The following is a 119,087-nucleotide window of genomic DNA, read 5'->3' on the forward strand; positions in this document are numbered from 1 at the left end:
TCAGTGTGAGTGCCAATCTCTGTCGTGGTCGTGCTGACATGACTAGTGGGAGAGACAGCGCTGGACATTGACGTAGTAGAAGGGAGTGAGGTGATCAAGGTGGACACGGGGGTTGTGGTTGTTGTCCTAGTGTCAACTGGCTGTGTGGTAGAGAAATGTGGAGAGGTCAGAGGCACACTGGTGGTTGATGTCAAGGTAAGGGTGGTCACTGGAATAGAAGTGATAGAAGTGGGGGAACTGACAGCATTTGTGGGAGTTATCGAAAATGTCAATGGGGGAGTAGACGTTATCTCTGTTGTGAGGGACTCTGCAGAGGAATCACTGGTGAGACTAGGGGTGGTTTTCCAGGTGGATGTGGCATGAGAAGGTGTGTCTGTCGTCTTGCCTGTCTGTGTAGTGGCTGCAGTGAAGGACGGTGTTTCTGAGCTTGTGGCTGCCGTGGAGGGTGGTTTTTTTGTTGTGGCTGTTGGGTGTGTGGTTTTGGTAGTTCGTGTTTGTGTGGATTCATAGCTGATCATTTCCGTTGAAGTCATTGTAGTTGTTGGAGTGATTGATGATTTTATTGAAGATGTTAATGTTATTCCTGTGTTGAAAGTTTTTATTGTAGTGTCACTCTTTGGATTAAATGTTGTTTTGGTGGAGGTTATTGTGTTTAAAGGAGTTTTTGTTGGTTTACTGAAGTCAGTGGTTGCTTTTGTAGAAGCTGATACAACTGATGTTGTTGGTCTTGTTAATTCTTTGATTGTTGTCAGATCATGAGTCGTGGTTTTTGATGATTCAAATGTACTGGTGGTTTTAGGAATTGAAGGTGTGATAGTAATGAATGTACTGCTAAGGGTGGATGAGGAACTCTTATCAGTTCCTGTTGTTAACTGTGTTTTCATAGTAGTTAAAGAAGGGGTAGCAGCTGAGCCAGAAGTGATTACTGGCATAGGAGACTTGGTTGTATGGACACTTACAGTGGTAGGAATAGTCTTTTTTGTGTAACTGGTCATAGAGTTCAGTGTATCAAGTGTTGTGAGTGTGGTTGGGACAGAGGAAGAATGTGGGAGCATGGTTGTGGTAGTTTTCTTAGGAGCAGTGTTAATTGGAGAAGTGGTTATGGTTGAAGTGACTCTCTCAGTAGTAGTTGTGGGATAAGTACTGGTGATGATTGTTCCTGGCTTCCCTGTCACAGCTGCAGTTGTGTAAGAACTGGTGAAGGACACTTGGGTCATTGCCATGCAAGTGGTGGTGGGGTAAGTTGTGGTGATTACAAGTCTTGTTGGATGGATGCATTCTGTAGAGCCCATATAGACAATTATGGTAGGTGGAGTGGTTTCCGCCTTGATGACAAACTTGGATGTCGGGATTGTTGAGGTTTTGGAATTGATTGGAGATTTGAGCAATGTTTCAAAAATAGGTTTAAAGTGGGTGGAGGTGGTGAGAGTCATAGGTATGTTTTCCCTACTGCTGGGAGTGGAAGAAGCATTTTCAGGATTGCTAAGTGGCCACCCTGCTGTGCCTTTGGATTGTTGGGAGTTGCTAAGAGCAGTGTGGGCTGCTGCTTCACTGGGGAATAGCTCATTATAGGTGGATGTGGCCATAGATGAAATTCCTGCATTGGCAATAGAACAGACAAATTCATTTGTAAGTCCTTTGGCCACCATAATACCACATAGGTTAGTCACAACCCCATTTTCCAGATACATATCACAGAAGGCAGGAATTATTCCCCAGTCAGAGGCAATTTGGGGCTGGGGCTTATCAGGTACTGAAGGCCAACATCTATCTGCCCCTCAGGGCAGCCTCTTCAAGGGAGGCAGTATGGAGGTGGGGGGGGCATCCTAGTACCTTGCCTGCATTATCTGAGTGTCTGAACTTCCAGCCCTAGGATGGCAGTATTGAGCATTCAGGTTCAGCTAGAGGCTCTTGCCTCCTTCCCTCACCACCCCCACCACTTTTCCCTCACATACCCCACCTTCCCTTACTCTGCTTCCTCCTCCTTTCTCTACCTGCTTCCCAAAGTCCTTGTCCCTGCTGGCTCTCTGCCCTGTCCCCCACTCTGTTCTACTTCTGCCCCTTTCCCTGTGACTCAGTGCTGTCTGGGATAACTCTCCTTTTCAAAAAGAGAGAGAACCCAGCCAAAGTGGGGCTGGGAGTGAGGACATATCATGGACCCCAGGAGAAGAGGAGTCAGACAAGAGAAGAAAGCTTCATAATGAACAGCAAAGGGCAAACCAGAGACTGAAGCTGACTCTATTGAGACTGAGGGACAACACAGGCTGAAGGACAGGACAGAGAAAGAAATTTCCAGAAGCAGATACCTCAGCAGGCTGGCATGAATCCCAGAGACCTTAAGGTTTATTTGTGAGTGTTTATAAAAAAAAAAATAGACATACCTTCTATTACCTACTCTATTTTGGACACTGGATAAATTAGTTTACAAACATGAACCCCTCACTCTATAAGTATCATCAACCTCATTTTACGTGTGGTAAGAGTGAGGGTCAGAGGTCTTCTAATGCGGGGGAGGAATGGTGGGAAGACTCATTCAACCACGTCATTTGCAAGCAGAAAAGGCCCAGGCTACCTGTTCTCTCAGGGTTAGTTGTTTCCTTACCTTGGACCCAGAGCATCTTTACTCTGAGAGCTAGGGTTTCTGCCACCACCCTTTGGCCCACCTCTCAGCCTAGCTTGGGGGTGTCAAGAAAGTGGAGAGAGTATGAAGATTCTTGGGCTAGAGCCCTTACAGTCAGTAGGTAGCCCTGGAGGTAAGTGAGAGAAAGTCTAGGGGCCTCTGGGTCGGGAAAGTCTAGAATTTGGGGTTAGGAGCAGATGCTTGGAGGCAGAGGAATTGTGGGATTCCCAAAGGGTGAGAGAGAGAAGACCCAGGATCTCATACCTCTGGTCTCAGACCCACCCTTTGAGAACAAAGGATACTTCAAGATCCCCTACACTAGCCTTGCCAATGACAACTGTGCCCAGAAACATGGGCCCAATGGGTGTTGGGAAAGTTAGGGGGAGAACTGAAGAGGGGGTACCAGAGACCAAAGTCAGAGATACCCCAGGGAAAGGAAGGCGCCCAGGGGAAGAGGAAGAACTCAAAGGAGGGTGGTGGGGATGGAAGTGAAGGGAAGGACAGAGTCCAGGGGGGAGGGAACACTGCCCCCAGGACTGGGTGGGGGCGAATGGGCGACAGAAAAGGAATGGGCTCAGAAAACTGAATCAGAGTGGAAGAGCACTCTCCAGAAAGAGGTTATTTCCATCCTCCTGATTTGAGCACAGACCCCTACAACTTGCTCAGTCCTAGGTAAAGAGCAGTACTAGCTGAACCCAACTCCCCTCTTCTCCCCCTGCCTCAGTTTTCCCTGAAGGCAGAGCTCTGAGGGACTCTTTCTCATCCTCCCCTTAGGCCTCAGAGCCACCACTCACCCCCTGCAACATTCCTGCCCTGGAACATCAAAAGGGTCTCTCCATCCCTCCCTCCCACCTCATCCCCTCACCTGTGGTTCCCAAAGAAACACTGAGCATCCATAGGAGACCGAGGAGTCCAAGCAACTGCATGAGCCTGGTGTGGTAGGAGCTGGGGGCAGAGCAGTCACCAGTTCAGGGGACAGCAGCAAGTAGGCGACTACAGTGTGCACAGCAGCACCCAGCTCTAACTGGAAGTCCTTATCTCCCTGGCTGAATGGGGAGGCTGAGCATAGCTTCCTTGACCTTTGCACTGCCCCACCTCATCTCATTTCTCCCTTCTTCCTCATATCTGACTTCACCATATGAGAAGGGACACAGAGAAGATAAGACAAGCCCAGGAGGTATCAGACAGAAAGAACTGCTGATGGCCAACACACACCCTCCCTGACCCTCCCCAACCCCTGGTGCACTCAGAGCAGTTCGTAGGACAATGTCTTCCCCACCCCCCATGCCTCCACCAACAACTAGCAAAACTGGATAGAGAATACACCTTGCCAAGACTTTGGACTCTGGAGTCTGGGCCCGCCTGGTAGCCTCCTAGTTTCAGTTCCAGCTGCAGAGGAGGGAGGTGGAACCTCACTCTCTCTGCCACTTGCTCTTAGCTCTCTCCATCCTGCTATTAGCAGGACTCTAGAGCTGTGACCCCACAGCCAAAGCCATGGAAAGAATGCAGAATCCAATCAGAAGTCATTTTAGTATCCGCAGATTTGGTCTGGGTCTCAGAAAAGGAAATACAGATGGCCAGTGGAAAAGATCAAATGAAGTGACTAGTTTTGATGGAGCAAATTTGCAAGTAGGAAGTTCGATTCCAATCAGTGCTAGGAAAGGTGTGAAAAATAAACACTCTTACCCAGCTGGTGGGAGTGTGAGTGGATTGGGCTGCTTTAAAAAGGCAATTTGGTGGCATCTATTAAAACATTAAATGCATGCTCAAGGACTCAGTAATCCCACCATTCCATGTCTTTATTCAAGATATACTTCAAGGAGGCATTCATGAGCATGTTTATTGGTATTTGGTTTATTACAGTTCCAATAGAAATTGGAAACAAGCTAAATAGCCCTCAGTAGGAAACCATAATGACTATAGAATAGTCACACTATAGATTACCATGCTTAAATAAAAAAAAGCTACTATCATGGAAAGATTCTTGGAATGTCTTGTTCAGTAAAACCAGTAGACATGGTTTTGTTAACATGTATATTTCCTATGAATACATACCTAAACACACACATATAGAACGTGTGTGTGTGTGCATTCAAAATTCGGAAAGAGATTCACCTACCCCAATAACAGAATTCTGATTAACTCAGAGAAGCATGAAGTAAATAAGATTGGGAACTTCAGCTCAATCTGCAGTTTTATTTGGACAAAGATTCTCTCTTTGAACAAACTCTAGCCAGGATCCTCTGAGCCCTCTTCTCAATCAAGCCTCAACTTGGTCTATAAAGACTTAAACAAATGCTGACATAGTTTCTAACAGCTCAAGGCCACATCCTCATGATGACCCCAGCCTTCCTTAGAGTGCCAGTCTAAGAAAACTCAAGGCTGCCACAATAACTTACTGTTCCAGCTAACACCTAAAGGTAGGGTCCCTGTCTCCCAGCCTCTGGGAAATGTAGAAGCCTGACTTTAATAAGCGTCACTTACCAAACCCAGATGAGTTTCACATGGACCAATTTCTTCTTCTCCTTCTTGTAATTTTTCACTTTCCTAACTCTACTGAGCCCCCACTTGCCCCCATCTCTAGTCCCTAACTCTTTTTAAAAATGCCCAGTCACCTCTGTGCAAATCAAAGTAGAGTTCAGTTCATGCTGGACGCTTTTCCCTATTGCAATAATACATTACTAATTGAAATTTGTTTTACCACTTTAACTAGTGCCTGGCTGTGTTTATCTTTAACAACTTATTAAAGAGAGACTATATTATGTGTTTGATGGTAATTTTTAAATAATTTAGAGGAGAATTCTAGGGAGATGGTGAGGTAGGACACACCAGGAATCCATCTCTCCACCTAAACAACAACTGCAGTAGCAGAATCTGTCTGCTATAACTATTTAGGGATTCTAGAATCTGTTGAAGGCTTGTAACTTCCAGGGGAAGCCTTGGCCAGTAAATTACAGTTAATTTTGGTCAATTTCAACTTTTAGCACAGTAGCAGCTACCTATCCCACACTTCTAGGCACATAGCAAGCATCTGTGCACATGTTCCTGGAGCACCTTGCCCATATCTTGTGGAAGTTAGGGTAGGCAAAAAGGACCATATATTCCAAATTTCTTGGATCTGCACTCTAATCACCAATTGCTGCTTCTGACCACAAAGGTACAGAAAAAGAGGCAGATAGCCATTGTTGTTGCACTTCCCCTGATTCTTCTAAACCCCTTCCCTTCCCCAGAAGTTGCTTCCAGGGAATTTAAAAGGCTAATGCCCTTTCTTTTCCCCTTTATTTTTTGTTTATTTTCCCCCTTTGGGGAGTCAAAAATTAAAGACTAGGACATTTTAAAATAACTGAATACATGGGAAAAATTAGAAAGACCATGCATGCCAACAGAAAGGATTATAAAAGCCTTAAGAATAACTTAGTTAGACCAGAGGGAGAGGGGAAAAAAGCGGTGTAGATGATAGAGGCTCTGTTCATCCCTCTGGCAACCAAATCAAAGTTGTGATGGAAACAAGGAGCAGCAGCAAGGAAAAATCGCCTGGACTCTAGATGAACATACAACTACAGAGAAATCCAAGAAATCACCCTGCAATGGCAGAAGGTAGGATGCGAGACTGCCAGGTCTCGAGTGGCTGAAGGAGATGGAGCCTATGGCAGCAGCAGCAGCAGCAGAAGCCTCTTTAAGGGGCCACGTCCACAAGCTGATTTTCACAGTGACAGACATGCTCACTTTGAGTACCAGTGCTCATTCGCTGCGTGCAGGGAGCACCAGGGACTTACAGGGAGACATTGTCCAAGTGAGGGCCTAGGTGAGATTCGCTCTGTACAGAACTGCCAGCGGTATACATTGCTCCCTGTTGAGCCCTCCCACCTCCCAGTGCACAGACACAGCACCACCATAGCGAAGACGTCATCAAACTGGATAACAGAGGTCACTCTGCCCAGAGGATTTCTTGAAACCCCACCTCTGCCAACTCATGGCCCCACCCAAGCCACATCCAGGTATATCCTCAGTGAGTCAGGTGCTCTGAGTCACGTGCTGAGCAATGTCCAGACTCACAATGAAGGCAGCTGGCCTCAGTTTCTGGTGTGGCCTTTTGAGGCAACTATAAGCATAGCATCTGTGGATTGCTTGCTGAATCTTAACAGGTGGCCCAAGAGGGGCAGAAGCTTGGGCTAAATTTGGCCTGCAGCTGAACTCCTTTCAGGACTGTGACACTAGACACCTACTTCACAAATCCACACTAATAAGACCAGGAGACTTAGGAGCTTTGCTTAGTACATAGAAACAGACATGGAAAGGCAGCCAAAATGGGAAGACAAAGAAGCAAAAACCATATGAGAGAACAGAATAGGGATCCAGATATAATAGAGTCAAGCAATCTAACAGATGCAGAGTTCAAAACACTGATTATAAAGATGCTCAATGATCTTTTGGGAAGTGTAGATAAATTCAGTGAGAACTTCAACAAAGATTAAAAAAAACATAAAAATGGAAATGGAAATTATAAAAGGGAATCAGTCTGAAGTGGAGAATACATTATCTGAGATGAGAAGCATATTAAATGGAAAAACAAAGGAATAAACAAAGTGAATAAAGAAAAGGATCAAATGCCGTATCTAGAGGACAGGAAAGCCAAGGACACACAATCAGAATGGCAAGAGATAAGATGCCAAGACTAGAAAAATAATTTAAGGAGTATGAGACACTATTAAGGATCCAAATATCCATCTGATCAGCATAACTGAAGAAAATCAAGATGTTGAACAGCTGTTTGAAGCAATAATGACAAAAACCTTCCCAAACCTAGTGAAGGAAATGGACATAAAACCCCAGAAAGCTCAGAGAATTCCAAAAATCAGGGATCCAAGAGGCCTACACCAAGACACATCATAATTAAAATGCCAAAGGTTAAATACAAAGAAAGAATATTAAAAGCAGCAAGATGAAAACAGATAGTTACTTATAAGGGAACACCCATAAGACTGGCAGCTGATTTCTCAAAAGAAACTATGTAGGACAGAAGAGCTTGGCAAAAAATATTTGACAGGATGAAGACCCAGGATCGACAACCAAGAATAATTTATCCAGCAAAGCTATCATTTAGAGTTGAAGGACAGATAAAGAGCTTCCCACACAAAAATAAGCTAAAGAACAATGGAAATCATTGAGTCTCAGAAGTATAAAAAAGAGTGAAGAAAACAAGTGAAGCCTAAGGGACCTGTGGGACATCATCAACCAGACCAACATCACATTGTGGGAGTCTCATGAGAAGAGAAAAAGGGACAAAGAGAATATTTGAAGAGATACTAACTAAAAGTTCCCAAATCTGATGAGATATGAATATAAACATCTACATAGCTCAACAAACTCCAATTAAGATGAACTCAAAGAGACCCATACCAATACACGTTATAATCAAACTTTCAAAAGACAAAGAATCTTAAAAGCAGCAAAATAGAAGCAAACTGTCACTATGAGATCCTCAATAAGATTATCAGCAGATTTCTCAACAGAAATTTTGAAAGCTAGAAGACTGACATATTCATAGTGTTTAAAATAAAAGAACTTTGGTATTATATCTAAGAATTTGCTAAAATTCATATGGAATCTCAAAGGATTCTGAATAGCCAAATTAATCTTGAAGATGAAGAACAAAACTGCAGGACTCGCACTTCCTGATTTCAAGACTTACTACAAAGCTACAATAATCTTTGTGGTCAAGTTGGGGAAGTAGACAAAGGAATAAAAAGATAAAACATACAAATGAGGTAAAGCGCAGAGCCAGACAGTGACACCACAGATGCAGCTCAAGCAGGGAGCTGACAGGGGGCCAGGCCATTCTTAGGGTCCTCCATTTTGATTTCTTAAAACATTTGTCCAGTTTGCGAAGCATTAAAATATTTGTTTTCAAAAAATTGTATTGTTTTTCAAAGGAGTCTCAATGGGACTGGGGTTATGTGTTCAAGCACCAGGGCTGACCAAGATGCTGGAAACAAAGCACAAAATTCCAATTATTGTTCTGGGGACACAAACATGAATGAACTCCTGTTGTAAGGGACACTAGACTCCTGGGGAGATGAATCCTATGAATCCAACTTAAGACGCCCTAATTCTTTCCCATTCACCATTTCAATTTCATCTCCCTGCTGCCCCAACTTTCTACTACTCCAGCCAACAAGCCTCTTTGCTTCAGGCTTTCCAGGCCTTTGTCTAAGCTGTTTCCTGCATCAGGAATGCCCTTTCTATATCCCTTTCTCTTTCTCTCAGGCTTATGAAAATCCTACCCATCATTTACTGCTTTGCTCCTTTCTCTCTCCTACAAGGAAGCCATGTATGATTAGAAAGTGACCCTTCCTATTCCTAAAATTTTATGGTGCTTACTACTGATAGCTCTCCCATGGCACTTAATTATCATTTAGTGGCAGGTATTACAGTCATTTGAATGCCTATCCATAATGGAAAGAGGAAGGTTATATCTTTGCACTCTGAGCTAGATCAGTGGCCACTTTGCCTCCAAAACCAGAGAAGACCCAACTCAACTCAGGGAGGAGATGGTCAAGATAAGACTGCCAGAGTTTTCTTGCTGTCCAAAAATGCCACACCCCCATGTTAGGGTCCAGCCTTGCCTCTCTGTAGGCTGTCCACATACAACCAGGACCCAGAGGTGGCTCCAGAGATAAATATGGACCCAGACAAAGTTTGAGATGGACAGGAGGGCTGCTGGTGAGGAGGCAGGGGCAGAGGTGGGATGACTGGAGGCTGAAGATGGTGAGTTTGGCCCAATCATCAGTGACATCCACCACTGAGCCCCTTTCACAGTCAAGGTGACATTACAGTGGGGTTCAGTGAGAACAATGAGGGACATTGGACTCTCTCCAAGGTCCCACCATTGTGACAGGGGGAGGATATGAATCTGGGAAAGTACAGGCTGGGACTATGCACCAAATGTCAAGGACTAGGGACAAGATGTTGAAAATAAGGCCAGGAATAGGTCATTCCTTCTCCCCACAGGAGTGGGTCAAGGGTAGCTGGGAATGTTAGGCCAGTGTGCTCGCCATCCTCTCCACTATGTCATGATGCAAGTTGTGGTTGCAGTTGTTATTGATGGTGTGAGGTGGTGGGAGTTGTGGTACTGACCAGAATGGTCTATGAAGTCATGGTGGGTGGGGTAGGGGGGGCATCAATTTGCATAATGGTAGATGAAAAGCTGGTACTTGGCTTTGAGGTAAGTGGAAGCCAGTGATGGTTGGTATATCGGTCAGGTTATACTGAGAAAACAAACATTCCTAAGTCTCAGTGGCTTACAACAGTAGAGGTTTATTTCTCACTCATACTACTTGCCCATCTCAAAGTCTTTGCTGTCCTCTATGTCATCTTCACTTGGATACCCAGGCTGATGGAGCAGCTCCTATCTGGAACATTAAAAGTCTTGTGGCAGTGAGAAATGACAGATAGCAAAACCATAAGCTATCTCTTACAGCTTCTTTCCAGAGATGACATGCAGCCCTTCCACCCATGTTTTACTGTCCAAAGCAAGTCACGTGGTTGTCCCAGAATTTGACAATATGAGGATATAAAATCCTTTATCAGGGAGAGGCACTGGTCTGATTCCAAGCCTGATATCAGTGGGGTAGGAAAGTACAATTCACCACAGGGAGGGAAAACAAATATGTCGAACAATAACACAACCTACCACAGCTGGGATCTTGGCAGTAGTAATGGTTTACGCTAATCAAGATCCATCAATGACATTGGTGGACAAGATCAAACCAGTGGTAGGTTTTTGTGTGCTTGTCAGACAAAGCTAATGGAGCTGGTCCCTCTAATGGTAGAATTAGGAGGGTCAGAAGGGGTGCTGGTGAGCTCAACCCCAACCCCAACCCTAGTAGTCAAGGATGTTGGAGAACGACCCACAGTGAAGGAGAGGAATCTCTTATGCTGGAGAAAAGGAACACTGCGATTATGGTAGAAGGGGGAGGGGGTCTAGAACTGAGATTTGAAAACATGCTCACAAAAGTATTGGAAGTGATTATTGAAAAGGGAAAGAGGTACCTTCAACACTGGGACCTGCATCAATATATACGGTGATATGAGAACCCAAGATGGTAAAAACTGGTATATTTCTGGACACTTTGTAGAAGAAATAAGACAGTAATGAAGAGAATTTTGGTACTAATGGAAGATGGTAGAACATGATCTCTCACATCTTAAAATCAAGAAATAGGGTAATGTTAAGGATAAAAATCATTCACGAAGAAATATTTATAGTACAACTCCATTTACATGAATTTTAAAGGCTAATATAAACAATATTTTAAGATTTTATATGTGTGTAGTAATGCTATGAAAATCAAAGTACATATTAATACAAAATTTAGGGGGAGCAGCTCCATAGTGTAATAACTAGCATGTCCGCTTTATATGCAGAAGGTCCTGGGTTCGCACCCAGGTGGAGCCACAAACCAGGCCCCAGGTGCACCAGGCCCCGGGTGCACGCTGTGAACTTATGGGAGGAGCTGCCCTGCCTTCAGAGATCCAGTTCTTAAAGGGAAATGGCAACATCCATAGGTCAGGGGTGGAAGGTGCAGGGGGAGGATTAAAGAGGGGGAAAAACGTAAAAAAAAAATTTAGGATAGCAGTTATCATAAAAGAAGGAAGTGTATGTAAGTAGTGAGAAGCATCAGGGGGTTTCTAAGTATGTGATGTTCAATTTTCTAAGCTGGGTAGTGAGTAGATGGATGTTCTTTTATTATTATTTTTTAATTGTGTGTATATATTTTCCATAATTTTATGCATAATATATTTCTCAAAAAAATTTAAAGGAATAGACAGTAACATAGCACATTCTAAATAATCAAATACTCAAGCTATTTTTTTTTTAAATAAAAAACAAGACAGCAATGCTCACTATTGCCATTATTATTTTGACATTATTTTGGGAGTTTTAGCTAAAGTAATAAGGCAAAAAATAAAAATAAATACTTGGCATAAACAATAGAAAAAGTTAAATGCCCTAATTTTTGCTGATGAAATTGTTATATCATTAGAAAACCCAAAGATGCTAGTGGGAGAAAATTACTAATATTAAGAGGTTTTGATAAGGTGGCTGGCTATAATATAAAATAATTTTCTCCATTCTAAAAAGAACCAGCTAGAAATGGAAACTGAAAAAATATATTCCATTTACAATAGAAACTCAAATGGAAAAATATTTAGGAACAAATTTAACTAAAAAGAACATATTTCACATGAGGAAATATATAAAATGTTATTATTTGAGGGCATACAGCAAGATCTAAACAAATGGAAAAGTTGTACCAAGTTCTTGAGTATAAAGATTTTACAACAAAAATATGTCAAGTTCCCTAAAACTAAGGTACACATTTAATGCAATTTTAATTTAGAACCCAACAGGATCGAATATTTTTAAATGGCTATAATTACCTTAAAGTTTATGTAGATGAATACTCTGTAAGAATATATTAGAATACTGAAAAATAATTGTGAGGCTTTCATTTTCATGTATTTAAAACATACTACAAAACTACTATAATCCAAACAGTATGGTGTTGCCATATGAATAAACAATTGACCTATGAAACAGAATGGAAAAGCCAGAAATAAATCCAATTATTTTAATATACAACAAAGATGGAATTTAATTCAGATGAAGGAATGGTTTATTTATAATACAAACTGGCTATCCACATAGCAGAAAATAAAGTTTGATCTTTATATTCCAACATTAAATTTTAAAGCAAATTAAATCGAAGACATAAAAATACCTAAACATTCCAGGGGAAATGTTAAGAAACTATTTTAATCAAAATGAGAAACCCAAAAGCTATAAAAACAAAATTCTACATATTGTACTACATAAAAAAGTAACCTTTTGTGTGTGAGAGAAAGGTACCAAAACAATACAAAGTAGAAAAATAAATAAATTGGGAAAAATTATTTGCAATGTGAATGACAGATAAGGGGTTACTATCTGTAATATACAAAGAACATTTACAAATGTATATGTAAAAAAACACAAAGTGTTCAACCCTATCCTCATAGGCACTATATGTTTAATGTCTCCAAATATACTTTCAAGATTGACAGTATGTTTTTGTTGGTTATTTAAATGTCTTGTAGTATGTTTATTTTGTTTTGTTTTGTTTTTATTGAAATATAATTGACGTATAACATTATATTCATTTCACCTGAAAGTTTGTACCCTTTGACCACCTTCACCCATTTTGCCCATCTTTCACCCTCCACCTTTGGCAACCACCAATCTGTTCTCTGTATCAATGAAATTTTGTTTTGATTCTTCACATAACCAAGATCACACAGTACTTGTCTTTCTCTTTATTTCACATAGAATAATACCCTCAAGTTCCATCCACGATTTTGCAAATGACGGGATTTCCTTCTTCTTTATGGCTGAATAACATTCTATTTTATATATACCACATTTTCTTTATCCATTCATCCACTGATGAACACTTAGATTGTTTCCATGTCTTAGCTATTAAAAATAATTTTTCAATTAACATGAGGGGGCAGGTATCTTTTTGAGTTAGTGTTTTTGTTTCTTTTGATAAATACCCAGAAGTAAAATTGCTAGATCATATGGTAGTTCAATTTTTAATTTTTTGAAGAAACTCCATACTGTTTTCCATAGTGGCTGAATGAATTTACATTCTGCCAATGGTGCACAAGCATCCCTTTTCTCCACATCTTCCCCAACACTTGTTATTTCTTGTCTTTTTTTGATAATAGCAATTCTAACAGATGTGAGGTGATATCACATTGTGGTTTTGATTTGCATTTCCCTAATGATTAGTGATGTTGAGCACCTTTTCAGGTACTTGTCGGACATCTGTATGTCTATAGTATGTTTATGATATATGAATGCCATGGGTAAAATGTTAATCAATTTTTAAAACTTCTTTTTCCATGTGAAGTTTGTTCCATGTGAAAATTTTTCTATTTATCTTCCTCTCTCCCTCTCTATTTTTCCCCCCCTCCCTCCTTCTCTCCCAATCCCCTTCTCTTCCCACTTTTTTCACTCTGTTTTTCTCCTTCCTTGTTTGCTTTATGTAAGCATAATGATTCCCAAAAACAATCAAGTGCTTAGTTCACCTAAGATTACTAAGTGGCATTTCAAGTGGCAGCCAGTCTTGTTTTTAACTTTTTTACTGACAGTTTCATTTATCACCACTGCTTTAGTATAGTTTCTATAAATTCATCATAGGCTTTGTGATTCAATATAAAAACTCTAGCTCGAGAAAAGAAATTGCGGGGGAGGGAGTGAGAACTTGCCAATTTCTGTTTGTAGTATGACTTAATATGTTATTGTTTCTGATTCTAATGAAGACTAACACCCTAATAAATTTAAGTATAGGATTTATCCTCTTAGGAGAAGTGCTTACATTAAGTTAGAAAAATGAATGCCACCATATATGGATTTATGGGGTTTAAAAAAACTCACAGAAAGCTTGTGCAAACATTTCTCACATAGTAATTGATTTCTGAGGATTGCATATAAGGTCAGCTTCAGGATTTTTCTAAAGGTTCAACAAAGTGATATCAAAGAGGGAAACTGAGTCATACTTTTGCCCTGGCATTTATTTCTTCTCTCTTACTCAGTCTTCTTCCTAGAGTCTGGTGAATTAGGAAGTTCTGTTAATACTAGCCTACTCCATACATTCAGTCCAGGACAACTATTATTTTCTTATAAATACTGAGGGTGCAATTGGCCTGCTACTTATATTGTCAACAGAATATTGAACAGTAAACACTCACCTAAATCATGATTAAAGCTTTGGATCAAAACTAATTAAATTGAAAAAACCATTCGCTGAGTGGCAGAGGCCATAAGTAGCCATTCCGTTTTTACTTCCTGTTAGTTTTATAGTCTTGCTGCTTCCAAACTCTTGTTTTGGGTATTTTGTTTTCTGGTTGGAAAAATTACTTCTGTAAAAGTATGTATTTATAAGTACAAGTTTTCTCTTAGGGTTTGTTTGTTTGTTTGTTTGTTTGTTTGTTTGTTTAAGAAGTTAATGCATAATTCTCCATTTGGCTTAGGAGAATCTCAATTCTTGCTGGGCTTGGGTTGTTTTTTGTTTTTTTGTACTGATGTCTAGATCAACCTCCAATTCAAATGATCCTACTAAACGCTTTTGCCCCCTCAGGAATGTTTTGGGAAGTAAAACTGGCTTTTCTCCGTCGGTGATCTTAAAGATTGTGCTTAGGAGTTTTATTTTAGTAGTACTATTCTTTCTTTAACTGCAAATGTAAGTATCTATAGAATGATTGCTCTTAGTGAATGTGTCAGTATACATTTTATTCAATAGTAAAATTTAAGATAAAAGATATGCTATAACATAGATATCTAGAAAATTTGATTTGTGGTACACAATGTTGGATCACTGAACAACTGCTATAGGTAGCATTTGTGTAACATTTTTTATGCTGGATATTGCTTTTACAATTTAGTTTTACATTTGTGATGTGATTAATGCCATATTTTCAAACATATTACCAAGTCCAGTACTACTTTTATACTTTATACTACAGGGAATTTAGTTTAATGGGTTTTAATAAAACATTGTTGACCAACCTATTGAAAGCATATTACTAATTCTCAAGCTCACATAGAACATTCACCAAGATAGAACACATTCTGGGCTACAAAACACATTTTAACAGATTTAAAATAGAAATTATACAATATCTGCTCTCAGACCACAGTGGAATTACACTAGAAATCAATAACAAAAAGATAACTGGAAAAATACCAAAATATATAGAAATTAAATAACATATTTCTTTTTTTTCTTCCCCTCCCAATCTGCCTCTCCACATGCCAACTTCCAATTCTAAACACAATTCTTAATAACATATCGATCAAAAAAGAAATCTCAAGAGAAATTTAAAAATACTTTGAACTAAATGAAAATAAAAATACAACTTATCAAAATTTGTGGGATGCAATGAAAGCAGTGCTTAGAAGGAAATTTATAGCTTTGAATGCATATATTAGAAAAGAAGAAAGATCTAAAATCAATCATCTAAGTTTCTTTCTTAGGAAACTAGAGAAAGAAGTACAAATTAAACCCAAAGGAAGAAGGAAAGAAATAATAAGAATTAGAGCAGAAGCCAATAAAATTGAAAACAAAAAATCCATAGAGAAAATCAATAAAACTAAAAGCTGATTCTTTGAAAAGATCAAGAAAAGTGATAAGCCTCTAGCCAGCCTAAAAAAAGAGAGGAAGAACACAAATTACTAATATCAGAAATGAAAGAGGGGATATCACTATAGATTTCATGGACATTAAAAGCAAAATTGAAAAATACTATGAACAATTATTTGCCCACAAATTTAATAACATAGATGAAAATGGACCAGTTCCTTGAAATATACAATTTATCTAAACTTACACAAGAAGAAATAGACTATCTGAATATATATATATACCTATTATATATATGGAAGGTTATTAATTATTGATTAAGGTTATTAATTATTAATTATTCATATATATATGAATAATTAATAATTATTAAATTCATATATATATGAATTTAATCAATAATTAATAACCTTCCAAAAACAGAAAGCCACTAGGTCCAGATGGGTTCTCTGGTGAATTCTACCAAACATTTAAGGAAGAAATTACATCAATGCTCTACCAAAGAAAAAATTACATCAATTATTTTTCAGAAGAAAAGTAGAGGAAATAATACCCAACTCATTTTGAGGCCAGCATTACCCTAATACCAAAATCAGATAAAGACTTTACAGGAAAAGAAAATGACAGACCAATGTTTCTCATGAACATAGAAGTAAAAATCCTCAACAAATATTAGCAAATTGAATCCAACAATGTATACAAATAATTATACACAGTGGGATTTACTCCAGGTATGCAAAGCTGATTGAACATTAAAAAATCAATTAAAGTAATTTATCAGATATTATTTCAACCAAGTGGGATTTATCCCAGGTATGCAAGGCTGATTGAACATTAAAAAATCAATTAAGAAAAGGGAAAATGGCAGACTAGGTAAAAGCAGCGTTCGTCTCCTCCCAGGACTACATTGAAATTACAATAATCAATGTGGAGAATCACCTGAAGTCCAGCCAATCATAACATCTACATCTGATGATATAAAGGAACCACATCGAAGATAGTAGGAGGGGCAAAGTCCTGAATTTGGCTGGACCCACACCCATGGGTGGTGGAGGATCACCGGGAGGGAGAGCAAGGCTGCAGAGGCTCTCCTGAAGGAGAAGGGGGTCCTGGTCTTATCTGGGGGCTCTCTAGCACAGGGTACCAGCCAGGAGAAGAGGAGATTCCAATAACTCTGACTGTAGAAACTAGAGAGGCTTCCAGCCATCCAGGTGAGATGGAAGGTGACTGAGCCCCTAGATGTCCCTTTGAAGTACCCACGCAAATGCTTTCTGACCTGTGGACACTCACCCAGGACACCAGTGGTGGGTCTGAGGCTTGCGTAGGATTCATTCTGAAAAAGTCTCCACTACCTGGAGTCAGAATGAGGGCTGGAAAGGCAGCCACGATTGTGCTTTAGTCCGGCCCCACTACAGGGTAACCTACAGACCACACCAGCTTGATTGTGCAGACCCCTCCCACAGAGCCATTAGGAAGTTCTGGTCTGAGGGGATCAGCCCACCTCTCCTAACCTGCAGATTGCCGGGGAAGTTGTTCCTGGATTGCTGCCAAGCCCTGACCTGAGTGATTCAGAGTGAAGTATTCACAGCTTGGGCGGCCATTGTTGTGAGCAGCGTTTCTGATCCCAGCAACAGCGACCAGTGCTGTGAGCCACATTTCATTGGGAGAGTTAAGCAGATCGCTGCTGCCAACACAAACTTGGGCGGATATCAGGGACCTGTGGGCCAGTCCTAGACAGCAACTGGTCTTGCGGTGATCTGGGTCTTCTGCGGGAACTCACAACAGTTACCAAATTTGCAGCAAGACTGAGGCTGTATTGATCTGACTGCCATTTCTTTCTTAGACCCTGGGCCACCCAACCTGCAGACTGCCTGGGACAGGTGTTGTTGGAGGGCTGCCAAGCTCAGTTCCTTGTGATTCAGGGCCAAGTATTCACAGCGGGGTGGCCATTGTGAGTGGCCTTTCCAATCCCACCAAAAGCAGCCAGCCCAGTAAGCTACATTTCCATTCCCAGCGAGCAACCAGTGCTGTGAGCCGCATTTCATCAGTAGGGTTAGGCAGATCACTGCTGCCAACATGAACTTGGGTGGATATTGGGGACCTGTGGGCCAGTCTCAGACAACAACTGGTCTTGCTGTGTTCTGGGTCTTCTGAGGGAACTCGCAACAGTTACCAAATTTGCAGCAAGACTGAGGCTGTATTGATTTGACTGCCATTGTCTCTCTGAGACCCTGCCCCACCCTACCCACAAATTGTTTCCAGGAGCCCATTGACGGTGAACTGATACAGCCCTGCCCTTCCCCTCCTCTGATCGCCTAACCTACACAGGCAACAAACTTTGGCTGGCACAGGGTGGTCATTGCACAGAAATCAATGGCAGGCAGAACTTTGCTGCCTGCAATAGTTGCAATATTGTGTCTGGGGAGCACAAGAGTCTAGGGGAACACTCCTGACAGCAGCTGGTCTCACTGTGATCTGGGTTAACAGCGGAAACACCCAGTTGCTGCTGCAAAACTGAGGCTGTATTGGCCGAATGGACCTTGTCTCCTTGAGATCCCACTTCTCCCAAGCCACAAAGTGCCTGCAGCCCACTGACAACAAGCAGCCTCTTGTGCCCTACTTGGCTCTGGGGTTGAGCAGTTAGTGCAGGCAACAGACTTTGGCTAGCACAGTGAGCACATTTTGAAGAAAACAGTTGTGGACAGATCACTGCTGCCTATACGAGCTACAAATCTCTTAAGGGGATTGCAGGGGTCTGTATTGGCCTGACAGCCCTTAACTCTCTGAGTTCCTGCCCCATCACGTACACAAAGTATCCACTGCACATTGATAGGCAGCTGCCCCTACTCTGGGGTAGCGCATTTAGGCCCAGGGTAGGCAGCAGTTGACCTTACTATGAGTGGAAACTTGTACAGCAAGCCACAGAGACAGTGTAGGCACATAAACTGACACTGCAGAGGCAAAGTGAAATTTACTCACTAGACCCAGGAGACTCCCAGGGTCCCTGCGCCACTCAACACGCATATCACCCAGAGGCTCATCCAGTTTCAGAGACTTACAGGCAGCTGATAGGAAGTATCAGGACTTGAGGAGCACTGGTCCCTATGCTAAACTGCCGTAGGTCAAGGATAGGGGATAACCGAGAGCTGCAGACAACGCTGTCTCTTCCACTTACCTATAGATCCAGCATAGGCAACGACCATCAGCAGATCGCTTTGCTGCTTTGGGGTAAAATGCTCTGAAAATATCTGTTAAGTCCATCTGTTCTAGTGTATCTTGAGAACGAAGAACAAAGTTGGAGGTATCAACACTACCTGATATCAAACTATACTACAAGGCTACAGTAATCAAAACAACATGGTACTCTCTGATATTACTAATAAGAATTTCTTTTCAGATATATCTCCTTGGGCAAGGGAAACAAAAGAAAAAATAAACAAATGGGACTATATCAAACTAAAAAGTTTTTGTACAGCAAAGGAAACCATCAACAAAACAAAAAGACAACTGACTGTTTTGGAGAAGATATTTGCTAATGATACATCTGATAAGGGGTTGATATCCAAAATTTATAAAGAACTTATACAACTCAACAAAAAAAAAAAAACAAACAGTCCGATTAAAAAGTGGTCAGAAGAGCTGAACAGATATTTCTCCAAAGAGGAAATACAGATGGCTAACAGATGTCTGAAAAGATGCTCAAGGATGATAATCATCAGAGAAATGCAGATTAAAACCACAATGAGATATTACCTCACACCTGTCAGAATGGCTATCATCAATAATTGAAAAACAGCAAGTGTTGGCGAGGATGCAGAGAAAATGGAACCCTCATACATTGTTGGTGGGATTGCAAATTGGTACAGCCACTATGGAAAACAGTATGGAGGTTCCTCAAAAAATTAAAAATGAATACACCTTTCGACCCAGCAACTGCACTTCTGGGTATTTATCCAAAGAAAAACAAAACAATAATTCGGAAAGATCTATGCACTGCAATATTCATGGCAGCACAATTTACAATAGCCAAAATATGGAAGCAACCTAACTGCTCATCAAAAGAGGATTGGATAAAGAAATTATGGTTCATTTATACAATGGAATATTACTCAGCCATTAAAAAAAATGAAATCCTACCATTTGCAATGACATGGATGGACCTAGAGGTTATTATGCTGAGTGAAATAAGTCAGACAAAGATAGATATCATATGATTTCACTTATATGCAATATCTAAGGAACAAAAAGAACAAACTAATCAAAAACAGACTCACAAATATAGTGGACAATTTGGTGACAGACAGAGGGGAGGGAGGGAGAATGGGGTGAAGAGTTAAAGAAGTACAAATTAGTAGTTGATAGTTGGGCATGGGGAGCTTGGAAGAGGGAATGTGGTTAGCATTAATATGATGTCAAGTAAAGTGCCAGAGGAGGGAGAGAGCAATTAGGAGGATCATTTTATGAACATTATAGATGTCTAACCAATGTACTGCATATTTGAAACTAATTTAAATAAATAAATTTAATTTTAAAAAATCAATTAAAGTAATTCATCATATCAACAAGCTAAAAAAGAAAAACCATATTAATAGATGCAGAAAAAACATCTGACAAAATTCAACACCCATTCATGATTTGAAAAAAAAAAAACTCTCAGTAAACTAGGAGTAGAGAGGAACTTTCTCAACTTAATAAAGAATGTCCAAAAAAACCTACAGTTAACATTAAATTTAGTAGTGGGGAACCCAAAGCTTTTCCACTAATATTAGGTACAAGGCAAAGATGTCCTCTCCCACCATCGTACTAGAAACTCTAATACAATACTACAAGAAAAAAAATAAAAGGTACACAGATTGGGAAGGAAGAAAGAAATCTGTCTTTATTCATGGATAACATGATCATCTATGTAGAAAATCAACAATAACTTTCCAGGAACTAATAAGCAATTACAACAAGGTTGCAGGAAACAAAGTTAATAAACAAAATTCGAACACTTTCCTATATACTAACAATGAACAAGTGGAATATGAAATTAATACCATTTACATTAGCATCTCTCAAAAATGAAATATTTAAGTCTAAATACAGCAGAATATGTATAAAATCTATACGAGGAAAACTACAAAACTTTTTAAAAAACAAAATAAAAAATGAACTAAATAAATGGGAAGATAGTCCATGTTCATGGATAGGAAGGCTCGTTTCATCAAGATGTCAGATCTTCCCAACTTGATCCACAGATTCAATGAAATCTCAATCGAAATCCCGGCAAGTTAATTTGTCAGTATCAACCAACTGACTTTAAAGTTTATAGAGGAAAACAGAAGACCACAATTACCAATCCAATATTGAAGGAGAAGAATAAAGTTAAAGAACTGACCCTCACCAACTTCAAGGCTTACTATACAACTATGGTAATCAAGACAGCGTAGTACTGGCAAAAGAATAGACAAATAGATCAATGGGACAGAAGAGAGAGCCTAAGAAGATACTAACCCAAAGGAGTGGAAAACTTAAGTTCACACAAAAACCTATACATGGATGTTTATAGCAGCTTTTTCATATTACCAAAACTTGAAAGCAACCAAGATGTCCTTCAGTAGGTCAATAATAAACTGTGGTACACCCAGACAAGGAAATATAATTCAGTGATAAAAAGAAATGATTTATCAAGCCATGAAAAAAACACAAAGAAAACTTAAATGCATATTTCTACATGAAAGAAGCCAATGTGAAAAGGCTACATACTGTATGATTCCACCTATATGACATTCTGAAAAAGGTGAAATTGTGGAGGTAGCTATTGACCCCTGCCCTCCTTCCCTCACAGATAAAAAGATCAGTGGTTTTCAGGAGTTAGGGGTAGGAGTAGGGACAAATAGGTGGAGCACAGAGAATTTTTATGGCAGTTAAAATGCTCTATATGGTGCCATATGATGGATGCATGTCATTGTACATTTGTCAAAACCCATAAAATGTACACCAAAAGTGAACTGTAATGTAAGCTATGGACTTTGGGCAATTTTGATGTATCAATGTAGTTTCCTCAAATGTAATAAATGTTCCACACTCATGAGGGATGTTGATAATGAGGCAGGCTGTGCATGTGTAGAGACAGAGGGTACATAGGAATTCTCTGTACCTCCCCTTCAGTTTTGCTATAAAGCCAAAAATGCTCTAAACAATAAAATTTCCCTTTTAAAAAAACAAATCACTAAAAAATTCTAACATAAGGATACTAATAGTGCCAATAATAGTGTCACAGTCACTTCTCTATAAATAGCTCAGGGCACTGATATGACTAAATAGCTTCATCAGTGAAATTTACCAAACATTTGAGGAAGAAATAATACCAATTCTACACAAATTCTTCCAGAAAGTAGAAAGGAGAGAAAACCTCCCAACTCAGTTTGTAAAGCCAGCATTACACTGATACCAAAGCCAGATGAAGATATTACAAGAAAACTACAGAATAGTATCCCTCAAAAATACAGAAACAAAAATTTTCAATAAATATTAGCAAATAAAATTTAGCAATATAGACAGAGGCACCTAAAAATGGTGTAGATTAGAGAGGCTTTGTTCACCCCTCTTGTGACCACATCAAGGTTGGGACAGAAACACAGAGCATAAAGCAAGCAAAGTCACCTGGGATCTAGATGAACAGAAGCACTACAACCAGGGAGAGAAATAAGAAATCACCCTGCAATGGTAGGATGGGGCAAAGACGTGAGGCTGCCTGGTCCCCAGTGGCTGAATGAGACAAAGGCTACAGCAGTGGCAGCTGGCAGTTGCAGATGCCTCTTAAAGGGGCCGTGTACACAACCGGACCTTCGCAATGACGGAGCTGCTCACTCTGAGAACCAGTGCTGGACTTGCTGCTCAGGGGACACCAGAGACTTACAGGGGGACACTGAGTTGTCAGAGTGAGGGCCAGAGGTGAGGCTTTCTCTCAGGTAGAAGTGCTGGAGGTATCCATTGTTCCTCTGTTGAGCCCTCCCCACTCCCAGTGTGTGGACGCAGTGCTGAGACTCATCAAACTAGATAACAGAGGTCACTCTGCCCAGAAGATTCCCTGAAACTCTGCCTCCCCCAAGACATATCCAGTTGTGTCCTCAGCAAGTCCTGTGCCACTTGCTGAACAAACCTGAAGGCCCACACTGGTGGCAGCTGGCCTTGGTTTCTGGCATAGCTTCTTGAGGCAACTGTAAGCACAGCATCTGTGGATTGTTTGCTGAATCTTAACGGGTGGCCTTGGTGGGGCACTGGCTGGGGCTAAACTTGACCTGTAGCTGAGCGCCTCTCAGGACTGTGCTGCTGGACATCTATTACACAAAATAAAACTGGGAGACTTAGGAGCTTTGATTAGTACATAGAAACAGACACTAATAAAACTAATAAAACTGGGAGACTTAGGAGCTTTGATTAGTACACAGAAACAGACACAGTAATGCAGCCAAAATGGAAAGACAAAGAAGCAGAAACCACATGAAAGAACAGAACAGAGACACAAGAAAAATGGAGTCAAGTAATCTAACAGATGCAGAGTTTAAAACACTGGTTACAAAGATGCTCAATGAAATTAAGGGAAGTGTACATGAACTCAATGAGAACTTTAACAAAGAGATAAATAACATAAAAATAAAAATGGAAATTATAAAAGAGAACCAGCCAGAAATGAAGGACACATTATTGATATGAAGAGTATATTAGAGAGAACCAACAGAGTAGAGGAAGAAGTGGATTGAAACACCAATATAGAGGATGGCGAAGTCAAGGACACTCAACCAGAATGGCAAGAAAAAAGTAACCAAGAATATAATATTAATTTAAGGAGCCTATAAGACAAAATTAAGAGTAACAACATCCACATCATATGAGTACCTGAAGAGGGAGAACAAGAAGTTGAATATGTATTTGAAGAAATAATGATGGAAAATTTCCCTAACCTAGCGAAGGAAATAGACATACAACGTCAGGAAGCTCAGAGAGTCCCCCAAAAAATGAACCCAAAGAGGCCCACACCAAGACACATCATAATTAAAATGCCAAAGGTTAAATACAAAGAGAGACTCAAAAGTGGCAAGAGAAAAGCAATTAGTTACCTACAAGGGAGCTCCCATAAGACTAGGAGCCAATTTCTCAAAAGAAACTTTGCAGGACAGAAGGTCTTGGCACAAAATATTTAAAGTGTTGAAAACTCAGGATCTACAACCAAGAATACTTTATTCAACAAAGCTATCATTTAGAGTTCGAGGACAGATAAAAAAGCTTCCCAGCCAAAAATAAGCTAAAGGAATTCATCACCACCAAGCCAGTATTACAGAAATTGTTGGAGGGACTTCTTTAAGAAGAAAAAATATATATCTAAAACATAGGTAAAGAATGTTAACCACTATATATTTATCAACAAATACCTCAAATGGAAAAGAATTAAGTGCTCCAACCAAAAGACAGAGAAGCTGAATGAGTTAGAAAATAAGACCCCTACATATGTTGCCTACAAGAGACTCACTTCAGATTAAAAGACACACACAGACTAAAAGAAAGGGATGGAAAAAGATATTGCCTTGATGGACCTAAAGGATATTGTGCTGAATGAAGTAAGTCAGATAAAGACAAATACCATGTGATTTCACATACGTGTGGAATCCAAAGAACAAAATAAACAACAACAACAAAAGCAGAAGCAAACTCATAGGTACAGAGAATATTTTGAGGGCTACTAAATAGAAGGGGAGTTGGAGGAACGGTGAGGGTGGGGCAGAGGGATTAGGAAGTACAAATAGATAGCTGTGGGATGGACATGGGGATGTGAAGTGTAGCATAGGGAAAGTAGTTAATAATGTAATGAAAATGTGGGGGGAAGAGAGGTAGTGTATTTAGTAGGGTGATTACTTTGTGAGTTATATAGATCTCTAATCACTGTGCTGTACAGCTGAAACTAATATATTGTATGCCAACTATAATTGAAAAAAAACTCATTGAATTGAACAATGCAAATACAAGCAACAGTCTATCATATTTCAATAAAGCCAGAAAAAAATATCAATATGTAAAAACAATATATTATGAAGATATGACATAACGCATGAAGATATGAGTTATGAACCAAAACATCAACATTTACAAAACACCAAAACATCAACATTTACAAAACATCAACATTCCTCCCCCCCACCCAGCTTTATTCCTCTAGACCCTCAAGTGGCTTTGCTTGTTGTTTGTTCTGTATTTCTGTCTCAACTTTGATGTGGTCATAAGAGGGGATAAGCAAAGCTTCTATCATTTACACCATTTTGCCCAGTCTCCTACCAAGGAGATAAACATTTTTATAGATAAACAGGTACGAAATATAAGAACAGACAGAAACACATGAGTAATAGAAAACTTTAATTCATCTCCTAGCCCATGATAAATCTAAAGGGCCAAAAAAAGAGAAATGAATGTAGAAATGATTTAATAGAATATAAAAAGCCTAAATAGTAAGGTGAATCTAATAGATCTATATAACTAATTCTGTATCCTAAAAACAGAGTATACATTTCTTTTGCAGGTGCCAATGGAACATTACAAACTTTACCATGCATTAGGCCAAAAAAAAAAAAAAAAACCACATCTCCAAAAGAAGAATTATACAGTATTTCATTAGTTCTGAGGTATATATTTTTTTACATGTTGATGTCTCTAAAACGAGCGTCCATCTTACGATTGACTGTATCTTACATATGTAATTGGTGAGACTTTTCTTTCTTCCTTAGTGGTATTTAAAATAATGTTATAATACAAAGGGAAAAATTGTAACTTTATAGTTGAGAAATATGGCAGACACCCCCTTAAACAAGTGAATAAGTCATATCAACATCCTTGCCTCCTGATATGAGGCACTGTGAAGGTCATAACATCATTTCTGTAGTATTCTGGCCAAGAATGAATAATTTTAATTTAATCACGTAAAAACATCAGACAAACCCAAATTGAGAGACATTCTACAAAATAACTGGCCAGTGCTCTTCAAAGCTGTCAAAGTCCTGGAAGACCAAGAAAGACTGAGAAACTATCTAGATTGGAGAAGATTAAAGAGCCATAACAACTAAGTGGAATGTATGATCCTGGATTGGCTCCTGGCCCAGAAATAGGACATTAATGAAACAATAGGCAAAAGTTGAATTAGATCTATAGATTTTCTCATAGTATTGTATCAATGTTCATTTCCTAGTTTTGATCATTATATCATGATGATGTAAAATGTTAACACTTAGAGAAGCTGGGTGAATAGTGTACAGGAACTCTTTATGCTGTTTTTGCAACATTTCTGTAAACCTATTTCAAAATAAAGTTTAGAAATAAATAATGACACATCTTACAACTATAACATCTTACAGTCAATGAAATAAGGTAGAGCAAACAACATTCTTTGATCATAATGCAATAACCTAAAAATCAATTTAAAAAAAAATTTAAAAATTCTATCACCTAGAACTTTAAAACCCTTTCTTAAAAACTTTTAAGACAAAGAGGTGGCATAAGCCAAAATTACAGAACATCTAGAAAATTAAATAATAATAATAATAATACACATAAGGCCTATGGGATACAGCTAAAGTGATGTTCAGAAGAAAATGCATAGCATTTAAGTAATTATATCAATAAATAAGAATAAAAACTAATGAATTAAATATCTGGCTTCACAAATTACAAAACAATAAGATGTACTTAGAAAAGCAGAAGAAAAAATAAAGAGCAGACTTAGTAAACTAAAAAACAAAAATGGGAACCCTTAAACAAATGAAAAGATGCTCAAATTCACTCATAATAAGAGAAATATAAATTAAGCTATGCTGAAACACCATTCAACTCTTGAATAAGCCATGATTTTAAAAATATATATTATAACAAGTTGTGTTGGCAAGACTATAGGCCACCAGTAACTTTCATATTTTAGTGAAGTGAGATAGTGGGGGCAAATTCAGTTGTGTTAATGCCCAGGCAATGTAAAGTATGCAGCTTTTCATTTAAAAGGAAAAAAATAAAGATGAATGAGGAAGTCTATGTACCAATCCGGAACTATCCCTAAAATAATCTGTTAGATTTTTTTAAAAAGTCAAAGATCTTCTCTTTGAAGAAGACGCGATAGCAGCTTCAGCAGAGCTTTGTTTGTTCTGCTCGCTGTTGCTCCTGACTCACTGCTGTTCTCTCTCGCGGAGGAGCAAGTCCGTCAGGAAGCTGCGCCACAGTCACGGCTTTTAAAGATATCGGAAGACACCTGTGGAACCAGAGGTGGCGATTCACCGAATTAGAATTACTATGACCAGCCGCAATGTAAAATCTTTGAAGAAGGTGTGTGCTGACTTGATCAAAAGTGCAAAGGACAAGAATCTCAAAGTGAAAGGATCAGTTTGGATGCCTACCAAGACTCTGAGAATCACTACAAGAAAAACTCCCTGTGCTGAAGGTTCTAAGACTTGGGATCGTTTTCAGATGAGGATCCACAAGCGACTCATTGACTTGCATAGTCCTTCTGAGATTGTTAAGCAATAACTTCCATCAATATTGAGCCAGGAGTCAAGGTTGAAGTCACCATTGCAGATGCTTAAATTAGCCTTTTTAGTAAATTGACTATCAGTTGTTTAAAAAAAAAAAAAAGGTCAAGGTGCAGAAGAAGAGTATATATAAATGCTACGATTTATGTAAAAACCTGGGTTAGAGGCAGAAGGATATCTATTGCTAACAAATGCAATATATGACCAACAGTTATTGTTTCTAGGAACAGGGAATGGGTGTCTCAGACAGTGGTAAGATGGGAACCTTTTGAATTCTATGAGTTCATTAACTGTTCAAATAAATAAAATGTAACTTAAAAAGAAATCCCCTAGCCAGGAAATAATTTCTCTCCACTCTTCTGAAATCCTTCAGCTCTCATTTCTGAATCACATTCACCTTTACTACAGACATTTGTATAGGTGCCCAAGAGGGGAGTAGGAAGTAACAACTGAACTAAAGGAAGAGGGTCTTGCCCTAGATCCAGAGAGCTCCAGATGCTCCAAACTAATCCATCTTCCTGCATGGCTCCCACCTGTCAATGGCCCAAATCCTGCTGGCATGGCACCCAGCCCCTCACCTGGCCCTGTGTTAAATACCTGCAGGGGCCCAATGCTGCCCCTCCTCCACTATTGTGGCAGAACCCCAGCCTCTAAGAGAGCTGGGAGATGCCTCTTGGCCACTGCCTTCCCTATATCACAAAGAGAATTAGATGCTCCCTAGTTCCCTTACACTTTCTCCTCCAGACACATCCCTACTCCCCCCAAGTACAAGCTGCCAATGAGAAAAAGAGGTACATACCTGCCCAGCCCCTTTGACAATAAAAAGAAGTGATGTGTACCTAGAAGAATCAGAGTCTTCAGCCTCAGGTGAGGGAGGGAGAGGATGGGGCATTGGGGGCTGTAACTATTGCCACCTCACTACTTAAATTCTTTGTACTGTCATCAAACCCTAGGGTCCTGGTGGATCTCAGGTCCTCCCTCCCAGACCCTGCCACAAGAGCCCTCTGGCTTACAGAGAAAGAACTAGGGGAGGGGTACCCTTCCTTTCTCAGCCCTAATCCCTGAAAATCATGGAACCCCAGGAAATGGGGTGGTCTGGGCAGGGAGAAGCAGCTCCAGAAGTTGCCCCTGAAATGTGAGGTGGTGAGGGGAGGGTCAAAGAGATGGGGTCAGGGGCTGAAAGACTGCTGTGCTAGCCTGTGGCTCCAGGATGGGATGAAAGACTCAGCCTAACTGCCTCTGACCACGGTGGAGGCTGGGCATCCCATACCCTCAGGCCCTGGCCTGGCTGAACAGGGCCATGTTCTGCTTTCAGGAAAGATGGCTGGGTATGGGAGTGAGGTGGAGGTCTCAGGTCCCAGGTGGAGAGGAGAAAGGGTCCCTGGAAACTGCAGAAACCATTACCTGTCCTCCCTAACAGTTGTGCATCTTGCACCTACCTACTTTCTCCCCTTAAAATGCTGGAGTAATACTGGGCATCTGTCACTCAGACCTGAATGTCTTCATGGTCCTAGAGGGCTGGAAGGCATGACAAGCAGGATCCCAAACTGAGGCCTGAGACAGAGAGAAATGGAGAACAAGAGAGGGAGGAGGGGAGAGTGGGAGACAGGTAGGAAGTTGTCTCAGGAAACACAGGAAGTTCATGTAGGGACTCGCCCCACCCCTTTTCTTTTCTTGGACTCTAAGAGTTCTTTTTCTGGAAGTTACAGAAGAGATGAGTGGCTCTGAAGCATGTCAACCCTATCGCGAGGTCAGAGTTCTCATCCAAAGTCCAGGGCCTCCACTTACCAAGGGATGAAAGTAAGCAGAAACTTAACCTCTCTGGGTGTCAGTTTCAGTTTCCTGATTGTCCAATTGTAAGGATAATAGGGCATGCCCCCCTGATTGTTGTAAGCAGGCATTAAATGGGATGATGTGTTTTAGCAAAGCGTTCAGGCTAGTGCCTGGCAAACAAGTCCCCAGTAAACATTAACATAGAAATAACACTGGGTCTGAGCTACTCACCAACCTGCTCTGGCATTCCCGATATTGTAGACATTCACCTAGGGCTCCAAGTTCCACAAGAATGTTGGCCGTGTGGCCAACCTTGCAGCTAGCCTGCACTGTCCCCAGGCACAGTGGGGGATCCCAGACAAATTCTTCCCACCTCTGCAGCCCTCTGTGTCTAATGCTTTGCATCCCTGGAACCACAACCAGGTTCATCCATGGAACCTCTGCTTTGGGAAGCTCTCATTGGCTGGCCGATACCTGCAGAAGCAGCTGGGGACTTTTTTTTTTTTTTCCCCAGGAATTCCCTGGGTGTCCAACATAGGTAGTACCTAGTGTAACCTAGCTGTTCCCAAGAAGTCATCCAGATATGTGCTGCTAATATTTAAACTAAAACCAGCAACAGGGTTGGCTGAAGCCAGGGTCTGAGCAAGCAGTGGGTCTATACACCAGGAACCCTGTCAGGTGGGATCCCAAAGTCCTTCAGGGTTCTGACATCAGGGCAGATAATTGGTAACACAGGGCAAAATGCACTCCTGGTGAATTTATACATTTCACTCCTTTCAGAAACAGTACAGCTCATGGATGGAAATCAACTCGAGAAAGGTACCGATGTCTGTAACTAATCCATCTGGAGCACAGGATATGAAACACCACTCTACCCTAACCCCAGCTAGAAAGAGGGTGAGAAGAAGCAGAAGGATGTCTGATGAACTGCATGACAAATACTGTAAACTGTTAAATATTTAACAATTGTGAAATTAGACTATCCAGAGACAAGCTAAAAATTGCGTGATATGCTCAAAACTAGCAAATGAGGGAAAAGGTACAAACAGGATGGATAGATAGGTATAAGGAGGAATCATGTGAAATTATGTAACTTGGATCAGTATTAATTTTAAGCCAACCTTCAGAAGGGATCAGAGGAAGGAGTGGAGAAAGGGAGAAAAGTCTCTTGCAGGGCTCAGGCTCCCAACTCTGCAGTTCAACAACCCAGCTTAATGGACAGTGGCCTCAGACAATGGCTGTCCCCCAATATCTGCTCCCAGTCATCTGGAACAAAATCTACATCTCTGAACTTCCTGTATAAACAATTATGACTTCAGGATTAAGTTCTGGCCAGTGGGATATAATCAAAGGGCTGTGTGTGTGATTAAAAAAAAAAAAAATGTCCTTAAAGGGAGGAGCAATGCCCTTCTTCAATTCTTCCTCCTTCCTGCTGGCTGGAATGCAGATGTGATAGCTGATGCTCTAGCAGCTATATTACACCATGAAGTTGAAACTACATGTCGAAGATGGTTAAGTAACAAAATTCTGTGTAAAGGAACCTGGTCCCTGGCATCCAGGGCAGCCTGCTAACCTTTCATGTCCTACTTCCAGGTCTCTTTAATGTAAGAGGAAAATATATTTCCATTATATTTCATTCAAACAATTACTGTTTGTTTTCTGTCTCACACAGCTGAACTGAATCCTAACCAATAAACAGAGGAAATGAGAATCCTTTTTGTTGGCAGTGGTAGGGCAAGGACTGTAATAGAAGTAGGGGTTCTCTGTGTTGGCAAAAGTGGGAGACAGACATGCAAGGAAGCAGGAGAGTTCTCTGAATTGGCAGAACTGGTAGTAGAAGAAAGATTGATTCCTGGATAAACAGACATGGTGAAGGAAGAAATGGAAGAATCAAAGACATCCCTGTAGTGACGGCTGTGGAGAGTGGGGTCACAGAGAATGTTTTGGGTCTTACTATATTGGACTATGTAGAGAAAGATATCATGGCTAGACAGGTGAGGTCACTCGGTCAACTAAGGATGGAGAGAGTCTCAAGGTAAAAAGAGGAATTGTTCCTGGAAGTTCTATCCATTTTCAAGAACTAAAATCCTTGCCTATCTCCCTTCATGGCAAGAGGTGTCCCTGTTAATTCTTGTACCTGCTGACTGCCCACAGCACCTCCTGCTAACCCACATAGCCTGTTGGTCCTCAGGAGATCAGTTTAGACTGACTGTGGGGGCACCTAGCAAAGCTTTTCTCCTCATGTGGTCCTCAGACCACCCTCATGCAACTGTCCTGCTAAAAATGTAGACTAAGGACTCCACCCAATACCAAATGGATCATCCACTCTAAGTGGCCCCAGTGATCCTGACATAAACTCAAGTCCATCATTTTACACATGGGAAAACTGAGGCCCAGACAAAAAGTATGACTCTCCAGAGGTCTCACTGCCAATCAGCAGAGCATTGGATGAGAACCCAGGAGTCAGGACCTCCAGTAGACCACAATATACTCCAATAGCCTGTGAATCTCCCAACACCTAAAAACTCTCTGAGATGAAAACATAATCTTCATGGTCTCCATCCTTCACAATCCCAGGACGAACTGCAGGATGAGGAAAAGATGTCAGCACGTCTCTCCGAGGTGCTTGTGGCTGCAGAGCCCCAGCCTCCTTCTGCAGCACCTAACTTGGAGGCACAAGGCCTACACGCACTAGGACTCCATGCAGACTTGCAGAGTCATCAGACTGGACATTCAACTGAACCCTCCCTGATCCAGGGTCTGGGGAAGCACATCAGGAGCTCCAGGAGCAGTACACTCTCCTTGGATTCCTACCTACTCCACTTCTGGGCCTGTCTGCCCTTCTTCTCATTGTCCCAGGCCTAGGGAGTGGGGAGGAGAGTACTGACATAAATGGCTCCATCCTCTTCCTGGCCCAGATTTTTTAGCATCTTTGGAAACTCCACTTCCCCTTCCCTATCCTGTTGGCTGACCTTCCATAGTGTCCCCTCAACCCTACCCCACCCCCAAAAAGAATAAAGTTCTGACTGGCTTCAGAAGTCTCCACAACCTGTCTTGCCCACAGATCCCTCACAGGAACTGCACTGCTGATGCCACACCCAAGCAGGCAGGAACTGCCCTTGTCCTTGCTCTCCACTCCAGCCCCTGCACACACATCTTAGCACCTTTTCTGGCTACATCCACTTACCAAGATCCAGATGAAAATAGGGTCTGCCTCCCTGGGAGATTCCAGCTCACCCTAGGTATCCTATCCTTGACTCCAGCAGCAGGTCCAGCCTAAGGTCAGCACTGACCTTTCTGAGGCAGTCTTTGCTGGGCCAGCTCCTAGAACATGTCCTGTCCTTTCTCCTCCTAAGATATCTAAGATACCACTAGTTCATAACGCTGGTCTGTACTCTGTCCCTGCCCTATCTCCATGGTATACGTCTAGGGACTCTTGATTGGAGAAGTCAGGTGAGGCTGTATGTGGCAAAGCCAGTTTGGGAAAATGACATGGAGGCAAGCCCCCATCACTACAGGCCCAAAATCCCTGCAGCCTTAGGCCCTGGACAGGCCTCTGCTCATTCATTCAGTTGGTTCTCATCATTCTAATAATTAATAATTACCAGGCTGGGAAACCTGCCTCAGATCCCTTTCTCCTGCAGCTACATCGACTGTCCATTTTTCGGTCCCCTATCCCCACCCACAGCCCTTATACCTGCTCTTCAGGGAGCTGGACTGAGGGAGTGATCTGACCACTGGGAGAACCCTCAACCAATGGGGTCAGGTCGCTGAAGACGGGATGCTAGGAACTTTGGTGTTCATGCAGGGGATTTGAGGTGCCTGAAGAATGGAACATGGAAAGGCGGAAACAACCGGAAGAGATGACAAGGGAATAACCTCCGCATCGCCCCTACCCCCATCCCACTCTCCGAGACCGGAGCAGCTGCCTTCTGCGCCACCTGGCGGCTGCAGCCCGCGAACGGAGTACAGGCTTCGCGGGGCTCCAGGGCTTGGGGAGGCCGGTTCCCGCTCGGCACCGGCTGGCTGGGGGATGCCCAGATTGGAGAACCAGGACTGCGCGGCCCACGGAGAGCCACGTCTCTGGATTCGGGCGGACCCCACAATCCACGCAACACCCAGCACTCGGTGCCCTCGACCCCTCGCGGCGGTAGACGCAGAACGCAAGAACAGCGGTGCGCCGGCGGCCGAGGGAGCGTGAGCGCGCGAGCCCGCCCCACGCAGAGCCCGCACCTCCGCGCCCCGCACCGCCACGCGCACGCACGCCCCGGCGCTCGCCAGTGCTGGTAAGTCTTCCACACAGCGGGACGCCAGCTTGCGAGCCCGACGCCCGGAGAGAGGAGGGCCCCTTGGTGCGGCGCACTTGTGCGGACACCGCCTCACACTTTTCCACCTTCACCTCAGGCGTGAGATGCCGCAGCAGGCACACGTTTCCTTGGGCAAGCCCGTGGAGGGCGGGATGTAGGGGTCTATGCAGCCCGGCCCCTCCGAATTGGCTGGGGGCGCCGGGGCTAGGCCGCACCCAACCTGCAGGCCGCGGCGGCCAATGAGAGCCCGGCCTGGTGATGTCATGCCCCGACCGGACCCTGGTGACGAAGTCCGAGGTCACCCGTCAGCGCAAACCCACCCGCGAGGGTTCCAGAAGTTTCCACTGAGGCGGCGGAGTGAGGCCTTCCACCGCAGCCTTGCGCGTACCATCACCTTGGCTTTCCTTCTGGGGTGCCCCGGAGTCATTCCCCCGCCCCACCCCCGTCTCCTTCCTCCTTGGCGGCCCCCTTCATTTTCACTCGTGATCTCATGTTCACATCTTCATTCCCACAGGTGTGCCCTCGTCCCCAAGATTTTACACCAGCGCCACCCGGACCTCTGATGGGGTCCTCGGCCACACTTTCGGGTGCTAGTCCCCCAATGCCAACCCTGCGGTTTCGTGGCCAAGGATGCTCATTTATTCGGCCACCGGCCCCGACCGAGGCTGTCGCCGTATCCAAGTGTGTCCGTCCGTCTGTGAATGTCGGTCACTGTGTTTGTGGCAGTCATTGCATGAGACCGTCCATCGGCGTGTGTCTTTCTTCGCGGGATTCTCTGTGTCGCTGTGGGTGTCTGCTCCGCCGCTGCGAGTCTTTCGGTCGTGTCTGTCCGTCTGTCGGCGTCTATCACTGGCGTCCGTCTGGGCCCCGGGTTCTCTGGGTCTCGGTTCCGAGGGAAGGAGGAGAGGAGGTGGCAGCCCGGGGCGGTGGGGAGGGGCGGGGGCGGAGACAGTGGGCGGAGGCGGGGGCTCCGTGCGGCCCGGAGGGGGTGTGTGCGGGGGGCCGGAGGCGGTGGCTGTCAGAGTCAGCTAAGCCTGCGCGGGGGAACGTCCGCTGCCTCCAGCTCCCGGCGCGGCCCGGCCCGGCCCGGCTCGGCTCGGCCGCCTCAGGTGAGTCTCCTGCCCTGCCCAGGACCCTCCCTCAGTCCGCAACCCATTCCGCGCCCGGGGAAAGATGCGCTCCGGGAGGGATCCAGAGCCCAAAACCGGACGCTCACTGTGCCCCCGGACCTGTCCAACGACGCCCCCCGCCGTCCCACGCTCATCTTTAACTCTTCCTTCGCCGCCACAGACTTACGGTCGCCCTCACGGGAGCCGGCACCCCGCAGGGCTGGCCTTCACCACTGCTCTCCATTTCCTGTGGGGACTCCGGAGCGCCCCTTCCCATGCTCGTTTCCAAGTCTGGGGCCACTAGAAGACGCCCCCTGCTTGGGGCAGAACCCTGGCTGCGCAGGTTCCTGGTCCCTGGCTGGGCCTCCTCTGATCCCGCAACCCCAGCGCCCCTGCGCAGCGTCCAGCCAAAGCCCCCTCCCAGGCCCAGGCGTCCCCCTCTCGCGGGGACTCCGTCTCTATTTTGAGGGTAGGGGAGGCTCAACGGAAGCTCCGAGTTATAATTAGCCGCACTAGGATTTCCTAATTAATCTCAGCACTACCACCACCCCAGCTCAGGGAGCCGGAGGCTGGGTGAGGGGTGACCGCCGCGAGAGGGGGGAGTTCCGACCCGGGGAATTTTGATCCCTTGGCTGGAGATGCCGGAACCGCAGCAGCTGCTGCCTCAAAATAGCGCCCCCGCCCCTGCAGCTGGGGATCTCCGGAGCTCCGAGAACACGGGCGTCCTGGCTCACCCTTCAGACCCCTCTTCAATGCCTGCGAGCCCCCAGACCCACGCCCCAGGTTCCCAGCTCCTGGACTCCGGGCGGGGAACGCCGTCCTTTTCTCGGTCTCTACTGCCCCCCACTGGCGGCAGCGTGCGCAGCAGCATCGGATGGACTGGGGTCGAGTCCCGGGGTCCAGGGCTTTCGAGCCTGTTCGCTAAAGCTAGGCGATGGGGTGCACAGCTAACGGGCACACCCAGATGCCAGCGCGCTGTACCAGAGAGTGGATGAGCCAGGCTAGGCAAGGCAGTGTGTGGAGGAGGATTTGGGGTGCCCTGGGACCTGTGGCTCCCACACCCTGAATGCCCAACCCACCCTCACCCTCCCCCCAGAACCCCGGCCCTGGCCAACGCGGGAGAGGCTGCGTGCGCCTTTACGCCACCACACAGGCGGGTTGGCGTCTCCTGTCAGCGAGGGCCCCACCCCTGTCGGGTGGCCTATAAGTGGACTGCGGCCTCTGGTGCCTGTGCTCGCACTGCTCACACTGGGCCTAGCCCAGTCTACTCAGCTAAGGGAAAGAGGTGAGGGCGGTGGGCCCTCTGCGGGGCAGGAGAGGGTATTGCTTGGCAGATCTCATCTCTGTTTCCTACATTTGTCTGTCGGTGTATATGTGTCCGTTCTCTGTCCTCTTCTTGTTTGCCTGCGTCCTTGTCTCTGCTTGTCTGTTTCCCTCCCTCCATTTCTCTCCTTCTCTCTGCCAACCTGCCCCGCCTCCTCTGCAGCTCAGCGATAACCCCTGGGCAAGAATGCTACCTAATCTCCTCCCTCCTGGCAGCCTCAGGCCTTCACCCTCTGCCTTTTTTTCTCCCAGCAGCTGCCTGCTTGCCCTGGCAGCCATGAGGCCCCCGTGGTGTCCTCTGCACACTCTCTTCCCGACGTCCCCACTCCTTCTCCTCCTCTTCTTCCTCCTGGGAGGAAGGGCAGAGCGCCTAGAGGACCCAGAGCTACTAGTGACGGTGCGTGGGGGCCGGCTGCGGGGCATCCGCCTAACAGCCCCTGGGGGCCCTGTCTCTGCTTTTCTGGGCATCCCCTTCGCAGAGCCACCCGTGGGGCCCCGTCGCTTTCTGCCGCCAGAGCCCAAGCAGCCCTGGTCAGGGGTGCTGGATGCCACCACCTTCCAAAGTGTCTGCTACCAATATGTGGACACCTTGTACCCTGGCTTTGAGGGCACCGAGATGTGGAATCCCAACCGTGAGCTGAGTGAGGACTGTCTCTACCTCAACGTGTGGACACCCTACCCTCGGCCTACATCTCCTACCCCTGTCCTTGTCTGGATCTATGGGGGTGGCTTCTACAGTGGGGCCTCTTCCTTGGACGTTTATGATGGCCGCTTCCTGGCCCAAACAGAGGGGACTGTGCTGGTATCCATGAACTACCGGGTGGGAGCCTTTGGCTTCCTGGCCCTACCAGGGAGCCGGGAGGCCCCAGGCAATGTAGGTCTCCTGGATCAGAGGCTGGCCCTGCAATGGGTGCAGGAGAATGTGGCAGCCTTCGGGGGGGACCCAATGTCAGTGACTCTGTTTGGGGAAAGTGCAGGTGCTGCCTCCGTGGGCATGCACCTGCTGTCCCCACCTAGCCGGGGCCTGTTCCACAGGGCTGTGCTTCAGAGTGGTGCACCCAATGGCCCCTGGGCCACGGTGGGCATGGGAGAGGCCCGCCGCAGGGCCACACTACTAGCCCGCCTCGTAGGCTGTCCCCCAGGTGGGGCTGGTAGCAATGATACAGAGTTAGTTGCCTGCCTGCGGACACGGCCAGCTCAGGACCTGGTGGACCACGAGTGGCACGTGCTGCCTCAGGAAAGCGTCTTCCGCTTCTCTTTCGTGCCTGTGGTGGATGGAGACTTCCTCAGTGACACTCCCGAGGCCCTCATCAACACTGGAGACTTCCACAGCCTGCAGGTGACTAGTGGCTGGAGGGGGTGGAGCTGGTTCTTTTAGGCCTGTTCTCCCATCTGCCCTCTCCCTGGGGACCCGGGCATGAGGGCTCCTCAAGACCCACTCCAAAAGGCCCAGGCTTCTTTTCTCTGAGGGCTTGATCCCAGGGTGGCCAGTGGGACAGAGAGGAAAAGAAATGTGGGTATATTTTCTCCTTCTCTCTATCCCTTCCCAAATCTCGTACTCTCTTCCTCTGTGGTTCTGGGTCTGTAACTGTTCATCTCTCTGGCTCTTTGTCCATCTGTTTCTGTCTACCTGTCTGTCTGTGTCTGCCCCATCCCCACTTCCTCCATCCTGTCCCCCCAGGTGCTGGTGGGTGTGGTGAAGGATGAGGGCTCCTATTTTCTGGTTTACGGGGCCCCAGGCTTCAGCAAAGACAACGAGTCTCTCATCAGCCGGGCCCAGTTCCTGGCCGGGGTGCAGGTCGGGGTCCCCCAGGTGAGTGACCTGGCTGCCGAGGCTGTGGTCCTGCATTACACAGACTGGCTGCACCCTGAGGACCCAGCACGCCTGAGGGAAGCCATGAGTGATGTGGTGGGCGACCACAACGTCGTGTGCCCTGTGGCCCAGCTGGCTGGGCGACTGGCTGCCCAGGGTGCTCGGGTCTATGCCTACATCTTTGAACACCGTGCGTCCACACTCTCCTGGCCCCTCTGGATGGGAGTGCCCCACGGCTACGAGATCGAGTTCATCTTTGGGCTCCCCTTGGAACCCTCGCTAAACTACACCGTCGAAGAGAGAGCCTTTGCCCAGCGACTGATGAGATACTGGGCCAACTTCGCCCGCACAGGGTCAGCAGTGCCAAGGGGAGGATGACCTCTGGGAGCCAGGGAGGCAGGGTGCATACAAACAGAGAGAGACAGAGAAAGAAGGAGACAGAGACAGACAGGAAGGGCAAGAGAGAGGAGGGAAAGTTCACAAAGGAAAGGAGAAAAGGGGGAGAGAGTGAATGACAAAGATGGAGAAAGGAAGACAGGAGGAAGGAAAGCAGGGTGGCAGATGATCCTGAAGAGACAAAGAATAGCAGGAGAGGGAAGCAAAGAGATGGACAAGGAGAAACAGAAAAGTTAACATAGTAGTTAGGAGCATGAGCTGTAGAGTTGGATCAGTTGGACCAGAGATAGGACTGGTCCTGGTTACATAGTAACCAGGCGACAAACTGATATCACTTGTCTGTTGTCAGAAGTAAACATAATGTTCATAGAGATAGGACTGGCCTGGTTACATAATAAGAGCTCAGTAAATCAATTTTTTAAATGAGAGAAAGACAACGATGGAGCAGAAAAACAGGGAAAGGGCGAGGACAGATAGAGGGAGGGCAGAAGGAAGGGGAAGACTCCTGACCATGAGGGTAGTGGAGAAGAGGAAGAAGAATTAAGCGGTGGCAGTGGAAGGGAGGGGATGGGGCTCTCCTTGGAGCAAAAAGGGCATGGGGTCTAGATGCAGCCTGCCTGCTTCCTCCTCCTCTCAGCTCCATCCCCAGCTCCCAGAGCGGGGCAGGCTTGCTTGAAGCTGAATCATGCCCTTCCTCCCGCAGGGACCCCAATGACCCCGGGGACCCCAAAGCCCCGAAGTGGCCACCATACACGGGGGGAGCGCAGCAGTATGTGAGCCTGAACCTGCGGCCCCTGGAGGTGAGGCGGGGGCTGCGCGCCCAGACCTGCGCTTTCTGGAACGGCTTCCTACCCAAATTGCTCAGTGCCACCGGTATGCAGGGGCCAGCGGGCAAGGGGTTGGGCAGAGTGGGGGAGAAATGGAGCAGGGAGAGAAAGAGAAGGGAGTGGAAGCAGTCCAGGTATAACTCCTCTCTTCTCCCCACCAGCCTCGGAGGCTCCCAGCACCTGCCCAGGCCCCGCCCATGGGGAGGCTGCCCCGAGGCCCAGGCCTGGCCTCCCCTTACCCCTCCTCCTCCTCCTCCTCTTCTCTGGGCTTCAGCGGCTGTGACCACGGCCTCTTCCCTCTCCGGCCTCAGGGGGCCCCTCCTCTAAAGAGTGGTCGGACCGTGGGGAAGGGCCCCACTCAGGGATCTCCGACTCAGCGCCCTGTCCCTTCTCAAACCGATAGACTCGAACTGGACAGGGCGTAGGGAAGGCTGACCTACGAGCCGTCTCAGGGACCCACGCGCCTTTGTTGTTTAAATGGAAATGAAAAAGCCAATTTTCTTTTTTTATAAAATTATTCCTTGGAGCCGGAGCCTGGTGTTGGGAGTAAAGGGAAGAGCCGGGGCTAGATAGCATCTCCTAGTGGGGCTATAACTGTCAACCATTTCTGTCTCTTCTCTTTTCCTCATCAACCAATGGATGCTCCCCCTTCTGATCCCTTCTATCCCCATGTCTTCCGGTCATTTTCTCCCCCACCCTCCTCCTTCCTGCCATCCTTGTTCGGCCCGCCTCTACCCTCATCCTCCCTCTGGCCTTTCGTCTTTCGTATCTTCTCCTGATCCCTTCCACCCTCCCATGCGGCCCCCTTTCTCCTTGCGTCCTTCTGCACTCACGCCCCTCCCCATGTCCGTTCCTCAACCTTCCCCATGTCTACCCCACCCTCTTGCTGGGCGCCCTGGCCGCAGACACGCTGGACGAGGCGGAGCGCCAGTGGAAGGCCGAGTTCCACCGCTGGAGCTCCTACATGGTGCACTGGAAGAACCAGTTTGACCATTACAGCAAGCAGGATCGCTGCTCGGACCTGTAACCCAGGAGGAACCCCCACGTCCCGCCGCCCTGCCCGCCCCTCCAGGCCCGCTAGCTGTATATACTATTTATCTAAGGGCTGGGATATAACTGGAGCCCTAGACCCTGCCCACCCCGACTTTGCCCGGGGGCTCCCGGTCCTCTGCATGTCTCGGCCGAGCCCCCTCCCCCCATCACTCCCCCGCGGTGCCTTTGCCCCTCTGGGCTGCCAATAAACTGTTATGGCCACAGGCGTGTGCACGACTGGGAAGCGGGGGTTGGGCACAATGCCTAACCACTGGAGCTGAGCGATCGGTTGGGTGAACGCCTGAGACCGCCGACTAGCAGTCTGAAAAACAGGCTGCCGGGTGCGGGCCCCAGCAAGGAGGAACTCGCGCCTGCGCAGTAAGAAGGGCGGTGCTGGCTCGGCGGGGCAGCGGTGCATTGTGGGAATCCCGCGGACTGGCTCGGTCCCCACAGCCATCCCGCGCGTTCAGCTGCTGCGGGGTTCCCAGCAAGAGTGTAGCCAGAACCTGCGCGCCGGTCTTGCCCGCAGCTAACCCAAGATCCGATCCGAAAGTAAGCGTTGGAATTCGCCCCGTGGCCCCAGGACGCAGCACCTGTCAGGCTTCGGCAACCTCTGCTCTCGCCAACCGCCCTGGAGCCACTGAAGGACGTCCACCTGGGCCTTGCCCCACCCAGACGCGGCCCCGCTCGCCTGGCGGCCCTCTCGGGTCACTATCTCTACTATCACTACGGCTGCGACGGTTTGGACGATCGGGGCTGGGGCTGCGGATACCGCACTCTGCAGACGCTGTGCTCGTGGCCAGAGGGCCGGCCCGCCGGCGTGCCCAGCCTGGCCGCCATACAGGCGGCACTGGAGGACATGGGCGACAAACCCCCCGGATTCCGGGGTTCCCGGAACTGGATCGGCTGTGTAGAAGCCAGCCTCTGCCTGGACCACTTTGGAGGACCCCAGGGTCGCCTATGCCACGTGCCCCGTGGAGTGGGGCTTCAGGGAGAACTGGAGATGCTTTACTCTCACTTCGCAGGGGGTGGGGGTCCTGTAATGGTTGGAGGGGATGTGGATGCCCAGTCTAAGGCCTTGCTGGGAATCTGCTTGGGGCCAGGCACCGAAGCCTACGCCCTGGTATTGGACCCTCACTGCTGGGGTGCTCCGAAAAACCCCAGTGAACTACAGGCCACTGGGTGGGTGGGCTGGCAAGAGGTAAGCACAGCCTTTGACTCTAACTCCTTCTACAACCTGTGTTTGACCAGCCATAACTCTGAAAAGCAGCTGTGCACCCTGGACTGAGGCAGAAGTCCCAGAACGGAAACTGTTTCCAGCACCCCTGACCCCCAACCCCCACCTACCCACTCTCAAAGGCAGAGGCTTAGAAGCTGTATGTCAGGCCCTCCAGAAAGTCCCTGCAGAACCTGGGGCCTTTCGCATCAAAGTGGCAAGCCCAGCTAACCACTGCCCCAGCCAATGTTTGGGAGGCTCTAGGGAAATACATATACTATATATTCAGTCAGGAATCGCTGTGGAAGTGCTTTTATTGGCAGTAGGGCTGGATGTACAAAAAAATTCTCAGCTGGATAAGACAAGGCAGTCACAAGTATATAGATAACAAGAGTGAAGGAAAAGTAGATGGCTCAAAAGAAATCCACATCATCTGGAGCATCCAGGTCACGGTATTCCACAATGGCCCGTGGGTCTCCACGGACCATCCTGTGAGATAAGAAAGTGGTAAGATGAAATGAGAGTTACTCCTAGTTTGAAAAGGGCAAGAAAGTTTGGACAACTTAGCTTATTCTCACCTGTTGCGAGGTTTCCCAGGATAACCTCCCTGGCCTCGGAAGGCATCATAGTTCCCTCGGCCAGCACCATAGGGGGCATGAGGATATGGAGGCCCTCCTGTGGGGACTGCAGGGCGGACAGCACCAGCTACAAAAAAGATCAGTGTTGAGCTGAAACTCTCTAACCTCAACTATATCTTAGCTGTTTTCTCCCAGCCCCTCACAATCACCAAGCCCTTTCAAGTCCCTCCTATACTTACCTCCATAGCCCAAGATCGGGGGCCGGGGCTGACCATAGGGCATCAGGCCCTGGGGAGTCTGGTGTGGGTAGGGGAGTCCTGGGGTCAGGCCTGGGGGGAGTACAACACAGACAGGGACATGAATTACTGCGGGGGGGGGGGCGGGGCGGTGGCGCGAGCAGGGGGCTGTCTTTTAGGAATATGGCCTGAGGTGGGGCAGAAACTTCAGGGGACAGACAATAGGATACAGAACCAGAAACCCTTGAAAAATTGAGAGAGGTATTGTGACAGACTGTCGTGGATCGTATCTTACTCTGAGCAGGGCCAGGTGGCTGAGCTGGCTTGATTTCAGGCAGAGCTGGACGTTTGGCATCAGTGAGGAAGTTGTTAAAAAATGCCACTTCCTTCTTCACTTCTTCAATTTTCTCTGCATGCTTATTGAAAATATGTTTGCGTACAAACTCAGGGCCCTGGGTGAAAAAAAGAGAATCAGAACAGAGCGAGCAGTTCCTTAACACTCCAATCACTTCCCCTCCCACTTAATCTGAGTGAGCAGTTTCTTCCCAGGCCTTGAGGCAGATTCCTGGCTCCATCCCCTCATCCCCTCTTCCCACCTTTCTCAGACACAACTCTTAATATCCCAGACCTTGAATTTCTTGCCACTGAGAGGGCAAAGCCACTTATCCTTGCCCAGTTCCTGGGTGTTAGAGGTGACAAACTTTTCCACTTCCTGCTCAGGGTCTTTGCGACCCATCTTCTGGGCCTCTTCCTCCGAAAGAGATTCCCGCACACTCAACAGCGGAGTAAGCTTTTCCTCAAACGTCTTCTGCCACTCTAGTACTGTGGTTTGGGAAGAGATGGCAGGTTGGAGAAGGGAGCGAGAATCAAGGAATAAAAAAGGAGAATGTTAGAGAAGGTGACAAAGCACTGCTCCAGAGCAGAAATAACACCAGAGGCAGCTAGGGAGAAAGAATCAAATGGGACTCGGGCAGGGGAACTCACCTTCTCCGTGACTGATGCGGTTGGGTGGCATGGGCCCCCGAACATGAATGATGCCACAACGGTTGGGCATTTCATCCTCATTGGGGTACTCGCATGTGTTATAATAATCCATGGAATGCACAATGCGCAAATAGAGAAGGAGTTTGTCCAAAACCTAAGAGAAATGAGAAGCCATGAGTTCACCACACTCTTGCCCCTTTACCACCCCAAGCCAGGTTCTTGTTCATCCCACACTCTGCTCTCACTGGCACCTTGATCAGCTTCTCATCCCGTTCCACGTTGATCTCCGCTGGGTTCCCTTCCTTAGGAGGTTCCTCAGGTGGGGCCCCCCCACTACTCCCCAGCAGCTCCTCCTCCTCAGCACTCACTTCCTCTATCAGGTAGTCAGTTATATTCTTCAAGATTGGGTTCTGAGAGGGCAGACTCTGGTTGGGAGGGAGAAGAGAGACAAGTGAGGCAGAGAAAGCCTCTTGGAGTAGGTAGCCCAGGAACAGCTTTTGAAAAGGCAAGGTGAGGGGCAAAGAATTCAAAGCTCACTTAGCCTGTTATTGCTGCCTCAGGATCTGTCTTTATGTTTGCATCTGTTCTACCCTAACCCACAAGTAATAACACCAATCTGTTCTGCTGGAAGCTGGAAGTGCTGCAAGGAGTCAGTGCTACAGATCATGTAAGGCCAGAGATGCTCACAGCATATGAGGAGGTATCAGCTGCTTTTGAAAAAGTTTTATGAAGAGTCACTAACTGTTGGCAGAGGAGGTGTCCCTGGCTCAGAGGCCCAGAGCTGGGTCCTATCATCCAGCGTATGGATCAGCTTGGCTGCCAGCTTGATGTCATTGCGCACTATCTGCTTGTGCTGGGTAATGCCGTTGATGTTGCGGACACGACGGGTCAGGTCTCTGTTCACACCAGGACTCAGCTCACACTCCCGGAGCTGGAAGGAACAGAAAGCTCACCAACACTTGCCCAAGAAGCAGCAACTCAAAGAATGGCCCTACTGAGAGCACCAGTGATTAGGCTGTGAGCTCCCTGAGGACATGGACCAGGTATGTTCACCGTAACAGTCCCAGGGCCTAGCCCAGAGACAACAGTACACAATTAAAGTGCGCAGACTGCATGGATGAAATGGGGCAGAATGAATGAAGCAATCAATGAACAAAGGGATCAGAGGTTGTTTTGAGGAAGGAGAGCCACACTTTCTCTCCCTTAAAACAGTCCCGCTCCCAGCACTCACTCTGATATTCTGCAGGTTCCAACAGATCTCTTTGATGTTAACACTGCGGTCAAATGTCACCCAGCCACGACGGAAAAACCTAAACAAGAAAAAATGTCACCATAATTCTGGGGTAGAAGTGATGTTAGCCATTAACCTTCCCCAGCACATTTTCTCCAATGTATTCATTCAGGGTCACACTTCTCTCCATTCCTCACCTCCTCTCAGGCTGGGGCTCTGACAGTGCCACACGCATAAAACCTGGATATCTTTTACAAAGCTGGAAAAACAGAGAAAGAGAAACCTCATTTAGTGATTCAAGGATTCACTTCCTCCTTCAGTCCCCATGTCCTTGAGTCTTTACTTGGACAAGGACAAACTAACAAAGAGCTCATGAGTAATAGCACTTGAAAACAAATGGTGCAACCAAAACCAGCCCTTGAAAACCATGGGCCCAAGGAGAGGAGGCCTCTCTAATCAAAGAAATAGAATTGTATATCAGAAGCAATGCCAGATTATCTTCTCCCCACCTCACACCTCCACCCCTTTAAGGATGGGGCCTGGGTGCCATCCCTGCCCACAATGCCATTTTTCCTCACTCACAGAAATTATCTCAGCCCGGGAGATGTTGGGTGCGATGTTGCGCATGAAGAGAGAACAAGTCTTATGCAGGGGCCGGGGTTTACATTCCAGCCCAGGAGTGTCCTTGGGCTTCTCCCTTTCTTCTTCCTTGGGCTTCTCCTTTTCCTTGAGCGCTGCTTCTACACAGGAGGTAGTGGGAGTTGATGATTATTATAGATTTTGGAAGGGAGGATAGAGAAACTATCAGCCTCCCATCCCACCCGCGTTTCCCAAAAGGCCATTCTCCCATCCATCTCATCAACCTCTCACCTCCCCTCCCCATTCAGCAGGAACAGAATGGTCTGGGAGCAAAAAATAAAACCTACCAGCCTCCTCCTTCTCTTCCTCAGCTTGGCCACTCTCAGATTCTGACTCTGACTCGGACACACTGCCTTCATCAAAGCTGTCATCACCACTATGCTTCCTATTCCGCTTCTTGCTACTCTGTGGGAGCCATGGCAAGAGGAAGTAAGCCAGATAACCAGGACCCCAGCCATGACAATGAGCCCATGTAAGAGATTCCCTACCTTTTTGGCTTCTTTCTCAGAATCTTCTTTCTTCTCTTCCTTGTCCACATCACCCTCAGATTTCTTAGTTTTGTCATCACTAGAACTGTCATTTTCGACCTACAGATAGAGACAGTCACTGGGATGTCTATCTCCTCATCAACCTTTATCAGAGGGCCCCTCCCACCCTCTACAGCTGAGCCCATAAGTTCACCCCTCCCCCTCCCAATACATAACTCTCTGGTTCCAGCTGTGAACCCCACCACCACCGAAACAGCTCCATTCTCTTCCCCCGGCACTCAAAGGCAGCACCCAGAAGCCCCAGCACTCAGACCTGTTTGCCATCTTCCTTCTTGTCTTCCTTCTCATTGGCCTTGCGCTCCCCATCCACCGGGCCTGGTCCAATCCGGCCTTCCTCTTTCTTGCTGGGCTCTCCGGGCTTTCCTGGCTGTTCCTCTTCCTCCTCTTGCTCCAGGATGCGTAGATCATTCTCTGTACCTCCTTCCATCTTAATTACAGCTACCAAGTAAGGGAGCAGAGATCACAATCTAGGGGCCCTGGCCTTCAGCCTCTTGCTTTTGTATCAACCTACTTCTATTTACCAACAAAGACCTTGGTCACCAGACATCCACTGCCCGCCCTGCCCACCCCCCCACTCCAAGTCCACATACCTGCATCCAGCATCTTAACAATGGCATCAGCTTTGTCTATATCCAGAAGAAGATTATCAAACCAGCCACTCTCCATGAGGGAAAGAAATACTCTCAGTCGGTTTTGCAGGGCCCCCCGAGCCTCCTGCCGACGCTTCCCCACCTCATCTGGGTGGTACTTAGACCGAAACCTATAAAGGAAATGGGGAGGGAAGAGACAAAATAGTCACTGGAGGCCAGGGCCGGGACATGGGAAGGGGCCCAGGAAAATCAGGGCTTAGCCCCCATCCTCTCACACCCACAAAAGATCATAAAAGCAGAGGAATTTAGGAGAGGGATACACTAGAACCACCCAAACCCACAGAGGAACCAGTTTATTGTCTGATTAGATTTGGGGAAGAGCCAGGAACTAAAAGCCCTGGATTTGTGAAGAATGACTATGGGGGTGGGGGGCAGGGTTGAAGAGGCAAACTGATTGGCCTAAATCTCTGGGAATCACTAACTTAAAGTGTAGTTTCCCAAAACTTCTTAGAGGAAGGCTAAGGAAACAGTAGGCCCCAAAAAACCTCCCTCTCGCCAACCCCAAACTAGAGTCATTAAAAGGACTGCTCCCACCAACTCCCTCCATCCATAGGTGAAAGACAGAAGGAAACCTGAAATCCACCAGATAGGAAAAGCCAAAAAGGGCAGGATACCTTTCTTCCCACTATGGGAAGATAAGCAGATGGTGAACAGACAGGGAAAGACCAAAGGGAAAACCTGAAGTGCCCTTATAACCTCATACTGCCCACAGGGAGAGCAAGAGTAGAGGGGTGGAGGATTAGGATGGAGCATGAAAAAAAAAAACATTTAAAATAGGACCTTGGGGGAAGGGGCGGGGGGACAGGAAATTAGAAATGAGAAAAAGTATGAGAAAGTCCCAGGTCGAAAACAAAGGGAAAAACTGAAGACCAGACAGAGCAACTGGGGGGGAAGGGGGGACACAGGGGACCAGAGGAAAGTGTTAGGGAGCAAAAACAAAAAACAGGGAGAGAAAGGTACATGAGAGTGAGATAAAGAGAAAGAAAAAAAGGGTCAGTAAAAGACAGAACAGAACCACAAGTTGAGCGTAAGAGAAAAGGAAAGCCACAGGCATCACCTCCAGGATCTTTACCTTGGCCGCTTGGTCAAACAGAGCTCAAGATTTAACTAGCGCGCCCAGGGCCCATGCTGGCAGGTGGGCCACCGGCTGGCTCCTGGCTGGGGTGTCCCGGCCCGGATGCCCCACCCCCGCGGGACTCCGCGGTGGGGGCCCTGACTGACTAACTGCCTGAGTAATCACATTCAGCTAAACTGCTGCATTGTGCACAGCAGTGCCCTGCCTGTCTGCCTGGCCGGGGCAGCGCGGCTCAGCCCAGGGGCTCATGTATGGGCTGGGTATGGTGGGGGTGGAGGTGGGTTTGCTCCGAGCTCCGTCGATGAGCGGGTGTAGTTCCCAGTTCTGGCTCTTTTCAAGGAGGAGGAGCAGAAAGAGGGTGAGGAGGAGGAGGAGGAGCAGGAAGGGGGGAAAAGATGGTTGATTAAAATTAAAACATCCACAAAAAGAAAAAACTTAAAATTCTTTTTCTGTCAAACGACCCTGAGATCTTTGCTTTTCTTGTCTGAATTCACTCGTTGCTTTTGGGAGGATGCCACAGCCACACAGGGTCCCGGCGATCAGGGATGACAATGACCCAAATCCAGCAAGTGGGAAACAGTCTGTCTGCGGCCCCAAGGGAACGGGTGGCTCTGGCCAAGTGCCTGGAGGTGTCCCACTGACTGAGGACAGTGGGGAAGGGAGATGGGTAGGGGGCCGTGGCAGATGCTGAAGTGAGGAGGAGAACCCATCAGCCAGTGCTGTTGTACTTCCCATCCCCCACCCCCCAGGAAGTTCTGGATTGGGGAAAATGGGAAAAGGACAGGACTGCAGGCTCCACTGGCGGGGCCAGGGGATACATGCTAGGGAAAAGATAACAGGAAAGTAGGGGCACTCACCACTCCTCATCCTTATGAGCCAGGAAGAAATCCTGCATCTGCTGTCTTCGAAAATCCAGCTTATAGTCATTATAGCGCTTAACTGCCTCTGTCTCATCCACAGAGTCATCCAACGAAAGGAGAAATTCCTTGAACGTCTTCATCACCGGTGGTGGCACACCCAAGTCAATCTCTGCTATGCTGCCCAGCCTGGGGGGGGGCCCGGTCAGGAAGTCTTGGTTGTGGGAGAACAGGGTGGGGGGGTGGGGGGAGCCAAGGTAGCCAGGTACCCCCTTCCTTTGCCCACATGGACATCACCCCAGGCACCCCTACAGGCACTACCTCTGTGTGCCTCAGTTCCTGCCAGTCTTCAGCAACCCCGATCCATTCCCATAAGCCCACCAACTCCCTTCTCCCAAGAACTGTAGGACCCCAGGTCTTTTACCTGGCCTGGATAGGCAGAACATGATGCTGCATGATGTGGACGTCTGGGTGGCCCCAGGGCTGAGGGGGGCCATAAGTTGGGCCCCCACCCCCCCCAGCATAGGGCATCTCATAGCCACTGTGGTATGGGTCAGAGCTGTGCTCATCCCTGAGGGTGGGGGACACAAAAGTCAGAGAGAGGAGAGAATCATCGCTCCAGAGCATGAAGGAGGATAGGACCGAGGGAGGGAACATATGGAATGTGCTCTCTCACCCAAGGGTTTAAAGGGACAAAAAAAGATGGGTTTATGAACGTTTAAGAAAAGGAAATGACACACAAAGTTCTCAGCAGAAGTGAGGGAAGACAAAGAAACTGTTGCCATCTCACCAGTCTCGCCTCATGCGCTTCTGTGGGGGGCTGAGCTCATGGCGAGGAGGAGAGAAGCGCTCTCGCCGATTCCGGTCATAGTCACGATATTCACCTCGACTACGGCGCTCCCGGCCACGGTCCCACTCTCTGGTGATAAGAACAAGTAATAGTAAATGAGACACAGTTGGATATCACAAGGTCAAATTCCTGGACAGGTGCTTCCTATCCTATCTGAAACACCAGACTAAAAGTCTAAAATTATAAAACTACTCTCTCGACAGAAAAAGACTCTTGCCTACTTTCATCACTTCGGCCCACAAACTGAGAGCTCTCAATTCTATTTCTCCAGCCTGGCTTCTTCCTGAGTGTCAGACCAACATTCACAATCCCCTACTAGAAAGCCACTGTCACCTCAAATTCAACATGTCAGAATTCAGCCTATTACTTCCACCACTATGGGCCCAAACTTGCTTCCATCCTTCTGTTTTCTATGTGTGGTATACCAATATAGCACCCTATATCCAGCTGTCAAGTGTCACCCTCACCACTACTTTGTTATTGACTTGTTAATCTTCTGCCTCAAAACCTATCAAAGCTGCCCTCTTCCTTGTCATCCCCTGATTGAGAAATTTCTCTGAGTGCAGCACTGGTTCTGCTTACCTGCCTCTGGTCCTCCCTCTTCTCTACAAAGTGATATTTCTCAAACACAAATCTGATCATGCCATGCCCTTGCCAGTGCAGAACACTGTTCAAAATCTTGGTTTCTGGCTGTCATTCCAGCGTCTCCATCAGTCACCAGCCACTCCCGTCTTCATCGTAACAAATTTTTTTTTAAAAATCCTCTGCTCTAACCCAGTGATTTTTCAAACTTTTTGGCCTTACATTCTTAAAAATTATTGAAGATTAAAGAATTTTTGTTTATGTGAGTTATAACTATCAATCTTTAATGTTTTCAAAATTAAAAAAATTTGTGTATTCACTTTGTATATATTAACATAAATTATGTATTTTTATGAAAAACAGCTATTAAAAAAAGTTTAGTCAGAGAAGTAGCAGTCTTTACATTTACAAATCTTTTCAAGGTCTGGCTTAATAGAGACAGCTAGATTTTCATATTTGCTTCTACATTCAATCTGTTGTGATAAGTTGTTTGGTTGAAAAATATTAAGAAAATCTGGCTTCACACTGATCTGAAGATGGAAAAAGGAATACTTTAATATGGCCTTTTCATATAACTGGGAATATTCTTTGATACCACCTAAAATTTGACAAGAGGTAGTTTCTTAAAGGCTGGATGCAATATTGAATCTGAAACCACATTAACAATTATTTTGTACTGTGCTACATTAACATCCATTGTTCTACTTTACTCTTTGAAAGGATCTTGACACATTTCAGTACATAACATAAAAATGTCATATTTATTAATATCGCTATCTCCACAGAACAGTCTTTAAGTAGTGGGGAGCTGTCAAGCTCACACTGGTAGATAAAAGTTTCCCAAAATTTTAGTTATCACTGGAAAGTTCCACTTCTCCATTGGCAACAAAACTAACAATTTTCCTTGATGTAATAGGTTCTCTTAGTTTGTTTTCAAGAAAAATGCCTGCCAAATACCCAAATATGAATTACCGCTATTTTACAGTCTTTCATTTAGGCGGGGAGGCATTCCCCCCCACACACCCACGCACATTGTTATTCATCTCACAACTCAATCCCACAAATGCTGTTCCTGGAGATAACCACTGTACCCCCTACATGCAACAAAAGTGCTTTATGCATACTTCCCATTTGTCGTGTGTATTAAAAAGATGTACATTCAAGAATCCAATTTAATACAACTTTAAAGTTCTACCACTTCAGCAAGGACATTAAGCAAAATTGACTCTTTTTTTCTTTATGGTATCACTGCCTTGATTTGTACTAAGGCTCCAGCAGTTTTACTCACAATCACTATAGCACCATCAATGCAAAATGTCAATACTATCAAAAACAGTTGTAACCTCACGCACATCCATCCCAGGGTCTGTAGCCACATTTTAAGAACCACTACTCTAAAAACCTGGAGTATGTGCTCTTTTAATTATATCCACAATTCAAAGATGTTCATACCACCTATGTCTGAGGATTTCCTACTAATCTTTCCAATTCGTGCTAAGGGCCACTTTCCTGTAGCTCTCCTAGACAAACCACTCTTTCCTTAAAAGGTCTGTTCCCTCAAAACTTACCATCTTTATGATGACCTCTCATATATACTCATTTACAGCATACACCCCAAGCTATTTTGCCCCCCAGAGTGTAAGCTCCTTATCCATCTTCAGAATTCAGAACACCTTTTCTTTTTTCTTAGAAAATACCAAAGAAAACAAACTGCCAGTCTCCACAGTGAAGAGATACAGCGACTTACAGACTGAATGCTTTACTAAATTCATTTTCAAAACCGTACTGAATGAATAAATGCTCTCACAAAGTCACCATAAACTTTTTTCTGTTTCCAAATCAAGCCAGTACCATCTGCTCACTAATTAGAAATTCGTAATACCTCTTTTATTAAATCTTCCACAGTTCCTCTTAACCTTACCTTATTTGAAACCATAACAGATGTTTCTTAATCGAAACACCGTATCTACAATTAAGAATATTCTAGAAAACTAATCATTAGCTGAATCAAACCTAACTCCATCACTGTCAAACCCAATCATCACTGTCCCAAAAAACTTTGATTTTAGGCAAGATAAATTACAAGAAATTTAATCATATTTTGCCAGGGAATTGATCTGACCACCTCTCCGATCAAATCAATTCTATAATACCACAAAAAAAACAACCTTGAGGAAGAACAAACAAAAAACAAAGTGCACACATTTTAAGTAAATTTATAAATATCGTTTGTCCCTACTCAAACTCTTAGCTCTACTGCTTTGATCTTCTAGATATTTCAAAAACCTTTGGCCAACAGCAAAGAGGTTAAAATGAACCCCATGAAACGGTCAAGTATGAGCGATTTCATATGGTTTGCCCTAATAAAATTGCAAGGAAAATGTAACAAAATGAGATGGAGGACAAAACTGAGTTAAAGTGTCTTACCGGTCATTCCAATCGTCCCCTCGACGTCTTTCATCTCTTTCCCGCGAACGGTCATAGTCGCTGCGCTCTCTTCTAAACTTGTCCCTGCGCCTTCTATCGTACTCGTCGTCACTGTCACCCATGACGCGGTCTGAAGAGGCCTAGAGCCCGGACAGGGGTGGTCAGGGTATTGAACAATGACGAGAGGAGGCAAGGATCGCCCCTCTGGAATTGCACAACCACCTCCACCCGCAAAGTCCAGCCTTCTGCAGTCTCCGCCATCCCGTGCCCTCTTCCCTGGCAACTGGATGCCCCCGACACGCCGCTCGTCCCCAGGGGTCTCCCGCCCACCCCCGTCAGACCCGGGTGCCTTGCCCTCCCGATCGCCCCAGCCAGGGCTCTTAAGGCCCCTCCCATCCCCCACCTGGGAGGAGTCGCGGCCGTTAGTCTCGAGCTCCGGCTAGCTGGTTCTCAAGGATACCTAGGCCCGCCCCTTGCCTCTGGCGCGCGAAGAAAACGACGCAGAGGGTGAGAAAGAAACGAGACGCTCTAAGCTACGGGGCCGAGACGCGAAGAAAGGGGGACAGCAGAGGACGGGCAGTCGGCGCGCGCCACTCGCGTAGCGCCTGCGTCACTCGCGGAACGGCGCCTCGAACTACAAACTACTCCCCGCGCCGCTCTAACTAGAACTAAACCAAAGAAGGCCGGGAGCACCGGGGGATGATGGGAAGCGGGGGAGAGAGAGAGCGAGAGAACCCAGAAGTCTCGCGAGATTGCCAGGACGAGAACTACGCGACCGAGAGAAACCACGGAGTCCGGACTGGACCAAGCGCAGCCTGGGGAAGGGGGTGGTCTTCTGTATGTAAAAGATAACTTACTCGGGCCTAGGCCAAAGGTCGCACTTACCCAGAAGTGTCCGGTTCCGAGCCAGTTCGCTTCAGCTGTTATACCCCACCACTTTGCTTTCGGCCCTTCGGACCTCATCTAGCGTAGCTCCTCGCGCAGGGCAGGGGTTTGGGGAGTGCCGGCGTTTAGCGGGATAGAGCAACCATTTTAAAGCCTATACCACCATTTTGTGCTCCCACAGGGGAACCAGCCTTTATTGGTACCTCGGTAAAATGCGACTTGCAAAACCCATTGTTCCTGCTTTTCTTCTCAAAGGCACACCCCTCCCTTCTTGTAAGCAAAACTGGCAAATCTCAGTGTCATCCCCAACCAGTTCTTTGATGAGGTAGGTGGTAGGTTGAGGTCTTGCTCAACAGGCAGTATCTGGCTTAACCCATATTAAATGCACCACCACCCCGAGGATACCACCAAGTCCTTGTTAGGTGAGTTGACTGTGAAGACTTAGTAGGAAATGCTCTCCTTGGAGCACGCTGTAACCTTGGTCCCGAGAGGAGTGTCTCTATGCCAAACTACATAAAAAAGGTATATACATTCACCCCTTGGGAGCGGGGTACCTTGGTATCCACAGAGGATTGGTTCCAGGATTCCTGGGGATACCAAAATCTTCAGATGCTCGAGTCTTTTATATAAAGTGGTGCAGTGTTTGCATGTAAATTACACACATCCTACTATATATTTTAAATATATTGCTTGTAATAACTAATACAATGTAAATGCTATGTAAGTAGTTGTTACACTGTACTGCTTAGGGACTAAGGACAAGGAAAAAAGTGTACATGTTAATTACCAAGTACAACCATGGTAAGTCTAACTACATAGTACATGTTAGCCAAATGTAACATTTCCTGAAATTTTCTATCGTTGATTGTTGATTGAACTCAGGATGCAGAGGGCCAACTGTGGTAGAGTTGCAAAAATTGGACCAGGACTAAGAAGACCAAAGTTCTGCCACTTGGGAACCATGCAACTTGGGACGTCATGTCTCAGCTAAAAATGCACAGTCACAACAGTTGTGTTTGTGTGGGGCTGCTGTGAGAATCAGATGAGACAACAGACTGAAGTGTTATGTAAACTCTTGGGAGATTATTATTTCATGATTGGAGGAAGAGGAAACAGCATTTGGTGACAAAGTTGTAAAGGTGGATGTCAGGGAAAGTGGTTGATGAGAAGGGAGAATGCAGCAGATGCTTTTGGGAAAACTCAGCAGTCAGTGGTGACCGTGGCTGAGAGCTCCTGGATGCGCCAGGCGCTGCAGGCCTTGCACAAGATGTGTCCATCCAGCGGGTAGCAGCCCTGACACTCACCTTCAGAGGAGAGCAGCAGCCCACACTCCTGTTAGAAAGAAGCAACAACTTTCCATCAGGCCCAGACCCCTGGGTTGTACCATACCTAACATCCCCAGACCTCAAGAATCCCTTTAACCTCTTGCCCAGGCCCCCTAACCTCACACTTGTAACAGCCGATGTGAAAACTGCGATCCAGAGCAACAATTCGCACAGTCTCCTCCTGACCTGGCTCAGGCATGATGGCTCCACCACACACTGAGCAGCGTGGGGCAAACTTCCTGGGGTAGAAGGGAACCAAGGAGGTTGTCAAGCCCCAGGGTTGGAGGGGACTAACAGTGGAGCCCAGAGAAGGTGGGATGCAGGAAGGAATGGAAGCAGCCAGAGGTATGGTCTTGGATCTTGGGGAAGAAAGTGATGTTAGCAAGAACAAGGCATGGCAAGAGTGAGAAACAGGAGAGGCTGGTACTGAAGAAATGAAGATAAGAAAGGCTAAATATACTGAGATAAAGTTGGGGACCCAGCCTGACCTGTGGAAGTCCTCAATGCAGTGGATCTGGCTGGTGGCATCCACTGTGAACGGGATGCCATCAAGGCCACGGTGGCACACCACACAAGTGAAGCAGCTAGGGTGGTAGGCCTTCCCCATAGCCCGCAGGATCCGGTCCAAGATGGGGTGAGAGCATGTGGAACACTTCTCCAAGGTGGCCTGTTGGGAAGGAGGGCAAGAAGGTCAGGGCCTGGGGAGGTCCACGGCAGCCCTACAGGCATCCTGCCACCCCACCCATCTATTTAGGTAACTCCCTGCATATGATTTAGTGAAAGGTGGCCTTGAACAACTCTTAAGTGCAAATGCCAGCACTGCAGCTTCCCAGACAAGTTATTTTAATTTCTATGAACTTCAGTTTCCTTCAGGAGTTAGTAATATCTGCCTCACAGCGTGTTGCAGGAATTTAACATACTCCCTAAACTCTAAAATGCCTCAAATTTGTAAGAGGCTGTTGTCCTTCCCTTCCAGCAGCCAGTATTTAGCTACCTAATTCCTCCTTTCTTGTGTATCAGTTTTAGTCCCCCAGCTCTTTGGAACTTGGACATCTAGTTCCCATCTTGGATGGAAGCCATCTGCCTCCTCTGCAGACTCTAGCACCCAGCCCCAACCACTTACCACATAGCAGCTCTCACAATACGCTCTCCTATCCACGGCGTAGAAATGTTGGCCCCGAAGCTGAGCCCGGCACGTAGAACACACAAAGCAGCCAACATGAAAGACGCGGTCCAGGGCCACAACCCCAGCTCCATCCCCAACCACATCTTCTCCGCAGCCACCACACCGGCCTGGGGACAGGGAGGGACAGAGTCAACCTCCCTTTGGCCAGGAAGCCAAAGCCACTGTCCCTCTGACTCCAGCCTCCCACCCTTTCCACCCACCCTGACTCAGCTCACCGAAATACTCCCCATTGGGCGGGTGGCTCATGTCGTACACCAGCTTCTTGGTCAGCCTCTCAAGCTCCTCCTCAGGAGGCTGGCTCAGGGGAACCTGAGAGGTAAGAATCAAGGGTTTGGCTCTACCTCTAACTCTTGATGCTGTCAAATACCAGAGAGTAACAGATAATTCCACACAAAAAGTTCATTGGAGAATGTCTCAGCTCAGGGTCCAGGGGTGGGCCTCAAACCAATGTACCACTCCAGTCCCCTCCCTCCTACATTTCCTGACCTGCCCCATACCCCTAAGGGGTCCAGAGCTCTGATACCCCAGACTTCTGACAACCAGGACTTAAACACCACTCCCTACCCCACCCAATTAGTGTCTAGTTGTCTGAGGACCCCAAATCCCAGTACCCGGGGCTTACCTGGGGCCCATACCCGCCTCCTCTTCCTCCTCCTGCAGGGCTGGAGACCCCAGCAGTCTCCACTTTACCCCCAGGCCCTGGCTCTCGGTGGCTCCTATAGCCAGCCCCCCAGACTTCACCTCGGCCTGGGAGAGGAAGAGGGCCCGAAAGGGGCCCAGAGGCCTGAGAGGCCCCTTGCCTGGGGGGGCCACAGCCTCTCACTGGCTGTGCCATCTTCACTTGCACAGGGAAGGCAGGGCCAGCGGGAGTGCTGGCTGTAGCATAGGAGGCTGGAGTGGGGCCCCCATAGTGGGATGCTAGAAGCAGAGGAGGAACACCCCCTCCGTTCCGCTTCAGGGAGCCTGAGCCAGGGCGGTAGGCAGGGGGCTGAGGAGGCTCATAAGCCTGGGGAGAAATACAGATAAAAAAGGAGTGCACAGGCCCATTACAGTACACACACAGCTGTGGAAACCTCCCCCCACCCCATGTGTGGGGCCATCAGGTAAGGGCTGGTTTTTGATAAGGGTCCACCCTTGAGTGGCTGACAGCCCACTTAGCTCTAGTGGCCCAGCTTCTATGTGTGCATCACTTACATAGAGGGGGAGGGTAGGTGGGAGTAGGCTGGGTGGACAAAGAAGGGACTAGGCGGGGAAAAGGGGGCAGGGGACAAGGTGGGGGGCGGGGATAAGAGCAGGTTAGGAGTGTTACCTGCCGGTCAGGCCGCCGAGGGGTGTGACCACGACCCCCATCCAGCTCAGCCAGCATGCTGGTCAGGGAATCTATCTCAGCATCCAGACTTCCTGGCCGCAGACCCCCCCTGTCTGGGGGAAGACCCTGGGAATAGAGCAAATGCAGGGAGAATGCAAATCATATGGCCTCATCTCCTGCCCTGGGTGCCCCCCCACAATCCCGGTTCTCACCTGCGAGCCCTGGGGTGCTCCATGGCAACCCACCCAGGCTGGCCCCCGATCCTCTGGTCCCCCTGGGGCCTGGTAACACCGCTCAGATGGGAGGGGGCAAAAATTGACCCTGGGGTGGGGCTGGAGTGCTGGGGTGAGGGAAAAGAGTGAAGGTGGGGATGGGGAAGGAGACAAGGGTGACACTTGTGGAGGCCCCCCTCTCCGGTTTTTCTTCTCCCCTTCCCCCCCGCCCCTTGCCGCCCTGCCCCCCACACCTGGGATCCAAGAATGAGGCAGGAGGTAGGGAGAGCATAGAGAGGGTAGGGGCGGCTGGATCCAGCCTGGCTGACAGGAGTAGGCTCCACGGGAGCAGGAGCGGTGGCCTCCTCCACCACACTGGGGCTACCTTACCCGCTCCGTGGGCTGGCGGCGGCCCCAGGGCGCCTCGGGGGTGAGCTCGCCCCAGAGAGACTCTGGCGGGCTCAGGCTGCTTCGGGGGGAGCCAGGTGGGCCCCGACATGGCCTAGAATAGGGGACTCCGGACAGCAGTCAGAATCCCACGGCACCCCAGACCTCAGGCCTTGACCCCTTCTTCCGTCACACACCTCGTTTCGGAAAGAAACTCCAGGAAAGAAACTTTTTCTGGCTTTTTTTTCCCTTTCCTCTCCAATTTGGGGGACGGCCACGCCCCCGGTGACGTCACCACATTCCTGGGGGAGGGTCACGTGGCCCCCTAGGCCCTAAACCGAGTTCCTCCCCAGAGTCGGCCTCCTCCTGCCCAGCAGGGAGGCCTTTCCACGGGAGCCCCAGTCTGAGGGCTCCGGAGCAGCCTCCATTTCTCTTTCCCTCAGGCCCACGCCCCAAGTCCTGCACGTGGGCACCTCGCTGTTGGGACATTCCAGCGCTCCTCTTTCCCCCAATACAGATCTCTCCCTCTTCCTGTCCCACCTACCCGGCCCCCACCACCACCACCAACAGTGTTCAGTCAGCCGGTAGTGTTTTGGTCTTTTATTCACGCTTAGTAGTTAGAAAAATAAAACAGAACAAAACATCACAACCTCACAGAACAACAAGTCTGTTGGGCAAAGGGAAAACTGAGGTAGCCTAGAGTCACAAGCGGAGAGACCCAACCTCCATCAAGGCACTGGTAAAGGGAGGGAGGACGCAGGGCTGACTGCCTTCCCAGGGTGGCAGGGACACCTACCCTGCATTAGTGCACCAGGGCTCCTCTCCCAAAGACAGAGATGCCCCAGCCCAGGATCTCCTAATGCCTCCACCTGGCTCTGTGTCCGGTGGGCAAGGTAGGCAGGAGGTGGCCCTTCTCCTCCTCATCCACAAATTAAGGTGGGCTGCCAGACTTGGACGCTATACTTCAGGAATGGGGCATCAGAGATCAGTGCAAGTGACAGGGGTGACACCGTGAATGAGCAGCGTGGGACCCAGATCTCGGCTCAGAATGTCCAGCAGCGCCAGGTAGTGGGGATAGCGAGCAGGATCAGCAGGCGGCCGAGGCAAGTACAGGAAGGTGAGGGCTGTGGTGGGCCCCTCCTCACCATCCCCACCGTCAGGCCCCCCAGGCCCTCCTCTTCTGCCTCGCCCCTGCTGGGCCTGAACCAGTGCATTAGCGCTGCATGCCAGGGCCTCTGCCTCCTCATCACCCCGCCTGCTATTCACAAAGTCCCCTTCCTCCTCCTCAGGCTCTCCAGACCCAGCCACATCACCCCACATCACCTCCTGCACCTTGGCCCGGATCCTGAGTTGGCTCAGCAGTGCCCGAAGCCGCCCCTCTGCCGCCCCCGGGGCCTCTCGAGGCCCCAAGCACAAGAAGATCCGGAGCCTGGCACTGTGCCAAGCAGGCACCATGCCCAAGATGGTTGCCATCTGCAGCAGGAAGAGGCCACAGACATCCACGTAGCCGGGCCCACCCCGGGGCCGCAGCAGGTTGAGGGGCCACACATCCACATGATGCAGATGAGAGGTGCCCCCAGACCCCCGGCTTAGCCGCTCAGGGGGCAGGGCCCCACAGGCCCTTGCCAGAACCACATTCTTGTTCATCTTGAGGGCATCTGCCACTGTGGCCACGTAGTCCTGGGGACTAAGAGCCCGGGGGCTCCCAGGAGCCCGGGGTGGAGGGAACAGGGTGCTCAGAGCTGGGGACCCGCCCTCCTGGGTGCCCTCAGCAGGCTCAGAGAAAGCCGGATCCGTCAGGAAGTGGTCCTGGGGTGGTGTATCATCATAGAAACCCAGGACCAACGTGTTGGGCTTCATGCCACCTGGGGGAAGAGAGGAGGAAATGGGAAAGAACTGAAAGGAATCAGACTCAACAACTGAGTTTACACCCTATATGAATCCACTCATACACACTGATGGCAACATCAGGTATATTATAGTTTGCACTCTGCTTGGACTCTTAGGGCAAAGTTATGCATGTTTGCATAATGACTTTTAGTTTTCCCGAACACTTTCGCGTGCATTTATTTATCTCCATGACTAATCTCCGCCGTTCAAATAGGCAAAGTTCACCTTAGGATTCTTTTAACTAATGAGCACTTTGGGTGGCAGTAGGATACATTCACTCTAGGCTTCTAGCGGCACATTTTTTTCATGATGAGTCCGATCCAATGTTAAACCAGAACTCCTGAATAATTAAGCTTATGGCCTTAATATCCAGGGAAACAGCACCCAGATTCTGCTGGGGGAGGATGAGAACTCGGGGCTGGGGCTGTGTAATATTTCTGTAATGATGGCATGTCCAAAGCATGGTACCTAGAGAAGGGACAGCTAACATCTGCCTGCTAACCAGGGGCCATGTTCTGTTGAAAGCACTTCATGTTTTAACTAATCTGATTCTTGAAACAATGCTATGAGGTAGAGACTATTTACTCACTCCCTTCTACAGATAAGGAAACTGAGACAGAGCAGTGAAATTACCTGCCCAAAGGTATATACTGGAGAAGCAGGTGAACACAATGCACCCAGCACTAGAGCCCATTCTCTGGACCTCTTAGCTGTGGGTGTATCAACCATGATGCCCCAAATCCCTGCCAACACTCCTGGTTTTTATTTTTGAACAACCAATATAGAATCAAATAATCCATCCCCCTTCCCCTTAAGAAGGCTGACTGTACAGGAAGATCTGAAACATCTTCTAAGACCCTTTCTCTTGACACAAATGGGTCATCAGGAGAATCTACTGTTTAAAGGAAATCTTTTTCTTTTTAGTTGAATCATTTTCCACAGAATAAATTTCACAAAAGTAGTGGTCTCTTGGCACAGATTTTCCCACAAAAGGTGGGGCTGAGGAGAGACTAGGCCCTCAGATGCTCCAGGGTCTATCTCATATTGCTTAATAACCTCCTAAAACACCTCAGCACGTGTGAACTCTAGCTGATCTTGCAAATTAGACTAGTCATACCCCCTCCTAAGCATTTTCCAGGGTTCTGATTTACACCAAACAGGGCAATGTCCAAAACTTGATCTTTAGCCAGATTCTAAGTGGAGAAGGAAGCGTGCACTCGGGGGACAGAAGCCTGTCCCAGGGTTAAGAAAGAAGGAGGAGGCTAAGCATGAATTTAGAGGGAGCTGGGATACAAGGCCAGAGGCCTCAGCACTAAGACACAGTCACAAAGCTGGGAAACTTCCACTCCACTCAAAAACATCAGCCCCATACACCCTCTGCATCTTTGCAGTATCTGGGGCTGTATTACACCACTCCCCATTCTCTGCCCCTTTCAAGGCCCAAGTGAGATACCATCGAATCACAAAACCTTTGCTGGCCACATGAGTGATCTTCCTTTCTCTGAACTCGGGTGGTTAAAAACCATCTGCTACAGATTTGATGGGGTAGTCCCCAGCTTCCAATATTCTTCCATTGCCCCCAGATATACAACATGATGTTCAGAGCCTGTGCCCCAACATTTGGGTCAGAAAAATATAAGTGTCACCTCATCTCTAGTCCTTAAACATCTCTTCAGAGACGATCACACATTGTATGTTATCTCTGAACACCATGTCTTATCTGCACTAGACTGTGGGTTCCTTCTGGGGTTTGTAATCTGTGGTTTATTCTCTTAGGTGGTGGTGGGGTTGTAGTGGAGACTGAAAAGGGCCTCAGAGTGGGCAGAGGGGACCCAGGGAGGAGCAGCTTACCAAGACCTGAGATCCGGAGCAGGTGCTGAGCCCCCTGGCGCACAGAGGGCGAGAGAGTGAGGTCCACAAAGGCCTTCACCTGGGCCCGGTCCACAAGGCTCAGCCATGCTCCATACTGTGGCTGCACAGGGTCTGAGGGCAGGCAGTCTGCAGAGAAGGAAGGCAGCAAATGTAGGCCAAACTCATATACTTTCTCCTAGAGTCCAAATCCAAAATGAGCAGAAGAAAAAGTTCTGGGCAGGGCTGTGTGCTGGTTGGAAGGGTCATCTGAGAAGAAGCATGAGGCCTCTGGGACACAAAGAACACAGGAGTGTCTGAAACCAAAAGGGAGAGGAGGAATAGAGGGCAACTCACCAAGGTCTCCCAGGGTGACATGACCCAGCACATAGAGACCCCCCTTCTTGAGCTGGTTGGCCAACCTCAGTAGAGGCAGAGCACCCCGGGGATTCCCCACCAGGAGCAGCAGCTGGGGCCGCCAGAACTTCACGTGCTCCTTCCGAACATCCAGCCGGAGCAGGTATTTGCGCACCTGGGGACAGAGTAAGGTGGTGGGAAAGAAGGGCTCAAGTGGGTAGCCCCCATCACTCAAGACTTCTCAGACAGAAACTCCAACTCTAGCTAAGGGACATGAAGGACTCCTTGTCAGGTAGGTTTTCTCAGACTGCCTCCAACCCTCCCTACCCTCCTCCGAGCTCCTCTGACCTGATGGAAAAGCAAGGCCTGGCTGACATAGCCCCAGCTGCTGGGGCCACCTCGAGCAGTAAGCAGGGCAGAAAGCAGGCCCATGAGCAGCAGGGAGCCGCCAGCAGCCCCAGGGCTGATGAGGAACATCATGAGCAGGCAGGAGGCCACCCCTAGCAAGCAGGTGTGCCAGGAGAACAGGCTGAAGGTGGGGCTGCAGGTGAACAGAGAGAAGGAAGGCCACTCAGGGCTAGCTCTGAACACCAGACCACTCCACTTCATTCCCAGCCTCACCCCTCTTGGTCTGAGTCCTTCCCATTTCTCCTTCTTTTTCTGGGGACACAGGCATCTTATTCTCTCACCGAAAGTTGGGGGCCGAGGCCCACTCCAGGCTCAGGCAGGATAGGTCCACTGCAGCATAGGCCACCAAGTAGAAGACAGTGACCACTGCAGCCAGTGTGTTCAGCTTCCCAGCCAGGAGCACCAGCTGGACACATACCAAGAGGCTGAGCATTGAGCCACCCCCCCCCACCAAATGCCAGTGAATCCTGCCTTTTCATTCACGTCCCCCAGCCCATGCCTAATCCCCTCTTGGTCCAGTGAGTGTAACTAGGAGGGGCTTAGGGTGAGGAAAAGGGCAGCTTAAAGAGGAAGAACAGCTTACCTGTACTAGGACCCATGAATAGAGCACAGCCCCCCAGGGGTTCCCCCCTCGGGATACAACCTTGGCTGGTGCCAAGATCATTCCTGTACAAACAGAAATGCAGTAGACACATCAGCCTGGGCCAAGAAGAGACTGAGAGACACAGGAGGGCACGCCCAGAGCCGGGCAACAAGGCAGGGGATAGCGCACCAAAGAGGTCATCCTGGGCCAGGGCGTGGAGGATGCGGGAAGCACCAATGAGGGAGCTCATAGAGGCTGAGAGAGATGTGGCGTAGATACCAATCAATACCAGTGGGGGCCACACACTGATGGCACGAAAGAATCCATAGTCCTCTTGCAGTAGGGTCCTACAAGGAGGAAAAGAGAAGGACACTGAAAAAAAATGTGCAGCCATCCTGGGGTCATCGTGAGAACAGTACTCACAACACTGGGTGAGGTTAAGAGCTAGACATTCTCAACTGACCCCAGCCCTAATCTCAAGAACCACAGTAATAGATCAAGTGTGCCGGGAGATAGACTTGGCATTCATAAATTATTGTTGCGCTGCTGTAGGCTTAATCATGTGATGGAAATTCCGAATAGTCTATGCACAAGGAGCCAACTGTTTATGGAAATTGACTAGAAAGCCATTCCCCACCCCACCCCCAAACCAAGTATTTACACGGTAGCAGGCACGTGGCAGATTCTAGTTTCGGGCTGTCACTACTTAGCGAGCCCTCCCACCAGCAGCAGCAGCTCTACCTCTTTCCTATGGGAGAAACAGTCCCCATCTTCCCTATACTCTAACAGCTTGAGTATCTGCCCCCAAGCCTGTGCTATGTTTGGTAATCCAGATATATAAACCTTGCCCCGACAACGCCCTCCAGCCCCTAGAGGGCCAGGCTCACTCCCTCCCCAGGCACCTGTCACAGGTAAAGCTGGAGAGGAAGAAAAGCAGGATGTAGATGAAGAAGGTGTAGGCAACAGCCACAATGGTGCCCAGAGGAATTGCCCGGCTGGGGTCCTTCAGTTCCCCTGGAGGGAAGGGAGCAGAGGGAGAGAGGTCAGCCCTCCACCATCCCCTACATCCCTGAGCCCTGAGCACCCAGATGGGGGCACAGAGTGGCAGCCCCTAACCCCCAAGAGGCAGCAGGCAGGGACTCTCACCCGACATGTTGGCCCCAGCCATGATGCCTGTGCAGCCATTAAAAAGGACGGCAAAGACGCTGGCAAAGGTCATCATGGCGCCTGTGGTGTAGTCCTTGGAGTAGCCAGCTGAGGAGGGATCGTTCCCAGGGAGGAGAGGGTGTCAACATCCCTCCTAGTGATCCAGGCATCTTGGCCTTGCCACCTGCTCCTCACATTCCACAAGACCCCTGCCTCCCCCACCACCCTCACCAAGACCCCATCCCTGATTCATCTCTGGCCCTGGCTCAGGTCATCACCTCCTCCTGAATACTCTCCTCCCTCCTCCAGACCTCATTCATACTCTTTCTTGAGATGTCTTCCCTCCCACTCCTACCTGAATTCCCTAGCCCACCCTGGGCCACCCCCAGCTCTACCTGCTCCTGCCCTCCCCAGCCACATGCTGGTCTCGCTCCTCTTGACACCTCTGTGATTCCTGTCTACTTGAATCACATTTGGTCTATTACACTATTTAACTATTCCCTGAATGTACATCTTATTTCTCCAACTAAACAAGTTCCTCCAAGGCAGGGACTATGCTGCAGTCACTCTTGGGCCCCACTGAGCCAAACACACACCGGCCAATACACGATGGACAGAGCCTAATTGAACTGCTCTGCTCCGAGGTCCAGACCTCCTGCCCCTGATTCTCTCTGACATCTGTTCTCATGTAGAGATTCACAGGGCCCAGCCTTCACATGTGCCTGCCCCTCACCCCAAGAACTTTAGCACCCCTGGGCCCAGCTCACCACCCAAGTTGGCCTTCAAGGTGCTGCTGTTGAAGCCAGTGAAGTGGCCAACCTGGGGCAGCAGGGAGGATCCATTGGAGCCAGGCCGAGGGGTCAAGTGGATGATCCTGGGCCCCACAGCCACAAAGCTGACCAGCACTGAGGCCAGGGAACCAGAGACCAGCAGGAATGTGAGGAAGGAGGCACGGGCATAGAGGCCAGCCCCCAGTGTGCAGACCCCACCCACCAGGCCCAGCAGCAGGGAGCCGTAGAGCAGACTCCAGCCGTAGCCCTGGGGCAGGACACGGAGCCCACTGGACCCAGTGGCATCTGCAGAAGAAGGAACAGGGTTAAAAGGCCAGGCTCTGAGGAGGAACCCCAACCGTGACTCAGAGCAGGAACAGATCCCCTCTTTGGCCCACCTGCCCTCAGAAAAGCCATCTTCCCTACTCCCCCACTCAACTGTACCCCAGCATCCTAGCCCTGCCTAGTGGGTACTACCAATCTTGATGTCGACTTTAGGGGTATTAGCCTGGCCTCTGTGACTAGATGGTTAAGCTCTCTGTGGGCCAGGACAATCTCTCAGACATCTACATACAGCTAGGAACAGCTGTATGTAGCTCGAGAAAGCCAAGTTAATGGGCCTCTTTCCCTCATGATCCCAGAATACCAGACCCTGCAAACCCACAGAGATGCCATGAGCACAGACCAGTCCCGAAGACATCGAGCACGGCCTCCACCAGCCCCAGCAGGGAGACAGCACAGCCACACACATTAGCCAGGTAGAACATGAGGCCAATGCTGCCTCCAACCTCAGGTCCCAGAGTCCGGCTGATCATGACTAAAAGTGGAAGCAGGGGGTGAGTGTTAAGGGAAAAGAAACTGAAATGGACCATGAGGAAGGGCCTCAGCACAAAGCACTCTGAAGCTGACCCTACTGGTCTTGTCTCACTGTACACACTAGGACTGTTCCCAGCAGTAATGGCTCCCAGAGCAGCCACTCCCAAGCCATGTGGCTTCACGCAAGTCCCTAATGCTCTTGAGTTCCAGTTTCTTCCTCTGTAAAATGAATGCAACCTAATAAGACTGTTAGGAGAACCAAAATGACAGCTGAAAGACACCTGGCATACTGGAAAATGGCACTAACATGTAAGACTACATTGGTCGCCATCCCCATACCAGCCTGCCTGCAAAACATTCATTAGGACTTGCCTCCCTTTTGCCAGGGGATGGCGGGAGGGACCCCTTCCTCCCTCCTACAAGACCAAAGAGCCCAGACACCAGTCCATCAATGTTGGAGGATACAGTAGGCTCCACCGCCCCGCACAGCTCCATTGGTGGCAATGGCACAGACAGAGAGGACGGTGAGTGCCAGGATGAAGTAGGCAACCAGGAGCATGGCCAAAGCCTGCAGCAGCCCAGCATGGCCCACCACAAACCCTGGAACAGGAATGGCAAAGCAGGTCAGAGGGTAGCTCACACCCCACACACCACACACCTCCACATCCCACACCTCCTCACCCCACCCCACTGGTCATCAGTAACCTCTAGGCCAGAGCTGAACACAGACCACAGGAAGCCCCCTCCCCAAGCCCTTCATCCGCCCACTTTTCTCAGGGCTCTTCCCCAACCTCATCCAAGTACCCCCCAGCTCCCACTGCACCCTTGAATAAGCCCATCCCCATTCACTCACCAATCCTCAGGAAGACAACTATACTAAACATGGACAGGACTGTGGGCACCACCACACCCAGGAAGGTGGAGAGCTTCCTGGCAGATGCACCTCCAGGCCCTCCGGCCCCATTAGCAGGGAAGGCAACTCCCTCTTCCCCCAGGAGCTGGTAGGCCAGCAAAGGAGAGTTCTCATTAGCCATGGCGGAGAGTAGGCAGAGGAAGCCAGATGGGTTATGAGACCTGCACAAGAGAGTATACCAAATGAAAAGCAGGTCCACTGAGCCCCCAAAATACCTCTAAGCACTCAGAAGCCTCACCCAAAGGGAGAGCTGCAAACACACACACACACACACACACACACACACACACACACAAAGAGTTGGCGGGGGGGGGGGGGGGGGGGGGCGGCGATGGCTGGCCCTGGCCACTGGCCCAACAATGGCAGAATCTGAGTATCAAGCCTCTCGCAGCTCCTGGGGGCAACCACTTCCTCCATATCCCTGAGACTAGGGATGGCAATGGCTCTGGAAAGGGGCGAAAATCCTCTCCCTTCTTAACTAACAGTAGAAGAGGAAGCAAATCCCTCAAAAGGGAAGTGATTTATGGGGAGGAAGCTCTCCTCATACCCTCCTCTGAAGTCCTGAGCCACCCCCTCCCTCAAGCTTCCCCATGCAGTCACCTCACCTATGGGCAACAAGAAACTTCCAAATCTTCCAACACCCCATCCTCCTCCATCAGCTCTCTTTCTTAAACCAGCTCAAAGCAGCCCCTCCTCTTCTTACCTCACCAGATTTCTCCCATCTACACAAGGCACCCCCAAACACTACCAACACAAACACATCCTTCGACTACCAAAACAGTAACACAAGGTAGGTCCTCCTCCCCACTGGTTCCTGCCCCCTTTCTCCCAAGGCAGGTAGAAGGGGGCCGCGATCCCCCTTCTCCCTAGCCAGGCGCACCCCCACCGCCCGGATGCGGCAGGGCGTTCACTCACCTACCCGGAGGACGCAGCCGCCCGGGGCGTGTGATCCCGAGAGCCAGAGGGGTCCGCTACCGGCGGAGGGTCGCGGTGCCGGAAAAGACAGCTCAGGTTACCGGGATGCCAGGCCCAGAGCCTGCCCCCCCAACACACGCGCCCCATTGGTCCCCGGGCCCAGGCCCAGCCCCTCCCTGTGGGCGCGCCCGGGGAGGCCCCGCCCCCCCGGGCAAGAGCCGCCAACGCGTCTCAAGCCCCACCTGCTCCGGGGATGCTGCTCAGGTTCTTCTTGGGAGCGCGTCTCCCCCCGAGTGTGGGCCATGGCTCCTACAGAGCCCATCACCCTGGTGCAACATAAGCTCCTGTCGCCCGGGAGGGACCCTACTCCGAGCTCCGAGGCATTCCAGAAGACACACGGCTGAATAGGCCGTGCGATGACAGCAGCCGACAGCCTGCAGGTGGGCGGGTCCGCGACACTTGGCCCAGGTGCGTGGCGAGGAACGCGGAGCCTTGTCAGTCCACGACTTCTGGGGTCCTACTCCTCTAGCCTCTCGAATCCCCAGAATGTCCGCCGGATTCTGGTCTCATGCCTCACTATCCTCGCCTTCCCCTCGCTCCGGGTCCAGCCCATCGGCTGCGCTTTTTGCTTCCGCCACCGGAGGGAGCCATTGGCCGCTGATCCGGGCGAACCTTGGAGGCGCTGGCCGCCGTGGGTCCTCACCGCCTGCCGCCTGCTTTCGTGCTTCCTCGCCTCCCTGCATGGTGTTTTCCCTCTAGTAGAGGTTACAGCATTTTTGACCCTCCTAGAGTTAAGACCCCTTCTTCACTCTCTTCAGGTACCAGCAACATCAGCACCACCTGGCAATGTTTCCTCATCCTCTCGCATAAGGTTACCATAAGAGTTCACGAATAGGCACTTGAGAACAATGCTGAAATGTTCAATAAGTTATTATTTGCATGTAGTACTACATTAAATATACATAACCACTCTGTGAGGTAGATACTGCTACTATTTCCATTTTTCATTAGGAAATTGAAGCTTGGAGAGCTTCGGTAATAAATTTTTAACTTTTATACAGTTCTTTATAGTTACATCATAATTTGAGCTTCAGGAAAAGAACACTGCTTTTCTTACCACCGGTCTTCGGCTGTAGATTATCCACAACATTTCCCTGAGAGAGGAAGGAGTTCAAACCAGCTCAAATGTGGCTTTGCCAGGGAGAAGTTCCACAAGCAGTTAAACTGGCATTTTCAGTGGTCATCTCTGCTGCCCAGGACATGCAGTGTGGCTCCTGGATCTCTCCAACACCACTCCTGTCACAATTTTTGGTGATTTCAATATCCACATCAATGAGACTTCCAACACCTTGGCAAAGCAGATGTTTAAACTCTACTTCTGCATAGATCTCACCCTCCACCCTACCCAGTAGTCATCTCTAAAGCTTGTCCTTACCAGTAACCCTCTTTTTGTTCTCTTCCAGTAGGCCTGTTGAGAAAAAAATGAATCAGACACTCATTAAAACAGTAAGGAAGGGACAATATGGTGACAGCCAGAGGGGAGAGAGTGTTGAGGGGCTAGGAGAAAGGGTGAAGGGTTAAAGAAGTACAAATTAGCAGTTGATAGATGGTCACAGGATGTGAAGCACAGCATAGGGAATGCAGTCAGCATAAATGTAATGGCTAGGTATAGAGCCAGAGGAGAGAAGAGCAATGAGGGGGATCGTTTCATAAACTATATAAATGTCTAACCAATGTCAATGTACTGTATATTTGAAACTAAAAATAAAATAAATTTTTTAAATTGTATTTTTCAAAATGTCTCAACAAGTAAAAGCGAAGATAAACAATCACAATTCTTGTTGTATTTGAGGAAAAACTGGGAAAGTGAGCTTCCCTTAAAGAATCAATGATTTAATTCTGAATTAGCCTAATTAAGGAGTAGCTAGATTTTCAAAAATGTGTATGCACTTACCTTTTCCACAACATATTTGCAAAAAACAGCATATTCACACTGCAGAGCCATGAAAGCACAATATGGAAGTAGTCTTAAAGGGTACTTAATATGAGGGTCCTGCTCAGCAACATGATCCCTAATAAAAAGTGAGTGTGTGACCCAAACAAGCAAAAAAAAAACCACACGCACACATGGATCATTACCATTTTTTAAAAAAATTCATGTTATATTTTATAAAAATTTTGACACATTGTATTGTCATAAAATAAAAATAATTTTTCTAAAAAAAATGGTAAGGAAGACTTTATTCAAGATTATTGCAATAGATATCAAGACCATCACAACAGGAGACAGAGATGGAGCTCAACCTCCAAATACAACAAAGACAGCCGGGTATTTATACCTAACGAGCAGAATGAAGGGGGTAGTGAATGAGAAATTACTAAGAGGAAATGCCAAGCTTAGGAGGAGTCTAGCTAAGCAGATAGGATTCTTGCTGAAGGCAGGCCAGGGTGATCAGATATCAAGATATCAGATATCTCTCTAAATTGGGCTAGGCAGGCCCAGCAAGGATGGGGACAAAAGTCAAGGCTTAGTCCAGAAAAGAGTTCAGAGGAGCCTGACAGAAATTTGATCAAGAAGAGGGTCTTTGTCATGCTCTGACCCCAACAATTCTCTGGACTCTCAATTCATTGATCCTGACCACTTTCCACTGACTCCCACTCATTTCCCTTCTTGCCCAGCTTAGTTTGCGGTCAATAAAAAGCAGTCCCTTGCTCCTCTCTCACTTTGTTACACCTCCTGGCAAAACCACAGCCCTGTTAAACACAATTTTCTATCCTGAACCTGCCCAAGCAGCTGAATGCGGCTGGAGAAAACACCCAACCATGGCAGCCAATGTCATTTCAAATTCATGACTGTGAACTAAAAGTAGGTCCTTAATGCAGCCCAGCATTCAGACAAGATTTCTCCAGTCCATTTACTCTCCCACACTCCTAGATGACTATTAAATCTTCACCCCTCTCTTCAACCCTCCAGCGCTCCCCCCCCCCCCAGTTCTCACTCTCAGCTCACTGTATTGCTTGAGAAAACAAGCCAACAGATGAGATCTAAAAGCTCCTATCTACCCATTACATTTTGCTCTGCCCTCCCTCCTGTTACTAGGGATGAAATGATCATGCACCCAGCTAGGTTAATCTGCCACTAGGTCCCGTGTCATCATCTTGTTTTCCCTTTCTATTGGATCATTTCCATTAGAATACAAATATGCTTTTATTTCTTGTCTTAAAAATTTTTTTTTTCTTAAATCTACTACAGCCCCCATTATCACTCCATTTCTTTGTTCTTTATAGGAAAACTTCTTATACGAGCTGTCTATACTAGTTGTTTCCAATCTCCTTCTCTGTTTCTTCTAAAACCCACTACATTTGTGCTTTTGCACCTCAGCAAAAGGGAAACTGCTCATCAAGTCACCAGTGACTTCCACTTGGTCAATCTGTGAGGGTTATTGTTAAGTCCTCATTTTACTAAACTGCCAGCATCATTTGACATACCACCTTTTCCTCCAACACTTTCCTCATGTGGCTTCTAAGACACCACACTCTCATGGATTTCCTCCTGCTCACGCCCCTTTGCTGGTTCTTCCTTAACTCCCTTCTTAATTCAGGAGCACCCCTAGGTGTTGTTAGAGGAACAGCCAAGAGGCCACTGTGGACTGGCGGCTCCACTGAGGACTGGAAGCTCAATCCTCACATTTCTTTTCACCATTTACATTAACTCTTTTGGTGATCTCACCCAATCTCATAATTTTAAACTCCATTTCTCTAATAGTATCTCCAAGGGTATATCTCCAGCCCAGATCTCTACTCTGAACTTCAGACTGCATGTCCAACAATATACTAACATCTCTGCTTGGACGTTGAACAGGCAACTCAAACTTGATATGCCCAAAATCAAACTCCTAACCTTACCCCCACAACCAACTCCTCTTGTGATCCACTTTCTCAGTTGCTTAGGTGAAAAACATTGGGATTATACTTGAATACTCTTTCTTACCTCCAAAATCCAATTCATCGGCAATTCCTTTGCCCCTACTTTTAAAATATAACCTGTATCGAACCACCTCTTACCACCCTAGTCTAAGTCACCATCATCTCTTACCTACATTATTGCACTAGCCCCCTAACTGGTTTCCTACTCTACTCTTGCCCCTGCAGTCTATTCTCACCAGCGCAGTGGAGAGATGCTATTAAAGCAAATATTAGTTCATGATGCTACTCTTTTCAAAACTCTCCAATGGTTTCCCATTTTCCTCAGAGTAAAAGCCAAAGGCCCTTATTCATAGGGTAACCATACTCACCTCTTGATTCACTGACCCTAGTCCTACTACAACAGTTTGTTGCCTTGGCGTATGTATTAACGTTTCCTTTGCTTAGACGTGACCCAGAGTGGTCTAGATATTATATGGCCAACCTACCCTTGAAGCCCTACAGCATCTACATCCATCTCCTACCTCTGCTCATCTGCTCCTGGACTGTTGCCAAGAAAGCTCTGTGGTTCATAGAGCAAGAGCTTCCTTTGTCTTCTAGATTCAAATATTACCTTTAGTGAAATCTTCTCCACCAACCCCATTTAAAATTGAGCCACATTTTCCTTCTCATCCCCTTTCCTATTTTTTTTCCTTAAAGCCTTTAACACTAATATATGTCGTATACTTGTTTATCTTGTTCATTGCCTGCCTCCTTCCAATACAAAGATGAGCTCACGAAATAGGAATTTTTGTTTTCTTCGCTGCTGTAGCTCCCGATTCTTCCAACAGCCCCTGGCACTTAAGTAGCCCTTAACAACCATTCTTTGACTGACTGCAGGAACCCCAGCGGACCCGGGGCTTGCTCCTAACATGACGATAATGACCCCGCCCCACCTACTGGGAAGGGAAGATGGCGGCGCCCGGAAAGGCCTCAGAGAGAGGGCAACCAACGAGAGGGCGCCAGTAGCTCGCTAGAGCGCCCGCTCAGTGCCTGTTCTGCGGTTGCGTCCTGGGAAGGCGCACATTCTGGGTCGGCTAGCTGGTTTTCTTCCCCAACATTTTTTAAAGAAAAAAACAGATAGCCAATCCTCAGGTTGTGTGGTCAGACCTGCCTTGCTGCATCACTACTGATTGGGATCCCCAGTATCCGAGGAGTGCAGGATGAGGTTGTGGGATTCAGTAGCTGGGTTTTTCTCCCCAGGTGTTGGCTCCCAGGTCATATTAGGTGTCTTCCAAGTGTCTGTCCATTCTAGGGATCCCCTAACACAGGTGTCCCCAACCCGCCCACAGACCGGTATGCGGTCTGTGGACTGTTAAGAACCAGGCCGCACAGAAGAAGGTGAGAGGCGGGTGAGTGAGCGAAGCTTCATCTGTATTTGCAGCTGCTCCCCAGTGCTAGCATCACCGCCTCAGCTCCACCTCAGATCATCAGGCATTAGATTTTCATAGGTGCACTGGTCACTGGTGCCAAAAAGGTTGGGGACCGCTGCTAACACACCCCAGCCTGCCCCTCAGAGGGAGGTGGGGGGGTGCCTCACTCCAAGTTCAGGTCCTAAATGCTAATTCCCTGGTGATCCACCCTCCTCTGCTGTGAGCTCCCCAGGACTGAGTCTAATGAGCCCAGACCCCCCTCCCTCAGGCCCCAGGGGCAGATGAGCCCTTAACCACCGCCCCTACAATTTCCTGCAGACCCAGCAAACAAAAGCCTCGGGAAGAGAGGCGAGGCTGAGCAGGGTGCCCTTCCTGCTGGAACAGCTGATGGAGCAAATTGTGCCTGAGGGAGCAGAGGGGAGGGATGAAATTTCAGGGTTCCTGGAAGACCACGGTGAGGCCAGACTCCTAGATCCCAGGGAGATAGGGAATCCAGAGAAATGGATATGGAGGGCCCAGGCAGGACACATGAGTTCGCTGGGCACTACCAGATGCCTACTGCTTTGGTGGGAGTAATGTCAACCTTAGAGAATGGAGGGGATGGGGAGACATGGGTTCAGGTGAGCTCTCAGGCCCCGAGGCTGGAATGGTGGGGGCTGGGAGATGCCTGAAGCCCTGCGTCATCTCCTCTGGGGCCCAACCTACAACCCCCTGGCCTGATCCGCTACCCTCTGTGCCGGCCCCACCCAAGCCTGGCTTCCTGCTCCTCCCTAGGCACAGAGCTTTCCCTGCCAAGATCCGTGAACCAACCTGGGAGCTTCTTGTCCCTTAAAGACCCTGGTAGCCTAGCCCCCAGCCATTAATAGTCCTTCTTATATTCTCTCCTAGAGGCAAAGCTCCTGCCCCATTCCTGTCAATGACACAATGGTAAGAGAAGGGCCAGGTCCAGCGGGTGGGGAGATGCTGGCATGGGGGGGGCGGGGCTTGGCCTCATATCCTGTCAGGCTGCCAAGGGAAGAGAAGAAACAAAAGACTTCCCATTGCTGGGACAATGCAACTCCCACTACATCTCCCCTCCTTCCACCCCTCCACCCCCAACCTCACCCTTTTAGCTCTGGCCCCAAACTCTTTGCTCCCTTTTCTCCACCTCCTTGCCTTCTGGTAGTCTTGGCCTCTGTTGTGAGCTCTGCCCTTCCCCTTCCCTCCCTCCTATCAGCTCCCACTGATGCTTGCTCCTAGTCCTAGCTGTTTCAGTCCCCTGCTATCCCATCAGCGTTCAGGGTTCCTTCCTCTATCCTCAGTGCCAAGATTAGGGGCTGGATGGGCAAGGCTCTAGTGAATGTTAGGGGGCAAATCACACCCCTTTAATGACTAGTGGAAAGAATATGCTCTGCAAGAGAAAGACTCCAAATCAGAGGGAGGGAAATGCCCTCTGCCTGGCCTAAGTGAGAGAAGAAGGAAAAAGCCTTGGAGGTGGAGCTAGAAGGCAGTAATGGGTGCTGAATGCAGTGGAAGAGCACCTCAGTGGAGTCAGGCTGACATGTTGACTATTAGTAAGTGCACTGGACAGGTCACTTAACCTTCTGAGCCTATCTCATCTTTAAAGTGGATGTCATAATAGTGCCCAGCCTGCATCTCTAACAAGGCTCTTATGATGATTTAAATGTTCGCTTTAAAAAAAATAGGGGTGAAATAGTAACGTTTTCCTGTCTTCCCAATCCATAGTCTCCTCCATAATCCCATTCCCATGCCCCACAGCTTCCATCACTATATATGCCCAAAACTCCCAAACCTGCATCTCCAGCCAAAAAGCTGTCTCTAAGCTCCAGACCTGAATGGTACATAGGAATCTCAAAGTCAACATGCCCATCATCTTCCTTTCCTGTGGTCTGTTTCACTAGTTCCTACCTAGCTGCTGGAGTCTGAAACTTGAATCATGCTTGATTTCGGTCTCCCTGACCTCCCCACAGCCAGGTTCCAAGTCCTGCCTACTCTAGCTCTTTAACATCTCTTGAATCTTCCCCCAAGACACCCTGCGCCCCCTACACCCCCACCCCCCCCCACACACACACGGACGACATGTGTTCGAGCCCTCCCTGTCATTTGGAGAACTGCATTTAGTTTCTCTGCCTTCTGTCTTGATCCTTTTCAACCTATTCTCGTACAAGTGGGATCTTTCTAGACAAATCCACCAATATTGTTTCTTTGCTGAAAACCCTTTGGTGGCTCCCAAGGTATTCAGGACAAGCCCACACTTGGTCTTGCAATGACCAAGGCTGGCCATTGCTCCTCTCCAGATTATCCATTGTCACTGTCTTTGCACAGCACATCCTGGCATTGTTAACTCTGGCAGCTTGGGGACAATCTCACAAGTTCATGCTGTGGTATCTGCTCCTCCTTCTGCCTTTAAAGCAACCTTTCCTGCCAGTCTCCTCTAGGACTCATTTAGACAGCATTATCTTCTCCAGAAAGCTCACCTTGATCTTGCAGGCTAGATTCGGTGTGCTTCCTACTTGATCCCATAGGACCCTCTGTATGCCACCTTTTATACTCAACACATAGCCTCCTATATTAGCGGTTTCATGGCTAGTTCTAGCCCTGGGATGTCAAGTCCTGGAAGGCAGAGGATGACTTTGTGTCCCCAGTCCAGTCCCAAATATTCAATAAATAATTGCTGAGTAAATTAAAGAATGACTAGTCAATAAAGAATAGTTAATGAGCTTTTCAAGAAGATGGCGCTGAAAGCAAAGAAGGAAGACCTTGCCCCTCCCAAAGCCAAAGCCAAAGCAAAATCTTTGAAAGCAAAGAAAGCAGAGCTGAAAGCCACAAAAAAAAAAAAAAGAAGAAGGAGGAGGAGGAGGAGGAGAAGGAGAAGGAGAAGGAGAAGGAGAAGGAGAAGGAGAAGGAGAAGGAGAAGGAGGAGAAGGAGAAGAAAGAAGAAGAAGAAGAAGAAGATATGCATGTCACCCACCTTCTGAAGGCCCAAGACACTGTGGCCAAAGGCAACCCAAATATCTTCAGAAGAGCGCCCCCAAGAAAAACAAGCTTGACCACTGTACTATCATTAAGTTCCTCCTGACTACTGAGTCAGCCATGAAGACGATAGAAGACAATGATACACTTGTGTTCATTGTGGATGTCAAGACCAATAAGCACCAGATCAAACAGGCTGTGAAGGAGCTATACAACGTTGATGTGGCCAAAGTCAACACCCTGATCAGGCCTGATGGAGAGAAGAAGGCATATGTTCAGCTGGCTCCTGACTATGATGCTTTGGATGTTGCCAAGAAAATTGGGATCATCTAAACTGAGTCCAGCTGGCTAATTCTAAATATAAAAATTTTTCACTGTATGTTTATGTCGAGTTCTGATTGGGCTGCGGGGAGGCCATACTGTGTTGTATACACATTATAGATAATGGTGTTTGGACCAAAAAAAAGAATAGTTAATGAATATTTACTGACTATTTACTATGGACCAGATCTGTACTGGACTTACAGTGTATGTTAAGTATATGTTGCACTGCTTTCGTGAAATTTAGGGCCACGTACAAGTAAATATACAATCACTAATAAATTAATAAAGGTTTTTATGTGCATGTCTATTACAATTTTGTATTTGATTAGTTCAGCAAGATTTGTGGTAATCAGATGAGGTGTGGATTCAGGTTTTGTGAATCTTGAAGTTTATACAATTTGGAGAACACTAATTAAGAAAACAAAAACAAAATTAGAATACAAAATTAGGTATAAAAATTAATGTTTATTTAGATTGAGAAATCACAACAAGTTGCAAATGTTAAGGTGACAAATACCATACATGTTATAAAAGTGATTTGTAGTAAATAAGTGCTCAATACACCTCTATAATATTTTCATGTCCTACCTTTTTCTTACATGTCTACTCTTTGACCACCTCTTCATATGATAATTTTGTATTTATATTTTCTATTCTTTCTATATCTCAGTCTTCCCTTTAGTATGGCCAATTGAAATTTTTTTCTTTCATTGTTGAGAGTTTATAAAAGTTTCTTTTGGCTTTACAACTCATTATTTGTAAAGTTAAAACTTCTATCAAATTCCTTTCCTGCAAGAGCTGTAAGATTCCAGGCCATTTCAAATGTTCACAAGTTGTGACTCACTTTAAAAACTGTTTAAATCTACGGCACTCATTAACCAGGGGGGTAGGAGGAGTCAGGCAGGTGAGGGGTACACAAGTGTAAACTTCTGAGCTTCCAGGTAAACTTAACTTTAGACTCAACAGGGTTAGGTGGGCTGAGATATGGGAAGAGGAGTGATAATTTCTACAATTAATGTGAAAAGAGATGATTTGTTGTTTGTTTAGTACATATAGGAAAAGTCCTAACTCCAAGACTGCTCTAAACAACTGTTACGATGTAGATAAGCAAAAAGAAAACCCTGCCAGCAGTTTAGGGGGTGCTCCACATGGGTACTGCCATGGCAATGAGGGATAGCAGCATAGTGATCACGGGCAGGGGACAGGGTGACAGCCAAATATTTGGAGTGGGAGGACGGTGAAATGCCCTAAGTGTTCTAATAATGAGGAAAGGAAGACCTGAGATTTATTTGGGCCAATCCAAATAGTGACATGGATGCTCACCTGTGTAATGTAATTCAGTAGATACTGCATTGACTTGCCTAGGAAGTGGTCCTGGGTGGTCAGAGGGTATAGGAAATGACCTCACATCTACAGGATAGATAGGTGATTCCTGAGTATTGGAGTGAAAATCTCAGCTATCATCTCCATGGAAAGAAGAAATGGGATTTCCACCAGTTTATAATCTTTGAGGCCAGGAGCCATGTTTTACAAATCTTGCAAACTAGCACAGTGATTACCCAGCACATAGTAGATGCTCAATAAAGGTTTCATTTTATTCATTCTTTTATTAGTATACACTATGTACTAGGAAACGGATTATATGCTGGAAGAGGTGGGGGTGGGATATGTGGACTCAATGATATGGGATCTATTGGGTATTTTCTCACCGAAGATGCTTTCTTCTCTCTAGCTGAGGGTAGTCTGGTCCTCAAGGGTCAGAAATATAGGGTTCAAATCTGCAGTGAGCTATTACACTATTTTACCCCACTGTCTTATCAGTGTCTTATTCCACTCTACCTGATTTCTCTGTGTATCTGGGTCTCTCTCTGCCATTCAGGCCATGTACCCCTCCACCCCATATGATGAATTATGATTCATCTATAATGATGCACCCCCCCCATCACCACCACTAAATGAGAAATTCAAGCAGAGCCCAGGAAACAACAGAGATAGTTTTAGAGGAGAGAATCTGAGTGCAAAACAAATGCAGGGAAAGGGAGGTGGGATGTAACCTGGAAGAGAAGCTGAATAAGAGAAGGGAGACGACTCGGATCAGGGAGAGAGGAAGGGTATTCCCAGCCCCTGCCTGGTCTGCCTGGCTCCAGCCAAGTCGGCTGTTTCCTGCCCTCTGTGACCCCCCCACCCCCATCCAGAGCAGAACTCAGGCAGGGCAGCGTGGAAGGGCAGGGGTGTGGGGAGAACCACTTTGTGGCAGGAAGATAAGTGAACAGGGACAAGAGGTCACTGCAGCCTGGCTGTCCTCTCTAGGGGGTTAGAGGCGCTTGGCAGTCCCCCAGGCATCAGGGACTCCTTCCCTCTCCATTGGCTCAACTCCTCCAGACTCTGTCCTCCTCAAATGCTTTGAGTCTCAGCCCTTTCCTCCCAGCTCTTCCACTGGAGGACTCTTGCAGAACCCTCCATTCACCCCATGACCTCCGCTATGTACCCTGACATAGAAGCGGGTTGCTTTCCCGGACCCTCCCTTATAACTGATGGGATGGGAGTGGTTGTTGGTGGTGGTGGTGGCAATCAGAGGAAGGACTCTCCCAGCCATCCCTTGGGCCCCCAGGAGCCAGACAGGAAACAGCCTCAGGAAGAGAGCGGCAGCCTGGGCCCCAGCCCTAGCCGCAGAGGTCAGGGCTGCGGGCGGCGCGGAGCCCTCCTAAACGCGACAGTGAGAATGAGGACGGTGATTTGGGAATCCATCCGGACTGACACTCTCTCTCTCTCTCTCTCTCTCTCTCTCTCTCTCTCTCTCTCTCTCTCTCTCTCTCTCACAACTATCTTTTACTTACCCCTGCTTCCTATACTTTTCTATATTCCCCATCTCAACCCAGTTGTCTCACTCTCTTCCCACATTTTTCAGCGCCAAGCTGCGAACATGGGAGGTCCTCCATACTTAATATTTTGTTGAGTGATTGTGTGAACATTCGCTCTAGGGTTATCTAAGCTGAGATCACTGCCTCGGGGATCGCTTGGTCACCCTCCATCCTCTAAAGCTTCCCCAAAACACTGTCCTCTGCGCCAAGTAGGGGGTCGCACCCAGAAGAATCCAAAGTCCTAAAGAGGATCATGTGCACTTCCATGCGGCCCCCGGCGCTACTGAGTGTGCTTCTCTGCTCCCTAGTGTATGCCGGGTTCGGGCCTGCGCCGGGGATCCCCGCGCCCTGGCCCGGACACCCGCGGTCCTGGCCAGGGCGAACAGCCACTGTGCACGTCTCGGCGGTAGGTGAGTTCCGTGCCTGATGCCTCTCCTTCTCCAAACTTTCTCCCAACTTCCCGACCTCCTCCACTTGGCGCTCAGCTCCGCTTCCCTCATGAATTATTCAGCAGCGCGCACTCCAATCAGCGCGCCCCGACCTCCTGACGGAGCCCAGGCTGGGGGGCGGCTACCACCGCCCCCCGCGCGCCCCTCCCTCTCAGGCCAGGCGCTGCGCAGCCCAGTCCTAGCCCCGCCCAGCCCCAGCCTCCGGCCCAGCTCCGAAGTCTCCCTCCCTCTTGCTCTGTCCCGGCTCCGGCTTCCACCCTCCCCGCCGGAGCAGAGCGCACTCGGACCCGCGGCGCGAGCAGCGCCAGTCCAGGGAGGGGGTGGAGACCGCGCGCGGCAGGCCCACCCCCAGCCGGGGCGAGACCCCGAGACCCCGAGGCCCCAGGGGACCCACACTCCGGCCACGTCTCGCTCTGCGCCCGCCCGACGCGACCCCTGCAAGGACGTCCCCAGTCCTCCCGCCCTCGCGCGCTACTAGGACGCGGGGCCACACCTGAGCACTGCTGCCCGGTGCCGGGCGCGCCCGCATGGGCCAGCGCTGAGGCCCGAACCGAGAGTCCCACGCGGGGAATCGGCGTCTACCCAGTCGGAGGGGTTCAGACCTGGGGGGGCTAGCGCCCCCCAAACTCAGATCGAATCTAACCGGAGCAAGGCGGCGCCATGGAGCTCCGGACTCTTCTCTGCTGGGCTTCGCTCGCAGCCGCTTTAGAAGGTGAGTTTCCTTGGTGGTATCCCGCCGCTCTTGGTCCCCAGAATTGGGCCTCGGAGTGGATGGGCCGACCTCCCTCTACCCTTCCAGCGGCACCCCAGCCCAGAACTTATCGAACCAATAGTGTTAGGCCGGGTGGGGGGGGCGGGGAGGAGGCGGCCCGGCAGGGACTGGAGTTTTCTTTTGTTTGGGAGAGAGATGGAGTCGGGCTCCGTCCCGGGACGTTCCCCTGCCCCAGCTCCCCAGACTCTCACTCCTGACTCCAGACGCCCTCGGCATCCTCTCCTTTTCTCCCTACTCCAATCTTCAAAACGCCAGAGTTTCTGTCCTTCTTCCCATCTCCACCAAACAGAAAAGAGGAAACTTTCTGGAGGAACAACTACAGACGAGGCAGAACTTTGTGCTAGGCCATAAACTGCCCCCACCCCTCATTCCTTAGTACTCACACCTTTATCTTGCAATTCCACACACCTCTGTTAGGATGGCCACCTTGTGTCACTCACATTTCAAATCCCCAGATCTCTTCCAAAGTCACTGCCCCTGCAACAGCGAAGCCCTCTTCCTGATTTCCCCAGGCTGCACCCCAACCCTTTAAATGCTCTTTAGACCCCAGCCCTGCCCAAGTCCGAGACAAACTGGCTTTCCTCCGACCTTACAGGCCAGCAGAAACTGACCTGTGCAGGCCCTGTGCCGCCCTAACTCAGCCTAACACCACCTCCTAGTCTCTAAATTTCTAATTTTTCCATACCCCCCGCCAAACGTTCCTTCATCCATTAGTCTCATCCCTCTCCTTACCCCCTAGAGGGGGAACCAAGGGCCCTATAAACCCTCCTCCTAACAGCCCTAATCTCCTTTCAATGAACTGCCTCCTTCCCCCTCTTCACTGCCTGAAATCAAAGGGGTCTCTGGGGAGGGATCTTTGGGGGGCTGCTGAGGAGGAGGAATCAAAGGCAGTTAGAAACCCCTCTCCCCCAGGCTGGGCAGTGCTGCTCCGTGCTGGGGATCAAAGGCTGGGTGTGGGGAGAGGGGAGACTGGCCTAGCTCAGAGAAAAAAGGAGAAAGAACTGTAGGAGTGAGAAAGGAAAGCAGAGCCGAGAGAAAACCCACTAGGCCAAAGTGGCGTGAGAGGGAAAGAAATACGCAAAAATGAAGAAGGAATCACTACTTATTCCTGTTAACAAAGTGCTTTCCAAGCCTCGGGCCCTTACTGAGAGCTTTGGTTTCCACAGCCCTGGGAGTGGGAGGAATTGTCCCATTTTACAGATGAGGAGCCTGAGGCTTGGAAGGGTTAAATAATTTATCTAAGGTCATGTGCCCCAGTGAAGGCGAAAGGTAGGAGACAAAAGGGAGGAGAGAGACAGTCAGAAAGAGAAATGGAGGTAGACAGAGCTGGGGAGAGAGCTGAGAGGCAAGGGAGCTGACAGATCAAAGAAAGCTAGAGGAGGAGAGACCAAGATAGGGTGAGAGAAAGTGAGCCGCTCCGCATAGGGGACTGCCCTGAAACAGACAGTGTGTAAATTGGAGACAGGAAAACACTATCCAGGCTGGAACAATGGAGGGTGGAGACGGCAGCCTCTATCCACCCCCTTCCCAGAACCCGGGCATCCTGTCCCCAGCATGCTGGGCTGTCTCCTGCCACCCGTGGGGGCTAGGGCTTCACCTAGGACAGGCCAGGCCCCTCCCACCGCACACCTTTGCCTCTATAGACATCACTTGTTCCCCGGGAGGACGCTGCCCCACTCACCTCTCTTTCCTTCTCTTCTGCAGCCCCCACGGGAAGAGGGGGGCCTGGTCCCAGGTATGCTGCTGGCTCACTTAGGGGCCCCCACTCTCTTCCTCCCAGGGCAGGCCTTAAGGCCCTCCACCTTGCCCTGGCCTCCAAGGGGATTCTCCTCTCCCTCCACCCTCCACTGCCAGGGCCTTTGCAGTTTCCTCTAATCCCCCACTTCCTCCTGAGCCTTGCCCTTCCCCTGAGGTCCCTCCCCTAGGCCAAGCAGAGCCAGGTGTGTTCACACACACACACACACACACACACACACACACACACACACACACACCCCTTAAAGTCTCCTCCCCTTTTCCTTCCCATAACCAAATCCAGATGTGAGGCCTCTGCTCTCAGGAGCCAGGGCGGGAAGGAACCCAAGTGTCCAGGCCTCCAGCATTTACTCCTCTGACAGCAGTGAGCCCGGGAGGGGTGGGTAGCTGAGAGGGAGGATCAGAATTGGGCCTCAGGAGCTGAGCACCACATTCCAGGATCTGAAGGACCTGAACTGTTGTGTCCCAAAAGGCAAGTGAGGATTTGGAAGAGTAGAGTTGTGGGGAGGGAGGCAACAACTTCGAGATTGGGGAAGTGGAGTCTGAGCCAGGCCCTGTAGGGAGGAGTGTCTTCATGCCATCAGCCCTTTACTCACCACAGGGTCAGGGTTCTAGTTTAATCCTTTCTAAGCTGTTTGCCTGGCTCCCCCTCTCCTCCAGGGCACATTGATTCACGGAGGCCTTCATCTAGGAGTCCCGAGAGGGCAGCTCAAGCCTGCCAGCTGTTAAGGGTGGGGTTGGCATTCAGAAAAAGAGGCGAAAAATGGTGGGAGCTGAGGCCAGGGTTCACTCTCCTTCTCCCCTCTTCTCTGTCTGCTTAACTCCAATTTAGAGCTAAGAGGACTTCCCTGTCTCTGTTCCTAGGGATCTGGTCTACCTGATGTCTCCCCCAAGCATTGATTGACTCTGTGTCTATCTGTCTGTCTGTCTGTCTGTCTTAGAGACCCTACTAAACACAAAACTGGAAACTGCTGATCTGAAGTGGGTAACATTCCCTCAGGTGGAGGGGCAGGTAAGAGCTGGGCCCAGGAGCTGGGGTTCAGGAGGGAAACTGAGGGAGAAGGGACGAGGGGCACCAGTGCTGAACTGCTTAACTGCCCCTTAGATCACAGCAGTGGGAACAAGTATGCTCTGAGCTCTTGCTCTCAGAAGTCTCCTTCCTTAGTCCCTCCTGTTTTATGACAAATACCCTCCCACTGACCTTCAACCCCTTCAGCAGCCCCCACACTGATCCTCTTCTCCCCACAGTGGGAAGAGCTGAGTGGCCTGGATGAAGAGCAGCACAGCGTTCGGACTTATGAGGTGTGTGACATGCAGCGGGCCCCAGGCCTGGCCCACTGGCTGCGTACAGGCTGGGTCCCGCGGCAAGGCGCTGTCCACGTATACGCCACATTGCGCTTCACCATGCTGGAGTGCCTGTCCCTGCCCCGGGCCGGGCGCTCCTGCAAGGAGACCTTTACGGTCTTTTACTTCGAGAGCGACACTGACACGGCCACAGCCCTCACACCAGCCTGGATGGAGAACCCGTACATCAAGGTACCCAGGCTCCAGGGGCTGGGGCAGTCCTGTGGTCTAGAGGCAATGGAGGTGAACTTCCAAGGGCCAGGGTACTGGATGCTGAAAGCAGGAGCCTCAGGTCTGAGGAAGGAAGAAGGTAGTCTGCTAGGTGGAACAGCAGCATGCAGTTGGGCTGCCCCCCTGGCGCCCAGGGGGAGTCTTCTCCATCACTCTACTCCACTGTACTTGGGCCACCTTACACTTCCTCCTTTCTCCTACTACCATTCACCCTGGAATCCCTTCTCTCTCCCTCTTCTACTACTCTTCTAAGTTCCAGCTGCAAGGTCTCCTCTGGAATGCCTTTGCTGAGATGTCCCACCAGTGATAACACTCATCATACTTTATAACTTGTCTGTGTTTTCTTTCATTTCTGTTTCCTTAGCACTGAATTCAGGGCCTGGCATAGAGTAGATATTGATAAATATTTGTAGGACGAGTGAATGAACGGAAAGGGTGTGCAGGGCAGAGGCTAGACACATAGTAGGAGCACAGCAAGTATTCATGGACAATGTTGGAGCTTTCAGGACCAGTGTAGGTGGAGAGAAGGTTCTGGAACAGGAACCCAGGAGGTCAGGGAGAAGGCGAGCTAGGTAGAAGAAGACAGTCTACTGGGTCCTTAGGGAGTGGAGGACAGCGGCAGTGAGTCTCTTCTCCAACCTGGCAGGTGGACACAGTGGCTGCTGAGCACCTGACCCGAAAGCGCCCTGGGGCTGAGGCAACCGGGAAGGTGAATGTCAAGACTTTGCGTCTGGGCCCACTCACCAAGGCCGGCTTCTACCTGGCTTTCCAGGACCAGGGCGCCTGCATGGCCCTGCTGTCCCTGCACCTCTTCTACAAAAAGTGTGCCCAGCTGACCGTGAACCTCACCCGCTTCCCGGAGACTGTTCCTCGGGAACTTGTGGTACCTGTGGCAGGAAGCTGCGTGGCCGATGCCGTCCCTGCTCCTGGCCCCAGTCCCAGCCTCTACTGCCGGGAGGATGGACAGTGGGCCGAACAGCCAGTAACTGGCTGCAGCTGTACTCCTGGGTTTGAGGCTGCCGAGGGGAATACCAGGTGCCGAGGTGAGGGCTGGCATGTCCCTGATAGAGCATTGGCCATCCATGTCGGAAGGTCCCATACCCTGCTCTTGGACCCACTTCTTAAATTTCTATTTCGAACATTCTTTGCTATTCTGGGCACTCGGTTCCTGGAGCTCTTGCTCCTGTTTTCATCCCTCCTCCCTCCTCCTACCCCCCAGCATGAGTTCTGAGCCCTTCGTCACTTCCACACTCTTCCTCCTAACTACGTCCGCTCTTTTCAGGACACGGGAGACTGCAGGGAGGCAGGACTGTCCTCAGGTGTGGGGGACCTTGTTAGACTTAGAGGACAAAGGCATCAGGGTCTTCATTTTGTCTATTCCTGGGTATTTTCACATTATAATAGATGAAGTAAGAATGTCAAATGCTGTGTTTGTTCCTCACCATGTCGGTATTATGGTGGCTGTTAGATCAGCTGCTATATCTTGCTAATAAAGAAATGCATGAGTTTCTATGTCACAAATTTTTCTTCATATTTTAATCTGGTTTCCTTTGTAATCCTGTATGTTTTGTGGTGTGCATTTAAAGTCATTCTGAGCAGGGATCTGTGGGGCAGTGAGGTTCAGGGTTAATCCCTAATCTGGAGGTCTCGTCCTCTTAGAGGTGAGGTTTCTGAGCTCCTTCTGCCCTGTTTTCCCCCCTGTGCACTTCATGCAACCTTAAGAGCAGTTGCTTGTTTTTGATGAATGTTTTGGTGAATGTCTTCTCTTTCTCAGCCTGTGCCCAGGGCACCTTCAAGCCCTTGTCTGGGGAGGGACCCTGCCAGCCGTGCCCAGCCAACAGCCACTCTAACACCATTGGCTCGCCTATCTGCCAATGCCGCGTCGGGTATTTCCGGGCCCGCACAGACCCTCGGAGTGCACCCTGCACGAGTAAGTGACCAGTGACCCCTCAGGTGGATCCCCACCTTAGCCCCCATCCTCCCAGGCCTTCCTTCTCTTGACCCTGGCCCGCTGGTGCCCAGCCAAGTCATCGTGGCTGCTTATCTGTCCCACTGCCCACCCCTCGAATCTGCTTAGCCTCTGTCTGACTCCCTGGTCTCCCTCAGCCCCTCCATCAGCTCCGAGAAGCGTAGTTCCCCGCCTGAACGGCTCCTCCCTGCGCCTGGAGTGGAGTGCCCCGCTTGAGTCAGGTGGCCGGGAGGACCTCACCTACGCACTTCGCTGCCGGGAGTGCCGTCCTGGGGGTTCCTGCACACCCTGCGGAGGAGACCTGACTTTCGACCCTGGCCCCCGGGACCTGGTGGAGTCCTGGGTGGCAATTCGTGGGCTTCGTCCTGACTTCACCTATACCTTCGAGGTCACTGCTTTAAATGGGGTATCCTCCTTAGCCAGCGGGCCAGTCTCATTTGAGGCTGTGAATGTCACCACTGACCGTGAAGGTGAGACTGAGGGCTGGGGACAGCCTGTGATCGGATGGGAGAGATGTTGGTGGGAGAGGTCAGTGAGGCCTAACGGAAAATAAAGGCAGAGGCTGTGGAGTGGGGTCCCTAGGAGGTACGGAGAGTCAGGCTTTGGTGGAAAAAGGCAGAAAGATAGTTAAAAAGATTCAAAAGTAGTCTGGAGAGTTGAGGATGGGGCAGAGAGAGCCTGGAGGAATTCTTGAAACGGCTGGAAGACCGAGACAAGTATAGCCAACAGAAGAACTGGGAAAGGTAAGGGACAGACCTGCCATGTGGCAGAGCCCCAACGTGTCCCATCTCTCTCAGTGCCGCCCCCAGTGTCTGACATCCGGGTGACACGGTCATCACCCAGCAGCTTGAGCCTGGCTTGGGCGGTCCCTCAAGCACACAGTGGAGCAGTGCTGGACTATGAGGTCAAGTACCATGAGAAGGTGAGACCAGGCCCTGTCCCGAGGGTAGGGATGGGCAGTGGGACCTGCCCCCAGGGCAGGACGCCTGAATTGCAGGCTCTTGAATTTCAGCTCTGCTACTTAACTAGCTGAGTGACCTTCAACTAGCCCTTTGGCATCTCTGAGCTCAGTATCCTCATCTGTAAAATAGTTGTGATAATGGTGCTAAACCCACAGAATTGCTGCAGGGATTAAATGAGAAAATTAATGCAAAACACTTGACCCAGTGCATGTAAGTGAGCACAAGACCTCACCTGCTATGCAGCAGGCCCAAGATGCTAGTGATGGGGTGGGGGGGGGGGGGGCGGGGCAGGGAGAGGTGGGAAGAACATCAGAAATTGGGAACCTGAACTTACGTCCAGCCCCTCCTGCTCCTGGACAGGGTGCAGAAGGCCCTAGCAGTGTGCGGTTCCTGAAGACATCAGAAAACCGGGCAGAGCTACGGGGGCTGAAGCGAGGAGCCAGCTACCTGGTCCAGGTGCGGGCGCGCTCTGAGGCTGGCTATGGACCCTTCGGCCAGGAGCATCATAGCCAGACTCAGCTAGATGGTGAGCCTGGGGAGCAGGGCATGGGCGGGGGTGCTGCCGCAGAAGGACCCTCAAAGTCATACCCCCGTGTTCCTCTTTCACCTTAAAGGCACTTTGGCCTGGTGAGGAGAGCATAGAAACCCAAACCAACAGCTGGGTGTGAAGACCCGCTCAGCGGCCTTTCAGCTAGCCGTGTGACCTTTAGCAAAAACGTGACCCCTGAGCCCCAGCTTTCTCATCAAAAAAAAAAAGGAAATATGAGGTGTCTCTCATGGGGCTCCAAGGATTAAATGAGGTGACACCTCTTAGTTGTAATATGCTGGCCCAGTGGTTTTCTAAACTTTAAAACTTTTTTAAAGTTTTGAGATATGATTTATATACCATGTAGTTCACCTATTTAAAGTGTACATTTTATTGGCTTTTAGTGTAGTCATGGAGTTGTACAACCATCACCACAGTTAATTCTAGAACATTTCAGCACCCCCAAAAGAGACCTTATACCCCTTCCATCACCCCCCAGCCCCTGTCAAAAACGAATCTACTTCCTGTCTATGAATTTGCCTATTCCAGACATTTCATACAAATGGAATCAATCATACAATAAGTCTTTTGTGACTGGCTTCTTTCACTTGATCTAATGTTTTCAAGGTTCATCCAGTTTTAGCATGTAGCATGTATTCATTTCTTTTATAGCTGAAAAATGTTTCATTGTATGGCCATAGCATGTTTTATTTATCCACCACTGAACCTTGGAGTTGTTTCCACTTTGGGGCTATAAACCCTTTCATTTTTATTTAGCCTTTGGAAACTTTCATTCACATGAGACTTTTTGTGGTCACCAGTATTTATAACAGAACAAAATCCAACCCTCTCTAGCAGTAATAAGGCTGGGAAACTTTATTCCTTTTTCTGGGGGGCTCTGGAGGGACCCACAGGCCTGTAGAAAGCAGTTTGAAAAACTGTGCTTCCCAAAACCTGCCTCTCCTTCGTCCTACTCCACCTGCCACACTTTTCTCAGGGGAACCACAGCTCACATTCATAAGGCTGGTGCAGGGCCCCCAGGGGTCATCAGGTTCTCCTGATCATGTTTTTTCTACCCCAGAGAATGAGAGTTGGCGGGAGCAGCTGGCTCTGATTGCAGGCACTGCGGTCGTGGGCGTGGTGCTGGTCCTGGTGGTCATCATCATCGCTGTTCTCTGCCTCAGGTGAGGGCTCGGTGCACCTACAGGCCCCTGTGAAACCCCTTTAGATGGCCACCTGCCCTCTTGCTCCAGGGCAAGCATCCCTCAATGTCCCAGGAGCCCATTTCCACTTTGAATCTTCTCTGGTCCCTGCTTCTCTCTTCCATCCTGTCTCTTTGGGAACATATAAGTGACTCAGTTTACCTTTTCTTCCCCATTGTCTATAGGAAGCAGAGCAGTGGAAGAGAAGCTGAATATTCAGACAAACATGGACAGTATCTCATCGGGCACGGTGGGTAGGCCTATCCTGAAGGAAACAGGGCTGGGGCAAGGATGTGAGCCAAGGCTGTGAGCTAAGGGCTTCTGAGTGCAGGGGAAGTTACTCTGCTAACGGGCCCTGCATGATTCCTCAGGTACTAAGGTCTACATTGACCCTTTCACTTACGAAGACCCTAATGAGGCTGTGAGGGAATTCGCAAAAGAGATCGATGTCTCTTATGTCAAGATTGAAGAGGTGATTGGCGCAGGTGAGAGGAAAGATGCCTGGTTACCCCAGAGGAGAATGGGATAGGGAGGGAAGGCAAGGCCAGATCAAGCCAAGGAGAGCTGACCCTTTGCATCCTTTCTAAAGGCGAGTTTGGAGAGGTGTGCCGGGGGCGACTCAAGGCCCCAGGGAAGAAGGAGAGCTGTGTGGCCATCAAGACCCTGAAGGGTGGTTACACGGAGCGGCAGCGGCGGGAGTTCCTGAGTGAGGCCTCCATCATGGGCCAGTTTGAGCACCCCAACATCATCCGATTGGAGGGCGTGGTCACCAACAGCGTGCCTGTCATGATCCTCACTGAGTTCATGGAGAATGGTGCCCTGGACTCCTTCTTGCGGGTGAGTTCCGCTCCTTCCAGCCTCCTGCATCCTCTCATGCACCCCCAGTGCAGTCAAGGAGTTCAGAACCCAGGACAGATGGTGCATCCCACATCATTTGCCCCCTGCCCTTCATTCTCCCTTCAGGAAAGGTTGAGCCTTTGGGAATGCCTCTTCCTTAGGCCATAGGTGGAATTGGCTTGTCTGTGAGGCAGTTGACCCTAGTATATAAGGGATCATCATTTGTCTTTTTGACAAAATTTTCTCAGTTCCTCTTGAGCACCAGCCACTGTCTTAGGCCTCAGGAATAAAGCCATGAACATCTCTACTCTTGGGAAACTGATAGTGTAATGGGGGAGACTGAAAATTAACAAGTAAATAAGCTTTTCTAAAAAGTAAACAGGTAGTTTCAGATGTGAAAAATAAATAAGGTCATGGAATAATGGCTAGAGATGATGGGGAATAGCTTATTTTTGTCACTTTAACAGGTTTTATTGAATTATTATTCTTTTAACTTCACAGTGCTTTTTTTTAAAAATTCAAAACATTTTCCTACATAACAAAATAATATTGCATTTAATAAAGTTACAACAACTCTGGTATCCTCTAATATCCACATTTCCCCGGTTGTCCCCTTAATGTCCCTTACTGTTGGTTTATCCAAACCATCGTGCAGTTTTGTGATCAAGCATTGTCCTGGTGGTTATTGTTTTTGAGCCTCTTCTAAATCCAGGACAGTCCCTTGTCATGACCATGGCATGTTGAAGAACTGGGCTATTTGTTCCCTTGGTTATCTCATCTTGTGGATTTATCAGATTCTTCTCTGTGGGGTCATTTAGCTCATTTCTCTGTATTTCCTATAAGAGAAGCTATGTATAATATTGTGACATGTTCAAAAGTAAACCTAGTTGGCCAGCCTATATTGGGGGTGCTGTGAAGTTAACACCCCATGAGGAGACACAGGCCATCCGGCTCCCACCATGAGTGATGCTAAGGTTGACCTGGAATAGTGTGATGATGGCCCGACCCTCCCTGTGGGTACGGGAGTCTGTTCCATTGGTACCAGACTGAGATCTAGTAGCAGGAAGGGGAAAGGGGGTCTATTTTACAAGAGATGACATTTGAGTAGATTGGAAAGAGCCAGCCTTGAAAAGATGGTGGAGGAGAAGTGTGTTGAGGGCAGAGAGTAGAGACCAGAGTGGGCAGGAACTCAGCAGGTTCAAGAAGCAGAAAGGCCGGTGAGGCTAAACCCAGGGAGCAGAGGACCCATGGTGTACCCTGATGTAGATGGTGGCCAGGCCTTGTGGCCTTTGTCCAGAATTTGAGTTTGATTGGAAGTTCCAGGGGAAGCCTTTGGAGGGATTTTAGTAGGAGTGTGAGGTGGTTCAGGAGATTCCTTTGGTGGGTGCTGGGGAGCAAGAACAAAAGGAAACCAATGAGGAGACTTGAAATCATTCAGGTTGTTAGGGTTGCAGTGAGGTGCAGAGAAATGGTTGGATTTGGGATAGGTTTTGGAAGCAGGGCCAGTAGAACTTGCTGATGGATTATAAGTGGCAGGTGAGGAAAAGAAAGGAAGGAATCATGGAGGCTCTGAGGTCTATACCCTGAGTATCTGGCAAGAGGTGTTTCCATGAACTGTGATTTGAGGTCTGGGATAAGTGTAGGCTTGGAAGATGGATTCAGAATTCATTTTCTGGACTCTGTTCCTGGCCCTGCAGAGATGCCAAGGGTTCCCTGCATGCTAGCTGAATCTAGAAGATGGGATTAGTTAACCATCTATAACTGGTTGGCTTACCCGGTAAGAGCAAACTATAAAGGCCAAGGTTGGGATTTAGACCTTGGTTTTGGCACTGTGGTCGCTGATCATATCCTAATTCTTCACTGTTCTCTCAGTTGGTCCAAGAGGGCTGAGTGGGATTTTGGCTAGATCAGCACAAATGGGTGTCTACCTGTAGACAGTGCAGAGAACACTGTTGTCATAACTCTGTTGCTGATAAATAAAAAGAACATATTAAATCAAAAGCATTTGTTAAGTATTTCCCAGATATAAAGCACCATATTAGGTTAAATGGAAGAAAAAATTTAAATCTCTTCTTACAATCAAATTAACAGAGAACGAATGCATATATTTGAAATAGGAACCACTTATAAGTATTGCATTATGTCATGATAGCGCAGTAAGAGCTCAGAGAACTCGGGGTAAGATAAAAGAGGAGAGTTTACCTGGAAAGTCTGTAGACCTGCTTTACAGGTGAGTGTGAGATGGGTCTGAAAGTGCCAGATACAGTTTAGAATGTGGAAGGATGGGAGAATGGAGGGTGAGCTGTCCTAACTATGCCCCTCTCCCTTTTCTGGTCTCCAGCTGAATGACGGACAGTTCACTGTCATCCAGTTGGTGGGCATGTTACGGGGCATTGCCTCAGGCATGCGGTACCTTGCTGAAATGAGCTACGTCCACCGAGACCTGGCTGCCCGCAACATCCTGGTCAATAGCAACCTTGTCTGCAAGGTTTCTGACTTTGGCCTTTCCCGATTCCTGGAGGAGAACTCTTCTGACCCTACCTACACAAGCTCTCTGGTGAGGCTGGGGAACTGACATAGGAACTAGGTTCTTACGGCCAGGTGGAAAGGAAAGGTTGGAAAGGTGGGAGGCTGGGGGGTTGACAGCTCTGATCTAGGGACAGGATGTAGGAGCAGACCACGGATTGGGTGGTCAGCTCTGGGAACCCAACTTTCAGGTGTCGAGGAAAAGAATTGGAGAGCTGAGTGCTTGGGCCCCAGAAAGAAAGGAGGCCTGAGTTAGGAGGAAAAGAGAAGGCTGGGAGCAGAGTTCCTGGGTCTTGTGAGATCCTCAGTTCATCTTTACTTTCTTCATCTGTAGGGAGGAAAGATTCCAATCCGATGGACAGCCCCTGAGGCCATTGCTTTCAGGAAGTTCACATCTGCCAGTGATGCCTGGAGCTATGGTATTGTGATGTGGGAGGTCATGTCATTTGGAGAACGGCCATACTGGGATATGAGCAATCAGGATGTAAGTGTCCCACAGCCCTACCAAGCTTTCTTGAAATAGCCTCACCTGGGATGTGGGGTAAGGGTAGGGTTCCATGAGAGCTCATCACTGCTTGAGATGATGAAGGTGGCACAGTGTTGATCTTTGTACCCAAGAGTTTGATACAACATGTCTAGTCACAGAAGGACACAGGGATAGAGGGCAGGATTGGGAGGTTACACATCTGGATCAGAGCCCAAGAAGCTGCTGGGGCATTGAGCTACAGCCAGCCTCAGCCCCGGCTAGGAAGACCTCCAAATTTGCCGCAGTGAGGGGCTGTAGCACCCATCCTGGCATCTGCAAAGTTGCCATTTCTCTGGGGCCCTTTGGCATCCTCATTCTCCCTGGACATCCTCATCCATTGCTTCTGTCATTCCAGGTGATCAATGCCATTGAACAGGACTACCGGCTGCCCCCTCCCCCAGACTGCCCCACCTCCCTACATCAGCTCATGCTGGACTGTTGGCAGAAGGACAGGAATGCACGGCCCCGCTTCCCCCAGGTGGTTAGCGCCCTTGACAAGATGATCCGGAACCCTGCCAGCCTCAAAATCGTAGCCAGGGAAAACGGCGGGTGAGGACCCCTGAGACTGGGCCCTCCTTCCTGCACTTGGTCATCCCCCTGAGAACTTGCCTTCCCCCCAAAAAGTGTCTGTCCCTTTGGTGTGGGATTGTCCCCATCTGCCTCTCCAAGGCTGGGCTCAGTGTCCCCACCCTACACAGCCCTGGTACTCAGTACATCTTTCCTATCCTTGCCTCCCAGGGCCTCACACCCACTCCTGGATCAGCGACAGCCTCACTATTCAGCTTTTGGCTCTGTGGGTGAGTGGCTTCGAGCCATCAAGATGGGAAGATACGAAGAAAGTTTTGCAGCTGCTGGGTTTGGCTCCTTCGAGCTGGTCAGCCAGATCTCTGCTGAGTAAGTCGTGGCAAAAGCTGGAGGTGGGGGTTAGAGCCAAGCAGTCATAGGGGCACCTGGGGACCAGAATCAGGCCCACGGGTTCAGCAAGGGCCTTTGGGATCAACTCGTGGTGCCAGTTGTTTTCTAGAGCACTTACCCCAAAGCAATAATAGCTGCTGGGGCCAAGAGCCCAGGGAATCTTCCCGGCCAGCTGTGTCCCCCTCACCCCCTTGCACCATCTCAGCCCTGGTCCATCTCACTCCCTGCCTGGCAATCTGTATCTATCTTGGGGCATCTATCTGCATTCCAGACCCCGCTCTCACATTAACAATGTGTCAGCTCTGGATGTTTTTCCACCCATAAAAGGAGAAGATTGAACTAGGTTTTGGAGAACCTTTCCAGCTTTAATGTTAAATGGTTTTATGGTTCCAGTGCTTCCCAAATCGTTCTTTCCTAGTTTACATCTCTCTGGTATATCTCCTTTCTGCCTTCCCATTTCCCTCTCAAGGACTATTCTGGCCCCAGATTTGAATAACAAATAGAAAGAATAGAAATCTGGAACCTGAGTATCTGGGAGCGGGCCTGGGTACTCTCCTCCCAAACTTGTTTGAGCCTCACCTTGACACAGGTTCTTGCTCCCCATTTCCTACCTCTTCTTTTTTTCCTTATCTCAGTCTCCAGGCCTCAGGATGGAGGGGGAAGGCAGTTTGTTTTTCCCTCTTCCCTCCCCTTCCTCTCCACCCAGCCCTTCCTCTCTCAGGCCTTTTCCTTCTGATTTCTCCTTTAAAGCAATCTGTGCAGCCCCTTCCCCCACCCTCATTTTGTGGGGCTATCTCTTTTGTTCCTCCCCTTCTCTGATCCTCTTTCTTAATCCTTGCTGGAGCATCCATCCAAGCCGCAGCCCCCACCTCCCGCCTCTTGACCCCGCCCCCTGGGCCCAGGCCTGCAGAATACCTAACCCCACCCCCTATTGCGGCTGCGTAGAAGCAGTGAGCCCTGGCTCCTAAATCCTCCGGAAACTGCCCGGCAACTATGATGTGTGCCCCTCCCCCGCTGTCTTTCCTGATTGGCTGACAGTCCCAGTGACCAGGTTTCTGGAACTAAACCAGGGGAGTCGCTCTGGGAGCCCTATGGCCTCAACTAGCTCTCCGTTCTTCACCAGGGACCTGCTCCGAATTGGAGTCACTCTGGCGGGACACCAGAAGAAAATCCTGGCCAGTGTACAGCATATGAAGTCCCAGCCCAAACCTGGACCCTCGGGCGGGTCGGGAGCACCAGCCCCCCAGTACTGACCTACACCTCTTCGTCTGGCCCCACAACTCTGCAGCAGCAGGAATTCCCAGGCCAGGGAAATAGTTCCCCTTTTGGGGGCAGAGTCAGGTGGGGATCCAAGAAACTCCCATCCCTGTGCCCCACTGGATTGCACTTTGAAGCCATGGGGGTGGGGAGTTGACAATTTGGAGAGACAGGATTTGGGAATTATGCCATATGGGAGTATAGAAATAACATGCCCCCCAGGTGGGGAACCCCACACCAATGATGTGGGAGCCTTTCCCTCAGGATTGGGTGTGACCAGAGGGAAAAGAAGCACCCATAATCTGCCAACTTTCCAAGGGTGTTTGGCCCGATCCCCACGGCTTCCCTCTGATCCCCAGTTAGGGCCCCCAGGTGCCCCTCCTCATCTTGAGGGGCCACAGCCCTACAGACCTTGCAGACCAAAGAGAAGAGGGTGACAAGCCTCTGAGCTCGGGAGTGGAGTGCCGTGACGGGAGGCAGGAAAGGGGTGTCATGGCCCAGTGACAAATTCATTGGACTTAGATGTCCCAACCATGCTGCTGTCTCCACTGAACTCAGTTTTCCCTTGTAAATGCCCCTCCCCTATCTGCTGCCTTCATATTGAAGGTTTTTGAGTTTTATTTTTTGTTTTTGGTCTTATTTTTCCTTCGTTTTTGTTTTTCTACTGTCCTTGTCATAACTTTTTGTGTTGGGGGGACCTGTTTCATTATGGCCTCCTTTGCCCAAGTTGAAACATGGACCCACCCTTGTGTCTATTTTCAGACAGTGCCTTGGTCATACCACAACCCCCAGACATTTCCCTGCCCCACCAAGTACCCCCAAGCTGTGTCTACAAGGGGGTATGGGGGCGGGGGGCGGCGAGGTGGTATGGAAACCAGAGACAGACACCGGTGCTTGGAGGGGTTCTTAAATTATATTTAAAACGATTTTTTATATATATAAATAAAAGAAAAATGGGAGGTGTGGAAGCTCTGGGGCTGATTGGGAGTGGGAGATGGAGAAGGGAGGGGAGGGGAGGGAGATCTAGAGATGGGGCTGTGAGAGGCTGGGTGCTTAGTTCTCAGCCCCAGGGTGTGTTTGAGGTGGTGTGGTGGGGGCAGTGGAAGATGAGTCATTGGCAGCTGCTTCTAACAGGCTCCAAATGGCTCTGCGAAGAGCCTGGGGCACCTCCAGGGTGGGGCCACCCCCTGGCTCCCCTGCTCTGGGAGGGGGCTGTGTGAAGCAGAGGAGGCCCTGAGCTCACAGCCCTGCCCTATAGCCCCCTGAAGTTGAGAACATGCTCTGGTGTGGGGGTCCAGTCAGATGAAGGAGACAGATGTGGACCAGATGCTGACAGCTGGGGTTGGTTTAAAGGCGAGAGGGGTGTGTCTGCATTGGCTGTGAGGGAGGGGCAGCCCCCCCACATGTGCACACACAGTACTGGGCTGGGTTTGGGTCGGGAATACAATTCCCCCTTTCAAGATGCTGCCCAGGCAGGTTCTCCCAGCCTCTTTGGGAAGGGGAGGGGGAAACTACCTGTTTTCCTCCTACTTCTTCCAAACAGGAAGATGAGGATGGGGTCAACCCCCATTGTCTTTCTTGCTATCTTCTGTTTCCTTTGCCCCCAGTCTGCCTTCCTTTGGGGACACCTGTAGGGACAGGCCCAGAGGGGGCCAGCTTTGTTCAATTGGAGCAGCTGTGCCTTTTTTGTATCTAAGTTGCCCCCTGTTGTGTTGGGGTTGGTGCAGGCCCTTAAATCAATTTCTGTCCCTCCCAGCCCAGGGAGCCTCCTCAGCCAGTAATCCTATCCCCAGTTTCCTACCTCTTCTGGGGTCTTTAATACTCAGGAATCCTCTGTTTCCTTCTCCCTTGACGACATTGCCCATATTTTGTACCTCTAAGATGCAGGGAGAGAAAGACTTTTGCCAAGGATGGAGGGGGTGTGGGTCCAGAGGGAGGGAGGTCTATCCAGAGGATGCAGGCCTAGGCCACCCCCTTCCCCTGCCGGCCAGACATCGGGCTAGAGAAGATGATGTTAGCTGGCCAGAAGAGGAACAGAGGTCAAGGGACCAGTACAAATGGACAGAAGCAAAAGATTAAAGACCAGGCAACGGTCTGGGCAGGTGTACAGCAGGAAGCCCCATGATGCCCAGATTAAAGCCTGGCCAGCCCAGCTCCAGACCCCCTGAGCCTGCCATGCCCAGCTTGAGCTGCTTCCCCCAGCCAAGGGGCAGAGTGGTCTGGCCAGTGGCATACCTCCCTCCCCAGAGCCCTTTTTCCACCCAGGGTAGGTCTCCCTTAAAGGACGGTTGCTGCAGGGTTAGCCATCTCAGGATAAGCAGAGTAAGGGTACCTTTCTAGAACTTAGTGTCTTGCCTGATTTAGCATCCCCAAACCCAAGTCCCCTGTCCTTTGGGGTCCTACATCCTGACACTTGACCCCCCCCGCCCCGCCCCTGCAAAGTTGCCAGCCTTCTTAGAGCCTAAGCAAAATGTAACCCTCTCCCCCAAACAAGGACCTGCCTGGTGGGAGGCATCAGGCTGGTTAGCAGTAGGAATGTTTGTCCTTTGACCTCAGGCTGAGGTGCCCAAGACACTTCTGGGATGGAACTCAAGGGTCCTCAGCAAGAGGCCCCAAGCCCCACCCTCATTTCCCTTTCTGGGCCATGGATTTGTGCAGAAGGTAGGGGCCTCCCCAGAGGGGCACAAGCCTATTCACACTTTAGAAAAAGCCACATTCCCCCATCCTCAGCCTCTGCCTAGCAAGTCATCCATTGTTAGAAATGTCAAACTCAGAATCGCCTTTTGCTACCCCACACAGGGTCCAAGTCCTCTCAGAAAGAATTTCTAGGAAAAAGAGGGAAAGTGCAGTTTTTTCGCCTGTATTCCAGAAGCCAGAGGACTGATGGCCCGTCCCCGTGTGGCTTTGCCTAAGGGACAAATAGCCCCTCACCACCTCAGATCTCTCTGGACATTTTATGGGGCACTGAGCCCTAGACCCCCACACACCTGTTTCCCTCATACCCTGCCCGCCAAAGGCCATCTCACAGACCCAGTGATCATATGGAAATTCACATCTCAAAAATGAATAATTTTATTTTCTCTCCTTTTCTGAGAATAACTCAAAACTGAAGGACTTTGAAGGTAGGCTCTGGAACCAAACCTGAGGAGAAAGTGAGAAAACCTGTGCTGGAGGCAAACTCAACTCCCAGTAGCCAAGGTCCTGAGAAATGGGTTGGTTCTTACCTGTGTCTGCCAGCCTGTCTCTGTTCTGGCTCTGCATTTTCTCTCTAGGAGGCGGTGGTGGGTTACAGAAGGTCAGTGCCCACTCCCCATGCTCACTCACCCCTAGCCACCCCTCCTTGTCTCCTCTCTTAGAACTCACCTCCTCCTCTTCCTGGAAATGCATTTTCTGGTCACTGCCAACACTATGACCACCACAGGCACCAGCATTCCCAACAGGATGGCCACAAAGTTGGATGCTTCTGGGATGGGATAGGAAGGGGGTCTTTGGTTGCCATCTTGAAGAGACTGCATCCCCCTAAATCCCTGGTTGTGGCTGGTTCTCCCTCTTGGAGCCCCACGGGCTCCAAGGTCTTAGTGCTGCCCCTCAAGAACCCTTTGTTTCTTGACATGACTCCCATAAGCCTTTTAGGGGAATGTTCATCCAGTTGGTCCCCTGGTATCAGCCAGTGCTTCTCAAAAAGGTACCCTAGAATCACTTTGATCCATCACCTGGGAGCTTGTTAAAAGTGCAGATTTCTGGGTTCACTCCGCACCTACCAAATCTGAATCTTGGGATGAGTCCTGGAATACACACGTTAAACCATTCTGCCCCACCCTACCCCAATCAGGTAAGATAAAGTTGTAAAACCACTGGCCCGTAGGCTCAAAGGAATTGTAGTTTTGAATGGGGAAAAACACTAAAAGGTTCTGGAGAGGCCTAGAGTGGTACAAGAGGAGAAAAAACTGGGCATGAGGCCTATGGACCTCGGAAGAGCTAGGGTTCAGAGAGAAGATTCCAGAGAATATGGGTAGGTGACGGGCACGGAGACTCAGAATCTTTGAGAATGCTTGTCCTGCTAATCTATGGGGATCATGTTATATATTATATTTTTCTATAATATAGATTATGTTAATACTATATTATCTGTTATATACCTATAATAGTATCTATAGATGTGAACACTGTATACATGGAATAATGCTGTGGCAGTTTTTGGTGGAGAAGGGGCTATAAGGGTACAGGGCCTGAGTTGAAGTTCTTACCTGGCTTTTTGTGGGGTGGCACATCCTTAGGCTCCGTGCAGAGTTCTCCCCCATAACCAAGTTCACACTTACAGGTGAAGTGGGTACCATGCTCCTGACACCACCCATCATTCTGACAGGGGTTCTGTAGACATGGCCTTTCTACAAGGAGAGTAGGGGTTGTGGTGGGTTGTTCTGGGAGGACACCCACAGTCAGGGACACTCACAGGCTGGAACCCTGGGGAACAAAGCAGCAGCTTCCATTTCTGGCTCTGCACTCACTAGCTCTGGGCTCTGAGGAAATTATTCATGCTCTCTGAATTCCATTTTCCTTACCTATAAAATGGGGAGGCTATGCTTGCTACCAAGTGCTGAGCAAGGACTAAAGAAGATCATGGGAAGCCGATGCTTGGAAAAGGCCCCAGCATAGTGCCCAGCAGATAGCAGATACTCAGGACACAGCGGGTCCTCACCCTTTGCCCCTCCCGAAAAAGGAGGGGACTGAGTAAGAAAGCAAGATTAAATGGCACGACCTTCCTGACATCAAGGGGAGGAGTCCAGGGACCCAGGAGGTACGAAGGCAGCTTAAAGCCAAGGGGTGGTCTGGGCTCACCTCGGAAACAGCCACGAGTGTGGTTCCCCAAGGTGCAGATCTCCCCGGCACTACAGCTGAGGGGCTCACACAGCAGGACCTTTGCCCTGGCACAGGTACAGCGCTGAGAGCAATCATCAGTCACAAAGCTGTCTCCCCGCTGGAGAGGAGGGAAGGGCCAGGAGGAGAAGATCTGGTTTTCTTCCTTCAGCTCTCCTTCCAAACCTCTGCCCCCCTGGGCTTCCCACTGCCCCCTGACCTGGTAGTAGATGCCGTTGTTGGTGCAGCCACAGAGGGCCAGGGGGAGGCTCTGGGCACCACTGTAGACATAGCCTGGGAGGGTGGCACAGCCTTCCACACAAGGGCCCTTGCAGTCCACAGGGGCTGCCAGGTTGGCACAGGAGGCGGGGCAGGGTGTCATACAGCTCTGATAGACAGTATTGGCTGGACATGCCAAGGCTGAGGGGATAGAGTCACCTCTGTGAGTGAGAGGATGACTGAGCTCGGGCTGGCCCAACAGGTGTGGGGAGTGTGGGGCCAGAGAGGGAACGAAGTCACCCACAGAACACAGCTCAGTATAGGCAGGGAAGCCAGGCAGTGGGCTGGCTCTGAGTATCACTATGTTACATTAAGGCACATGAAAGAACTGGCAGAGCAAAGAGGGACATTGGTAAGGAGAGGAATGCGTGATGGGGTAGGGATGAGGCTTCCCAGGCAGAGGCAGAGAGGGCTTAGATTGGGAGGACGCTGACATGGTCAGTGTTGAGGGATGGGGAACCTAGACAGGAAGCCCCAGATGGGGGCAAGGTGGTGGCGCAGAGCTGAGCAGAGGTAGAAACGGCTGAGGGGGTCATGGGCCAGCTGTGGGGGAAGGTCAGTGCCTCACCGCAGCGGGTGTGGTCCCGCCAGCTGGCCAGGGTGGTACCTGCTTCCTGGCAAATGATTGCATACCCGCTGAGGACCTGGCAGCGCAGCTCCTCCTGCGCTTTGGGGTCTCGGGCGACACACAGATCAAACACACAGTGCCTGGGGAAGCAGCAGGGAAGGTGGGGGCTGTCAGGGGAGGAGGAGACTAGGACACCCAGCCCTGCAGAAGAGGGCCTGGAAGCCCCATCAGAAAGACATCAGGCAGTGCACATGTGTGTGTGTGTGCACGTGTGCGTGTGTACGCACATGCATGGAGGGGGGGATGTCACAAGGAACTGAGGCCACGAGAAGTGAACCAAACAGCGCAAATCAGAGACGGGCAGCGGGGCCTAGAGAAAAGCAATTCCCAATGTCCCGGGCCCCTGACTCACTCCTGGAAGGGCTCTGGGGCCACAGTCTGGTGACAGGCAGCAAAGGGTCCCTGGGGGTCCACCAGCACCCTACAGGCCTGGGTGCTATTGATGAGCTCCAGCTGCTCCGGGCTGCAATCTGACACATGAAAGCCCAACTCCTCCTTTTCTCTCTTCTCCTCCTCTTGGATGGACCTGGGTCAGAGGTAGCCAAGGGTCAGAGGAGACCCACAAGGACCATGAAATTAGAAAGAACTGAAAAGGAGTGTAAGGGGAAGGAATGGGCACAGACGGATCCAGAAGGTAGGTGCCCCCTACAAGATTAAGAGAATCAGATAAAAGTGTCTGGGAGGAAACCGCGTCACAGGTTTCCTCCTCTGCCGAGGATGAGGATATGGGGCGGGAGTGGTGTGGACAGATATTGGGCTGTTGCTCATGTCCCTGGGGCCTGAGCCTCCCTACTCTGAGCCCCAGCCCTCTCACCTTGAGAAGCGGGCGAGGCCTCCCTTCATCTTCACCTCCCAACTGTGGCCGAAATTGTTTATGTTCTGAATGAGGGCTCCATTGGGCAGCATAAACTCATTCTTCGGGTTCTTGTCAAAGTTCCCACACAGGCCACGCACAAGCCCCTGATACATGCTGGGCAAGGAGATCACTGCAGGACGAAGAGGGCATTCAGAGCAAGACTCCCCACCTCCCTCGATTTCCCGCCCCTCCTAGGGCCTGCACCGGCATTCAGGGCACTACTCCCAGGCAGGAGTCCTCTCACCATGCTTGGTCTGTCTAAGATGTGGTTTTCCTCCCCCATCCCAGAAACATCCCTTCTGCTCTCCTGACCCCTACCCTCAGGTACCTGCATTGTTCCTTCCACCAAAGCTGACCACCAGCTTAAAGTCAGTGATCAGATACAGCCGATGGCCCCTCATGGTAACCCATAGGTGCTCATTGGGATTGTAGGGGATGGCCATCTTCTGGTTGTTGACCTGGAAGAGGAAGACAGGAGCCACTGGGAGTCCTGAATGAAGCTGACCCTCTGCCACCTTGGCTCTGCCTCTCTCTGCACATCGCAGTGTCTCTGTGCTATCATTCCGTGGACGGAGATACCCCAGTAGGCGTCGCTATCTGCATGGCAAAGGCCTCCCTGAGGTCGGCTGCCTTAGCAGCCCCAGCCCCTTCCTTGCAAAAACATTGGCAGAGTGGATGCCCCTGGTACTTCCTCAGTTGGCTCCACCTTCATACTGCAGGTGCTCTCCTTCTCTCTCATTCCCTCCCTCTCTCTAGCCTTTTGCTTAATCCCGTGCCCTCCGCTGCCTCTCCCCATGAGGCAAGTGTGGCAGTGATTCTGACTTCTGTAATGAGGCAGCCACTACTGGGAACTTCCCAGGGAATAGGGAGTCTTGGCTTCACCTGCTTCACGTGGCCCAGATCTTACCACAAGCTGCAGTTCAGCCTGAAGCTGGACCGTATAGCCATAGACCATCACAATGATTTCATGCAGGAAGATCGTGCTTAGAGGTATATACATCTTGTTGCGTCCCTCCACAACCAGGGGCACTACGCCATCTGGGAGCATGTCCACTGTCTTGATCAGTGTGTAGGTCATACGGCCCTGGAAGCGGTAGCTGAGGCCATCAAATGTGCGGTAATGAGGGTCCCCGAAAATTGAGCATTGTTCCAATTCTGCCAAGAAGGGCCAATGCTGAGAAGGCACCCTGCCCAGATATAACAGCCCCCTGAATCCTTTACCTGCCCTGATGTCCCCTGTCACCTTCCCACTTATCCCTGAGCTCCCTTGATACTTGAGCTGCAACTTTCTCCTCTCTCAGCCCCATTAAAAATGGAAGATAATCTCCTTGTCTGGTCTCCGCTTTTTTGCCCTTAAAGGAGTGAATCCTAGAGAGGGTCATAACTTACAGGTGGTCATAGAGCTGGGAAGAGTCAGGATGAGAACCCAGGCCCACTCCATGCCTGAGCTTGATCCTTTCTCTCTCCAGAGCTTCCCGGCCTCAACCCCTCTAGCCCTGCCTCTCTCCACCTCCCCACCTGCCTCCCTTACTGTTGGGGGTGCATCTGCTGTTGCCGTTGGAGCTGGGCTGGCAGTGGGAGCCAGAAGGGCAGATGAAGGGCCGGCACTGAATGGCTCCTGCTCTGCAGGTACACCTCTGGGTGCAGCCACTGGAGAGCCAGGTCTTCCCTGCCTGTGGAAGCCACAGGAAGAACAAAGGAATGAAAATGGAAGGGCCAATTCTCTTTCCTCTCACCCTTTCAGCCCAAGCCAGCTGTCTGAATGGCTTAATTGGCACAGGCCAAAGGCAGTTCTGGTGCCATCCACACACTTACGTCCCTGTACTGCCCCCTAGAGGTATTGTGCTTGGTATCTTAGGTACGTTCAGGAGGTATGTTCAGGAACATACTTATGTATGTTCAGGAGGACCCGTCTTATAGATGAAGAAACTGAGGTAAGGCAGGAATCCTGAACAGTAACATCAGGATTCAAACCAAGGCCACGCTCTTCCACTACACCATGCTGCATCCCAGATGTTCGGATTCCTCAGATCCAAACCACCCCAGCCCAGACCTGGCTAGATACCACCCTGCTGTCACACGCTAGGCAGGACCAGCTGTCCATGCACCCCACACTGATAGAGGCTGAGGAAAGGAGAAAGCACCATCCTCAAGGTATGTTGTCCCTGCCCCTACTTCCGTCCCCACTCACTGGGAGGGAGCCGCCTTGGGCATCCCTGCAGCTGCACTGAGTCCTGGGCACACACTGTTGCTCACTGAGCACGTAGCTGGGCTGACAAATGCAGCCCTCCTCACAGGTGGAGGGGACTTTGGTGTCCTCGCACTGGCCTTGCAGGTCCCAGCAGGAAGGTGAGCAGGAGGGAACACAGGTAGTGTACGTGCTGTGGGTGGGGCATTCCAGAGCTGGGGGGGAAGCAGGGTGGGGGTAAAGACTTAGTGATTGGAGCTATGTGCCAGGCCCCAAGGGAAGAAAGAAAGAATGACTTTCTCAGTTCAGCATGAGAGACAAAGGTCAGCCAGCAGCCACTGCGTGACCTTGATATGCAGGGTCAGTAAGTATGTGACAGGCATGTGTGTATGAGGTGTAACAAGAACACAGAGGAGGGAGCTACTTGCTCTGTTGGAGGAATTCAATAAAACTCTTTAGGCAAAAGTAGTTGTGAACAAATGGAAATGTTCAAGGATAAGAAGAGTCCGAAACATAAAGATGTCAGTTCTCCCTCAGTTATACATTTAATATGATCCTATAAAATACACTAAAAGGATTTTGTTTTTTAATAGGACAAGATGATATTAAAGTGGAGATGAAGACAGAAACAAACCAGAAGAGCCATAAAAGCTCTAACAACAACAACAAAAGAGCAGTGGGTAGTGATTCTCCCTATGAGAAATTAAAACACCTTTTTAAAATTCTTAATGATCGCAAAATCGAGTTACTAGTAAGTGAAGAGAGATAAAATAATGGAAGGGGAGAGAAGGCCCAGATTGGGACCCAAATCTGTATGGGAATTTAGTATAGGATCAATTGTGGCATTTCAGTCGGTGGGAAAAGAGAGACTGGTCATTTAATAATGCTGGGGGAAAAAAAGTTGATTCATATCTTACACTAGATAAATCCCATGGATCAAACATTCAATACAAAAAAAAATAATGAAATCATAAAAATACTAGAGCAAAACATGGGCAAATTTTTTTAAACTTCAAAGTAGGGAAGATATTTGTAAATATGGCTCAAGATGCAGAAGCCATGAAACAAAGACTAACATACTCAACCCCACAAATATATATATATAGATTATATATATACATATGTCTATATGTATATATAATTTTTTTTCTGCATGGCAATAAAAGAGTCAAAGATGAAAAAAAGAACTGGAAAACTTTTTGTAACTCATACTACTAATAAAGAGTTATTTTCTGTAATAGATAAAGAACTTCTATAAAATAGTTTGAAAAGACTAGCAACCCAGTGGAAAAATGGTGAATGGTATAAAGAGAGTTCACGGAAAGGGAAATTAAAATGGCTCCAAATATATGAAAGAATGCACAATCTCATTCATAATAGGAAAAATGCGAACTAAGTTTACTTCCCACATATCAGACTGGCAAAAATCCAAAAGTGTGACAATGCTCTATATCAGTGAGACTATGGCGAAATGGACACTCATTAGATGCTAGTGAGAATGTAAATTCCTCACCTCCTATGGAAAGCCAATTGGCAACATCTCTCAAAAGTACAAAGGCACGCAGTCCTTGACCCAACAATTCCACTTCTAAGAATTTATCCTACAAACAGTAACGCAGAAAATCATAACTGCCTAAGGTTATCCACTACAGCACTGTTTGCAAGAGCAAAAGATTGGAAACAACTAGAAAGTCCATCAGTAGGAGACTAGTTAAAAAAATGATAAGTGAATTATGATTTAGTAATGGAATATTACGCAGCTACAAAAGAGAATGAGAGATGGCTTTGTGACATAGAAGAGAATATCTGATGTGGAAGGATCTCCAAGCTAGATTGTCAAGTGAAAAAAATAAAGTGCAAAATACTGTGTCTCGAATGCTGTTGGTAAGAAAATAACGAAAGTAAATTTGTATTTGTATGTGCACAAGTAAAACACCTCTGGAAAAATACTCAAATGCTGATAACAGCATGTTGGGTACTTGGGCCCATGAAGTCCGGGTGGGAGGGAGACTTTTCCCTGGGGCTCTTTTAATGCTTTTAAGTTTTTGAACCATGTGAATGCATCACATTCTAAAAACACTTTAATCGCAGTTAAAAAATTTAAAAGGTTCTGGAATTAAATAGTGGTGATGGTTGCAGAACCTTGAGAAGACCTAAAAACCAGTGAATTATACACTTTTAAAGGGGTGAATATTATGGTTAGTGACTAATAATTTTTAAAAACTTTTAAAGGAAAGAGCTATAGAAAGATGCCTAGAAGTCTACCAGGTGGGGAGAAGAACTTTCCAGGCGCAGGAAGCAGTGTGTATAAAGGCAGAGAAGAGGGTGGAAGAGCAAGGCCTGTGTGAGGAATGGGTCCTTTGGTGCAGGTGATGGCAAGGGCACAGGATAGGGGTGAGAGAGGAGAGGCCGGGACAGAGTGCAGGATATCGTACATCTCAGAAGGGAGCTTGGACTTAATCTTGCAGGCAACAGTCATGCAGGGGAATAACACAATCACATTTCCTTTGGAAAGACAGTGTTGGCGAGGAAGCAGATGAGAAGCAGCTCGTGCTGTCCTGGTGGAAGGGGCACCGGTTAAGAAGTTATTGTAAACAGTGCACGTCAGAGCCGGCAAGGTCAGACATAGGTCGCAAACAATAGGTAAAGAGAACAGGGCAGCTATAAGGGATCCATAGACAGAAACAGGGTTGGGAACTCTTTGGGGGCAAACATAGAGGACACTCACGGCAGAAACTGCTGTTTCTCCAGACTGAGGGCTTGAATCCCTGGGCCTGGCAGGTGGCCTCAAAAGCTTGCAGAGACTCGCAGAGGGCACGTTTCTGGCCTCCAAACTCACAGAGATTGTGCATACAGCTGAGCAGAAAGGGCTTAAGGGCCACGTGGGTGGCACACTTAGTCCAGGCCAGAGGCTGAAAGGCCACTTGGCATTGCTCCTGGGCTCTCGCTAGGTCAGCTGGCCTGCAGTTTGCATTCCGCTTCTCCCGCTGCCCTGCTTTGGTCTTTATCTGGTCATCTTTCTGGTTATCTTGTTGGCAACTGGGAAGGGAAAGGGGTCATCAGAGGGACACCCACTGCCCCACCTATGAAAATGATTTGGCGCTCCCAAATAACCCTGAAGATGCCTCTTGTCTTCATTGGAAAGCAGGTCTGAGCTCTGGCCACCCTCCATCCAGCCTCAGTTCCCTCCCACGGTTTGAAGCCAAGAAAGGAAGACTTTCATGTTTCCCCAAATAGATTCCCAGAACCCAGAAAGCATCCCACATCAAGTTACACACATAAAGGATAACAGAGCGCTCTGATCTCCCTACCCTACGTGTGCCATACAGTCTAAAATGCCAACTTGTGTTCCTATGAGAAGGCAGAGAGTCTCTGGGGACAATTACTTGGGGTCAGCCTCCTTATCTTGCCAACTGTCCACAAATTCGAAGTCATTCTGCGCTACTTCGTCACTGGGCATCGTTAGTTCATCCTCTTCCTCACCATTGAAGTTCCCGCACATGCCACAGGCCTGGGTGGAGAGAAGGGAGTCTCAACACAGGGTGGGGCTGGGGGGCGAGGCAGGAGAGCACTTCTCGTTGGCATCTCCTTTTCCACTCTAAAGAAAAAGGCACACTGCACAGCCCTCTCCTGTTCTGGGGAGTGACTTCTTGGGTCTAGGGCCCCCACCCTTGGGGGAGGGGCTGACTCCTCTAGGAGAAGAGCCAGCTGTTTTCCTCACCTTTCCATAATAGGCTCTAGAGAGTTTGATCTCTAAGAACCCATTGCCATCAAACTTGACTTGCAGCAAAGTGTTAACACTGAACACAGTGTAGACACCGTTGGCAGAGATGCTGACACCCCGGATCTGGTTGGTCGAGGGAAGGGTGACCTGTTTGCCATTGATCTACAGAGGGCAGGATACATGAGTAGGAAGAAAGACCAGAGCCGTCTCCCCAGAGTTTGCTTCCTTTGTCCCTGCCCATGCCATGTGGCTCACCAGCACATGGTGGCCCTTTTGCAGGGTGACCAGGGAGTGATAGATGTCAATGTTGACCTGGCGGAGGTAGAAGGTGGGGGTCTGGCCTTCCCTCTTCCCATTCTTGCCACTGATCTTGAAGAAAGGCAGGTCCATGGTAGAATGGCATATTTTCACCAGGGTGTAAGTGCAGGTGCTCTTGATGGCATGACGACTGCCATCAAAGCTCACATAGCGGGAATTATCTGAAGTCTTGCACACTCCAATACCTGCAGGAAAGGGAAGTGGTTGAGGAGTGCCCAGCCTCTAGCAAGAATAGGTATTCTCTCTACATTCAAGAAAAGGATGTGAAGATGAGGGGGTCTCCAAATGGAAGGAAGATAAAGAAAAGACTAGAAACAACGCACAAGGACCAGGCTGGCATGAGGCTTAGGGGTGGAGCGGGTGTTATTCTGCCAGGGAGAGACTTTTAATAACCCATCTAAGTCCATGGCCGCTACAGGAGAACCACGAGTGACTCCAAGGAGCCCTTCCCGACAGACAGTACAGTGGTCATCTTTCCATGCCAGATGTCCTTTGGTATAGCAAGGCCACAAACCCGAGTGCTACAGACGGCAGTGAGAAGAGTGTTAGGGGGAACTGGAAAGAACTCATCTTGGTGGCTATGGGTCCTTCTCCATACTCAGTGGCTTCCTACCGTCCCGGCAGCGTATCAGCCCATCCCGGGGCCCGCACATCTGGTTAGGCTTGCAGGAGGTTTGGAGGCAGGAGATGTTGTTATAGGTAGAGCAGGTGCAGAGCCTGGAGCAGGTTTTGTCTGCGTACCAGCTCTCCCCAACCTGTGGGGCACGGGCATGCAACAGAAAGTTGGAAGCCAGAGACTGGGGCCCCAGCACCCCAAGCTCCCCATTAGGCTCGCTTCAGTCAGTGATAGCCTCCATCACTGCCCTCTCTCAGCCTTTTGGCTTCTGGGCTTGCTCCTCAGCCCCCAGCACTGGCTCACCCAACCCTTTCTCAGGCTCTGAGTCCTCCTGCCCCCAAACCCATAGAGCTGGGAAGGGCAGGGCACCCCTTGTGGTCTGGTCTCTCACCGGGTAGTAGGCGCCCCCTGGGTTGATACAGCCGCACTGGCTGAGGGGCACGCAGGAGGTTCCGCTCAGGACGTGGCCTTTCTGGCACTCGCAGCCCTCAGTACAAGGCAGTGCTGCCGGGCAGTCTTGTGGGGCGTTCAGGCTGAGGCAGGTGGCTGGGCAGGGGTTGGCACAGGGGCTATAGCTGCTGCCAGATGAGCACTTCATAGCTAAGAAGAAACCAGTGTTAGGAAGGGCCTGAATGATTTCTGGCTCCCTGACCTTGGGGCATCAAAAATTCCTGGGAATGTCCATTAGATGAGTGGATAAACAAAATGGGGTCCATCTATACAATGGAATATGATTCAACCTTAGAAGGGAATTCTGGCACACCCACTACATGGATGAACCTTGAGGGCATTATGCTAAGTAAAACAAGCCAGACACAAAAGGACAAATACTGTGTGATTCCATGTATATAAAGTCCCTAGAGTAGTCAAATTCATAGAGACAGAGAGAATAGTGGGTGCCAGGGCTGGGGTGGGGGGAATGGGGAGTTAGTGTTTACTGGAGATAGAGTTTTAGTTTGGGAAGATGAAAAAGTTCTGGAGAGGAATGGTGGTGATGGTTGCACAACAATGCGAATGTACTTAATGCTATAGAAGTGGCATTAAAATGGCAAATTTTGTTATGTATATTTTACCACAATTTCTTTAAAAAAAAAAAAAGAGAGAGTTCCTGAGAAAGACAGGAAGAAAGGGAACAAAGCTGGCCTAGGTAAGACGAGAAGGAGGCAGTAATCAAATGAAGGAAGAACTTTTTGGTGTGGTGACAGTCAGATGGAGGAGGCTTCCAGTGCAGAGACACATGTAGAGGATGGGGTCTGGGGTGGAGAGACAGTAGAGTGGAGAATGGATGAGGTCTTATGTGGGGACTGAAGGCCAGGCTGTGAAGCGAAGAGTGAAGGAGCAGAATTTAGAGAAAAGAGGAGAGGACAGGGTTTGGGGGGACCCCTCCAGGCTGCAAGAACGATGGTCAGGTCACTTACGGCAGAAGGTGCTATTCCGCCAGGCGGGGGTCTGGCCGGCCTGGGTGCAGAGGGAGGCATAGGCCTGCAGGGAGCGGCACAGGGTCAGGGCATCACCCTTGGTCCCACACTGGCCATGCACACAACTGTTGAAGCTGGAGTGCGGGGGTACCACCCTGTGGCACTGAGAGAAGGGTCCTGGAGGATGAAACCACCAAGGTATGAGAGAGGAGAGGAAGCCTGGGAAGGGAGCAGAACCAGGCAGCTGCTTGGGGTGAATCTGACATCCATTTCCATCAAAACCTGTATTTGCTGAGAACCTACTGCCTGAGATAAAAAAAAAAAAGGTGGGGGGAGCTGATCCATCAGGCTCCCAAGAAGGTGCACACTGCCTCTGCATTTCCATCTGCCTTCCTCCTGACTCTCCATCTTTTTCATGTCTCGCTCTTCGTCCCTCTCTGACAAGTACGGGGGGAGAAGAAAAGGGGCCAGCAAGGAATGAGGCTTACCCAGAGGGTTAATTAAGATATCACAATTCTTTTTCCAGATGTTTGTCTTTTTCTTCCCCTGGCATCTGAGAGGCTTGCCACCAGCGATGAAACAGCTAAACAAAAACAGGGGAGAAAGGATAGAAATTTAGGGTTGGAGAAACCTTCCCCAAAACTGAAACAAAAGTGGAGAAAAAAACAGGGAGGTGAATAAAGACAGGAGAAAAGAACAAAGTGGTGCCTTCAAGTAAGAAAGCCAGAAAATACAGCAGGAAGGAAGAAGGTTAGATCTCAGGATGGACTGACCAAAAGAGTTCTTTAAAGAGACAGATCAGTAAGCATGGGAGAAATCAGCAGGCAGGGGTATGGGAGGTTAGAACGACCTTCCAGCAACTCTGGTCTCAGAGAGATTGGGGCCTCCAGAGAACACCTGTAGGCCGCCCACTGAGGCTCCTCCCCAGGCCCATCTCCATGAGCCATCCCCCATTCCTGGCTCACCCAGGTTCAGAGTACTCGTCTGACTTCCAGGCAATCCCCAGTTGCATGGAGCTGTTTGCAGCCTTTTTATCTGGCTTCAGATTGTCATCTAAGCTGTTGTTGTTGTAGTTCCCTGGAGAAGGAAGCAGTTAACAGAGGCCACAGAGGTGCCCTGCTAACAGACCCAGCCCCAGGACCACCACCTTCCCCCAAGAGGCCCCCTCACTCTGCACTCCACAGACTAAGGTTAACCCTATCTTTTTCTTCACTTCGGGCTTCCCTTAACATCCACCCTCATGCCAAACACCCTCTACCTATGAACTGATGGACAAGCACTTAGAACACCTAATTAGGTGTGTGTATGAGCAGGATGCAAACAGGCTCCTTCCTCCCCATTATCCTGGTTTTGCCCCCAGGTGCCCAAAGAACTCACCGCATAGCCCACAGAGCCGGCCAGCGTAGGAGGAGGGCACTGTCACTTCCACCAGGTGGTTCCCATCGTAGCGAACTCGGAGCCCAAAATCCGTGTTGAGGAGGATAAAGTTGCCACTGGGCCTCATGATCACCCTACCTTGTAAAGGCCACACAGGCAGGGACACCCGGCGACCATTCAGCTACAAAGGCAGGGAGGGCATGGTAGTGAGAGGCATTTAGAACAAGGACAACAGGGCCAACACCGGGGAGCAGGAGAGGGGTGGCAGGTGTGTTTCAGGAACTGAGCTGGGTCTGCTGCAGGTGATCTCCAGGGGCTCTACAAGCCAGACAGGTGGACCTGCGGGCAAGGAGGCGCAGAGCAGAGGTGCTGAGCAGGGTGGTGGTGTGGGGACTAGGAGGTAGGCAGAGGCACGCACCGTGACCTTATGGCCTTTGATTAATGAGATTTTGAGGCTGAAGACCTGGACGTGAACTGCTTTCACGCGGGATACCTCCAAGTTCCCACCTTGGAACTCGTTGGTAGTGCTCACGACGAAATAGTTGTCGAGGGCCCTCGACCAGCAAGGCTTGGTCAGGGTATAGCCGCAAGTGCCCATGAAATGGTGAAGGGCTCCATCAAATGTCAGGTAGTGGGGATCCCCTGAGACAGTGCAGGTGGCAGACCCTGGGGAGGAGGAGATGGCGTTCAGAGGTGCACTGACCCTGTGCTGACATCCTGGTGAGTCCACATTGGGGTGGTTCCTACGGCTCATTGGGTGGTCAGCTTGGCTTGAAGAGGTCAAAAGACTACCCCAACCTCACTGCTCTGTTTCTGGGCAACTGCCTTCCAGCACTCGGTTATGCCCCAGCTCTCTAGGGAGCCTGCTTTGGGGCAAGGCCATGCTCTTGCTTGAGGCCATATGGGCAGCCCACCTGCTCACCTTCCACCTAACCGCTCACCCAGGGCATAGCAATCATAGATGCCATCCTGCTGACGACAGACCTCCTGGGCCTGGCACTTCCAGAGAATACAGTGAATTTTGTTGTTGCGCTCACAGACACAGAACTGACTGCAGTCTGGCTTGAACCACTGCTGCCCTTCCTGGGGGATGAGAGGAAGGAAAAGAGGTTATTCCCAGGTCTAACTATTAGTCTACTGCTATTCAGATCACTTGCATGCTCACTGAGGAGGCATTCCTGTCTTCCCAAAGCTCCTGGCTTAGTTGTAAAAGTCTGGCATTCCATCATTTGTTTGTTCCTTCACTATTTTAACAGATATTATGTCTGCACTTTGCCAGGGGTTAAGGATTCAGCAGTGAACTGGATGGACAATGTCCCTGCACTAAGAGAACTCACAACCTAGTGGGGGCATTAAACAAGTAAACCAATAGATCATGTGCTCCAACACGATATGTACCCAAAGAAGACAAGCAAGGCACCAGTGAAAGCTTCCTATCATCAACACACACAGTAAGCACTTGCTTTAAGAGTTTAGAGGAGTGCTTTCTGACTTTGCCTATTAGGAAGGCTTCAGGGAGGAGGCAGCATTTCACCAGGGCCTCAGAGGAGGTGAAAGATTCCAACAGGCACAGGTTGCTGGGTGGCCGGAGGCAGAGCAGGGTGAAAAGGACTGCAAAGAAGGTGAAATTGATAGGAGAGAAAGGCATAGACAAAGAGTGTTCAGTGGGCCTGGAATGGGGACTGAGGGAAGGAGAACCAAGTGAACTTCATGTGGTAGAAGGCTTTGATTGACATCAGTGTCATTCCCAGGACTGGGTGGGTGAGGGACAGGCAAAGAAAGAAGTGAGAAGCTCCACAGCCAAGGGTCTGGTTCCAAATGCTGCCTCTGAGAAGACTGTGAAGATCAAGGCCCAGGAGGAAGTCGTAGTCCTTCAGCAGAGAAAGGGGCCCTTGGTAGGAGAGAGGAGCAGTGTTTGGCAAGAGTGTAGGGGAGACACAGATGTATGAAACTGACTCAGGGACATGAAGGGTAGGGAAGATGCAAGGAGAGAAAAGCAGGGGTCTCAGGCTCTGCCAGGCAGTGTGGGCAGTAACTGTTAGGATTCCATCCCCATCTGCATGAAAAGTACTAAAGCTGAAAAAAGAAAAAGGGAAAGGAAATTGGAGCCCGAATTTCCCTAATCCCAGCCCTATAGGATCAGGCTGTCCCCCAACTTTCTTTCTTGCAGCAGACTTCAGGTCCCAGAGAAGGGCTGCATGGCCAAGAGGCCCAGCCCTAGCAGCTCACCATGAAGTAGCCGGCTATGGGGTCGAGGCACCCACACTGGGACTGGGGGACGCACTGAAGACCACTGAGGATGAAGCCAGGGTTGCACTCACAGCCCTCCACACATCGGTCCTGGCAGGACATGCCAGAGAACCTGGAATGGCAGGTGTCAGGGCACAGTTTGGCGCACATCGTGTACTTGCTATTGGGTGGGCAGGCCAGAGCTGGTGGAGGGAGAAGCACAGGTGAGAAGAGTGTGAGGCAGGCCGGGGACAAGAGAAAGAAGATCGCTAGCTAGTTTGTAGCCCAGAAGTCAGAAGGCTGACAGCTAGAGGCTTCTGCCCTATGTTGAGAAGAGAAGGACTGGGAGAAACATGCTGAGGAGCTCAGCTTCCACCCTGGGCCTGGAGGAGCAGCCTGCAGGGAGCTACCAAGAGGCAGGTCCATGGGAGCTGTTATGTAGATGTGCCCAAGGTGAGTGGTCAGGGTGGAAGGAGAACAGGGGGACCACTCACATGGCCTTGATCAAGGGCATGACCCTGCCCTAAAGCAGGATCCCCAAAGAGCTGGGCCATAACCAACAGTGTGCAGTAGTCATGGCAACCTCCCATCCATGAGTCCTCATTTTATGTGTGCATTGGGCAACCTGGGCAGGCATACACCCATAGGCATTGCCATAGCCTCAGGCAACTGGGAAGGCTTTCTGGGTTTGTAAGTGACCATGATTTTCTCAGTAGATATTTCTGACTGCAGATTTCTCTGTCCATGTGTGGAAGCAAAGGGGTTCAACCAGGCGCCCTCAAGCCTGTGCTAACACCTTTAGATGCCAGCCCTCTGCTCCCTTCCATGTCTGAAGGAATGGGGACCTCTGCTTCTCTACACAACTCACGGCAGAACTGGGGTCCTCTCCAGGGCTTCACCATGTAGCCAGCATCCTGGCAGGTCTCAGTCAAGGCCGCCATATGGGCACACAGCATCTGCTGCAGCCCCTGGAAGTTACACATGTCATTCATGCAGTTGTCAAAGAACAAAGAGGCCATGAGATGAGGCAGGCATGCCCTGCAGAGAGAAGCCAGGTCAGAGGGACGGAAGGGGCAAAATCTCCCGCCTCCCGCTCGGAGGACCCCAGGTGCCAAGTGCCCCTCCACCCATCCTGCTCCCTTTCATACTCAAAGGCTCCATGGGAGACTATGAACCGTCCACAGAATTCTGGCCCCGACAGAGTGTTCTGTAAGGCTGAGCTGCAAGATGGGGGATTTACCGGGTTCTTCCGGCACCTAGAAGAGACCCACCCCAAATGCCGTAAGGGCAAGGCTAACCCATCGAGCCCTTACCCCAGCGGTCTCCCCTTTCTCGTCAATCCCTAATGGAGAACTTTTGAACACCAAGCCCTAAAGGAGGTAGAAAAACCTGGGCCGGGCAAGCAAGAAGGGGGCTGCTCAGAATTGCCTGAAGACCATTGATGACAGGGCTGAGCATGGTGGTAATGAGTTCATGAACTTGGCCAGGACAGAAGTCCTGGGGCATGCAGAAGAGAAGAGAGGAAAAAAAGGGTGATACCAGTCAGGGCGTTTGGTTCTTAGAAGGGACAAAGGAGCAGGCGGGCAGAAACAGAGATGGGGCGTCCTCGCTCACTCCTCGTCTTTGTCCTCCACTGTCTGCCAGCTATTGCCCAGCTCCTCCGCATCTCCTGCTGGCCTGCCATCGGGCTTCTGGTTGTCATTGCTACTGTCACCGTCATAGTTACCACATAAACCACAGAGTTTGCCAGAGTAGGTCCTGCGGGGGGCCAGGTGAGGAGGAAGCGTTAATGAGAAGCGAGGGCCTCAGTCATCTGAGGACCACAGCAGAGAGGGGATGAGCGAGATGGGTGGAGGATTGAGAGGTGCAGGTTCCTATCAAAGGGTCTATACAAGGTGCAAGGCACACAAGGACCTCACAGCTCTCACCCCCAAGCCATCTTTACAGATTCTCCTCCTCTCCTTCATCTGCTCACACCCTATTTCCAACCATAACATACCTCTTTCTAGCCCTAAGACGTTCCAATTTTTCCCTTCCATTTGCTGTTCACTATTTCTATAAAATTTTTCCCTTGCAAGCCACTCTTTCTTGAAGACTGGGATCAAGTGACCGACCACTCTTCTGAAAGTTCCCATAGCCCATTAGTGACTCCTTCTAGCACATTCCCAAAGCATTGTGTGTATATCCTGCTATTATCACATTGCCCTGAAACCATTTCCTCCTGTCTCCTCATCCAAAAGGAGGCTTGCCAGTTGAGCTGGGCGCTTCCTACCCAGACAGAGAATTAGTGCCTGGAATGGAAGGGGAAGCGAATGAGAGAGTTTGGGGAGAGGGAGAGAGGCAGAGTGGGGAGAAGTGGCAGCTGCCTCCCCGGATTGCCCCCTCACCTGGGCACACTCATAAACAGCTGCTGGTCACCATCCCATCTCACTCGTAAGCCAAACGCAGTCTGTAGTTCTACAAATCGCCCACTTGGAGTCAGGAAGATGCCTTTAGAAGGTATTGCTGGGAGAGTGACTTGTCGACTCCCAACCTGGAAGGTGGGGTTGAAGAAAGAGAGAGACATATCTGAGGGTCAGGAAGATCTCCAGCAGACTCCTACATCCATCCTCCATGGCAATCCTAAAGATCTCTTCACTTGGAGTGCTCTGGACCCCCTCCCTGAGAAAATCTGTAGGCTGCAGGAACTGGCCAGTACAAAGCCGAGGCAGCCCACAAACAGGCTGAAGCCAGGCCTGGCAGCCTCAGCAAGGTTGAGCAGAAAATGGGACTCACCAGCGTGCGCCTGCCCCTGAGCAGGGTGATGTTGGTCTCGGGTAGCCTCACGTAGACTTTGTTTAGGCAAGACGTGCCTTCCTGTCCTCGCTTCTCATTCTTCACCATCACCCTGAAGAAGGGCACTGGGTGGGGAGAGGAATGAAGAGTGCCCAGGGGTTCATTCAACAAGCATTTCTGAGTATCCCCTGAGGGGGATCCATACCTGGCACTGTGGGGATAAAGGGTTACAGAGACACCTGCTCTGCAGTTCGAGAGGGAAGCTCGGACCCAGATATGAGTGGGGCATGACTGTCTGCCTCTTCCAGAACAGTCTCTCACAGTGTGCTGATAATGTCTACCCTCAGTGGACTGGGATATCTTCCAGGGCAGGTGTTTGTGCTACTTCTCTGTTCCCTTTATTGCCACTATGCCAGGTGGGCATCTCAATAAAAACTGGCCGAGGAAGCAACTGATAAAGAAAAGTGTCTTAAAGTGCATTTTCCCCAGTAGTCTGCTACTGAGAAAGTCTTGCTTCTGGGGTGGGCATGTCAACCCTTATTTTACTTGCCTTTCCTATCTGCTCCCATGCCCAGCTGTTCTAACCTAAGACCCGTTACCCAGGCCACAGGGGCATCTCCAGGACCTTACCTGTTGAGTTGCCACAGGGTTGTGCCAAGATGTAGGTGCATTTGCCCATGAAATTAAAGTGCCTCCCGTCAAAGGTGAGATAATGAGGGTCTCCATAGACAAAGCAGGTGGCAGTGTCTGCCGAGAGGAGAAAGGGGACCATGTGAAGCTGATTCACCAGTCTAGGTTCCACAGCCAACTCCCCCACACAACGGCATGTCCCAGATTCTCTGGTCAAGGGAGAGATTGGGACCCTGGTGTCACACCCACTCTGACAGGCCGGCAGGTGGGGACAGCATGAGGGGAGAGTCTCACCATAGGGGTGACATCTGTACTGGCCATTCTTCAGCTGGCACACCGTGTGTGTCCCACACTGAGAGATCTGGCACTCTATCCGACTTCCAGGCCAGCAGCGGCAAAGTTCTGTGCAATTGGGGCTGAACCACTCTGCCCCAGGCTGGGAGCAAGGGATTGGGGGTCACAACACTGTATCTCTTAGGTAGACTCTGTCAACCTGTGCTATAGGCCCCTTCTCCTCCACCACACCTGCAGACCTGACCTTGCTCATACTTACTCTTCCTCTTCCCACCACCTACCACATGTTCCTGGACATCACAGGACATTTGCTCATGTTTTTCTCGCACCCTGGAAAGCTCTCCTTCCTCCTTTCTAGGTCAGCAGGTTCAATTCAAGGGACACTTCTTTCTCAGGAAGACTTTCCAAACCTCCCTGACTAGGTCATCATCATAGCTCTGGGTACTTTTCCCTCCCAGGACTTACCAAACAAGTGCATTTAATATTTGGCTTTGGTATTATTTGATCATAAGCTCCCTATGAGGGACCATGTCTATCTTTACCCACTGTCTTAACCCCAACACATAGCACACTGCCTGTCCAAGAGCTCTCATTCAATTAATACTTGCCGAATGAAAGAGTGAACCAAGACCCAATGTGTTTCTCAGAATCTGACAGCATTAGGAGAATAAGGACTATGCCTTATTCATGGTGACTCCAATGCTGAGAGGGTTCAAAATACTCAATAAACATTCATTGAATATATAAGTGAATATATACTCAGTTAATACATGTCTTCCAGAGTAGGGAAGATTCTTGATGCTGACAGATTGTTCTACTCAGGTTGCAGCTGAAGCTATTCCTAACTCTGACACAGGGACACCCAGGAGACTAGTTAAGAAGACTGGAGTGGGGGAAGAAGTAGCCCTCGAAGAGACAAGTAGGAACTCTGACAACCAAAAGAAGGAACACCCGGAAGTGAGAAGAGGCACTGGACACTAATGAATAGCTTAATGCACCATTAACAGGTTGCATATGGTAGTTATCATAAACTGCTAAAATAATAATAACTAACATTTATTAAGAAATTGGTCTGTATCAGGATCTAATTTCATCTTTACAACCATCTAATGAGGTAGAAAATCTTACTGTGCACATTTATAGACATGAAAACAGATTCAAAGAGGTAAAGAATCTTGCCCAAGGTCACTCAGCAAGAATGCTGGACCAAGGATTCAAGCTTAGATTGGCTTGACTTTAGGGCGGCTCTGTCCAATACAGTGGCCATCAGTCACATGGGGCCTCTGAACTCTTGAAATGTGGCCGGTTCAAATTCGGATATGCTGTAAGTGTAAAATACACTGGGTTTTGAAGACTTAGTATGAAAAAAATGCGACTGTAAACAATCTCATTAGTAACTATTGACTACATGTTGAAATGAGAATATTTGAGATTGAGTAGATTGTTAAAATTAGTTTAACCTGTTTCTTTTTTTAATATGGTTATTAGGAAACATAAAACAGCTTGCGTGCTGCTCCTTTTGGACAGTGCTGGCCCAGAGTGTATGCTCATCAGAGCCTCTGCTCTTGTTGAATCTCCCTCCACCCCCAGGGAGAGGGGGTGGACATCAATGAGGGGAGACAAAAACAATAACTGCTCTTTTTCACCTATCCTATCAGGATTTTCAAGTTGCTTTGGAAAAACATTCTGGAATACTGTTTTCTGCCCTGAACATGCCTACTCAGTGTCCAGGGCTCTCAGCATACCCAGAGACCTCCAACTTTCCTCTGAATGGAGATGAAGGACCTGCACACCCTGGATGGTCTAGTGTCTAATCAAGGCTGCCAGTACAGGACAGAGAAGTACAGAAATATTGAGACTGTTAGGAGCACTTAAGCACAGGGCCATGGAATGATGGAATCTTCTGCACAGCCCAGCATCATGCCCAGTCAAAGGGGGCACTCAACAAACATTTATTGTACGAACAAAGATGACAATCAAAACCACATGCTGAATGAATCACTCCACCATTGTGTAATCACTGCTTGTGAACTGATCCTTTGGGATTGTCCCTTGGATCCAAATTCACCTCACTTGGGGAGCAGATGGAACCAGAACCCAGATGTTCCACTCGCAATCTCCCACAGGAGATCTTGGCATTCCATGGTCTTACCTTATAGGAATTGTTGTTGTCGAAGCAGTTACAGGAAGAGGCATTGATGCAGTGGGAGTCATTAAACAAAAAGCCAGAATTGCAGACACAGCCAGGCTTACAGAGAAGTCCGCAGTTAGGCTTGGGGCTCTGGCAGGATGCCGGGCAGGCGCAAGGTTCGTAGTGGGCATTTGCGGGGCAGCTTGCTAAGGGGAAAACAGCCTCCATCAAGCCTCCACTCTACAGCATTTCCCAGGGAGACTTCTCGTTTTTTCTCTACCCCCACACTCAAGTTCTTCTCTAAGAAGCAGGCCCATATTATTCAGCCAGAAAAAGGAATGGAGTCCTGATACAAATTACGACATGGATGAACCTTGAAAACATTATGATAAGTGAAAGAAACCAGTCACAAAAGACTACATATTATATGATTCCATTTGTATGAGATGTCTAGAACAGGTAAATCCATAGAGACAGAAAGTTGATTAGTGGTTGTGAAGGATTGGGGGTGGAGAGGAATGGGGAGTAACTGTTAATGGGTACGGGGTTCTTTTGGGGGTGATGAAAATATTCTGGAATTAGAAAGTGATGATGTTTGCACAATCTTGTGAATATACTAAAACAACTGAATTGTACACTTTAAAAGGAGGAATTTAACGGTATAATGAATTGTATCTCAATTTAAATAAATGATAAGAGTAAGTAAGCCTGGCATTTGGTTCCCAACTACCCCCACTCACCCATGCCCTGCTATCCCTCTCACTCAGCGTAGTCAGTTATCATTTCTTTTAAAGTCACCATGTCTGATTTATCTCTCCTCTAATGCTATAGTTTTCTACTAGAAGCATCCTTTTCCATAATTCTCTCTCCTAGTCACATTCTCTTATCTTCAGCCCTTGTCCAATGATCACATACCTGGAATAGGTCTAGGGGTTGCAGTGGTAGCCAAGGTCACAGTGGTCATGGAGGTTTGTGGAATAGTAGGAGGCATTACCAGGACTGTAGGCCCTTTGGGTACAAGTGTTGGGCTGGGTTGAGGTGTTGCAGGAGCTGTGGGCCTTTCAGTGGGGACAGTCAGTTTTTCAGTGGAGAAGGTGGGCTTTTCAGTGGGGACCATAGTTTTTTCAGTGAGGATTGTAGGTTTTTCTGTGGGGATGGTGGGCTTTTCTGTGGGGATAGTGGACTTTTTTGTGGAAATGGTGGGCTTTTCTGTGGGGATAGTGGACTTTTTTGTGGAAATGGTGGGCTT

The 119,087-nt window shown here is 48.9% G+C and overlaps 9 protein-coding genes and 1 pseudogene across 16 annotated transcripts in view; 5 read left to right on the plus strand and 5 right to left on the minus strand.

The window, feature by feature from the left end:
- Positions 1-1,586, minus strand: part of MUC3A (mucin 3A, cell surface associated) — an 11,141-nt gene extending 9,555 nt beyond the window's left edge. Inside the window, exons 1-2 of the mRNA XM_011371686.1 lie at positions 989-1,586; positions 142-433 (exon numbers count right to left, since the gene is read on the minus strand). Coding sequence (XP_011369988.1) covers positions 142-433; positions 989-1,586 — 890 coding nt within the window. The remainder of the gene's footprint in view (positions 1-141; positions 434-988) is intronic.
- Positions 1,587-9,819: 8,233 nt separating this feature from the next.
- LOC111746528 lies at positions 9,820-27,435 on the plus strand (annotated as a pseudogene).
- Positions 27,436-33,366: 5,931 nt separating this feature from the next.
- Positions 33,367-40,230, plus strand: ACHE (acetylcholinesterase (Cartwright blood group)). 4 transcript variants are annotated; one of them, XM_023537552.1, is made up of 7 exons: positions 33,367-33,409; positions 33,945-34,215; positions 35,636-35,824; positions 36,115-37,201; positions 37,544-38,028; positions 38,775-38,944; positions 39,804-40,152. In XM_023537552.1, exons 2-7 carry the CDS (start codon positions 34,061-34,063, stop codon positions 39,923-39,925), a joined length of 2,208 nt encoding a protein of 735 aa, XP_023393320.1. In that variant the 5' UTR covers positions 33,367-33,409; positions 33,945-34,060; the 3' UTR covers positions 39,926-40,152. The 4 variants fall into 4 exon arrangements, with proteins under 4 accessions (XP_023393320.1, XP_011369904.1, XP_023393322.1 ...); XM_011371602.1 differs by lacking the exons at positions 33,367-33,409; positions 33,945-34,215; positions 35,636-35,824 and adding an exon at positions 34,369-34,539 and having other exon boundaries at positions 36,118-37,201; XM_023537554.1 differs by lacking the exons at positions 33,367-33,409; positions 33,945-34,215; positions 35,636-35,824; positions 39,804-40,152 and adding exons at positions 34,369-34,539; positions 39,060-39,424.
- A 119-nt stretch (positions 40,231-40,349) lies between these two features.
- UFSP1 (UFM1 specific peptidase 1 (inactive)) lies at positions 40,350-41,439 on the plus strand. The gene has a single exon (XM_011371608.2). The coding sequence runs from the start codon at positions 40,790-40,792 to the stop codon at positions 41,216-41,218; it is 429 nt and encodes a 142-aa protein (XP_011369910.1). The 5' UTR covers positions 40,350-40,789; the 3' UTR covers positions 41,219-41,439.
- A 3-nt stretch (positions 41,440-41,442) lies between these two features.
- Positions 41,443-52,512, minus strand: SRRT (serrate, RNA effector molecule). 2 transcript variants are annotated; one of them, XM_011371607.2, is made up of 20 exons: positions 52,207-52,512; positions 51,804-51,943; positions 48,735-48,863; positions 48,369-48,515; positions 47,945-48,133; positions 45,953-46,122; positions 45,616-45,800; positions 45,303-45,401; positions 45,102-45,219; positions 44,758-44,915; positions 44,373-44,434; positions 44,176-44,254; positions 43,687-43,875; positions 43,196-43,369; positions 42,945-43,098; positions 42,589-42,782; positions 42,256-42,412; positions 41,964-42,053; positions 41,725-41,851; positions 41,443-41,635 (listed from the first exon to the last, which is right to left on the minus strand). In XM_011371607.2, exons 2-20 carry the CDS (start codon positions 51,923-51,925, stop codon positions 41,560-41,562), a joined length of 2,619 nt encoding a protein of 872 aa, XP_011369909.1. In that variant the 5' UTR covers positions 51,926-51,943; positions 52,207-52,512; the 3' UTR covers positions 41,443-41,559. The 2 variants fall into 2 exon arrangements, with proteins under 2 accessions (XP_011369909.1, XP_011369908.1); XM_011371606.2 differs by having other exon boundaries at positions 41,964-42,065.
- Positions 52,513-53,359: 847 nt separating this feature from the next.
- TRIP6 (thyroid hormone receptor interactor 6) lies at positions 53,360-57,530 on the minus strand. Of its 3 annotated transcripts, none has more exons than XM_023537555.1 (9): positions 57,111-57,530; positions 56,721-56,848; positions 56,509-56,634; positions 55,822-56,205; positions 55,415-55,508; positions 55,137-55,306; positions 54,502-54,680; positions 54,137-54,252; positions 53,360-54,020 (listed from the first exon to the last, which is right to left on the minus strand). In XM_023537555.1, coding segments are annotated over exons 1-9 (1,308 nt in total). In that variant the 5' UTR covers positions 57,220-57,530; the 3' UTR covers positions 53,360-54,018. The 3 variants fall into 3 exon arrangements, with proteins under 3 accessions (XP_023393323.1, XP_011369911.1, XP_023393324.1); XM_011371609.2 differs by having other exon boundaries at positions 54,132-54,252; XM_023537556.1 differs by lacking the exon at positions 55,822-56,205 and having other exon boundaries at positions 54,132-54,252.
- A 161-nt stretch (positions 57,531-57,691) lies between these two features.
- On the minus strand, positions 57,692-66,875 carry SLC12A9 (solute carrier family 12 member 9). 2 transcript variants are annotated; one of them, XM_011371612.1, is made up of 14 exons: positions 66,758-66,870; positions 65,779-65,999; positions 65,391-65,525; positions 64,795-64,926; positions 64,107-64,415; positions 63,340-63,447; positions 63,096-63,207; positions 62,383-62,540; positions 62,194-62,276; positions 61,892-62,016; positions 61,551-61,743; positions 61,203-61,377; positions 60,849-60,995; positions 57,692-58,972 (listed from the first exon to the last, which is right to left on the minus strand). In XM_011371612.1, the coding sequence occupies exons 2-14, from the start codon at positions 65,957-65,959 to the stop codon at positions 58,086-58,088; spliced, it is 2,745 nt and encodes a 914-aa protein (XP_011369914.1). In that variant the 5' UTR covers positions 65,960-65,999; positions 66,758-66,870; the 3' UTR covers positions 57,692-58,085. The 2 variants fall into 2 exon arrangements, with proteins under 2 accessions (XP_011369914.1, XP_011369913.1); XM_011371611.2 differs by having other exon boundaries at positions 58,086-58,972; positions 66,754-66,875.
- A 7,946-nt stretch (positions 66,876-74,821) lies between these two features.
- Positions 74,822-75,438, plus strand: LOC111746536 (60S ribosomal protein L23a-like). Its single transcript, XM_023537542.1, is given in 3 exon segments — positions 74,822-74,912; positions 75,018-75,084; positions 75,086-75,438. Coding segments are annotated over 3 exon segments (468 nt in total). The 3' UTR covers positions 75,396-75,438.
- Positions 75,439-78,861: 3,423 nt separating this feature from the next.
- EPHB4 (EPH receptor B4) lies at positions 78,862-94,138 on the plus strand. Its single transcript, XM_011371614.1, has 17 exons — positions 78,862-79,408; positions 82,165-82,235; positions 82,472-82,759; positions 83,445-83,841; positions 84,573-84,728; positions 84,905-85,237; positions 85,565-85,689; positions 86,090-86,255; positions 87,337-87,439; positions 87,643-87,707; positions 87,829-87,942; positions 88,047-88,294; positions 90,636-90,851; positions 91,155-91,304; positions 91,702-91,895; positions 92,085-92,240; positions 93,385-94,138. The coding sequence occupies exons 1-17, from the start codon at positions 79,357-79,359 to the stop codon at positions 93,512-93,514; spliced, it is 2,964 nt and encodes a 987-aa protein (XP_011369916.1). The 5' UTR covers positions 78,862-79,356; the 3' UTR covers positions 93,515-94,138.
- Positions 94,139-96,077: 1,939 nt separating this feature from the next.
- The window catches only part of ZAN (zonadhesin), a 30,273-nt gene continuing 7,263 nt past the window's right edge, over positions 96,078-119,087 (minus strand). Inside the window, exons 10-42 of the mRNA XM_011371687.2 lie at positions 118,754-118,846; positions 117,860-118,044; positions 115,708-115,849; positions 115,414-115,530; positions 114,784-114,908; positions 114,396-114,541; positions 113,623-113,766; positions 113,157-113,264; positions 112,877-113,046; positions 112,009-112,211; positions 110,721-110,862; positions 110,198-110,445; positions 109,780-109,960; positions 109,368-109,479; positions 108,891-108,985; positions 108,403-108,579; positions 107,376-107,584; positions 106,982-107,123; positions 106,306-106,553; positions 106,048-106,212; positions 105,713-105,837; positions 105,055-105,365; positions 102,330-102,541; positions 101,670-101,811; positions 101,046-101,293; positions 100,467-100,596; positions 100,097-100,268; positions 99,635-99,808; positions 99,223-99,362; positions 98,596-98,795; positions 98,358-98,496; positions 97,766-97,906; positions 96,078-96,981 (exon numbers count right to left, since the gene is read on the minus strand). Coding sequence (XP_011369989.1) covers positions 96,878-96,981; positions 97,766-97,906; positions 98,358-98,496; positions 98,596-98,795; positions 99,223-99,362; positions 99,635-99,808; positions 100,097-100,268; positions 100,467-100,596; positions 101,046-101,293; positions 101,670-101,811; positions 102,330-102,541; positions 105,055-105,365; positions 105,713-105,837; positions 106,048-106,212; positions 106,306-106,553; positions 106,982-107,123; positions 107,376-107,584; positions 108,403-108,579; positions 108,891-108,985; positions 109,368-109,479; positions 109,780-109,960; positions 110,198-110,445; positions 110,721-110,862; positions 112,009-112,211; positions 112,877-113,046; positions 113,157-113,264; positions 113,623-113,766; positions 114,396-114,541; positions 114,784-114,908; positions 115,414-115,530; positions 115,708-115,849; positions 117,860-118,044; positions 118,754-118,846 — 5,390 coding nt within the window. The 3' untranslated portion in view covers positions 96,078-96,877. The remainder of the gene's footprint in view (positions 96,982-97,765; positions 97,907-98,357; positions 98,497-98,595; positions 98,796-99,222; positions 99,363-99,634; positions 99,809-100,096; positions 100,269-100,466; positions 100,597-101,045; positions 101,294-101,669; positions 101,812-102,329; positions 102,542-105,054; positions 105,366-105,712; positions 105,838-106,047; positions 106,213-106,305; positions 106,554-106,981; positions 107,124-107,375; positions 107,585-108,402; positions 108,580-108,890; positions 108,986-109,367; positions 109,480-109,779; positions 109,961-110,197; positions 110,446-110,720; positions 110,863-112,008; positions 112,212-112,876; positions 113,047-113,156; positions 113,265-113,622; positions 113,767-114,395; positions 114,542-114,783; positions 114,909-115,413; positions 115,531-115,707; positions 115,850-117,859; positions 118,045-118,753; positions 118,847-119,087) is intronic.

The sequence above is a fragment of the Pteropus vampyrus genome, unplaced genomic scaffold (genome assembly GCF_000151845.1).
Source record: "Pteropus vampyrus isolate Shadow unplaced genomic scaffold, Pvam_2.0 Scaffold193, whole genome shotgun sequence".
NCBI classification, from domain to species: domain Eukaryota; kingdom Metazoa; phylum Chordata; class Mammalia; order Chiroptera; family Pteropodidae; genus Pteropus; species Pteropus vampyrus.

Coding starts and splice junctions, on each gene's coding strand:
- UFSP1 (XM_011371608.2), top strand. CDS start 40,790: ATGGGCGACAAACCCCCCGGATTCCGGGGTTCCCGGAACTGGATCGGC.
- SLC12A9 (XM_011371612.1), bottom strand. CDS start 65,959: ATGGCTAATGAGAACTCTCCTTTGCTGGCCTACCAGCTCCTGGGGGAA. Junction 62,541..63,095: donor TCCAGCTTTACCTGTGACAG/GTGCCTGGGGAG, acceptor TCCTCCTTGTAG/GACCCTACTGCAAGAGGACT. Junction 62,277..62,382: donor GGCCCAGGATGACCTCTTTG/GTGCGCTATCCC, acceptor CTGTTTGTACAG/GAATGATCTTGGCACCAGCC.
- ACHE (XM_023537552.1), top strand. CDS start 34,061: ATGCTCATTTATTCGGCCACCGGCCCCGACCGAGGCTGTCGCCGTATC. Junction 35,825..36,114: donor TACTCAGCTAAGGGAAAGAG/GTGAGGGCGGTG, acceptor TTTTTCTCCCAG/CAGCTGCCTGCTTGCCCTGG. Junction 38,029..38,774: donor GCCAACTTCGCCCGCACAGG/GTCAGCAGTGCC, acceptor TTCCTCCCGCAG/GGACCCCAATGACCCCGGGG.
- TRIP6 (XM_011371609.2), bottom strand. CDS start 57,219: ATGTCGGGGCCCACCTGGCTCCCCCCGAAGCAGCCTGAGCCCGCCAGA. Junction 56,635..56,720: donor GAGCACCCCAGGGCTCGCAG/GTGAGAACCGGG, acceptor CTCTATTCCCAG/GGTCTTCCCCCAGACAGGGG. Junction 56,206..56,508: donor CTCGGCGGCCTGACCGGCAG/GTAACACTCCTA, acceptor ATTTCTCCCCAG/GCTTATGAGCCTCCTCAGCC.
- SRRT (XM_011371606.2), bottom strand. CDS start 51,925: ATGGGTGACAGTGACGACGAGTACGATAGAAGGCGCAGGGACAAGTTT. Junction 46,123..47,944: donor GCTCATAAGGATGAGGAGTG/GTGAGTGCCCCT, acceptor TTTCCTTTATAG/GTTTCGGTCTAAGTACCACC. Junction 41,852..41,963: donor CCCGATCTTGGGCTATGGAG/GTAAGTATAGGA, acceptor TCTTTTTTGTAG/CTGGTGCTGTCCGCCCTGCA.
- EPHB4 (XM_011371614.1), top strand. CDS start 79,357: ATGGAGCTCCGGACTCTTCTCTGCTGGGCTTCGCTCGCAGCCGCTTTA. Junction 85,238..85,564: donor TGTCACCACTGACCGTGAAG/GTGAGACTGAGG, acceptor CATCTCTCTCAG/TGCCGCCCCCAGTGTCTGAC. Junction 90,852..91,154: donor CTACCTACACAAGCTCTCTG/GTGAGGCTGGGG, acceptor CTTCATCTGTAG/GGAGGAAAGATTCCAATCCG.